We start from the raw sequence: 108,156 nt of genomic DNA, 5'->3' as shown, positions 1-108,156 counted from the left end.
GGAGCAAGTCTGTGTGGGCATGCTAACAGCAAATTCTATAAACATCTTAACCTCCCCAAGTGGAAGCTGCCATTGTAAAGCAACAGGATGTTGCTGTTCCTCAAAATGCAGATAGTCTGTTTCATAAAAGGGATATATTATTACAACCGTGTACCTCAAACACAGTGTTACCATCCAGGTAAAAAACAATATATCACCATGCAGGTTCCAGATACAATTTACCTGATAGAAAGCATGGACATTATCAACAAGCAGTTTAGTTGTGAGGAAGGAGTGGGGAAACACACAGCTACTTCAAGGGACAAAATTGTTATTTTATTTATTTATTTTATTATTGGTTTGTTGTTTTTTACAATTAAGGATGTGCAGTTAACACCCCACAAGAAAAGCAGAAAAAATCTTATGGAAAAAGAACCAAGTATACTGAACACATACCAATCAAGTGGTACAGAGATATGGGACTGGTTTTGATTTCAAAGTTTCAATAGAAATTAATAAAAAGGATGAAATGCAACAGCTGTTCAATTTCAAAGTCTAAATGGGCACTGTAAAAAAACCAAAAACTTTCAATTTTCTCCAGCACACATCCCGTCTAAAACATACTGCCAAACCTAGGCTCTCAAGAAGCAACTGAGAACACCGTATTATAGAGTTCATTAAAAGCTTTGGGACCCACCCGCCCTCCCGCCTTCCCTAAAAACCACTCAGTGCTGCTGTTTCGACTGGAGGAAAATTAGAGTAGTTTATAAAGGTTTGAATGCATCCAAGGCAAAGAGCACAATATAGTTTGTTCACTATAACTTGTATTGAAAAAGGAGAATAAAACATTGAGATCTACGTCTTGGTACATAAAATTGTTGTCTTTTTGAAGAGAGATCTTTGAAAATAATGTTTTACAAGTTTATTGGAAAAGAGAAAAAAAGGACACTGCTTTAGCTGTCATCAACTGAAAGGGGTCAATTCAGACTTCATTATAACCATTTTTATACACTGTACATCTACCCTAGTTGGATCAGTGTGTGGAACTGCTCACTGATGTCCCTTTGAATAACTGTAAACTAAACCACAGTATGCAACTCCATAGGAAGCTAAAGGATCAAGTGAATGTACAGCCAATTATATTTCTCCTGCTTCACGCTCTTCTGAGCTTCTCCTGTCTTCTGATCTGCCATTAGCACTTTCATAGGAACGCTTCCTGTCTTTGCAATCTCGGTCTCTAGGTGACTTTTCTCTGGGGCTCCTTTCTTTGTCATGTGATGTTCTGTTACGGTCTCTTGATCGCTCTTGATCTCTGGAAGCTCTTTCTTTTGAGGATCTGGAAAGAAAATACAATGCATTTGAAAACCGACATTACTTCATTTGGTTTTTAATTTTCTCTATTAATATGAAAGAGACTGGCTGAACAGAACATAAAAGAGCAAAGCAAGAAACTGCCTAACAGAGCTTAAGAAGGCATAGCAAAAAAATGTTATGAGGTCAAACTAGGATCACTTGCTACATCTGGAATCCACTGCCTTCTCCTTCTATTCATAATTCTAAAGTTAAGGGGAAGAGACAAACTGTTGCAGCTAGTCAATTTTCATGTAATCACAGTCAATATTATTACTGGTCAACTGATGTAACTATGCTGCAATTAGAGCAAAAACATTTCTTGGATAAGTCAAGCCACGGGCTAGTTCACAAGTAATGCTAAATAAGGGTTTAAGCCAAAATTTAATGAACGGGTTCACCACAAATTGTCCCAGAGAAGATAAAACAATCCCAGCTTGTTTCACAAACTTGGGTCTCTAGATGTTGTTGAACTACAACTCCCATCATCCCTGCTATCTAGGGATCATGGGAGTTGTAGTCAACATCAGCTGGAGATCCAAGTCTGAGAAACACTGCACTAAACAAACCATAGTTAAGCTGCTGGGCAGTTTGAATGATCAAACAAGTCATGGTTTAAACCATGAATTACCATTATGTGCAAGCCAGGCCAATGTTCTCATCACTTGACTTGTTAGGATAATAAGAGCTTGCACATTGGTAGAAGAATACAGGTTCCAAGCATTCAATGCCAACAGATTATTTCTATATAATTCCAGCAACATATGTTCTTCCAACAGCTACAAACTAAGGTGATTTGTACTACTGCAAGTTCTTTTATCTTACATTGTGTTGACCTATGGTTATTAAAAAACAACTTGAACTTAGAGACAATATCTGTCAAGGAGCATACAGTCTAAACTCTGACAGTAAAAGAAACAAAGTAGTAAAGTCAAAGGTTTCAAATGAAAAGATGCTTTTGAGAAAGCATTTGAATAAAGTTCAAGTGGTGGCACTATCTAGATATTACAAAAATGAACTCTACACATAAGCATGTGGAAATGGCTGATATCCTGGTGCTAGGTCCTGGAAAGAAGGGCAGAAACACTGTTATTTAAACAAATTAAATACAACTTCCCCCCATCACAAAAGTTTCTCAAAGCAGTTTACAAATATAAATGCAAACATAAACACAATAATCCAACCATTAAAAATACAAATTATCAAACTAGTGCCCATGACAAAGGACTTGTACCTCATTTAAGAATAAACTAACTACCATCAAAGACAGAATAACGTTTCTACCAACTTTTCTGCACATAAACTAGTAAAATTGAGGACATTAACTGCTCCTCTTGCTGACCTAAATGTTACCTTTTTTTAGAACTGCGTTCTCTGCTCCTGTCCCGGGAGCTATGCCTGCTTCTCTGGTGGCTGCGGCTCCTGCTGCGACTGGTGGAACGAGACCTGTGACGGTGACGTTTCTCACGGGATCTGGAGCGAGTTCTTTTCTTTCGCTCACGTGAGGAAGAACGAGATCGATGTCTACGGCGATCTCGGGATCTTGACCTGAAAAGAGATTTATAGCTGATGAGAAAGAACCACCAGCAAATACATTAACAGAACCTACAGGGTCACCACTCTCTTATTGTACTGCACAGGAGTTTGCAAGTTTTGGAGTTTAGCAGAACTCTTTGAAGCAGATGAAAAGCCTTATAGCTGTTCTGAACTACTACTAAGAATAACTACCTATGTTGTGTGACAGCAGCAAGGCAGAAGCACTCTGTATCAATGCTAGGACATGTCATGCTGGAATCTGGAACTTCTGGACCTAAAATACCAAAAACAAAGGCAACAAACTCCCTGCTCATTGACAACAGGCAGGTGCCTTCTCTGTATTTGTTTTGATGCCTGCTTAAAAAATATTTGTTTAGGCAAGCCTATCCAGACACACAGAAGTTACATATGTTTTATTTCTTCTTATCAAGTGTTGGTTTTAATCTTTTTAGTTCCTCCCAGTTCCTGTTTAACTGTTTTTAATAAATAACTTTAATAGTTTTTTTAAAAAATATCACTGTAAACTTCAGAGGTTTTTACCCTCCTTTACAATCAAGCAGTGTGTGTGTGTGTGTGTGTGTGTGTGTGTGTGTGTGTGTGTATATATATATTTTATATGATAAGTTTAAATAAACATTTCTCTTGGCTTGAAAAAGCAGCCAATTCAATCTCTCACCCTGTATCTTAAGCCTCGAATGATTGTTCAATAGCTAGTAACAATATGGCCCACAGCCACAGTGAATCCAGTAGCATCTGAAGCGACTCATGAAATTCCAATTCTACAGAAGACCTACATAATCTTTGGTTAACTAAAGAGGATCAAGTGAGATTTCTAGCACAAATTTACACATTAATAAGCAGGTCCAAAGATGCTAATTTCCCAGCAACTAATGAAGCGGAAAGGCACCATATACAAAATGAGATCCAGTGAGATTTCTCCGTAGTTGGGTGATGAATCACTTGAGATTGTGAATGTATCTGCTGGAGTCAACAACTGAAACTTCATTTTTGTGCAGAGAATTAGGACTGTGTTTGTAATCTCCAGGGAGATTATATTATTATTTATTAATGGTTCTGTTTGTGAAAATTTACAAGAAAAAGGAATTATAACCTACCTTTTAGGGTTCTTGCTATGAGATCGAGATCTGAAAAAAGTGCAAAATACAGGTAAATTTTTATGTTGTGAAGTCAAAATACAAAGTACACTATTTGGAAGTGAGTATCATTGAAGTGATGCATTTTGCATGCAAGTGCACAGCTTATGCTCTGCAGCAATACAAAATCCAGGTCAATCCCAGCTCCAATGTCAAAAAGATGCATATTATTTTTACCAGCTATTTTTCATTGTTAATGAAAACTAAAATTGTTGCCTTTCCAAGTATATAAACTTTTAAAATCAATTATTTGCTATAAATATGAAACCTATGGGGAACATAAGAAAATTAATGCTTCTTGATTTTTACCTCCTTAGCTTTTCCCTTTCTTCCTTCTCTCTTTCTTCCCTACGCTTTAGACGTTCTTGGTTTCGTTTCTCTTGCTTATCAGCCACAATTCTCTGAAAAACAAAGACAAAGTTGCAGAGACTGATAGGCACATCTATTTCTCTTGTCAATACACCAGGATAGCTCAAATGAAGGTGAAAGAAAGATACAATAATCACCCAAAGGTATTTTAATCAGTTAGTGGACACTTACAAATATTTAAATTATTTTGCTTAATGTTGAGTTCTCTTTTTCTGTGTAGACCAATATTTAAAATTTTTGATCCAGAAGCTCTGTGCACTGCATTTATTGTGAGAGGTTATAGTAGACCACAAGCTTAACTCGAGTCAACAGTGCAATACTGCAGCAAAGAAAAGTTAATGCTATTCAAGCTGCATCAGGCTGCTGTAGTACAATGTTCTGAGATCAAGAGAAGTAATAGTATCACTCTGTTCTGCCTTGTTCAGACAGCACTTAAGAGTATTGTGTCCAGTTCTGGACACACAATTTAAGAAGGATATTGATAACCTGGAATGTGTGCAGAGGAGGGCAACCAAGATGATAAAGGGTATGGAAACCAAGCCTTAAGAGAAACAGTTGGGGAAGTTGAGTATGTTTAGCCTGGTAAAGAGCTGGGTAGTGAGGTGAGGTGAGAATATTCTCTACTAGAAAATTATCCAGAGAATATTCTCCACAAATTCTAATGTAAAAAGCAGTTTTACAACCCACATTTTAAAAAATCTAGTAAATAATAAGTCAAGCTATGAAACTGCCAGTGTAAGTAATGAATAATGATTTTTTTGATCCAGTTACATTACTGGGCATTGTGCTATTCACCATTGGCAGTTCTGAAATGTGAGCTACAGAAAACATATTTTTTTTTAGTATTAAAAATGCTATTCATTTAATTTGATGAACATTTGAATTTGTATGTATTTCATGTATATGTATTTCATGTATATGTAATAGCCTTTCCCCCCCTATTTTGGTGTGACCTTATTCTTAGCAATTCTATACCCTTGGCCATACAGTGTAATATTTTTTTACAGAAAGTAGCTTTAATGCTTTATACACTTAAAGTACCAAGGCCTATACAATCAATTTCAAGTTTGGTGCAAAAAAAATAAAAGAAGGTGAATTTACTGCATTGCCCCATTGAATAAAAGTATCTGTACAGTTTTTGCTTGCCATCTGAACAAGTTTACCCATGAACAGACATGTATATTAACTAATTATATCATTTTCAATGCATTAAAACGAATATTCTCCTATTTTAAATGAAAATTCCCTAATATTCTCATTGAGAATGTTCTCGAGGATATTCTCCAAAAGATTATTCTCGAGAATTTAACATCACTAGTCACAAGCTTGTTTCTTCCTGCTCCAGAGGCTGGGGCTCGAACCAATGGATTCAAGTTACACGAAAATAGATTTCAAGTAAGTACCAAGAAGAATTTTCTGACGGTTAAGAGATGTTTGGCAGTGGAATGGACTCCCTGGGGAAGGTGGTGGAGTCTCCTTCCTTGGAGGTTTTTAATCAGAGGTTGAAAGGCCATTTCTCATGTAGTGTGTTAGAAACTGAGATATGAAAGCTAGGAGTTACATGGCACCTTAAACCTAGGTTATGAGCGAAACAATATATCCAGGCACGCTTTTTTATAACAAAAATACAAAGCTGATAATGAATAAACTGCAGCTAAAATACTATGTTCACTTTTCACATGGTCTAGTCCTTCCCCTGCCCACTCCCCTAATATTCTTAAGAGGGTCTCTTCTCCAGTCTTCAGAGAGTATCTAGAAGTGGGGAGGCAGAAAAAGCTCCTCCTTTCCTTCCTCTCTGCAGTTATAATCTGAAATCTTAGGCACAGTACCACACCCAGAGCTCAGAAAATGCTCGCGCTAATGAAATTTCCTGTTGCAAAATGCACCTAGAACAATGGGAGTTTGAACACTGAATCACAGGGAGTTGGAATAGATGACCCTTGGGGTCCCTTCCAACGGTATAATCCTATGGTTCTATGATTATTTCATAAATTTATTAGTTGCATTACCTACTTAAGAGCACCTGGAGTCATGCAAACCTATATTAAGCATGATATGATATCCAACTAAATCATATTCAGAATAGATCCATTAAAATTAATGTACTTATGTAATATTTATTTACCCTGAGTTCTTCAAGCTTCTCTCTTATTTCAATAAAGCCCAAGTGCAATTTTCCTCCGAAGTGATCAGCAAGCCGCCTGTCATTATCATGTAGACCAAGATATGCTGAGCATACTTCACAAACTCGAAGCTTCTGTTGCTGAAAGCTGGAAGCAGGCATGGAATTCCTGTACACTTCCTGCAAAGACATCACAATATTTATCTCAAATGCATGATTAAAACATATTCTTGATAAGTATATAATGTGCCTTCTCTAGCTAGAAAGCCAGCATTTCCATTCCTTAATAAAGGACAGGTGATGAATTACGCTTTACAGTGGGAAGGTAAACGGCGTTTCCGTGTGCTGCGCTGGTGCCGGCTCGCCAGAGCAGCTCCGTCACGCTGGCCACGTGACCCGGAAGTGTCTGCAGACAGCGCTGGCCCCCGGCCTCTTGAGCGAGATGGGCGCACAACCCTAGAGTCGGACATGACTGGCCCGTACAGGCAGGGGTACCTTTACCTTTATGCACAAGCTCCAGCCTAAAGTTTCATTAATATAAATTTTATTTTTCATTTTTTAACATTTCCCAACCTACAATTTCAAGCCTGCAGCTTCAGATTTAAAGAGTTCCACCCTTTTACAGAGCATATGCATGTGCACAAACAGACACTTTGCTGGTTATTCACTCTGCTGCTGCACATTTCCTGGATAAAACTGATGCCAAATGGCAGAGGCAACAACAGCCATTATTTCTAACAAGTTAGGTCGCTAACATTTCTAACAAAATGTCGCAATGTATCCTCCTTTCTTAACAGGGGTGCTTCTGTGTAGGGTTCCAGCCGTTCCCGACTTAGCTATACTATAAATTGCAAGAGGCTCAAACAGGCCAACGGTGCATCTGTATTGGAATTTTTAAAAAAGATGTTTTAATTGTTTCATCATTTGTGCCATTTGCTGCCCTAGGAGACATTGGAAGGGTGGAATATACATTATTTTTTAATAAATAAATTAATAAATAATTTGCCTCTTACCAGTTTTTCGATTTCCAACTAATACACAGCATTGTTTGGCTGCCAAAGGCCACTGACAAAATCACAGTGGGTCAGGGCTTTTTTTGGGAGGAGGGTTGGCCCCCTTATGTGTTCTTAGCTACTTTTAAGCTTTTCTTTGCAAACACACATCCTTTCTCAGCAGCTCTGTTTGCCTCCAGGCCTGTTACCATGGGGACATTGGGTTCAAAATTAGAGTGAGTGTTTGGTTTGCCAAGATCAGAATAACTTGCTGATTATCTGCCCAGTGTGATACCCCTTGGTGTAGGGAAGAGAAGGGCAAAAAAACTTGGAAGGAACTGCCAGTGTAGAATAGGTGTATTGTCTGTAAGCGAAACAATAATGGAGAAATAAACTTGATTTTAAAACAGATTATTAAAGAAACTGCTTGGTATGAGCATGGGGGCAGGAGGAGAAAAAGACACAAATAGAATGTAATTATAAGGATTTCCAGTTAAAAAGCTGGAAAACAATGAACTGACACTGCTGATGAAATTACATTTGTTTCTATACATAAGCCAAGACTGGGAGTTCACAAATGCAGCTTAGAAGCCAGCCAATATAATAATAACAATTTTATATTGCACAGTTTAGGCACATGGTGCTTTCCTGCCATAAGGAGATTACTATCTAAAATTGACACAGGAAGAGGGGGGGGGGAATAGACAGTGGGAATAAGTAGGCATCTGGAGAAAAAGGTTAGAAGGGAAACTGGGTGGTAGCTGGAGGTACCCAGCATGGCAGAAGGAAAGAAATTGCACGAGTCCCCTCATCCTATTTTCTCCTTCTGCAGTACATGATAAGAAGCGAAATCAGCTAGAAATAAAATCCCAACTCTTAAATTCATACATAGATTTATTTGACATTTTGGGACAACAGATGAAGTTGTAACCATCTAAGACTTCTCTATATGCTAATGTTGTGAATTAACTTATTGATAAACAATATAGACTGAAAGCTTGGGACCAGTGTTTTAACCATGATTTTCAAATACTGTACTAAATTGAACCACTAAAGAATGCAATTTCAGATTACCTCTGCTTCTCTTTTCTTTGCCCTTGCTTTCTCCACTTCATCCATTACTTTCTGAGATTCTTCCACATTTCCATCAGCTCCAAGTTGTTCCACCTTTGCAAGCAGCTTTCCAATTTCCTCATTCAATTCATGGACTCTTTCAGCCTTTAAGATGGGAGAAAATGTAAGACTTACAGTTACAAGAATTCAATAAAGCACAAAAAATCATTGTAATATAAACCCACAAGTAGGACCTACAACAAAATGTGACAGTATGGAGCACTTCTGTTAAGGATTCCAGTTGGCTAGCCAATCATGCTCTCTTCCAGGACTCTCCATACCCCCTCATACCCTGGTTTTACACACACAGCAACAATAAATCAGCATTCTGTGGCCAAAGCACATAATCAGTCCTCACTGGGCAGGTTCTGGCATTTTTCTGGTCCCTGCCCCCCTCCCCCACCCAAGATTTAGGAAAACCCAGCTAAGTTATCTATGAACAAAAATGGGCTGCTGGTCTCTCATTTCTTGAGCCATATAACTTTTAGAAATATCATTATGAGATAAAAGGTTTAACTACACTTAAAAAATGAAGAATGGTAGCCCAAAACTTCAGTATGCATTACATTCACTGTAATTTATTAGTCCATGGTATTTTCCCAGTAAAACAAAACAAAAACCCACTGACGTTTACACAAGTATAAAATGGGAAAGGGCCCTATCTCAATGTCAGAACAACTGCTTTGCATGCAGAAGGTTCAGTCCCCAGCATCTCTAGGTGGAATTAGGAGAGAACCTTGTCTGAAATCATGGAGAGCCACTGATATTGTAAATGATACTTAGCTAGATGGTCCAATGGTCTTTGTCAGCACGAGACAACTGCCTAAGTTCCTTCCCAATACCAAAAACCACCTAATGTTCCTTCCTTGTACCAAAGTTAGATATATGTAACTCCCTCAATAATTAAGATGACTATGGCATAGGAGTGGGTATTATTTGAACAAAAGAAAAATATTCTCTTGTGCTCTAAGGCAGATCTTTTTTCAGTTAAGAGAAGAGCCACTGAATTCCTAATTCTTACAAGCAGGAAAAAAGGTTCTCAAAGTCGGCTCTTGCATTTTGAGTTCTCTGAACTTTCTTTCAAAACCTATGAAATTCAAGAAAGCTTGCAATACATAGGAGAAAACATAAAATGCTAAAATCAGGAGAGCCCAGAGAATTGGATCCAACTCAGAGAAGCTTAAACTAAAACCTGTGCTCAATCACAAACACTATGCATGGCCCTGTCAACAGTTAAATGGACTTCTAATAACCTGAGAGCGTTGCTAAAATGATTTAAGGAGATAGGTAGGGTGATTACCGTGATTTTTTTTGCACATTAAAGAGTTACTGTAGAAATAATGGTTTAACAAATCAAGCTAGAATAATTATGGAGTGACTTGTAGAGTGGGAGTATTAAATGCTTACTTTGGCTGCAACTTCAGCACTGATTTCTTCTTGGGTTTCAGCCAGTCTTTTCTTTGCCACTTCAGTTCTTCGATCACAATCAGCAATGAATGACTGTAGATGATCCATTGCCTAATACATTTAAAAAAACCCAATCTAAGGTATCAATCAAAGGAGTATCACTGCCTGAAATAAGCATTTTTTAAAAATAAGGCTAGCATTGCTACACTGACTGCTGGTTCAACCTTAAAATGTGCTTGGGTTTTTGTATTTCATTCAAGTTCTAAAGTTTTTTTATTTGCATAACTCACCCTCTAGACTTCCTGGGAGATTTTAAAGCAATGCAACTCAGACCACATTTAAATGCATTGCTTTCAATGCAACAAGCAACAAGTACACTAAATCTTTAACACTTTACCATTCCCTTTCAGATCACATAGTGGGCCATTTCAAACGGTAAAATTAGATGGTACAATCATATTGGCTTGACACACATCTGCAACTGTATTTGAACTGGAAAAGGGTTTTTAAAGTGAGAAAGTAACATGTATATGGAATTCACATAACAAGGAGTAATACCCTAGCTTCCCACTGCGCAAATGTTACAAGAATAAAGCTTCTTCGTACACACTATTGGTACTGCAGAAAGTGGAGCTATTGGTACTGTGGGATGTGGAGTGAAGAAATGACACCTACCATGCCTTCATTTTAAAAAGGGTTGTGTACTCTTAGTGTGTGTCAAAGGTACAAAGGCAAATGCTATTCTGAAAGAGACAGTTTGGAGGTGGAGGGTGGGGAATAGCAACGATCCCTCCCACTCTTAATAATTGTCAAAAGTTATGAATTCTGTATTGAGGATATGGAACTATAAACATTTCACAACACTTCATGTACTGGTCAAATAATTCTGCAAAAGCTGCCACTTAGTTACTAGGATTCTTTATAGAATTACAAGTTTTTAAAAACACAACTGCACTGTGCACTTGTCTCATTCCTTCCCCATTCTCCCTTCTCTAGCTTTTAGTAGATAGAAATAGCTTCAAAATAAAACATACGTCAAGCTCAAAGAAAAAGTCTTGTTCTTTGGATGCAATTTCATAATCGGCTCTTAATGCCAAGTCGTGCACCTTCAGACATTCTCCAAGGTCCATCCTCTGAAAATAAATGCAAAATTTTACACAGAAACACTGGATACATAGTGGTGTAAAACCATATTCTACTCCAATATTATGAAGCAAACTGTGTTTGTGCAAGCTTTAAAAACAATACAATATTTGAAATAATTAGCATGCCAGATTTGTTATAAGTGATCGAATCCAGTCTGCACTGAAGCATCAATGAGCCTCAGTATAACCATACTCACAAACTAGAGCAAAAGGTATTTGTTTGAACCTCACAGAAACAGCTCTGCAGTCTTAGCAGCATTTCTAATAATATTTTAAAAGTAGAAAATCCTAAGTACATTTCCCCACCTATCCTTGTATATTCTTTCCTGATAAATTAGTAGATGCAAGTTAAGAGGCAAAAGGTGTGTGTACGCCTGGTGTGGAAAACCTCAGGCTGGGTGATGTGTACAAATATGCCCCTCCAGGGCTCTCCCTGGGCTACACCACATATGACCCTGCCGTGCCCCTTTCTCAACTTTGCTTTGCTGGAATGTCTCCTTGTGATAATGCCTCTTGCTTAATTTGATGGCAGGAGGTTACAAATTCTAATTAAAATCACAATGCAATTAAAAAATAACAATAAATAAATCCAATTTCAAAAACTAAAGCCAGCAGCAGTTTAAAGCTATTTGTAGCAGGACAACTGTTACATGAGAACGTGGGCATCTGGTTTGCATCCCTCCCAAAAACCACAAGTGGAAGCCAAATTTTTTATATATATATATATATATATATATATATATATATATATATATATATATACACACACACACACACACACACATATATATTATACATATACATATATACATATATACATATATACATATACATATACATATATATATATATATATATATATATATATATATATATATATATAGTGTCTCTTTTCTTGCTTATACAAATAGTGGTTGGGCAAACAACATAACCTCCTGACATTAAAAAACAGTAGTGATGGGGAACTTCAAATCTCTTCCTAGGACACACTTCCTCGCTGGCTCTACTTTGCACCCTCCATCAGTGTTTTCACCTGGCTAGGATGTTTTCTTCTTGCTTGCCTGGAGAATGTGTGTAAAAACTAGCCTAATGTACAAAGGTAATTTATACTTGTTGCTTTGTCTACTTTTGCCTCTCACCCCACCCACCACTGGCACATGGCTGCTGGAAGGGAAGGCAGCCTTTGAGCTAGAAAAGGTTCCCCATCCCTGATATGCAGAAAAGAGTACTGCTTTCCCCTCATATTCAAGGAAGCTAGCAGTGCAATCCTATACATGCCTACTGAGAAGCCCCACTGAATTCATTGAGACTTACTCTCAGAGATGTGTGTATAAGCTCACTCAGTGGGTGATATCCAACTAAGTCAGACTCTGAGTAGAGTCAGTAAAATAAATGGATTCATAGTGCTTTCAGTTGGTGTACTGAATGTGACTTATGTTGACCATCGTCCATTATCTTTAGAAACATTCCTATTTTTCCAACAATGGAAGTTTAGGTACCAGTATAGCCCTTAAAATCTACCTTTCTTTTTCCTATGCAATGACTTATATAGTATTTCAGCTCTGCAGCTATAACTAGGCAGTACTTGATATTCAGTTACAGTATATTAGTATAAAAACCTTAAAGAGGGGGCTAGGACATATAGGCTGCGTCTACACAGCAAACATTTAGGACTGTTTAATTGTCATGGATTTTCTTTAGGGTTTTGGGAACTTGAGTCAAAACACTGCACTACGTAGTTTGATTCTGCTCAGCTGCAACATACATTTCAATTTTGTTCAATTCAGACTAATAGATATTGCTACCAGTTCTGACATTATTGAATTTGTTTGGCTTAAGTTCACTTTTGAAAAATTAAACACAGTGGCACCTCGGTTTACGAACTTAATCCATTCCGGAAGTCCGTTCTTAAACCAAAACTGTTCTTAAACCAAGGTGCGTTTTCCCTAATGAGGCCTCCCGCTGCCGGTGCCCTTCCACCATTCGGATTCTGTTCTTAGACCAAGGTAAAGTTCTCAAACCAAGACACTATTTCCGGTCTTGCGGAGTTTCTAAACCAAATCATTCTTAAACCAGACTGTTCTTAAACCAAGGTACCATCAGGTTTGGATCCATATAAGCATAAGGTACTATGATGTATGCATGGGGGACAGAAAGAAATCAATTTTACCATCTAGCAGCAGCCCCTTGTGTCACATGGGGTGTTTTCCAGGATGCATGGAGACTGTCACTATAAGAAGAAATATTAAAAGTCCTGTATGTGACCAGAACTTTCAGTTCTGTAAATCCAAGGCCAGCATTAGAAGGTCAATTATTGTAGATAAGGTGATTAATATGGGGTGAGAATGTCTACAAATTATCCCACTGTATGGAGCCCTCTCCTGCAAGTTTGAGAGGAGATTGTCCCTGAAGTCAGACACTGCAAATGCTTCCAAAGCACAGTGCAACAAGGATAAGCCCCCACCTGCCTCACTGAATTGTGTGGGTGACGGTATTTTGTCCCTGATATCATGCAGTGCTTTTGAGGCACTTTGAGCCTTTAAAAGCCAGCATTATGTCGGAGGTAAGATCTTGCCCTTTCTCCAAGCTGTGGGAGGGACAGTACTGGGGCAACTACAGATTTTCAGCTGTCCTGAAGTCAACTGAAACATTTGTAGTTCTCTGGTTGAAATGACATGCAGTAGGGTACCCTTACTTTAATACCGTTAGACAGGAAAGCCTACAACACAGGTGGGAGGAAATGCGGAAGGACCACAGGATAAATATATTTTGCTCCTAGATGATCTGATAATGAAGGATATAAAATGATAAAATCTTTGAAGTGTAAATAAAAATTCAATGCCACGCTTTTCCTTACTCAAACACCATTTGCTCCTATGCCATCAGATTTGCTTTTCTTGTTTGCCTTGTGGAGTACAGTACTTGCCAAAGAACTTGGGATGCTGGGAGGTTGTTGGGACCCTGAAGGTCTGCCTATCTAAGGCAACTAATGTTTTAACAAACCATACCTATTTTGGCCTTTAGACAAACATGAGGGGGAAAAAGAGCTTTTAACAACAGAGCTTGGCTGACCACTAAAGCATCTGAGGCAGCATTCAGTAGTTTGAAAAGCCTACTCTGGAATTATCTTTAATGAATAGTGGGTTAAAAATCTTCAAAATAAAAACAGACAAACAGGAATACTCTCTTTCCCCTTCTCAACTGGGCTACTTACTGTGTGGTGGGAGAAGCAAGTTCCTCTGGTTTTTCTTCATTTTTCTTCCTCTCTTACCCTTTTCTTGTGTCCCCATCCCACTCTGTGGTCCTAATAGTTACCTTATTATACTTTCTCAGATCCACCCTCACAAGGAAAAAATGTCCCCTACATAAAAAGGCAGCAGGTTAGGCTATGCTAGAACCTTTCTCCTATACACATAGGTTTTTATGTGCAGTGAGTTCTAGGATGAGAGACTCAATTATGCCCCAGATCTGCAGTCTAAAGTATGTCATAAAGTAAAAATGTTCCTAAAAGATCACTGGTAACTCAATATTAAATATCAATTTGTGTGTGATGAGGGCAGTGGGGAAATGTAGCTTAGAAGTGAATATTTCATTATCAAGTTATAAGCACATTCACACTGACAAATCTAGATTATTGATCTTTTATCTTTTTATCTAACCAGTTATCAGACCAAAATTAAGGTTTAGCTCCTGATAAAGCAGCAATGAAGGAACTAGTGCTTAAGAGACACTACCTTAAATTTGCAACTAAGTTTCTAACAGATTTCTACCAGCTTGCATCAAATATCCTATATTGCTGGGGATTGGACTAGATGACCCTTGGGGTCTCTTCCAACTCTATGATTAGTATTTGTTCTTTCCATCCTCTTAGGAGTTCTATAACATCACTCAGCTATCTTACGAATTTTTCTTTTTTAAGGAAGCTTTATTTGAACCCCTGCTTATCAGAGAGTATTCATTGTGACCAACTTTCAAGATGAAGAACAGCAGCAAAAAAGAATTTGTGCTGCATGTATATTTCCTGTAGCTCAAGGATTCAGACTGAACTGAGAAATTTGGAATTAGGTTTGCATTGGTCTTAATTTAGTTCAGGGATGGCCAAGTGGTAGTCTGCAGACTGGATCTAGTTGCTAAAGTAATTTTATCTGGCCCCAGGTAAATGAAGGTATGGTTTATGTTTCTTACAAGTGATACCACGGGCAAAAAGAAGAACGTTTTAAGACAATATACATTTTAATGCGAATGCTCTTGCTATGCCTGACCAATCATGCTTCATAACTGAAATCCTTATTTTTAGATGCTACCAATATTGTTACAGGACCCAACAATCCGCAAAGCATGTCCCTAGATTGCTGTCTGGAAAACAACGCAGGCTCCGAGAATACAAAGTCAATTTAGGCACTCATGCAAAATTCTTTCATTCAGAGTAAGGAAAAATCAAATGAGTATAAGCACGAATGCCTAAGAGGGTTCATAATTAAAAGCTGCTTTGATTCATTCAACATCATGATCCTACTTCCAACTGATAAAATTAGACATAAGCATGATTACAAAGTGCATTCATTTCTTGTTGACAGGGAAAATATATTTGGAAATCTGGACAGAAACTGGAAAGAGATGGTTAGAACTCATAGTTTACAAATACAGTGGAAAGGTGACTTAACATGGCAAACTAGCAACGCGAATAATTCAGTACAGCAAGATAAGAAAGCAGAGATTCTGTAAGAAAGCAAGTAAATTGGGTCTAGCAGATCAATTAATATTCCAGAGGAGGCGGCAGATCAAAATATTTTACCATCATGAGAACAGTTCTGTGGGGTTTGGGGTGGGGAGGTGATGTTATTTTGATCTGCCTCCAGTTTTATAACATGTTTTGATTCAAAATTCAACACTGTATTAGTTTCTGCTGCAATCATTTCAAAAGACATAATCATCAATAGGGATTTCATTTCTACAATATCTTAATTAATCATTCTCATAATTTATGTAAATGTGTGTGTACATCAGTAACAAGAAATGCCATAAACTGGTCTGACACCTCTACATATTTTCAGACAAACTGGGACCTGAAATTGCTAAAACCTGTATGGTTAATACCTAATGCTATTTTTGCAGCAAAGGAAAATGTATCTCCAAAGTATAAAATAAAATAAAATACGCACTGTTCCAGAGAGGACATCATGAGGGCAGCAGTTGAGAAGATGACTTTTGCACACTCTGTCATCACTGAATTTGATTCGCTGGCGGGTAGTATCCCCTGTAACACATAAACAGACATTTCTGATTAGGCACATAATGTTCTAAAACCAGTGTAGTTTCACTTTTGTTCTTCATTTCACACACACAAAAAATTAGAATCTGAAGAACTGATACTATTTTAACCTTGGTAATTACATGTGGTAATTATTTTATGTACCACACAATACTCAAATAATGCAAGAAAGCTAAAAACAGGACTATATGGAATGAGAACTGCCTCAAAAATACAAGTACATATGCAACACATTTTTATTCCTGCTCATGTGGACAGCACTTGGCATTAGTATGAACAGCCTTACAAGCATTTACAATACATTTATTGAGTGTCTACTGGTTGCCAACAGCCATTTCTTCAAGACATCATTCACAGCAACCTACTTTGGCAGGTTCAAACATACTGAAGAGTTTTTATAAACCTAGAACACTGGAAAAAATAAAATTCTCCCTAGCAGCATTATTTTAAGACAGCTAAAACCCCATAAGCTGAACACACTGTATCTACATTAATGACAAACAGAGTTCTATAAACACAAACACGTCAGCCTGCTTACCACACACTGAAGTCCAATTGCAACTCTAATCAATCACATCTGTGAACAAGGTTGGAAATATTAGGTCTAAATGGAAAACTCAACACCTGGCTACTGATTTATTTTCCTTCAAGAAAAGGGACAGTGGAATAATTACTATTTCAGATTTGAATATGAGGTCCCCGCAAAAGGTATTTCCAGTTTAAAGATGCAGCAGCAGTTATACAACTCAAGTTATTCAAGTGTTTGTTTGTTTTTAGTTTACCCCTTAAATTATAATTATGTATAATGAAAACCTACTGGTGAATTACTGAAGCAGAGGAGAGCTCCTGGGAAAATGGTACATTTGCAACTTCATCCCAACCTCATTCACCTCAGAGGATATAGAAGCTTGCTATTATAAATGTAATCACTATCCTATTTCAATCAACTTGAAATAGGCAACTTTAAGTGCATCTATGCAGTGGTTCTACACTCAAAATTCTAGACTTCATAATTCCAGTATGTTTTTCCAGTTTTAGCTATCTGCCCTTTGCAAAACTCAAATGTAGCATTTTCATATGGGTTCTATTCCACTTAAACATTTGTTTCAGAAATCAAGAGGATAATTAGATTAGTAATTCACAAACTAGAATGGCTTCAAAGTAGTTCAACAATAGGTTTTCAGAAGCTAGGTCTATAAATTTAACCATTTTATACTAATGAAAATTTAGAGCTGTCTTTAAGTCATGCCTGCTACTGCAGAAGATTTGAGGAACTGATATGTTTTCCCCTCTTTCTCTTTTTAAAGACACAAGTCGTTGTTCCACATTAATTAACACATCTGAAAAGTTAGCAATAACTCACGGCTCGGCGAATGCGGGGCCTTTCTGACACTCCCTTGCAGAATGAAGTAGGCAGGCATAGATACATTGAACCTTTATAAATAAAACAAGGGGCCAGATTGTTCAGTTTGTATATAATAAACTCTGCCAGCATTTTCATTACAGCATCTAGAAATACATGTTGAATGTAAAGAATGGTGGGAAACCTGAATAATTTTGTGCCTGGTAGCAATGTGTCAGCCTGTTATTCAGGGGAGTTTAGTGAAAAATAGCCTCCTATGAACTATGACTGGAAAAATATTTTAACTCCTAGGTGTCTATGTTTTGTTTATTCCCTCCTCTTTCCTCCAGACGGCCCAGAAAGCAAATGATATGATGTTGGCTCAAAAACAGTGATTCCGATGCCTAGAATTTGAAGTATTTTTTCCAGACTTGCTTGTAAATATAACTGTTTCCATAAGAAAGTCTAGTTTTTCCCATTACTGCAACTTGTATCAAAATGCAAATCATTACATATGAGTAAACTCTTTAATTACAGACTTGCCAAATTTTAAACAAACTAAAAACAGAATGTTGCTCAGCTATTTAAAATACAATTTTAGATAAAATCTGATTGCTGTACTCTAGCACCCCTAATAATTTTGGAGTGAAAAGGAATAATCTTCTACTAATCTACTGCTATACGTTACAACGTTCTCATGAAGAGGTTTATTCTTGCAATTGTAGCAATGAATGTATGTGATCACAAAACCCTGAGTTCATCTTTAGAAACAGCAGCTTCCTTTTTTTCCAAGGTCTCTGGCCCAAACCATATTTCCATATACTACTTGGTAGAGATGGAAGCAATTAATTATATGACATCTCATTTAGGAAAAGCCTGTGAGGATAACTGTTACATATACAAATTACACCTTTTGTGGATATTAAAACTCAGCTCCCTCTAAAAATTAAATTATTCATAATCCACCAGATCTTAACTCAGTGGGGGCCATCATATACCAAAAGCAAAAACCAGATTTCATTTTCACTACAACTCTAAGTATAACCAATGTAAGTATTAAATCAGGTTAGGCCATAGTAAATATATCTAAGTTACACAGTCATTTTAAATATGCTTTGTGTATTTTCTTCTTCAGATTACATTTTAAACTATTCAGTATTATTATGGATATTCAATATCTGAACAAGTATGACCTTAAGAGGATATCCACAATTATTTTTTAATCATCTAAACTTTTTGATAATTACTATTTTCAGACTGACCAATAACTTTTCCTCCTCCATTCCTATTTCTAGAAATACAATACTAATATTAGTGGAATCCCTTCCATTTAAGGGATCCTATATAGTTCAGAGATGCTAATCAGTTACAAGTTGATAAAACAATGCAATAAACCGACAGTTCAGAGTTCACGAACAAGCTTTATCGGTACAGCTGTACCTTGTTTTGCGACTGGGATCCGTTCCGGAGCCCCAGCCACTAACAAAAAAGGACGCAGGGCAAAGCGCCGCGTCTGCGCACGGAACGGTTTGCGCTTCTGCGCATGCACGAGTGGCAAACCTGGAAGTAACCCATTCCGGTACTTGCGGGTTTGCAACGGACGTTCGCCGGAATGGACGCTAGACGAGGCGGATGTTCACGGAGGTATTACTGTACTGCATTGTAACTATTGGGATTCTGTAGGTACAGTGTTATAAGCATCTCCATAGAAAGAGACAATGACACAGGTTAACTTTAAAATGTAGCTTAACAAAGCAACTTCAAAATGCTATGCAGCAAATATGCAGAATGGCAATTAAGCAGTTCACCAAGAGTTTTACCCTGATGGCCACCATTCAAAATTTCATTCTGCATTTAATGTGTCAATTTTTCCTTCATGGATGAACCTTCTGAAAATGTATACTGAAGAAAGGGTATACATTCGTAGACAAAAGCTGCAGTGAAAAGGTCAGGAGGCCAAAGCTCAGAATGAGCTCAGGCTTGCAAGAAAGGTTAGTAATAATAATGATTCTTTGGCTGTGTTTGAAACAAGAATAAGCAAGTAGTAGGTTCTCTGCATGAAGAAGACAAAGAAAAGCCAGAACTGTTCAATATCTACTCTGCCTGTCTTCACCCAAGAGGAAAGCAGTGCCCAACCCGATGATACCAGAATTAATGATGTAAGGAGGAAGCTGCAGCCCATGATAGGAAAAAAGTGGTAAGGGAACACCTAGATACTTTAAAATGAATTCAAATCTCCAGGGCCTGGCAAACTGCACCCAAGGGTACTAAAGGAGCTTGTGGGTGTAATCACAGAGCCTCTATCTATAATCTTTGTGAACTTTTTGAGAGAAGGCAAGGTCCCTGAAGACTGGAGGCGGGCAAATATTGTACCCATCTTAAAATGGAGAAAAAAGACCCAGGTAACTAATGATCAGTGAGTTTGACAACAACACCAGGAAAGGTTCTGGAACAGGTAATTAAACAGTCAGGCTATGACCACTTAGAAAAGGATGCTATGATTACTAAGACTCAGCATGGGTTTCTCAAAAATAAGTCATGCCAGACAAGTCTCATTTTCTTTCTTGATGGCGTTACAAGCTTGGTGGATTAGGAGAAGGCTGTGGACATAGTGTTATCTTGATTTCAGTAAGGCTTTTTGCCAAAGCACCCCATGACATTCTTGCAGAGAAGCTGGTAAAATGTGGGCTGGATGAAGTTACTGTTAGGTGGATTTGTAATGGGTTGACTGAACCAAAAGAGTGCTCATAAAGAGTACCTCATCATGCTGGGAAAAAGTGACAAGTGGGGTGCTGCAGGGTTCTATCCTGGGCCCGCTGTTGTACATCTTTATAAATGACTTGAATTAATTGATTGAGAGGAGGCTCATAAAATTTGCAGATGACATCAAATTGGGAGGGGTAGCTAATGCCGCCTAAGACAGAATCGGGATTCAAAAAGACCCTAACAAGTTGGAGAACTGGGTCAAAACAAACAAAAGGAATTTTAATAAGGACAAATGTAAGGTTCTACACTTAGGTAGGAAGAACCAGCAGCACCAATATAATATAGGGGACAACTGGCTTGCCAGTAAGACTTGTGAAAAGGATCTAGGGGTTAACTTTAGTCAACCATGTGATGCAACAACAAAAACCTAATGCTATTCTAGGCTGCATCAATAGAAATCTAGTGTCCCAATCAAAGGAAGTCACAGTACTGCTCTGTTCTGCCTTAATCAGACCACATCTGGAGTACTGTGTCCACTTCTGGGCACCACAATTTAAGGACACTGACAAGCTGCAACATGTGTAGAGGGCGACCAAGATGATAAAGGATCTGGAAACCAAGCATTATGAGGAACTGCTGAAGGAGTTGGGTATGTTTAGCCTGGTAAAGAGTCAACAGAGGAGATTTAATAGTCCTCTTCAAATATCTAAAGGGCCGTCACATGGAAGATGGAGCAAGCTTGTTTTCTCCTGCCCTGGAGGACCCAAGGCAATCAATTCAAGTTACAAGAAAGGAGATTCTGACTAAGCACTGGGAAGAACGTTTTGATGGTAAGAGCTCTTCAACAGCATCCATTGCCCTTAAAAAGGTTCTGCATAAAAAACACAGCCAGCATGTGTGAAAGTTGACCAAGAACAAATCCCCTGCTCTGAAAGAGACAAAAAGTAAAACACATAGGTTTTAAATGAGAAAGTTCTCTCACCTGATCAAGCAACAGCGTAACAACATAATTTATTTTAGTCTAAAAGAAACCACCTCTGAACTTTTGTGTAGAGCATAAATATTCACTTCCACACTTAGCATCCCAACTCCAAGTCCACAGTTTGGTGACATTGTTATTGTCCGAGTACAATGGGATGACCTGCCTTCGGCCATACATGAAGCAACAATCAATTGCTTCAGGAGACTTGTTAAAACCTTTGTCTTTGCCCAGACATTTCCTGGCCCATGATCTCAGACCCTGTATTTTATTTGTGTGAATTTCCTGAATTCTTGTTTTAATATTTTTAATATTTTGTTAGTACTGTTTTATTGGATTTCTGTTGTATTATTGTTCTTAAGTTTTACAATGCTTACAGCTCAGCTTTCCATTAAACAAACAAAATAAAAAATTGAAAAAGCATAGGAAAAGCAACCAAGCTATAAAAATATAAATTTGAAAAATTAATAAAGCTCTCAGCCTTGCTTCTTGCCCAAGACTTGCTTGGTGTGCCAGCTCTGAAACTGGTAGGGATGCTCTCACCATCTAACTTCTCACAAAAGCCTTCCCACCATGCCCATATATGGTGGGGTGTACTGTAATGTGATACTATTCCAATGATACTGAAGTGGATAGGGGCTCATATGGACATACATACTTTAAAAGGCTGCCAGGAGAAGCTCATCATCATTTCCCCAAGGACAAAACACATTATAGCTGATTTAGATGAAACGGTAAGAAAGACTCATAGAATCCTAGACTGAGCAAGCTGCCTATGCAAGTTGTTGAATCACTTTATTTAAGTATCTTTAAAAGACTGAATATGTATCAATATCTACTTTTAATATAGCAATACATTCACTGCTCAACATTTTCCCTTCCTCAATAACCTATTGTGTGCCTGGAATAATAACTTTTTCAGTAAGGACTAATATTAGCTCACTAATGGATGAATGCTTTGAATTCTAGTCAAATCTATGAACAGGCCACTAGAATATTTGCTTACTCCTGCTGCTGCTTTTACTATGAGACATGTGGTCAAAACAGCCCCTTTTCAAAGAATGTACTTCTAAGGTGTTTTATTTCAGGTACCATTGATTTTCAAAGTGAAATTAAAAGGAATAAGCTAGAAACAAACGAACTCCCCAGGAGAGCCAGTGTGGTGTTGTGGATAGAGTTGGACTAGGACCTGAGACACCAGGGTTCAAATCCTGACTCAGCCACAATGCTCACTTGGTTACCTTGAGCCAGCCACTGTTTCAAAGACTAACCTACCTCACAGCGCTGTTGTATGAATGGAAAGGGTGGTGGGAACCATGTATGGTACCTTAAGCTCCTTGGAAGGAAAGGTGGGATACAAATACAATATATAATAAAATACATAAATGCAGAATTTTTAACAGATCCAGACAATGCCTAAAATTTCTATTTAAAAAATGCTTCCCTGCAATGTTAGTTATACAGGATTGACTTGAAATGCTGGTTTGGGTCAGATCTCCAGTAGGCAAAACATATATGACAGTTACAGTGACCGAAATGACCTGATGCTCCCCCTACCCCGGTCAGAATAAGGTGTACTGCTGTTTCACTGATGAGCCAAAATGAAGAGTGGAACGGGGAATTTAATAATTAACTAGTGCAGCCCATATCCTTTTGAATACTTCACTGCCAACGTTGCCCCTGCGTGCGTTGCAGACCAAAGAGGCGCCCTTCTTCGCAGTAGGATGCGTCCCTCTCCCGCTCCCTGCACATCCGCATCGGCATACACACGTCCCTCATACAAATCGTAGTGGCGGCTCCCGAGCGGGGGCCTCTCACCCTGCCTTAAGCCCCGCCCATGAAGGGGAGGAGAAAGGATCCGCGGCGCAGGACCTGCCAATCATCGCAGTAGGCCTTTCCTGCTCCTTCTGCTCTCCTTCCCCGCGACCGAGGGGGACGCGCCCCCGCCCTCTCCGAGCCTGACTAGCAGGCAATCATTCTTACCGTCCCGGGAGGTGCCCATAAGCTGGTCCAGCATCGCGCGCATTTGGGCCTGTGCCGACATCCTGAAAGCGCGCGGGACCCGGCAGGGCCGGCCGAGTCCGAATAAGCCCCGCCCACAGCGGCCTAGAAGATGTCGAAGCCGACGCCGCGGTCGCTTCGCCCAGGGGCGAGCTCAAGCGCACCGTCTCTCTCTCACACGCTCTTCTCCTCCGAGGCCGGCGCAGCCGAAGCGTCGCCTCTTCTTATGGGAAAGGGAAGCGGGTAACCGCCTCGTGCTCGTCGGAATCTGAGGGCCGCCAGTACCCCCCCGCGCGCTCACTCCTCTCTCGCTTGCCTCGCTAGGCGCGCGCGCGCAGCCTGGCAGTAACGGACATCCTTGCGCGCGCGCGCGTTCCCGCCTTCCCCGACTATTTGTATCCCTCTGATTGGCTAAACCAGGCGCTCGTCGAGCCTGCGACGTCAGGCGTTCTCGCTCCTGCCGTCTCGCCTTCGGGTCGCCGCTTGAGCTGATTGGAGGCGACACCCGTAGCCTCTTTCTGTGACGTTTTGTCCTTTGAATCAGACGAGCGTCAGCGGCCTAGCAGATGTTCTTAAAGAGAAAACGACTCCTTTGGCCGCAGCGTTGGAGGAAGCTCACCTTCCTCTCCACCTCTTGAAACTTCAAAAGGTCCTTTTCGTAGCCAAACCACTGGCCACAGTTTAGAGGTGATAATAGCTGCATCGTTTTTGAATAGGGTGGCTAGAGGGTGTACATCACTTGACATAAACCAAGAAGTCCCAGTTTTAAATTCCCACTAACCCTAAGCCTGTTACTGTCTTTGAGCATATCCTTTACAGGGCTATGGTCTGAAACTGTAGGCCACTCTAAGCTTCTTGAAAGATAGATGGAATAAAAATAAATAAGTTTAGATTCGTCACCAGTTGCATATTACATGGTACTAGTTGTGCAGTTCAATATATGGGTGCATCTAGTATATAGATCAGCTCCTGTTTTCAGTTTATGGATATATTCAAGTGAACCATCCATTCTTACTTTGATGGATGAATTTCACTTTGTTGTAGCCTGGCGATGGGCAAGGTGCTTGGCAGAGCGTAGCCAACTGCCTTGCACATTATGCACCTTGGCTATTAGCACTGAAAGAGGCAATTGTGAGACCTCTAAAGACCTCTGTTGACATACCCCCCCCCAATGAAAACAATGCATGGTCTTTCAGTGATTGCCATACAAATCCATCCACCCTTCTGGATCTACAGTGGTATCTTGGTTCCCGAACGGCTTAGTTGCTGAACAAATCAGCTCTGAAACGCCGCAAACACTGAAGTGTTCCAGTTTGCTAACGTTTTTCGGAAGCCAAACATCCGAAGCGGCTTCCGCGGCTTCCAGTTGAGTGCAGGAAGCTCCTAAAGCCAATTGGAAGCAGTGCCATGGTTTTCTAACGGTTTCGGGAGTTGAACAGACTCCTGGAATGGATTACGTTCAAGAACCACTGTATTTCAATTAAACTTCAATACAAATACTGAAGGAGCGTCTCCACCCCCATCATTCTGCCCGGACGCTGAGGTCCAGCGCTGAGGGCCTTCTGGCGGTTCCGTCATTGCGAGAAGCAAAGCTACAGGGAACCGGACAGAGGGCTTTTTCAGTAGTGGCACCCACCCTGTGGAACGCTCTCCCATCAGATGTCAAAGAGATAAACAACTACCTGACATTCAGAAGACATCTTAAGACATCAGGGAAGTTTTTAATGTGTGACATCTTAGTGTATTTTTGGTCTTTGTGAAAGCCGCCCAGAGTGGCTGGGGAAACCCGGTCAGATGGGCGGGGTACAAATAATAAATTATTATTATTTGGTTCCCAGATGGATGGGCTATACCAGGAGAGGGAAATGCATTGTGGCCTACCCTGTTCAGCATCTCTAGAAAGCTTTTGATATCACTGACAGTATCTTCTGAATAGGGTTGGGACTGTTCTTTTTTTTATTATTGGTTTCAGTCCTGACCTAGACAGCCAATTCCAGAAGGAGGTCCTAGGAGACTACTCATGGACATTATTGTATTTATACTTTAGGGTCCATCTAGTTTCCTATACATTTTTGTTTATTTATTTAATATATTTATACCTACATTTTAGGATACTTTCAGAGAGCAACTTACAAAAATGTGAAATGAAACATAATAATGTAATAAATGGGGGAAATGCAACATCAAACAACACAGCATTGCTGCAAAAGTCTTTTTAAAAATCATTTATTAACATGTACAGTCAAATCAGTTCAACTGGAGATTCCAGTTGCACTCACCTAAGTTCTCTTTTTTGTTACATTAAGGTTAAATAATGGGAGTGCTGAATCAGTGTTTGCAAACTGTAATGGATGTGTAAGGCCAATAAACCAAAGATCAATCCAGACAAGTCAGATGTACTGTTAGAAGGTAGCTTTTCTGATCATGGAAGGAGCAGGCCAGTTACAGAATGGTACTGAACAGTGTTGTTTGTATGATTAGCTTCATAGCTAGGGGTTCTGCTAAATCCAGAATACTGGATGCTTAAATGATCCTCATGGTATGCAGTACCTTCCAATAGTGTCTCCTGGACAGAGATCAGTAGCTCATGAATAACCATCTAAGCAATCTTCAGACTGCGGCAGTGCTTTGTGTATAGCTGCTTTTGAAGACTTCCTAGACACGTTCAATTACTAAAAAAAGTTTCTGCCAGATTATTAAGTGCAGCAACTATATGCTTCAAACATCACCCGTTTTTAAATAGCTAGCCTGGCTGCTGGTTCATTTCCAGGTACAATTCAAAGTGCTGGTGATTGCCTATAAAGATATATGCAGCTAGGGAACCTGATACCTGAAAAACAGTATTCTACCACACAAGACTGCTTGAACCTTGCAGCTATTTTCAGTACCCCTTTGCTGTGCCCCTCCATCTTCAAAGGATTGGCAAGTGGTGACAGGAAAAAGGATCCAGTTGGGCATGGCACCTTATCTATAAAATGTCCTCTCTAGGGAGGCCAGCCTGGCACTAACGGCCATCTTTTTAGCGGATACAATTTACCGTATTTACACAGTCTTTCTAAAAGTAAGCAATCGTAAGTTTGTAGTTTTTATAACTGATGCTTTATCATATCATATAATGTTAGTTTTTAACTGTTGATTTTGAATTGGCTAGTTGCAAGGTGGTTGACATTTAAACTATTTAAATTATCAGTTTCCAAGGTAGCTTTGATTGCACATTTACAGTGCGTGTTTACTTTGAAGTAAGTTCTGGCTTCACTGGGGCTTACTCTCAGGTAAGCGTGGAAAGGATTGCACCCCAAATTAGTATTTCTTAACTCAATGGATCAAAGAAAATCCTGGTTGGGAAAACAGCTGAGTCTTCATCATATGCACTTTGCAGTTTGTATAGTTAACACTTTGTTATGGCAGTGCAGGCAGGCTGAAAGGGAAGATGGAATAAGCAACCAAATATATGTATCCGAAGAGTTGACTGTACTTTAACACATTTAAGGGCACTGCAAATTTCTGGTTAAGAGTCCTATATTTCATACAAGCATTTTTATTTGAACAAATGTGTCTCTTCAAAAATAAAACTCAATATAGCATTCTCAGGAAGTAAGAACAAATCTTGTTATATTCATGGCTCCCATCCTTTCCCTCCAGGCTGTTGTGGCAGTTTAAGGCCTACAAGACCAGCTGCTTCCTCTGTTGACCGCTCTCCTTTGCCATGATATTCCTTATGCAATGCTAAGTGTTCTCGGACACTACGCAGAAGACAGAGATAGGTGGCAGCCTGGAAATGTAGGTCATGCTGGGCCCTGCATAATTTTTCACTGGTTACCTGCAGACAGAGAGGTAGGTGAACATAAGAACCTCATAAATATATATCTATGCATTCTTATTAGAATCCCATCAAGCTGTGAAATTTGCTAGATCTAGATACATTTTAATTTGTATGGATTATTATGGCCAAGCTAAACAAGCATATCAGTTTAGACTAGAATGCCAGCTATGACTCTACCCAGAAAGAGATGGCCTAACATATCTCTAGTAACCTCCAGATATCACTGCATTTGACAGTAATCTATATGGAGTTGCTTTTGAAAAAAGTTCAGAAATTGCAGTTAATACACTTAGTCATAGACAATTGTTGGCATCTGTCTATCTCTAGAGCAGCGGTTTTCAACCAGTGTGCCGTGGCATCCTGGGGTGCCTTGAATGATGTTCAGGGGTGTCACGGGCAAGACTGGCCTCTGTCTCTCTTTTCTTCTCTCCCTCCTCTGATGCCCTCTTGCATCTCTGCCTACCAAAAGCTTGCACAGCTGTTTGTTGCAGCCCTGGCTACAAGCTCCACAGGCGAATTGTGCCTTGGGCTGGCCAGGGGGTGCTAGTTGCCAGGAGCTGATGTGGCCTTGGAGTAAGCAAGCAAGCAGTTGAGGGAGCCCAGCCAGTCCTCCAGCCCTTGCTGTTGGGAATGAACAGATAAGTCCCAGGCCCCTGTGGGGCAGTTTGAGGAGGTACTTCTCTTTGGAGCAAGTGGGAGCAGCTCAAGAGACCAGGGCCAGCAGCAGTGGCTGCCCAGAGGACTCCCAAGGAGAGGGGAGAGGACAGGAGGCTGAGAGAACACTCCACAAGGGAGGGTGTTCGAAAAAGCGTGAAAGGCTGCCAGCTCTGCAGGCGAGGAGTGACATAACTGAGCTCCTGAGCCCCATAGGAGTGCCACTCCTGTAGTTGGTCAAGGGAGCCATGGACTCAAAAAGGTTGAAAACCTCTGCTCTAGAGACGCTGGAGTGTGCCTCCAGGGGTACCACTATGTTAGTAGCACCAAAGTGACCTTCCCGGGGCACAAGCCTGAGCAATGTGTACATAAGTCCTGGGCTGACCAGACAAGACCTGCCTCTCGGCCTTGCTGATGTCCAAATGAAGTCCAAATGAAAGCAGAGCAATATGTCTGGCACCAGCTTGACTACAGGAGTTGCCAGCAGAAGGAGTAGAAGGCACCATCCAGCCATCTTAGGGACTCCACTCCAGATTGGTGTAGGCAGGGTTTACTTCTTAGCCTTTTCTTCTCCTGAAGATGTCCCACAAGGCAGTTGGTATTGATTTTTCCTCAGGGTTTACTCCCAAAGCCTTTCTCACGAATGTTGATAGTTGCAAAGTGGCTGAGGTTTAAGATCAGTTTTCCTTCTCCTAGATGGGCCCCCTTACCAGGTTGACAAGCCCATTTGTCCCTCACTTCCCTCTACACCATGTGCAGAGACAGCCTTCTTTACCACCGGACCCCCTATTGGTCTGATTCGCTCAAATTGCTTTATATCAAGATGATTTTCTTAGCTGATAAAAGCTGGGAGCAGACATCAAAAAGAGGGTTGGTATATAAACCAAAACTGTTTGGGTGCAGTGTACTGGATCTAACAACTTGAACTGGACCCATAAAACCGCAGGGAGAGGATAGCGGAGACCCTAAGGCGCGAAATGCACTCTTATAATTTCATGAAGAGACTAGACGCTATGGTTATTCACAGCAGCCGCGCGCAGCGTGCATTACCGTAACCTAGAAGGTCGACATTATAAACGACATTACGGGACACACATTCTGTTTACACAGCGACCCCACAGCCGTGCCGACTCCTCCTCACCAACGTACCCGGTGGGCGCGGAAGGCTTCCTTCAGATATTGGTAAGCCTCCGTCTCCCGGTAGGAGCGGCCGCCTTGCACATAGCGGAGCTCGCGCAGCAGACCGCGGAAAGTACGGAGAGGCGAACCCAGCGCCGCCATCTTGGCCAAACACTTCGGTTCCTCTCAGCCGATGAAACGCCGCAGCCCGTTCCAGGTTCAGCCAATAAGAGATCAGCCGACGGGGGGAACGCGGAACAGCTCCTTTCGCCCGCCCTGCAGGGACGGCTAACAGAGCCGAGATCGACCGAACTCAGTGAGCTGCGTGGGCGTCGCGGCAGCCTCGTGCTTAAGTTCGGGGCCGAGGCAAGACGTGGGGGAGCGAAATGAGCAGGCAGGGCGCGAGGAAACAACGGCTGTTGGACTCGAACTTCCGAACGCGTGGGCGTGACCAGGATTTATGGGGGGGGGGAGAGAGAACCGAGATCTCTGCGATGTAATTCGTCAGTTAAGTGTTTCTATGTATTTCCTCGATTTGGGGGGAAGCTGCCCCCGCGCCCCGCTACACCCATGCCTGAAATCTCCGGCCAGGCACGGCGGAAATTGTAGTTCCACAACGGCCTGAGGACCGCTGGTTTTCCCAGCACAGAAGGCTTCCCTTTCAGAGGTGCCTTGACAGCCAGGCTCTTCCAAAGACCGCCAGCCTTGCCTGCAAATAGACTCCCAGTAGTGGTCAGCCCTGGTGGGTCCCAGAAAGTGTTCATCAAGTGCACATTCGTGGCGTAAACCTGTTATGAAGCGGGCTGGGGTCCACCACATTTTATGCCATAAATGTGCTATAAGTCTCCGTGTGCCGGAGACGAGGGCTGTGAAATGATTAGTTTTACTGCGGAAAGGCTGTGTGAAATGAACACGCCGCACAGTGCCAAAGTTACTCATAAGTAGTATCGAGAGAGTCAGCAGAATATGACTACTCTGCGTGTCGCTCACGTTACCGTTAGTATAACTGTAGTTAATCCCTTTCGCGCCTTACTCCGACCACCGCGCTGAGAGGAAGCGTAATTCTTCAAACAGCATCAAAATGTAAACTGAATGACAGAGGGGGAGAAAGGGTGGAAAAAACTTCACCCCAGATGGGACTCGAACCCACAATCCCTGGCTTAGGAGGCCAATGCCTTATCCATTAGGCCACTGGGGCTAACACAGTTTTAAGTCTTCCAATCCTGTTATTGTACCTAACATCGCATTTTTCGTAGACAGGTCCCACCCCTTCCATATACGTCGCAGGTTGCTCATCCGGCAACACTGTGACGTTTGCATGCCGGACGTTAACCCCACATGTTTCTAGACACACGAAGGCGCCCATAGAGCTAAGTAAGGGCTCTCTGCATTGCAAAGGAACTCCGCCCCACCCGCCTTCTCTTGCCTTTCGGAGTAAGAGGAATCAGTGTGAGAATAATAAAAAAGTAGGGCAAGGCTACAGGCTTTTTTGTGGCAGTGCTTTGAAGTTTGAAGTAACTCTGCTCTCTTCACTCAAAAACCCTTCTTCGTTCATAGGAGGTGCTTTTCTCCATAACTGGCTTTTAAGGCAGAAAGCGGAGTGGTTTGGTTTAAGTTAAAGGCCATTCGCCTCTTGCTGAATGCAGAATGAAGACCGGGAAGAGCAAGGGTGTTAAACACTAAGGTTTATGTGTTTGTTTCGTTCATACATAAACATATTTACAAAGAATATGCATATAACAGCCTTTGCATGTTTATTCAGAGGTAAGCCACCACAGTATTTTTCTTCCAAGATAAATTTAACAGAGCTTTAGAAACACATTGCTTTTCTTTCCTAGTTATTTGCTCACCTACCATCCTTGTAGATCACTGCAGATGGTGACAGCAGTCACAAAATTAAAAGATGCCTGCTCCTTGGGAGAAAGGCGATGGCAAACCTAGACAGCCAACCTTGCCAACAAAGGTCCGTATAGTTAAAGCCATGGTTTTCCCAGTAGTGATGTATGGAAGTGAGAGCTGGACCATCAGGAAGGCTGATCGCCGAAGAATTGATGCTTTTGAAGTATGGTGCTGGAGGAGACTCTTGAGAGTCCCATGGACTGCAAGAAGATCAAACACATCCATTCTTAAGGAAATCAGCCCTGAGTGCTCACTGGAAGGACAGATCGTGAAGCTGAGGCTCCAATACTTTGGCCACCTCATGAGAAGAGAAGACTCCCTGGAAAAGACCCTGATGTTGGGAAAGATGGAGGGCACAAGGAGAAGGGGACGACAGAGGACGAGATGGTTGGACAGTGTTCTCGAAGCTACCAGCATGAGTTTGACCAAACTGCGGGAGGCAGTGGAAGACAGGAGTGCCTGGCATGCTCTGGTCCATGGGGTCACGAAGAGTCAGACACGACAAAACAACAGCAACCACCACCATCCTTGTAAAATGCACCACTGTTTTAAAATGCTTGCAAAATATCATGCATCCCTTTTTTCATTAGCACAGTTCTGCTAATAATTCCTCCAGCTTCCAAATTTGCCTACAAGGTGGCTTTTTAAAAACTATTCAACAGTTTATTAAGGGATGCTTTACATATTACAGTATTTCCAATTCACAACAATCCTGTCACCTGAGTAGTGTATGGCAGCTCTACAATGGGCAATAAATATCACCAGTTTATCAGTTCTATCGGAACTGGTTGTATATGAAAAAGCTCTAATAGTGCTTCTGTGTACAATTACTTCTGTGCAACTGAAGTACAGTATTAGGAAAAAGAGTAACAGTAACATGACATTATAATGCAGTAACATGACAATATAATGTATGCCATGCCTGGATTACAAGCAGTCTTTTCCCATCTTAGGTTGGAATCCTCCATGGTGAGGTCTGACCTGAACAGTCATGTATGCCTTAGTAACATCTGGATTAGACTACTGCAAGGTGCTATTGTGAGGGTGCCTGTGCAGTATTCAAAAGCCTCAATGGGAACAAAATTAAAATTAATACAAAAGAAATCTGCCAGAGGCACTGGCAGTTAATGCTGGTGTACTGTCTTCCTCATTAGCTCCCAATCCATTTGCAGGACCAATTCAATGTATTGGTAAAAAGGTAAAGGTAAAGGACCCCTGACAGTTAAGTCCAGTCACGAACGACTCTGGGGTTGCGGCGCTCATCTCGCTTTACTGGCCAAGGGAGCCGGCACTTGTCCACAGACAGTTTTTCCGGGTCATGTGGCCAGCATGACTAAGCCGCTTCTGGAGAAACCAGAGCAGCACATGGAAATGCCGTTTACCTTCCCGCCGGAGCAGCCCCTATTTATCTACTTGCACTTTGATGTGCTTTCAAACTGCTAGGTTGACAGGAGCTGGGACCGAACAACAGGAGCTCATCCTGTCACGGGGATTCAAACCGCTGACCTTCCGATCGGCAAGCCCTAGGGCTCAGTGCTTTAGACCCTAACCTGCCTGTGTCCAGTATAGCTTCTAGTTGAATCTACCTGCTCTCTTGCATTCTTAGCCAAGGTGCTGCTTCACATGGCACTGTTACGAGAGCGCATTTTTGACAACTGGACCTAGACTGAGGATTTTTCTTCACATGTAGTCTTGACAACACACAACCCTCTTCTTGCTTCTGTAAATATCTTTTTTGTGATCATTTGGGGATCAGGTATATTAGTTTTTGCTTTGATATTTTGTGTTTTCATTGTACTCTAAATCACATTGTCCTCCCTATACTGTTAGTTTTGTTGGGTTTAAAAATGCATTATTTGATAGCAACATTGCATGTTTTAATGGCTTCAAATACATAAATAAATAGCAGAAGACAGATGGGCTTATATGTACATTCCTCTTTATTTAATACAGCACAGACACATGACACATACAAAAGGGGGGAAAACACTCATGAAGGCCCTGCCATAGTTAAGAACAGGAACACTTACACTCAATTGAACAAGGCTCCCACTTCAGATCAGATATCTGCTAGCTAACTACAGATGCATTCTTAGAGGAAGTCTGTTGCAAAAAAAATAAAAATCTGCACCCTGTTTGGAAGTGTGAAAACTGGGAATTCCTGGACTTCAGAGGCAGGCATGTCATGAAGAAAATTGCTTGCTTCTGACATCAAGCAATTTTGGTTCTGGAACAAATATATATTATTCAATATGTTATTGTTCAGGTCCAAACCATGATATAGTGTGCTAGGAGTAAAAGTATTTGCTTCCCAGATAAATAGCATTTTAAAAATTGAGCAAACCTTAACGTACACTTAGAACTGGGGCAGGCAATTGTGACAGCAGCTTTCCCTTTTTCCTACTCCAGTTTTAGATGGATAGTAAGCAAGCACCAGTTCTAGTGAGGAGCCTTACATACTTAAAAAAAGAACAAAAATACAAAAAGGAGGGCGATAGGGGTATTTACAAAATTCATGGCTGGTACAGTACATCATTTAAGACACACTATGCTACAATCTTTCAGGTCCTGAGATTATTACAAAAAAGTTAATTCAAATATTGTGTTCAGATTCGGTTTGAGAGAGGAGGAAAAGATAAAATCATTTACGCCACGTCAGTAGAACACATCTCCCTAAAAAGCAAAACCAAAAGCAGTTGGCACCAGTTATCAAGTAGCTGTGTTTGGCTACTCAAGCCCCCTTCTCTAAGAGAAGCCATTTATATTTGTTGCATGGAGTACATTATCACATGGAAGATGTTTTAGGAGAGTATTCTCCCCACATGAAGCCAAAGGTTTCCCCTTCAGTTACATAAAAACTCCAGTTCTAACTAGTAAAGTAAGCCTACATGTGGAACCTAGAACACAGTTACTGCTTTAGATGTGTTTGCCAAGTATGGTTTATTACAGCACCACTACTTGATAAGGAAGCTTGTTACATTAAGGAGGGGTATACAAACTAGTATTTTTTTAAAACTACTCATGTGTCAATTTTGTCAAGTAGTGAGCTAACCATGTAGAAGTTTCCTCACTTTGTATAACCTCTTCTATTAAAATGTATAGCCAACTGAGCTAGGTATTAAAAGCTTACTTCTCCCCCAAGTGAATGTTAATAGGTGAAGAAAACACACACACATGATTCAGCAGAAAGGTTAGAACTGCTAGCCTTTAAACTTCAAAGCTCTACTGTTGATTGATTCCCTTTATTAGGAAATGCATTTTAGTCTTTTGTTCCAGAATAATTTCTGCTCAATGCTCTGAATTTATAATGACACAGGCACTCACTTATAATAAACATATTGTGACCTAGAAAATACCAACGGATGATATGTAATGTTTAGGTCTGAATGTGCTAAGAGGGGGAAAGGGGGAGAGCTAGTTTATAATGCTAAAAATTCAACGCTGCTCAGCAGGTTTGAGGTCAAGTTAAGCTTATTTTAAAGTAACGTAAGTATAATTGAGTTTTTGCTTGCTTGCTAGCAGTCCAAATACTCTAAAGCTTAGAATCTACCTCCAACACTGAGAATGAATGACAAAAGTGCACCATTTGCAACATCAGGGAGTTTAGTCAGGCAATTATTTAAACCACAGAAGGTCCAACACTGAAATGTGCAAGAGGAGGCAGAAAAGTATCAGGATTCTAACTTGACTTACATTTAGAGGAGGGTCTATCTAGAGGAAGAGTTAGTTAAAATGTCCAACTGACATTTCTCTGTGTACAGGTGAGGTATTCATTCACTTGCAGATTTATCAAGTTCTGTTTGCTGATGGTAATGAAGGATATTTCTCCCATAGTTACGTGTTTCATGTCTGCATATCTGATAATGTCAATCAAGGCATTACATCATCAGATTTTAATATCGTTCTTAAAGCCATGAAGTTTCTTCATGACACTAGCTTTGAACTGGTGAAAGTCTTTTTGCTTTTTATCTAGTTTAATTTCCATGTTACAAAAATATTTCTGTAGTATACACATTCAAAAAGCTATATCTTGTTTCTTTGGGTAAACGTCACACCAGCATGGGAAATGTATATGTGCTACTGAATGATAAGTCTAGTTATATGCATAGTTTATTTTACTGCCTACTGAATCAAACTAAGGCCTTGTAGAGAGAAGGGAAAGGCTGAAAACAAAGACCATCCCTGCCCCCCTGTGCTGAAAACCAGTTGCTTCTAAATAAACATTGAGTGCCATGCCTATCATTTAGCTTCCTCTGAATTTGCTTGTTTCTGCCAATTTATGTTTTATGTCAGGAAAGAGCATACCCAGTTGTTATCTTTGCTGCTAAATGTCAGCACAGCAAGTGAAAAATCCTCAGTCCTTAAAAAGGTGAAAAATAATTGAATGTCGTGTACACTATTTAACTGTCTACAATAGGAATGGGTGAAGGCTTCAGAAAATTATTTGTTATATGGAACAAAGACACTCTTATCCTGCACAAGAACTGCTCCACAATGCAACATTTATTGTAAGATAAAACTAGAGAACCCTGGTTTTCTGCTGTGCCAAACGAAAGGATAATTCAATTAGGGAAAAGAACTGAAAATGGTCTAAACATGGAGCTTGCGTTTCCTGGAGCGAGTGAGTTGAATGGTTCCTTAGCTTAATCTCAAAGCTCTTTTAAAACTTCAACCACCAAAAAATTGGTGGGACCTGTAAAAAGGCAAAATTGAGCAAAAGGGTCCTGAGAAGTGGATTCAGAGAAGAGTAAGGGCAATTTCTGCACTGTTACACTGATTCCACACCACCACATTTCCCTAATACTTCCACCCATAGAAAATGACACATTTTGGGGTTCTTTGATGAAGTTATGTTTAGAGCAAGCTCATTTTTTCCTAAATGTAAGTTCCTTAAAGCTTAATTTTAGGCCATAGCTCAGGCTTCAAACAAACAAGGGCATGGCAGTCTCTCTCTTCCCTCCCAATTAGAACATTCCTTGCTAAATGGAAGTTTGTTCAAACCCCTTTTTTGACTAGAGGTAGAACAATCTTCTCCCATATTTGCACTGGAATTAGGAAGAAACTAACTCACTACATAGATAATATCTCTCTCAGCCACAATGAGCCACCTTCACCTAAACAGGTATAGCAATATTCAGCACTGAGTGCCCAACCATTGATTCAGAATTATTTTGACAGAACTTAGATTTGTTTTCGAGATAGTAAAACCTTGTTAAATAATACACTGTTAAAGAAAATCCAGATTATTTTTTTACAAATATATAACAAGCTTTAAAATGCACATTTACTTATTCTGATTGCTAGGTTGCATTTTTACTATTCTCACAGTTCATTAATTTACAGTAATAGGTGTCATAAAAATATTGACATTAAGTGAAATCCTGTTGTAATTCTTTGCTTGAAACTAGTTTGCTACTCTTTAATTTAGCAAATTTGCTACTTAATTGCAAGATTCTTGTGTGACTAATTCTGACACAGATTTTTAGATACGTATCTGAGCAACACAGGGAAGCTCAATGTGCATGGGAAACAGTCACTTTAAGTAGGAATATTTAGTCACTACTGTCACCAGATAGCTGCCTAGAGATCCAAAGAACAGGTTCCTCAGATGGAGTAGAACAATATGAAAAGGATTCTACCTTTTTAGCCAGCACTTTTTGTGCTGCTGGAACTGAAATTAACCTTGCTAGTTTGATTTAAGAAATACGAATTCTTGATACAATTTCTAAAACTTGGGGAAATTTGTTCAGTGCTTCTTCTTTTTCTTTTGCTAAGAATGTTATATTTTGTTGAGAATTGTGTCACACTTTAGGAATACCAGTTCAAGTTTATTCAATATTTATACCACTATCAGACTAGCACTATTATACTAAAATTTAATATGCAACCTGAAACTCCAGTGAGAATAGTTCAGCCCATTTCCAACTAACCACTCATTTCCTTACAGTTGCTCAAATACACCTAATTACCATACTCTCACCTGTGTCTGTGTTCACCTTTGTAAGTAAACATTAATGCTACAGAAAACATAGGAAACATTAGGGCTGTCGGGAATACTGCCATGTGTGAAAGCAAGCACCTAATAATGAATGCCATAATACAGCAGTGATAACATTACGCACACTAATTACAGAAGGGAAAAGTCATTTTAACAGCATAAAGTCATATTGGCAGGTTCAAGGTTCTTCCAAATACCTCCTAGCACTTTAGGACCTCTGAGTATACTTTTTGAGGAAAGTTGGGAACAAAAAACAAAAGGCACTTAACCAAAGGACAAAGGCCTGAATCAAGTAAGTTGGAGTGATCACACTATTCAGAGACAGAACCAAATTATATAAAAACTTTTACACGTTGCCATAAAATTAAATTGCATAAAATGTTGATCAGTTGTTTACCTTTGTGTTTAGTTTTTAGAAAATAGAAAAAGCAAGCAATTCTACAATGACCAACACTGGAAGAGACCTGGGTGAAAACCTTCCAAAGCTTAGCCTGACTGCAGGCTTTGCTTCTTCCCTGCAATACTATCCTGAAAAGTCCCAAAATAAAAAAATAAGCGCAGTCACTATATCTGTTGCCAATGCACTCCAATAAATCAAGACATTCTAATCTTCCCGTGGGCAACCAACTCTAAAACCAATCTGTAAACTAGATTTAAATTTACTTATAAATATAGCCAAAAGTTCTTTCCTGTAGCAGCAAACATAAGACAGTTGGGAGTATTAAGAGACTATCTGTCAGATGATTATGGTTCCGTATAACTGATGGTAGCTTCGGAATTGCAGAATCTTTACTTTTGTACCAAGTGGAGAGGCTATGCAGAGGTTGGATTAGACTGCTAAAAATGGAAAGAAGTGTCATCTTGCTTGTCTACCCCACTTCCAGCCTATACTACTGGATAAATTAAAAGTCACTTCTTATTTAATAAAACAGATGTCAAACCCACAGCACCCACACCTGGGACTTTGACAAAATTCCCAACCATCTTCCGGGAGACAAGCAGCTATAAAAGTCTGAACAAAAAGGAAGAATTTAAACCATCAACTTGTATCTTAAGGTTGGAGGAGAACAATATATTGTTAAGACAACTGACGTTTTTGCATCTTGTAGTTCAATGCCTGTATCCTTTATCTAGATTTTGGATAAATTCCAGATAACCTGGAAATTGCTAGTGTGTTCCCATAAGGTTAAGCACACATAGCAGAAGGCATAATTTAAATAATATTCAATTTCCAAACCTGTACTTGAAAATTATTGCTTGTATATGAGGCTCAGAGTGAGCTTGCCATTTTAGTTCCTGGTTCAGCTCAGCTGCCCAGAATAACAGCTTTGACTTATTGCTTGTGAATACTGAGGGGGTTAGGACAAGAGCAACTTGAATTCTCGAAGACCTTTAAAAACATCACACAACTAAATGGAATCTTACTATGCAGGAAGTTCATCAAATTAAACCGCATTAGAATGCTATTTATCCTCTTTCTAGCCAATTCATTAGATCCAACTATTCAGCTCATGTGCCTATATCTTTTAATTTTTTTAAAAATGCTGCACTTCACTGTGTTGATTCATTCCAATATCTTTTTTCCCCTTTACTGTGCACACAGTGCAGAGTTGGCATCCATCATTATTTTACTGGTGTCACAATGTCTTCTGATACTTACAGCTGGCTGTTTTTGAAACTTGATCATCTGAGAGTTCACATTGTATGCCCAGCTTATTCCTGTTTGACTTTTTTGTGGCGGGATGAATGACTGTGTAGTCTGACCAATCAACTCATTCACTGATGTAATATATTATTAGAATACGCATGAGCTATACTGAAGGGGCAGGCAATTTGTGCTAGTTTGTTCTAAAGGAGGAAATTTCATTTTTCAGTAGCTTAACCATGGACTAAAATTTTGCTTTATAAATACAGAAGAGCTTAAAAGGGAAAAAGTGACATAAATGAATTGTTTGGTACAATATTTCTATCCGTGATAAACACCTGGAAGCAAAAAACTAAGTCTGCCAGAAAAACATTTGACCTCCATACTTTCTCCTACTGCATATTAGAATGAACAGAGGGGGAAAAGGAATATTGCCTGCCTAAGATTTAAGTGTTCATAATAAGATCCGCAAAGGCAGACTCATCACATGCCAAATTCTCACTAAATTCCTTCAAGTTAAGCCAATGTAACCTCACATTTGATGGTATTTTACTGAAAATACATTTCTATCTCACTCAAGCAATAACTGGATTTATTACTTTTATTTTTCTCAATATAGTCACACTTTCAAAATACATTAAAAAAGGATTCAAAAACATACTTAATTTGCAATGCAGGCTTTAAATTGCTACAAGGGAAAGCCAACACTATAGTAACAAGCTTGCAGAGAATGTAAGATTTTGTATGTTTATGCATGGAATATATGCTGTGGTGAACAAGGAAGTTTTTACTTTTATCTCAAGGGTCAGCAAAATGAGTAAGAGAAGAAAATATACCAGTTAATAGTTTGGGGACTCTAAGGTTTGGGGGAATGAACCAGCCAAATATATTCTGAACCAAGTATGGCAAGTTTGTAGTCCCTTCTACCAAACTACAAGAAATATCTTAGAAAAGTCTTTTGTTTACCTTGCATTTGGTAAAATTCAATATTTAACTGAGTTTTTTATTCCATGATGTTGTGCAAAGTTATTTATTAGTGGGCTCAACCCAACATTCAGTTACTGTATTTATATTATATATTATTTAAATATATGTATATTTTTACATATAGAATTAGTGTGAAATCTAAATTAGTAAATATAACATATCTGGCTTTCTAAGATGAAGGAACATACCTGGAAACAAAAAACGTGTCTGGTAGAAGGCAGCAGCAAGTGTGATCTAGGCCACTATACAATAAAGCTATACAGATATGTGGGTAGAACACTATGAAGAGCCAAAGATTTCTCTGAAGTTTTAATGCAGCCACTCATACTGTTCAACAGACAAGCTGCTTGTCTGCTTAAACTGTAGCTTGACCAATTTGCAGTTGAAGTTTCAAAGAAACCCCCAGCTATACATGTTCTCCTGCATGCGCATATACCTTTATTGGAGAATGGCCTTCATTTTCAGATTACTTAGATTTTTCAGTTTTTTCAGACTAGAACTGGTCAAAATGTTTTAATAAGATTTAAGTGAAAGAAAATAGATACTTTTTAGAGAAGAGCACGATGTCTCATGCCTTCTTGATTTTTCTTAACAAAATTATATTTTGATCCAAATATTCCTTCTGTAATAATTACGAAGTGCAATACAAGATTTGCCTCCCCAACATCTAACATATTGCTATCAAAAACTGAATGTCAGCAAAGAAGTTGTGTCCCTGTGCAACAAGGGGGTCAGGTTTTATACCTCCTAGCTATGCAGGTATTAGGAATGCTGGAGGTACATATTTTAAGCCAAGGCTGAAGGCACCTCAACTACTCTTTGGAGAAGGCTTTGAACAGTACTGAGAAAAGCAAGATTCTGTACAAAAGCAAGCTACATGTAGTTATTGTGAGCTGGAAATCAATACAGTGTGAGACTTTTTAGAGCTATTACAAGAGGGAGAAGAACCAGAGACAAGACTTTCTTCACAAAGGATCAAAACTGGAGATTTCTGGATTATGTTTATGAAAAATAAGGCAACTCTGAAGTACTACAGCTAGATTAAGGGCAGGAAAAGACTTTCTTCAGAAGATACTGAAAGCAAGATCTGGTCTGATGAAGCCAAGTAAGTTCTCATTTTATATTTGAGTATATGAAGTTAAATTGAAGAATGGTTACAGAACACCCTCCGACTTTTCCCTTCCTCCCATCGTGAGAGGGGAAAAACTCTACCCTGGTCAATGACATTACCTATGGTGAACAATCCTCCCCGTCTGTAATCTTTAGGCTCTTCAAAGAGATAGTGACAAAATGGCCTTAGCTTGGTGTGGAGAAAATACTTTCTTCCTTGCTTTTTCTACATAATCACAATTTCTGTTTTATATGCCACATTATCCAAAGCTGTACAGAATGTTCCTAACTGGCATATACTGTAGGCTTCCCTGGGGACAACAGATGTATGGCCTCACTTGCATGATGGATAGAGATGTCTATTTTAGCTTCCTTTCACAGATCCACTATCAGATATCAGCCTGAAAGAAGGTTTGTGCTGCTGTAGGTTTGACAACTGAACCTATTTGGCCAAACCTTTCTGAGCTATTCAGAAAGGATAAAAGGCTTTGGGAATTCACTAGGAGATATCAAACTATGAACCATTTTTACATGAACACTTTCCTCCTTTTCCTTCTCTCTTTGATCAAGTATTCTTTTCTTTTTCTTCTTCTCCTCCTCCTCACCACCACAGTGCTTGGAATCAGAATATGTAAACATTGACAGAAACAGCAGCTCTGTGTCCGCGTAAGCACTTTCCCAACTGGTCAGTCTCCATCAGCAAAGCAGAACCACGTTAACTCCCTTGCTCATCAGGACATCACTGGGTTTTCCTCTGTAACTTAGTGTCCCCTTTACTTTGGCCTCCATCTGGAATTTGAAGATGAAAGGGGGGATTCATATAAGGTAAATTGTCTTATTATGTAAATTACTCTCACGAAATGTCTGTTATATGATGGAATCTGCATTCCCACTTGGCAGCCTTTACAATGAAAACAATTTTCATGCAACACTTTTATGGAATTCATTGCCACACTACGTGGTACATTCCACTTATTTTATATATGCAGTGACAGATAATCAAAGTAGGTGAAAACCCAAAATTCATCCCAAGTTGAGAATTCTCCTTGAGATGTAGAGATAAACAGGCCCTCAAGCAATCTCAGAAGCCATTGTTAGGTCCTAGTGTTTTCTGGAGTACTTCTGGCAGCTGCCATAATGGAAATGTTGGAAAAACAGATTCCACAGCAGTTTTCACTATTGTAGAATTACAAAAGACTTTAGCCATGATGAGAAAATTGTTCTTTCACTTTTAAAAAGTGTTATTTCACTTTCTTTTTCTTTTAAAAAGAAAAGTTTTTTTTCCTTACCTGTATAAGCTTGCTGCAAGTGAGCAGGCAGAGGTGTGTGAGACAGCGCTGTTGCATGTTGAGCTCCAGGCGGTAAACTCTTCAGTAAATCTGAAGTAGTGTGGATAATAAAAAACAAATACAACCACAAAAATTAAGAGCTAATTGATGCAAACAATCTACTTTGCATAAATGCACAAAGCAGCTTTACTTATTTTTGTCCAAAACATCTTCAGTAATGGTTACCAGTTCAATATATACATGTTCTTTCAGTAAATGTAACAGATACATTGTTTAAAATGCCAAGAATGCAACTTAAGGAAATATCCTGTTTGATACCACTTTTGTTTTTAATATATGCTATCCTGTGGTAGTGGAACAAGAAATATAGCTAAATAAATGTGTCAACTTAAGACTTCCCAAGAAACTAATATTAAACGTTCCAAGTCTAATATCAAAAAAATACTGAAATCTACATTTGGTAAATAAGAAGGGAAAAAACTGTTTACAAAAGATGCACTTACGATATCAAAGGCAAAGCTTATTTTCGATTGTAAGCTATGGTGCTCAGTTTAATCGATTTTCTGGGATGCAGAATGTTAGGGGTTTGTCCCACTTTATAAACAAAAATTTCTCAAATTCCAATTATCACAGGGCACTTCATCCAGAAAGGAATTAAAAAATCAGTATGCACATAATGTGGAAAAACATACACATTTACACACATAATATTGAGAGTTTAAAAATAGCCATTAACAGCAACCAAAAAATAAAACCCTCACCTACAAACTGTGAAGTATTTCTAGAGATCCCTGCATTTTCCTTGCAATTACAGTGTTTATGTGAAAGGAGGCTTAAAGAAATTGGATGGGAAAAATATCTAGCCTTACTTACTCTGCGCTAGGCTGTGGTGGAAAGCCGCTGAGGTAGATCCCGAGTTGGTTGTTACTCCAGCTGTGTCTGTTCCAAAGCCAAGTAGTTCCAATGGGAACTGAAAGGGCACAGTCACAGGAACAAGGCTACCCAGCATCCCAAAAGGAGCCAATGGAGCAGATGTCACATTCTGATTGGTTACAGACAGGGGTGATGTCATGAGCGTCAAAGGTGAAGCATTTGCCAGTAATGATGCACCTGTTGTTGACTGTACAGAGACAAGTGTTACTTTTAAATCTGTTTTACAGCTTTTCTGGGACACACCCAAGAAAATAAGGTTAATTATATAAATATCTGAAGTTTTACTATGTAAACAAGGGTCATGCTTTTCTACACATTGCCTATGTGCCTTCTGGTACAACTTTATAAAATATTCAGGTAGCAGTGAGTGCTGCGTTCCCTTTTTGTCTTGCCTTTAGTGTAAGTTACTGTTTCCACAATTAATAGTTTTAAATGGGAGAGTTTTATAATGCTTCAACCATTCCCTCAGCTTCTCTTTCCCACAGCATTGCATCCATTGCACTTACATTTAAAATTCAAGATTTTGTAACAGTGTTACTGAAGGCATAAATTATTTCATAGCACAATTTAATGTATGCTTACTTGGAAGTAAGTCCCAAGGAGTTCAAGGGGGCTTATCCCAGTAAGTGTACTCAGGATTGCAGTACCAGTTTAGGGAACAAAGCAGCTATAACCAAGAAACCCTAGTACAAGAAGGGAAGGATTTCTACAGTTATCATAATTTATTATATGTATCACCATTCTAACATGCTCACTTCACCCTGAACATAGAAATATAGGAAGAGCAAACAAGAATCAAATACAGCAATCTATGAGTGTGTGCTAAAACTATGGCAAGAGAATACTGGATGGGGTTTGGATGAGTTGGCCCAATCTGACAGGCTATGCCAGGCTCTGCAACTGTTGAGCTACCAGCTTTGCACAATAAACTATGGGTCAGTGGAAGGTAGTGCTGCAGTATGCTGCTGGTAATAGCCAGCGGCTGCAATCTCCTCCCCAGGAACCCTCACACATTTGTGACCTTTTTGGCTTAGCATTATGTGCAAGCCAGCTGTGTGTCAATAAACGGATGCTCTAGAAACTAACACAGTAAATGCTGAAAAGGACTACATAAAATGGTATGAATGTATGAAGTTCAGAAAGCTCTTGGAAGATTTCATACACAAAGGAGGAAATGCAGAAGCAGAAAATATTACAGTGAAAGCCAAATTAGGCTTTTAGATGAAGGTAAGAAGGCTTACAGTATAGCTACACTGGCTGTAGGTCCTACCATTGGATGAAAGGGAGGCTGACAAACATAGTATTAGCTGCTTTTTCAGCCCAAGGCCCCTCAGTAAGAAAATGGTAGTAGACATGGAGTCTGAAGCAGTTATATAGAAGAATGGAGCAAATAAATATTAATTTTAGGAACAGTTGCTTTTATAAGCAATGCTTTACTTTAAGTAATGCTACATTTAAGGAAATAGAAATGATTGCTGCTTAAATTATGGCAGGATACAACAGAAGAGTAATAAAATATCAGACAGGCGCCATTGATTAAAACTGTTCAGACTGACAATATGGACTAACTCAGATGTGTTTAACTCATGAGATGGTGAGGCCTATTCCCTATATGAAATTATAGACTAGAATGAATATTAGAAGATAGAACTTGCAGCAAACATCACAGAAAACACTGTAGCACCAGAATTCTTTTGGCTTGCATATCTGGGTTATGTTCAAGTCTAAAGTAATATACAAATTTAAAATAACACTTTTATAACAAAAAGATAGAACAAGTTGATTAAAATAAGAAAACAGAGGGAAATGAAAAATGAAAAAGAGTTTCTCACATGAAACTGCTTTTTCCATGTAATGTGAATTAGCCTTTTCTCTTAAGCCTTTGAAACAAATCTCAACATGCTACTGTAAATATGCTGAAGTTTGCTCCCACTGTGTATTGTGCTAAACAAATGTGTCGTTTATGCCAAGAGTGACTAGGGTTTTCCCCACCTACTTCAAATATAATAAATTCTATTGTAATATATCACTTATTCTATGTGAATCACATAAGGGATATGTGGGATACAAATCACATATATACCCCTATCTCACATCACTTGCTGCCACTGGCAGGGCAGAGAAATGCACAAAATAATCACACCGCAAAATGGGGTGAGCAATCCTACACTTTACTGAGTAAAAGCCAAAATAGGCTGCTGTTTTCAGTGTCACACAATGTGCAGTTCCACCCTTAGGGTGCAAGTTGTCTCTTTTGAACTTTAGAGCTTCATATCATCTCATCAGTGTGAAGCTGTCTATATACATTTAGGATGTAGTCCTACACATGCTAAGTTAAAGAGTTAGTTTCACTGAACTCAGTGAGGCTTACTTCTTAATAGACATGTAGAGAATTGCACTATTAGTGTAATTACATTTATGAGGAAGGATAAATAGCCCAAAATAGAATACACATGCTATGCCTATAATGAGCTTTCACATTCAACACATACCTGCACACTGGCTGGTATAACTGTAGACCCTGAGGCAGAAGATGGTCTGTGTGGAGTTGACAATTGTTTAGTAGCACCCTGTGTTCCACTTCCTGCTGCCCCAGAGATACTAGTCCTATTAGCTCCACTTGAATTAAGATTGCTGCCTCTGTTGACAGGTACATTCATTCCAACTCCACTTAAGTTGCTTTTGCCAACAGTTCCAGAGGCAGAAGAGTTGGACAATTTTGAAGGAGCCTGAGGGTTCTTTGCTGGTTGAAGGCCTGAGGTGCGGTTAGAGGACAGCAAATTAATTGTAGGAGACTGTCTGCTGACATTTGCTCCACTGGGCTGTTTGTGAAGGGAATTGTTGCTGCTAGAGTGACTACTCTGGGATACTAGTGCACTTGAACTGGAAGAACTGGAAGATGATACAGGCTTGGGTGTTGAAGTGGACCTTGATGAGGATAGTTTAGGTGACACAATAGGTTTGGGGGTTACAGAAGGCTTGGGTGCTGTGGGCTTAGGAGAGGCAGCAGGTTTGGGGGAAGGAACCATGGAGAAAGGAGGCTTGAAACCCTGGGCAGAAACCTGTGATACCATGGTCTTGGCTAAATAGTTACTAGAGGTAGAGGTGCTGGATGCTGTCCGAGACACAAGTGGGTGAGCCATCTGGGAACTACTCCCAGACAAGGTGCTAGTCAGGCGGTATGCTACTGGTTTATCTGATGTCTTGGTAATTGGGGATGAACAAGAGAGTTTAGGGTTGCTACTTAGTTTCACCACAGGATTGGTGTGAGATTTACTAATAGTTGCTTGTAGAGGAGACACATATTTTTGTTGGGCAGCTGACTGCTGGTGAACCTTTGTTATTTGTAATGCTGAAGAGCCACAACCATGGGCTTCTGAAGAGGATACAAGGACAGAAGTATCCTTTGGTCTCTGAGAAGCAGAGGAAGCTGTGGCTTGGATCTTACAGGAGGAAGAAATGTGGGCCTGTGAAGAGGAAGCAGCTTGAATCTGGCTTGACCTCTGTAATCCTTGTTGCAGAAGCTTGGCTGGCAAGGGCTCCAATGAAACCTTGGGATTCTGAATTGAAGACCCAGCAATAAGGCCTGAAGAGATACCAGTCTGAAGTAAATCCTGGGATTTCTTTGGTCCTGGTCCTGTGTGCCCAGCTATAAGACTTGAAGAATGTGGTGTCTGAACAGTCTCTACCTTTTTTGAAGATGACAGAGGTAACTTGCTCATTATACTTGCTAACTTCTCTTCTCTCAGCCCAGGCCGAGGTCTTGAAGTTGGTGTCTCTACAGAGGGCACAACAGGAGAACTCTTGGCTCCATTGTTAATAACAGCCAGAACATCAGAAATGGATTCCAATGATGGTGGATTGAAGGAGAGATCTTCATCCAGTGAATCATCTAGGCAGATGGTCTCCGGAGTAGGATTACAGCTAGAACTGGCCAGGGCAGTGACAGGTGTGCTGGTACTTGAAGCAGGAACACAAGCTGAAGTAAAAGGGGTACAGACTCTTTGTTCCTTCTTTGGACTAGAATCCTAGTGTGAAGAAATAATGAAAATTAAAATATCATTCTGCAAGTAAGAAGGAAGAAATTTCAAAGAATGCTTGTGTTTTGCCTGTTTGTAATCATGCATGGTTCCATTACTGTAGTTTATTTGATACCAGATTGCAAAAACAAGTATACTTGCTTATCAGTTTTAATTTTTTAAGCCCTGCAGGGTGTAGTTACTTAAAAGAAACCCTAAATCTACGACTGAATCTGTTAAAAAGAGAGATTACTCCCATATTAGGCCACCAAGCCCTGCTACAGGTGCTCTGTTCTAAATACCTTCTGTCCAAGAAATAAATTTGTTTAGGACATGCTGTGATGTTTCTCACTTTTGGAACTCAGTCCATGAGAAAGCATGCATGAACCATAAATTGTGTTATTTTAAAAAAATAATTAATTCCGTTTTTGACTTGATCAGGTTGGGTTAAATGGCTTTATTTTAAATGTTACTAGTATATATTGCGGTCCATTTTCCATTGTAATTTAACTGTTTTTATATTGTTCTCTACCTTGAGTTTCCATTACAAAGTATGGCAGGGTATAAAATTGAGACTCAAGAAAAAATGTGATAATAGTAGACATATGGGGATAGCTCAGTCGGTAGAGCATGAGACTCAATATGGGTCTGCTCCATATCTTAAGTGAACATGGGGCTGTGATTTTAAATATATATAGGGCTTGAGGAATGATTAAAGGTTCCCACTATTCTTATTTCCACAATCAATTTTCTGATATCTCTTTTCCACCGACCAGGAATGGACATCAAAAGGAAGTCTGACTTTGAGGATAGTGTCTGTGGAAGGAGTTGTAGGGGAAAAACAGTTATGGGGACATAGCTTAGTATCCCGTGTGTGCTAAACACTTTATCTTTGGTATCACTGGGATAGGCCCACCTTAAAAATACTGTATAGATCTGTCTCCCATCACATGACTTTGAGCGCTAGACAACAAATCCGTTTTAAAGGTCATACCAATTAATAGTTAATAAAAGACTTCACGACACTAATTTCTAGAATGCTTACAATACAACATGATGGAATCTCTTTTTGATTGCAGAAGAAAGCCAATATTCTTAACTGAATCAATTACATGAACCATAGTGTGTCACCAAAAAGTAATATTGCTTAAATATATTTCCTCCCCTAATTTTGTCTCAGTTTCTGGGCTGCAACGAAAACACTATGTTATATTATCCAGTTTTGTATCAGTAAACATATCAAGAGGAGCCTCAGATGCACATTTTCAAGTGCAAGTACATTGAACCTTCCAGATATCACACAAATTCTACAAGCTCTGAAAGGAATTATATACCCTAAAATTATTACCCATGGAGCAATCAACTCTGCAGCAAGCTTTTCATGAAGACCACACTGCTCAGCAATTTTTTCATTTGCTGACAAAAAAGGGATCTGGGTAGCCCTGGGCTATTTTTCAGTCTAATGCATCTCAGAAGATTCATTTGGTAGCCGTGCTGGTCTGATGCAGTTGAAATAAACTAAAAAATTGTCCAGCAGTACCTTAGAGACCAGCTAAGTTTGTTCTGGGTATAAGCTTTCATGTGCATGCACACACTTCTTCAGATACCATGTGTGCATGAACACGAAAGCTTATATCCAGAACAAACTTAGTTTGTCTCTAAGGTGCTACTGGACAATTTTTTTTATGTAACTCAGAAGATTGGTGTAAAGGTAGCACTCCATGTATATTGCCTTGAGATCCTTGATGAAAGCATGAAATACAAAGGTAATAAATAAAAAGCCAGATTGGTGGATTAAGTGCTAAAGTTTCAGATCTGTGAAACTTTACATCTTGCTGAATTTTTATTACTATTTATTTCTTCATTTTGACTTATTACTTACCTTTGCTTTGGGTTTAGGTGCCAGAATCACCTTCTTCTTTGCCCTAGTGAGCACAAATTTATGGTTAGAGGGCAATCTATGATTTTTAATTAGAAGTGTCAGAGCCCTATGAAAGGCCTTGAATCTGCTGGCCATAAACACAAGGCTGGCTAGGTATGGGCAGACACGTTCAAAGAGAAAAAAGTGGAAACACAACTTAATTGAAACCTAGGGGAGATTTTGCAAATATGCATGCACCCAGGATTTTGACTATAATTTGCTTCTGAGAAGGTGGCTCCACAAAATCCATTTGTTGATCTTTAAACTCACCAACTTACTGAACTTTGAGGTTCAGGTTGTGTGGACACCATTAGAGAAAGAAACAGAAAATAGTCTCATATCCACATGAAGCACAACTACGCCAAGTCTAAATTTTGGTCCTCCTCTTGAGACAGTTCATTTAACAACTGTATTTTGAATACAAGCTGACCCCTTACTGGAGTACTGAGTCTTCATAATGAAAGTGGTGAAAATTTGTAAATGTGCATATTTGTGATTACTAGCACTCTGTCCTGGATCTGAGGCCTGAGCCAAATCAGTCATATTGAGAGGGCCTCAGACTAGTCAGGTACATGTAGTTGTGAGTTGTATTGGACTGGCCCAGAGATCCATGACTGTCAGGGGACAGAGTATCAGGCAGTAGGGAGGAACAAGCAGAGCAGAAAAACCATACAAGGAGGCAGAGACCTCTCTGATAAGTGGCTGTGTCTTCCTAGGGGAAGGTAGGCCTGATGCTGCAGATCTCCTTCCTGCCTGACAACCTGCAGGATCAATGCCTCCACTGAACTTCAGAAGCAAGAAAGCCATTTACAAAGCAGTCCCACACAGGATTGGTCCTGTTAGCTAGGGATCATGGGAGTTGTAGGCCAAAACATCTGGAGGGCCGCAGGTTGGGGTGCCTGATCTAGATAAATAATTTCAAACATCATCTTTCTCACAAACGCCTCCTTCCACTTTCAACATTTCATCACAATAATATCCAGTTAATTCTATTCTGTGATGTCAGTCTGGTAAATGTATGATGTGTAGATTAAAATCTAGAATTATACAGGCAACATTTGACCAGTTCCAGAGGAATTTCCCCTTGGCATACTGAAGCACACTATCATACAATGTATTTCACCAGTAATTTGAACTACACAAAATACACTGGTTCAAACTTTATTCTAACAAGCCTCCCATCGCCAGGCCTCAGACAAACACTTTATAGGTCGGTAAACAATAGTATGAAAAGCTAAATAAATGAAAATAGAAGAGAATATATATATATATGTGCTTATGTTACACTCACGGAGCAGATGTAAGATGATTATGAACACTTCGACTCTCTTTAAAGAGCATCCTATAAAGAGAGAGGGAGAGCAAAGAATTCCACATTATCAAACATCAACAATTTCTCTAGAATGATTCACCATATGCCATGCTATGAACTTACCAGTTTATTTGTACAGTTATTTGATGCAAGATGATGTAATTGGGTTAAAATATGCACACTGGTTTTCAATAGAGATAATAGCTACATTAGAAGACTACTGCTTACCAAATGTTGTTGTCTTCAGTAAGACTGATGAAATATTATTAATATGTTTCGATCAAACATAGTTTGTTAATCACTTCCTGACATTCAAATGTCTACACAGCTCCCTCAGGTGAGATATAAGTGAAGAGATGCAAGGACAAAAATAACTCTCAAAATCTACTGCAGGCGTTCCCAACCTTTTTTGCCCTGGGGGCATATTTGGCAATCTGAGAAACTGCCATTAGTATCAGCACAGAATGACTGCTGTGGGGGATTGCCAATAACTTGCTCTAGAAACAGAGTAAAGTGGTACCTCGGATTACGAACTTAACCCGTTCCGGAAGACCGTTCTTAAACTGAAACTGTTCTTAAACCAAGGCGTGCTTTCCCTAATGAGGCCTCCCACCGCCGGTGCCCTTCCACCATTCAGCTTCCATTCTTATATTGAGGTAAAGTTTGCAAACTGGGACACTACTTCCAGTTTTGCGGAGTTCGTAAATCGAATAGTTCGTAAACAGGGCTGTTCTTAAACTGAGGTACCACTGTACAACCTCTTCATACAAGATAAAACACCAAACATCCCAAAACTAATGCTAATCCTTCCCCCCCAAAAAAAGACTTGACAAAAATGTGTGCCCTTAACGGACACATCTTAACCTCTCAAAAAGGAGACAGGCAGACTCCCAACCCCCCCCAAAAGTAAGGAAGGCACATATTTTCCCCAAAACCACACTACAAATCAGACAACACACACAAACCCTCCACCACTACCTGTGAACAAAAGGTAACCCTCCCACACACACACAAAAGAAACAAGCTAAAAAAACCTCTTCCCCACATAGATAGAACTTACTTCCTACTACCTCTGTCTCCCATGCTTACAATGCAGGGTGTTTTTCAAAAAGTTTTAGAATGGACTGGAAAGAAAAACACCAGTCTTTGGCTCGACACCCTCTTCCTTTCTTATGAAGTCTGTGTGGGGCTCTGAGGAAAGGGAAAAGGGCAAGGCAGTTGAAGGACTACACTTTACTTCCCAGCCAGCCCAGCTGCACAAAGTAAAAAAGCAAAAAGCAAAAAAAAACACAAAAAACCCCAAAACCGGGGGGGGGGGAGGGGACTTTGGTGGACACCAAAGAAGGTGTCAGAGGGTTATGAGATTCCCATCGGAGTTCCAAATCTATAGTACAGCTTGTCACTGCTTCAGATTGAACTAATTTACAATAACTGACTGAGCCACTACAAATCGGCCCACATACTAGCTATGTAATTTCACTCAAACTGTATAATCTGGAACATGTTTAATCAGAAGAAAGCCTCACTGCAGATTCAGAACCACCATGATTTCTTGAAATGTTAGGACAACCTTTCAATGTGATGCTCTCTGGATGTTTCCAATTACAACTCCTATCCTCTACAATCTTGGCCATCTGGGCTGGTGCTGGTGGGAGTTGTAGTTCAAAACATCTGGAGAGCACCAGAAGAGGCAGCTTGACCATCCCCTTTTCCACAGTCTTGTTACAACTAGAAATCTTCTTCTGGAATTTAGCACAGTACATAGTCATCAGAAATAGAGGATAGGAATTCAGAATTTTTGGTCAGTCTGAGGGCCAGGGCTTAGTAACATTAACAGATTTTGAATCAGACAAGGGGAAGTGAGATTTGAACCTGTTCTTTCCAGGTGAGTTGTTAGGTATTAAAAGAATAGCTGTCAGTGAAGGTAAGGAAGTTCCTTTAAAAGGTCATCACGTTTATCATCACTCAGTCACCTAACCAGGCATATTGCATCTGAAGAGAACTACTATGCTCAACAATGACCATATATTAAGCCAAAATATGCACAATCCCCTTCGCAAGGACCCTTCAGTCAAACTACGAAGCCTCTCATTAGCTACACCTTCCCACTATGAAACTACAGTAGAGTCCTTCTGGTTTAATTACAGCTCACACAAAGGGGCAACATGCTTAATAAACTGAGATTAAGGAGATAGCTCAACTGGTAAAGCATGAGACTCTTAATCTTACAGTTGTGGGTTCAGGCCCCATGCTGGGCAAGAGATTCCTGCAAATCCAGGTGTTTGGCCTAGATGATCCGCAGGGTCCCTTCCAATTCTATGATTATTAGCTCTATGATCATCCAAGCAGGTCAAAGGGTGCAAAGTCTCCACTGACACATGACTTTTTCCTGGAATGTGAGTTTGTTAGCAGACATTCATGGTAATCTTGAAATTGGTTTATCAGTATGTATCAAAAGGAGGGGTTCTTCATGAGAATGGCACCCCAAGGAAATTCACATACTAATGTAGCACACACACACAAAAACACTATCAAAATTGGGCAGATCTAGTAGCCATTAAAATGAAAAAAAGATAAAGGCTCTAGGAGGCTTGGTATGGTCAGAATCACTTCCAGAGTTAACACTAAATAAATAAATTATGGTAAATGAACCACCATAGCTGCTAGAGGACCATGAAAATTTGTGTCCTGTGCTTTTAAGACTCATCTACCCATGTACTATCTGAAATCAAAGGAGTGCATTGGTTGGATTTTTCTTTTTAGCTCTCCTACCACACTGCTTGGCAAACAGAACATGATCAGAATTGCTGGCTTTGCACATATATTTATCTACCACTATAGACATCAAACATGATTTGTTATCGGTTTTTATTTAAATGAAGACTGAACCAGATATGGATCTGGCCTATGTAGCCAAAAAGGTTCCACACCCATGCTTTAAATAAGGAAACAAATTGTAGGAACAATTGACACACCTTGTGAACCCCTCACAATATCATTTGTTAGCACAAGATGTATTTATTTATTCATTTATTTGCTTTACTGACTTTTATTCTCAAGCTTTTCAGTAGGAAATTTTCCAGTTACAGAAACTGTATTAGATCATGTTAGGATACTCTCATATGCAGGCTGCTAATTATCTCTCCTCAAGCTCTTCACATCCTTTCTTACCTAAGCTGATGTCCTGCAGCTTGTCTTTGTCTTGTCTATCTTAGATTGCAAATTCTTCAAAGCAGGAAACAAGTCTCGCTGTTCATAAAGAGCCAGGCATATTTACCGCACTAAATACACATTAATACATTGTAATAATTGTGCCATTGTGACAACCCACTATTAAAGGTCATATCTGACCAGCAGCCAATTAATGGACTTCATTAATTATTTGTAGTAACAATGCTGCTTATTTCAAACTGACTTTACTGAAAGCTACAACTAGTATCCAAAATTTAGTGCTCCTATTGGACTGTCAGAGCATGAACTGTTGGAATCAGTTTAAGGTGAGATTTAAAAGACTGAATTAATTTACTTCAGTGTACACATCTGCGTTGGACATCCTGGGATAGGCTACACTATAAAATAATGCAAGGTAGAAAGCTGCATAAACACATCAGTTAATCAGGGATTATTCTAAGTTAAAAACATGGCACATGTAGTCCAGCACCCTGTTCTCACAGTGGCCAAGGAGATGCCCATGGGAAGCTACAACAAGAGTGGTAATAAACTACTTTAAACATGTTGCTTCTCTTAAGTCAGTGCATGTATGTGCCTGTATAGCAAAATCATATTTCAAATTTCTTTTCAGTTGTACACTACCACCAATTGTTTTTTTACAACTATAATAACTGGCAGAAATGATTACCATTGTGAATTTGGGTTACCATTATGTATTTGTGTTAGACTGTTGTTCCAAATGGCTGCTTCTGGTTTCATCTTTAGCATTTTCTACTTTTAAATAACTTATTTCAACATTTTTTGGGGGGTAAAAACTGTTTTTAGCATGATTATTGTCAAGCTCACACTTATTTACTTTTGTTCTCTAACAGTAAGCCATTTCATTATCTCTTCTTTGAATAGTTCTTGGATGTGAACTAATAAGAGGTTTCTTAAAGAAGTTGAACAGTTGCTGAAACCACGAGAAAATCTCCAATGATTTGCTTCAAATACTCTGATAGATGGACAGAGCAGCATCTTGGCTGATCACCATACAGATCCGTTAAAATAGCCACATCTAACCTAATTCAGGTCCAAATCTTTAGACTTATAAAAAAGCCAAATTAATATTACCACTGTGAGTGGAACTACTACTAAACTGCTATTTTAAGTGAGTGAAAACAAGCACCAGTCACTTTTAACAAACAGTATCATATATTATAGTACCTATGACTCTAGTGGAACCTGTAATTCATACTACTATAATTTATATGGTATGCACGTAGGCCCCGTTTACCAAACACACATGTGTTTCCTGGAAATCATTTGTTAGGTGAGCATTCACACAACAAGTCCACAATTTCCATTTATTCTAATCTGTGATTTGCCAGATCCCTTTGTTCCTTCCCTCCATGGTTGCACCCAGCCAGCAAAAGAGAGAAGGGAAAAACTGATTTGACCAATCTCTCCTGCACTCTGATTTGTCCACTTTCTTTCTCTCCTTCCTATCTCCATGGTTTCTACCCGAAAATGGCCACCACCAACAAGCAAAGCACAAACAAATAAGGAAGTAAGGCAGTGGGCAAACTTAGCAAGTATGGATTATCGCCAACTGGAGACGGAATCAGCTTCTCCTCAGTGCAACATTTTGCTACTTGTTATAGGAAAGAATATCTGTAACCTGACAAGAACTTCAAAGTTTTAGGTATAGAAGACTAAGCAGAACCTTGTTCAAAATTGTTTTCTATAGTATTGGCTGATGAAATATGAACATCAAGGAAACGGCCTCATAAACACTATGCATTGATATGCACCCAGTGACACTGCAGAACCTAGTAGATATTAAGAAAATAGAGCTTAGATGGTTCTGTCCTTTCCTATCAGGCTAGTCCCAAGAAGTGGTGGTGGGAGATTGTTCAGTTTCACTATGAGACTTCGCTGCAGCATTCCTCTGCATCTTGTTTAACATATACCTGAGGAAGTCTGTGTGGAGATTTGACATAAGGTGTCACTACTATCTTCATATACACTCACTCACTCTCTCGACATATGTTTTCAACTTATTCAGGCCTTACAATCTTGCCACATTTCTGTAGCTTGGTGTAATCAAGTGTCAGATGAACTAAAGGAAAGCTGTGACTGCATTCAAACAAAACTTTTGGTAACATTTGGGAAAATGTTGACAAACAGCAAAAATCTAATCAAATCTAATCAGGTACCATACCTAGCTTGCATCCAGCCTTTCGGCCAAAGTGGCTTCACCTCAGTCTCCATAAAGGCCTTGAGGTAATCTTCTGCAGATTGGCTTTTATTTGGCTCTAGCTCATAACATCCCAGTTTTATCTTGATAAGGTTACACAGCAATGACCTGTTGAAAGAAACCCGACAGCCTCAAGCACAACTGCTTTACCATGAACATGTCAAAAGTAATCTGTGTACACCTATCCTAGAACCTCACAAACCTCCCCCGCAACAGGATTTACTAGACTTGTTGTAGCTCCACTCCCCCTGCCTTTTCTGCTATACCTTTTAGGCAAGCTACACTGTGCATCCAATTCTACATTATACAACAGTTTAGTTTTTCGTTCTTTTTGTTACAGCTATATCCTTGTTTCCATAACTCACAATTCATACAACCCAGGTTATCAAAGAACTCTGCAGTCCGTTGTTCCAAATGCTACACTGTCCACACTTAATATATTTAATATAAATATATTAAGCAAAACTGCTTTTGGATTACCCTTGCCATGGAATCAGATTTAAGAAATGTTGTTAAGCAAAAGGAGAATGCATAAAACACAAAGGCATGGAATATGAGGGAGGAGGGGGAGGAAGGAATGGAAGTGACAACTGGTTTTGGGGTAGAAATTGGTACTGAGACGGCTCTGGTCGCCCTAACAGATGATCTCCGTAGACAGCTGGATCGAGGCGGGTCAGGACTGCTGATTCTTTTAGATTTGTCAGCAGCCTTCAACATGGTCAGTCATGAACTTTTGGACCACTGCCTTGCCGATGTGGGGATTCAGGGCACAGTCTGACAATGGCTGCGCTCCTTTATCTCAGGTCAGGGACAGTGGGTGGCGCTAGGGAAGGAGTTGTCGTCATGGCACTCCTTGGTGTGTGGAGTGCCGCAGGGCGCAATCCTTTCCCTGATGCTTTTCAATATCTTTATGTGTCTCCTTGCCCAGATTGTCTGGAGTTTTGGGCTGGGTTGTCATCAATATGCTGATGACACCCAGCTTTATCTATTGATAGACGGCCGCCCTGATTCGGGATCACATTCATCCAGTGCTTTACCAGTTGCATTGGCTCCCAGTGGAGTACAGGGTCAGGTTTAAGGTGCTGGTTTTGACCTTTAAAGCCCTATGCGGCCTAGGACTCTTGTACCTACAGGACCACCTCTCCTGGTATGCCCCGTGGAGGACCTTAAGGTCCATAAATAACAACACTTTGGAGGTCCCAAGCCTCAAGGAGGTTAGATTGGTTTCAACTAGGGCCAGGGCCTTTTCAGCACTGGCCCCGATGTGGTCAAACGCTCTGTCACAAGAGACTAGGGCCCTGCAGGATCTGACATTTTTTCGCAGGGCCTGCAAGACAGAGCTGTTCCGCCTGGCCTTCGGCTTAGACTCACTCTGACCCCTTATATGGGATTTGGTATATAAGTTTTCCCTTGGCTTTTTTGCTGGCCCATGTAGGACCAGCATGGATAGCTGGCTCGGGTGAATATCTGATATTTCCTCCCTTTACTGTCTTGATTTATGGGCTGCTACTAAAATGAGGCTGCATTTTAAGCTGTATTTTAAGCAGTATTTTAATTGTTTGTTGTTGTTGTTTTTCTATTACGTTTTATTGTAATTCATATTTGGTGCTAGCTGCCCTTAGCCTGGCCCTGGCCAGGGAGGGCAGGGTATAAATAAAAATTATTATTATTATTATTATTATTATTATTATTATTATTATTATTATTAAAACAGGCGCTTTCCCATCCCCAAAAGGGAAACCAAAGAGGACTACTGCATCACAGCAGTAAACCAGACAACCGATGTCTGAGGCTTTTGTCCCGACTAAATGCTTTCTGAATTGTTGCTTCACCAGCAAATGGGAAGTTAGACCCAATTGGGAGGGTACAGCAAATAAAACAAAAGGTGCAGATGTCCATATTTTGCTAAGGAACAAAGGAGATTGCTTTGCACCCACACTTTCCTATTTCCCCTCTGCAATTACTGAGACAGGAGCCAATACATGTTAAATTGTGAGAGTCAGTTGTATGCTCTAAACATCTAAGCTATTTGTACCAGGCAGGAGAATAACCAAGAATAATAATCTAGGCAACTGAAATTCAAAGGAGCTTCACATAATCCAAATAAATATGATCCAAATAAAGGCAAAGGTCCTGGAATTAGAACTGCTGGCTTAGCCGAATATAGGAAGCACTAGTAAGGGGAAGAATGGGCAGGTATATACCATAACATAGGTACATAGTATGTAAAGTACTATATGCACCATACATTCCATAGCACCTGGGAAGTATTTTGGGTAACCTAGTAAGGTTTTATTATTCGGCTCCATTTCCCTAATGTATCTGAATGAGAAGTGATGCAGGTACGAATCAGTGCTTAAACACAATGGAAAGCATGATGAGGGTCAATAAAATGAAGCTGAATCCGAACAAAACAGAGGTCCCGTGGGTAAATGGTTCTCAGATCTGGGAATTGGGTGCCTTGTCTATTCTAGATGGAACTGCATTCTCCCTGAAATAACAGGTGCATAGTTTGGGGTACTTCTTGAACTGGCACTGGAGACTCAGGTGATCACAAGACATTTGAAGGAGCCCCTTCTGGTGGTGCCACAGCTGCTCAGATTCATCTGGCATCCATCAAGAAAAGGGAATTCTCTGCAGTGACATGTATTTGGGGAAAGTTTCCTTTTGAGATTCACTACTTTCAGTAATGTGTTTTCCACTGGCCATTAAAAATATGCTTGTTCACCTAAGCATTTTTTTTCAATTATTGATTGCCAAGCCACTTATTTTTGCCTACTTTTGATTCTCTGCTTTTATATTTTGTGTTTTAAGACATTATTAAATTATGTTGTACGCTGATTTGTCACTTTAAGTGAACAGCAGCATATAATTCCTTTCAATAAATAAATAAAGAATACAAGTGAATTAATTTTAATCTCATTAGCCTTCTAAACGTTATACCCTTGTACATTATACTAGCCACAAATCAGTTTAAATTTGTGACAACTATAATTGTGCATTTATTGGGATGCGGGGAGACTTAGAAACAGGAATTGCTAGCACTCCTTTTTCTGGCAGTCAGGGTGTGCAGTAGGTCAAGTTAGATTGTGATGTGACAATTGCGATGCAATGACTAAAAAGGACATTGCAGTGGACAAGCAAGCAACATGATACCATACCTCACTGTCTCATCCCAGCGGAATTTCTTTCTTGGACCTGCAACCCTTTTTCCTGGCTTCTCATCCTCCTCCTCCTCAGAAGCATTCTTGTCTCGTTCATCTTCTGCTTGCATTCTAGAACAAAAGAGCAATTATGTTTCTGGCAACGATATACCTTTGGACTTATTTCTGCAACATTATTTTCAGAAAAAGTTGCTTGCTATTATCGGATATTTGAATGGCCATCTGTACAGTCCCATGTATGGGTCCTCTCCCTGTGCAAAGCAAGCCTAATGAACACCCTAGAGCTCTAGCCATTTCAGAGGAAAATTAATTATATTTGCATGCTTTGGGCGGCAAGGTGAGCACCTTCTCCCTGAGTTCTTTCGCAACCACTGTGAAAATTACCAATTGAAAGGTGCAAGAGGCACATGCAGCAAGCAAATGTTTTTGTGTGCAACTGTACAAATGATCATATGAAGAGCAATAGTTGCAGACAAGCAATCTTCTTTCCTATATGGTCTTGGGGCAGTCCCAAATAGAGGTGACTGGCTAGCTGACACCCTTGGGATGGATGATGTGTTCTCAAGCAAATAAGGACTACAAGATTGCTCAGCCAAAAGCTGTATCTTCCCAGTGCACACACATTCAGAGCATGATGTTTTAAACACAGAAGGCGTCAACCATATAAAAAAGGTGTCAACCATGATAGCAAAAAAAAAAAAAAAAAAAAATCCTCTTGACAACACATTGAAGGTGACAATACTTCTAGTGCAATGGCTCTTAACACCAGCCATAAACGGTATATTTACTAGCTTGTGGTAGTGGAACCATGGAAATGGTTGGTTTAAAATAGTGCCTAGCGGTCATTTCCTCTCACAAGGAGACCCTAACTAGGATACAGCATCCTTGTTTAGTGAACTTCAGGGAATGCAGGTAAAAGTGCCTTTCTAAGGTCATGACCAACTGCGGTAAGTATTTTCCGTAGGAGTACCACAGGCATGCAAGAAATGTAGGAAGAAAAACACATTAGAAACCACAAAGTGAGACAATAAAAGAAACAAAAAAATAGGGAACTAAGTTCTGTCATGGAGAAACTTTCCTTAGCTGCTACAAATTCAGTCAGAAGAGAGCTGAGTGGGAAAGCATTTGTTCTAAATCTGAAAACATGTGTAGATCTACAAAATCTCCTTTAAGAGCAGGGGATATATGCACTCCCTTATAACAGCTCTAGAAAGTTTCCAAAGTTTATGCTTTGCACGGGTGAGGAACCCATATGTGGAACTATACAGAGAACATAAGGAGCTTCAGCTTCTAATTATACATACAATTGTGTGACTATCATGCTCCCTGCAACACAATAACTCTAGTTCCGAGTTCATTACATTATTGCAAATTCTTCCTACACTGTTATTGGGAGTGTAACAGATTCCCAAGGGCACCTGTTGTATTTTAGATGAGATATACAGTATTTATAGTTTTGCTGTTTGCTTTATATTCTGCTATTATTATTTTTTGTAAACAGTTTGGGTAATAAGTGATATGTAAATATAAGAAATAACATAAATAAGCAAGTACTTACCTTGGCTACTCCATACCAATACATTTTCCCATAGTAAAGAATGTGGCCCAGGAGACTGCTAGTGCTCCCTGTGGCTTTACTGCCATGGCTAGCGATTCTTTTTAAAAAAAGAATTAAAAGTTATTTTGAGAACTGCATATAAAAGAGAATTTCTAGCTGCAGCAACAAAGCTGCAGCAGCACTAGCAACCTCCTAGGCCACCATCTCCAGAACACCTTGCTCTGCAGGAGCCCTGGCCCTTCCTCAGACCAAGAAAGAGGAGAAGGAGACCTGGAGGCAGTGACACAACCAGTGCTGCTGATGCATTAGCAGCAACAAAGCAATTGACAAGGAAGGAAGGAAGGAAGGAAGGGAGGTAGAGAAGTAAGCAGGACACAGGCACCTGCCTTAGGTGGTGCAATATCTTTCACTGGCCCTGTTAGGAGATGGCATAATTCAAAAGAGCAACCACAAAACAGATACAGAAGGCCACAAGTACACCCCTCCCGATAAAGTGCTAGCATTTGCATAACCCTACTTTCCTCCATAAATCCTCCACATAAACCAAGTGAGATATATCTGGGTAATGCACATACTTGGCATTCTTGGCCTGACTGTGTGCATGGCAGTCTTCCTGATATTTGTATAGTTGTTCAGGCATGACACAGCTGACAGCCAATTTCAATTTTTGCAACGGTTCCTTCAGACGGTCATCCTGAGAAAACACAATCATTAGTAACGCTAGCAGTCTTGCCAACTGATTTATGTATTACTTCTCAGAGACTGCACAGTTCCCCTTCATCCTAAACCACCTCAAACATTTTTCAACTTCTGAAACAACTTGGATTGGGGGGGGGGGGAGCTACTGGAAGCCTTTAATTCTGCTTTCATCAAGAATGAAGTTAGCCTATCATATTAGCAATAAGAGCTTGCATTTAATCTTTTAATATGATAAAAAAGGTTAAAGAACCAAAAAATGAGGTTCATGGTTTCTTGCCAAACAAAACAGAAGTAGTAAATCAAGGTTTGTTCTTGGCTTTGAGCTTGTGCTTCATTTGGAGAAAAAACTATAAGCCCATGTTCACACATCAAATGACAAGACAATGTCTTGCTTTACAGCCCAGTCAGGAGTCAGACAGGAGCAGAGTGCTCTTACTAATTAAATCATGATTTAAAATTAACTCTATTTGACATCACATATATACCACATCAGTGGCTTAATTCTACAGAGAACCCAGCCTAGTCCATCTTCTACAGCCCATGCTAAAATATACAACTGCTGCAGGTATGCTTACCTGGACATTGAGGTGCAGTTTCTTCAAACGCTTTATCAGTGTGTCCTTACTGCACGGCACAAAAGCCTCGAGGTGAGAGTATACTCCATTGCGGATGGTAGGACTCAATTCCTGTAACTGCAACTCAATACTGACAAATAAAACAGAAAGTCACAATTAATGAGAAAAATTTGACCACCGCTTCTACACACTGTTCATAAAAAGGGCATTTATGTTATACAGACAGAGGAACTGCAATACTAGATTTGTTTTCCCCTGCATGCATTAATATAACTATCATGAGACAGGATTGGCTATGCTCATCTTTCAGGCTCTGACAGGGTAGCCAGAACAGAAGTATAGCCCTTAGAATAGGCATAGATGTGGATTACACAAACAGCTGTGTGTTCTGCATTAAATTGCCCTAGCTACAGGAAACAATTAATACCCATTTTTCATACATAATGTAGTATATCTCCCACCACATTCAATGTCCCTCCCTTCCCTCTGAGATAAAAATTTTGACTAAACTCTCTTTTTGCTGCTATTACTTCATTAAGCACCATGTGATGAATGCTACATCATATGTAAAAATATAGAAGAAGAGTTTGGATTTGATATCCCACTTTATCACCACCCTAAGGAGTCTCAAAGCGGCTAACATTCTCCTTTCCCTTCCTCCCCCACAACAAACACTCTGTGAGGTGAGTGGGGCTGAGAGACTTCAAAGAAGTATGACTTGCCCAAGGTCACCCAGCATGTGGAGGAGCGGAGACACGAACCCGGTTCATCAGATTATGAGACTACTGCTCTTAACCACTACACCACACTGGCTCTCTATAGCCATCAAATAAACATCTTACGTAGATTAATTCAGAAGTATCAGCTGCCACACTATGATTATGTAAGTTTCCAGACTTGTACAATACAAATTCAGAAGAATTTAAACATACAGTAGTTTTCCCTTGTAAATCAAAAGATTGGCAGCAAATGAACAATACTAATTAAATTTCTATGGGTAACTTAAAGCTTTTCTGTCCTGGACACTGTCATCTGCTCTGCTCCTGGATCTGATCTGTTGGGCAGGGGGGCAGATAAAAGTGCTTCCTCTTAATCAAGGGCAACAAGTGCAGCCAGAACCACCACTGACATGGGTAAGGAGCTATAATTCTATATTCTATGTATGCCTGGTAGTTTTAGACTGCAAACCTGGGAGCAGAGACCATCTTAGTACTGATTTCTGTAAGCCGCTCTTGAGAGCCACTCGGACTAAAGGGTAGGGTATAAACATCTTAAAATAAAAACAATGAATAAATGAAGTCTGTTTACTTCATGGCCTAGAAATTGATCAGGACAACCATTCTGTTGCATAAGCACAACATTTTCCTCAAAACCAAGGGAACACTTACTCAAGCAAGATATTATTCATGTCCTGTGTGAAGAATTTTTTTCTGCCTTCTTTATCAAAGAGCTTGGCAGCCTAGAAAGAGCAATAAAAACACAGGTACCTTGAGTACACTTAAAAATCTTCAGAATTTTATGATTATATATGTGTGTGTGTGTGTGTGTGTGTGTATGTAAAGGTAAATCACCCCTGGACAGTTAAGTCCAGTCAAAGGTGACTATGGGGTGATATGCTCATCTTGCTTTTCAGGTCGAGGGAGCCGGCGTTTGTCCACAGACAGCTTTCCAGGTTATGTGGCCAGCAGGACTAAACCACTTCTGGCACAGCGGAACACTGTGACAGAAGCCAGAGCATGCACTGAAATGCTGTTTACCTTCCCTCTACAGTGGTACCTATTTATCTACTTGCACTGGCCTGCTTTCAAACTGCTAGATTGGCAGAAGGTGGGACAGAGCAACGGGAGCTCACCCCATCAAGTGGATTTGAACTGCCAACCTTCCGATCAGCAAGCCCAAGAGGCTCAGTGCTTTAGAATTAGACCACAGTGCCACCTGCATCCACCACACCCACACACAGTTACCCTCTGCTGACTAATCATAAGATGTAACCACCAACGATGTGACAGAGAAGTTGATCCTGCAAAACCTGGCCTTAGCTCCCTTTGCAGCCATTTCTGTTACAACCATATCCTAGATCAGTTAGTAATGATGTATGCATAATGCATACAAGGATGTATGCATTATGTATGCATTATCAAATTATTTTGAATAGTTTTTTATTAGGAAATGGTAGGGATAATGTATTGCTGATGTGTGCGCGCGCTTGTGTTTATATGTATTCTAGTTTTACATGTTGTGTTGCACATCAAAAAAGTATACAAATCAAGTGACTGACCTGCCATTTACAGTCTCTTGTAAGAAACAACAAATAGCATCAGAGAAGAAATTGCAGCATTTGTAATTTTAATACAAACTGTTAATGACACATAACTAGAGGAGAATAAGTCTACCACTCACCCAATGACACTGAGTTGTTTCCAATGGTGTAAGTCAGCTGATGGAAAATTTCCACCAGCAGAACAGAGAGGGAACAACTTCAGGTGATCCCCCCTCATTCCTACAGCCCCCGCTCTAAATCTGCTCCAAAGGGTAATGGAACCCCACACAAATAGGTGCAAGGAGGAGGGGGAATAGCTGAAAATTGCTTCCTTCCCCATTTCAGTGACAGAAGCCTTACTGTTAGGAACATAGGAAGCAAGCTTATACCAAGTGAAACCATTGATGCCCCTAGCTCAGTACTGACAATACTGACTAGCTCTCCAGGGTTTCAGGAAGGGGTCTCTCTGCACTAGCTTGAGATGGGATTGAACCTGGGAGCTTTTGCAAAGCAGAGGTTCTACCATCGAGCTATGGCCCTTTCCCATTAGCTCAGCCACACCACCAGATTCAAACCAATGTTTCTAATGTTACTCTTAATACTACAAATATTGCCAGCCTTAATGTTAAGCAATTTGGGTTGTGACAACTCTCTGCAAAATTCAGCACCAAGAAAGCCACACTCACAGTTCTGAGGTCTTCAATGCGCTTCTCCAGGTGTGCTGGAAGACCTTCTGGGAGGGCAGGCACCTGTTTCAGTGTCAAGACCTCAGGGGTGTGGGAGGGCTGAGTGACATTTCCATTCTCCCCTGATGGCTCAGATATTGGGCTACCATTAGAAGTGCCATCAAGTAACCTATCCAAGTCAATGTCTCCCAGCATCTCCACAGCAATTTCGGCTTCCTGTAGGAGCTCACGCTCACTTGTGCTGCTAAAAATGGAAAGGACTGGATCTGTGATGATGAGGTTCAAGTCAGATACATCATTTCCACCAGTGGCAGGAGCAGCAGAAACTTTGTTAGGTGTAGAGGTGGTCACTGACACTGTGGGGTTCAAGTTAGCTTCTTTCTTCTTAAAGGCTTCCTTCTCCTTCTGAAACTTCCGCAGCATTGCAGCAACTGAAAGAGAGTCCTTGTACAGCTTTTTCTTTTTCTTTTCAGATTTGTGTGAATTTAAGGCCATTACCCTGAAAAACAAAACCACACACAGAGAGAGAATATATAAGCAGTTAGGAAGAATTAAGTTCACTCAACTGAATTCCCATTTAGTAAATAATCTGGAGTCTAGTTTTAGTTAACATCTCTGTATTCCGCAGTGTATGAGTAACATAACATACACTGAACTAGTAACTTTTCTAACATGAGGAGTTTAGAGTTTTGTGATCTCATATTAGTTTTGACTAATGTGCTCTGGAGGGGAAAATACTGAAGAACTCTTGAATGTGGAAAGTTGAAATTTAATTATGCAATTTTTCCTTTGGTGTCTTATGATCTATTGAGATTTAGCAGTATCATATTTATGTGAACTTTGGGAAAGCACTCATTGAGAAGAGGGTGGATGGGGTGTTAGGGGATGGGTGGTACCTCTGCTGGCAAACACACTGTGCTCCCTCTGGGGTAGTTTGTCCACCCTTGATCCCTATCCTGCACTCAGCTCTCACCTATGGCTCCTAGAAGCTATCAGCATGCAACAGTGGCCGCACCCTGAGAACAGCTTACCGTATTTTTCGCCCCATAGGACGCACTGGCCCATAGGACGCATCAAGTTTTTTTGGGGGGAAATAAAGAAAAAAATTCTTATTTCCCCCCCAGGCGCTTGTGGGGCAGGCAGCGGGGAGAAGCGCTCTTCTCCCTGCCGCCCGCCTTGAGATCAGGTCCGGGGACAGCAGGAAGACGCGCTGCGTCTCCCTGCTGTCCCCGGAGTGGTGGGGCAGGCAGCGGGGAGAAGCGCTCTTCTCCCCACCGCCCGCCTTGAGATCAGATCCGGGGACAGCAGGAAGACACGCTGCGTCTCCCTGCTGTCCCCGGAGTGGTGGGGCAGGCAGCGGGGAGAAGCGCTCTTCTCCCCGCCGTCAGCCTCCAAACCACTTCGGGAGACAGCGGGATGGCGGCGTTCCACCTCCCTCTGTCCCCCGACCTTGTGGGGCTGGCGCTGGGGCTCTCCTGAAGCCTGGAGAGCGAGAGGGGTAGGTGCGCACCGACCCCTCTCGCTCTCCAGGCTTCAGTGAAAGCCTGCATTCGCCCCATAGGACGCACCCACATTTCCCCTTCATTTTTGGAGGTGAAAAAGTGCGTCCTATAGGGCAAAAAATACGGTATGTGGCTGAGTAAACTAGGTGAGGGTAGCCAATGGGTCTCAAACACTCAGTGAGTTAGGGACTTCCTTGCATGTGAAGACAGGCTCTGGCAGATTGAGTGGATGAGGCCAAAAGTGGGTCCAACAGTCAAGAAGGCGATTTCTGCACACGGTGCAAATGGAAGTGAGGGGCAGATGGGGCTCGTCAACATGGGAAGGAAGCAGTGTTAGAAACTGGGACAGAAAAGCTAGGAGCTAAATGGCACCTTAAACCTAGGTTATGGGCACAACTACTGAATGTCCAGGCAAGCTTTTTTATACTAAGAATACAAAGCTGAAAATGAATGAACTGCAGCTAAAATATTATGTTCATTTTTCACATGGTCTAGTCCTTCCCCTGCCCTCCCCCCTAATATTCTTAAGAGGGTCTCTCCTCCAGTCTTCAGATAGAAGCTGAAAGTGGGGAGGCAGAAAAAGCTCCTCCTTTCCTTCCACTCCACAGTTTTAATCTGAAATCTTAGGTGCAGTACTGTGCCCAGAGCTCAGAAACTGCTAACGCTGATAAAATTCCGTGTCCCAAAATACGCCTAGAACAATGGGAGTTTCGAACACTGGAAGGAAGCCCATCTAGGAGAAGCAAAACTCTGGTCTTAAACCACCATTGCCTTATGGGATATCTTCAGCAGAAGAAAAGGCTAAGGAATAAACCATACACCAAGCTAAAGTGGAGTCCCTAAGATGGTGGGAAGGTGCCTTGTACACCTTCTGGCAATTCCTGCAGCCAGGCTGCTGCCAAATGTATTGCTCTGACTTCATTTGGACCACATCAACACAGCCAAGAGGGGAGTCTTGTCATCTAGGCAGCCCAGGACCTCTGTACACACTGCCCAGGCTTGCACCCTGGGGAGGTCACTTCAGTGTTGCTAATGCAGTGGTTAGACCTTCACCCCTGGAGGCGCACTCTACTGTCCCTCAAGACAGACAGATGCCAACAAGAAGCTCTAGCCATTCTACTGCTAGGTTTGTGCAGGAAACCAAAGGGGGGGTGGAACACCGCAAAATCCCATCCTTTGTCCTATTCATGACTATGTCACAACTTGATTTTAATTTATTTAAATGAACAGCAGCTCACAGTAAAAACTAACAGGAGTAATTTAACATTTGCTCTTGGCGCCTCCTCCTCAAGAGGTCCGGAGGGTGAAAACAAGAGAACAGGCCTTCTCTGCAGTGGCTCCCCGTCTGTGGAATGCTCTCCCTAGGGAACTTTGCCTGGCGCCTTCGTTATACACCTTTAGGTGCCAGGCAAAATCGTTCCTTTTTAACCAGGCTTTTGGTAGATTTGATTGACATCCTATGCCCTTTTAAAATGTGTGTGTTGGGTTGCTGCTGTCTTTATTTTGATTATGTATTTCGTGGTTTTATATTCTGATTTTATTCTGTGAGCTGATCTGAGACCTGCAGGTACAGGGGGGCATATACCGTAAATTCAATAAATAATAATAAATAAATTCACTAAACCAGGATACGCTCTTGTAAAATTAGTGTAATATGCACCCCAACTGCCGAGAAACTTTCATCTTCCGAGGTTTTTTCTCCTTCTCTGCCTCTTCCTCTTTCCGTTTGCGCTTCTTCATGCCATGGTCCTCGCCATCTTTCAGTTTAACTACCTAAATGCGGGGGGGGGGGGGAGGAGCAGCACACCATTACTTCAATCATGAAATAGCATTCTATTATGGAATTAAGATTGTAAGTGTTTTATTATGGGATCAGAACAAGATCCATGTAATCTTTCCAATAGTCAAATGCTTCTGGAACCTTACAAGTACGGTAAGATGATAAAGAGCTACCTCCAATTTGTCCTTCCATCATTATTCTTCACTTTACAAACAATCACTTGTCATATGTAGAACATAATACCATGCCCATGATCAGCATTTCTGGAGGGGGCTAGGATTAGACAGAACGTTCTTCCACTAGCAAATAAGTATGTGAGGCCCCCAAAAGCACCAGCAAAACCACCTACAGTGTTGCTGCCAGCAGCAGCCAGCCGAGGACCCTGAAACAGGGTGTTAATGGGGCAGAGTGGGTTGTCTATGGATCTGTTGCATTTTAAACAGGTCCATTTCTCAGAGAGAAACCCTCTCTGGGCCTCTGTACTGCATGAGCCTGCAACTTCACACAACTGCCTTAGGTGTCATGAGCTGACAAGACTGCAGATACAGTGAAAGATCCACCACTTCATGCTTCCCTGACCCCTCCTAGGATTGGCAAGCTCCAGGGTGATCCTATATATGTCTACACAAAAGTAATACAGAGTTTTCGTGGGACTCTTTGTATATAGGACTGCAGTCAAAGTTACGCATGGGTAGGTTACAGAGATTGCATTGCAGCAGCACTGCAGCATCTGCACCAGCTCACTATTCTTTTCTAGGCACAATTCAAGGTGCTGATTTTTGACCTTCTTTTCATAACAGTTAAAATCAAATGGGGAGAGGCTACAACTCAGCTTTGCTTGCAGAAGATCTCAGGCTCAATCCCTAGCATTTCTGGATGGTAGGACTTCAGGAAGCAACAGTGAAACACACTTCTTACTAAGAGTAGACAGTTTTGAGCTAGATGGATTAATGATCTGACTCAGTAAATTCAGCTTCACACATTCATCAAGCATCTTCTTAGAATCTTCAAAAGCAAGGGGACATAGAGACAGCCAACTAAATGAACATAAATATTGTGGTATTTGTATTAAATAGTATGTTTACTTTAATGTGAAAACTGAAATACTTCAATGTAATAAGCGAGGTGCTTTAAAATCTTCACAGCAAACCTGTGACATCTCTAAATTTTTCTTGGAATAAATTATTTACTCACTTTAGATGGTCTATTTTTTTTGCTTTCTGTTAAGTCTTCCTCTTCAGAATCAGATGCTTGCCGGAACTGCAGAGTCCCAGTGTTTATGTAAAACCCTCCATATTTAGTAGTTAAGGATGCAGGTACCAATTCATCATACTGGGAAGGAAATAGAAGGTTTAGGTCAAGAGATCATTACCATTTTGTTAATATGGAAATAATGCATTTGCTATACCGCCATACAATGAACAGGATATTAAACTAACCAAATACAGTAATAACACCATACTAGTGTGGAGAAAATAACTGCCAGGACTGTACAACTCACAAAGCATATTAAAAACAGAATAATATTTGGATGAAGGCAATGCTGAGATACTGCAGTGCTGACAACATTATATCCACATACAAAAATAGATTAATCTCAAACCATTACATACATTGGCTGTAACATAGCAGAGCCATGACATAATGTAAAGCTATTAGGGTAAATGTGAAAATTTATATTAATCTATTATCAATGTTTTGTAAAGCCAGCTGGAAAACAGAAAATCTCAAGATCCCTCATCAAGTGCCTCTAGCTAAATTTCAAATGCCATCCTAATTTCTATAATTTACCAGGGCACATTGGCAAGCGTCCAAGAACATTAGTGGCACAATTGTTTCTGGCACATATGGTAAATCATAAAAATTAACCATCTCACTATAATTCCATGCTTAACAGGTAAATGTTGACATTTAACAAGAATTAGCTCACATCACATTCTAGAAACATCACACTAAGTTTGCAATCCTAAACACACTTCCTAGGCAGCAAGCCCCATTGAACACAATAGGATTTCTTTCCAAATAAAATATAGTGTAAACCATTTGCCTTTTAGCTTTTCTCTCAGACCCAGGAGATAATTTTATTTTAAAACATTATATGCTGCTTTTTAACACACAATGGTACTCAAGGATAAATTTGATTATTTTAATAATTTTTATATGAACTACAGAATAAATAGAAACCATTACAACAAAAAATGTAAGTAAACCTTAGCCATAGCTTCCCAAACAAAGGCAGCTGAATACAAGCTGAAATAAAAAAGTCTGCTTACAAAAAGAAGACAGAGAACACTTCCTGACATCTATTGGCAGATTGTTCCAAATAGGACCAGAGTCAGACTTTGAGGATGCTCAGCACAGTGCCAAATATGCCACTCCAACACCACCCCAATGAGGGCAGGACTCAGAACTGCTTGTGACAGCAGAAGTGACTGCTGTCACGTGCCTTTTCTGCCATGGGCAGCAACGGCACCACTCACTATCCTCCCCTGACCCCAATATATGCTTCAGCCATGGATGGGAGGCAGTGCTTTTGAACAGGAGCCAAATTTGGCCCCTATCCATAGTGACATCCCACTATCTTCAATTAATGAAAATGCAATGTCCCAGCCTTAAATCTATAGCTTTCATAGATCTCTAGTGCTACCCAGACTATAGATCTATGAACTCAATAAATTTCATATATCCATGGGCCAGGGCATTACATTCTGGGTAATTTTAAATGATGGGTGGCCACCACAGATGGGAACCAAATTTAGAACTTATTCAAAAGTGGTACTGCTATAAAGCACCTGGGGGCGCAGCCGGGAGGGCAGTGAATGGTGGTGTTGCTGCGTCAGAGCAATGAGGGGCCCCTGGCCAGCACCTGACCTGGCCTGGCCAACTGCTTTTTCTGGGCCTAGTTCCAAAGGCCAGAACCCCAGCATAAAAGGCCTTGCTCTTAGTCACTGATGTTGTAAATTGTTGTGATATAGGCTAAAGCCAGACTGCTAAATGCAACCTGTGTGAGAACTGATATGTGAACTAATCCCCCTTTCCACAAAGTAGATTAAATAGCATGAAGGCATTTGATGTAATTTCATCTCTAAAGTGAAAAAGGTTTGCAAACTGCTAGTGCCTGGAATGGTGATCATAGGCAAACCCCTGAACACTGACTGGAATGATTGAAAGAGGGCAGCATACAAGTGTAACAAATAAATTTTACTCACAGCCTCTGAATTATCAATGAAAGGATCAGTTTCATCATAACCATAGCCTATGTCTATTAGATCCTGAACACGGTCCTTCCGATGCTTGTGGCTCTTTCCACCCTGCAACACAATATTTACAACTTGAAACCACTGAGGTACTGGTGCCAACCAAGTTAATATATGGCAGACACAGGCACTATAGGGCATCGGACAGGCGAAACCTTTGGTGCTACTTCAGTACTGACACAATCAAGCAATTTACAGTATAGCAGAAAATAATGTATCTTGCTGCTGCATTCAAGTTCTCAAAATCCACAATCCTCATACAAAAATATAGGTATGAAAGTTTATACTAGATAACTCTTATAGTCACAGGTTAACAATTCCAAGCTTAACAGCTCAACAATGACAATTCAGTGACCTCATTCTAGACAGGATTTCATTTATGAAAGATTATGATAGGTTAGAGGTTAAGATAGACTAAATAGAGAGTAGTGTGGCTGGAGATGGATGAGTAGGATTATGCTGAATAACAAATATTATTTATATCTTCTTCTTCTACAAAAAGTACCCAGAATGATGAAAAATTAAATTAGTCCATTCTCTCAATACAATTTCTTATTTAAAAATATAATTGACTTTATTTTGTTTTTCTTTCAGCTGCCCTCCACACTAAGCAAATGGCTGCTGTGCTGGGTGAGCTATAACCCGCTATGTCTAACCACAACAAACCAAGGCTTTCTAGTTTCCAGAACACCCTGTTGAAATATGTAGCCACCAATTTTATCTTGCTCCCTATGCAGGTAGTCTAACCACTGGGGGCAAGGAGGAGTAAGCATAAAGGGGACTTTGTTTATTGCAACTGGCCCAACATGTCATTGTAATCCCAGAACAACAGTTATGTATCCAGTGGCACTGGAGTTCCATGTGTTGTCTCTCTGTGGCCTCTTTCCATCAAGAAGTAGAACTGCAGCCAAAATCTAACAATATTAACTAAGTATTATAACACATGTGACACCATGAACTAAATTATATGATAAATTAAGATAACTGAATTCTTCAGAATGCATCGTGGCTTTAGTAAGAACACCTATAAAATATGAACAGCCAGACTTAGAGCAACATAATAAATCTGTTTACTCACGTATTTTGTTTCCAATTTCTTAGCCAGCATTTCCACTTCATGCCTCTCACGCTCTTCATCATTAAATGGATCTTCAGAAAAAGCAGATTTTATCTAAGGAGAAAACCCCAGAAATCACAATTATTGTTTAAATTCATATATGCACAATACAAATGAGTAAAGAAGCCACCGAATCAGTATAGTTTATTTTATGAATGCAGCTTTGGTGAGGAAGCAGCCTTTGCAACAAGTTCAGTTTAACACTGTAACACACCAGTACTAGAAACTTTAAAGAAGGGATGCCTTACCCACAGTTTGCACCCTCCAACCAAATCTTTCTGACCCTCCAAGATCCCACCAGTCTTAGCAGTGGCAGCAAAAAGAAAAATATTAAAGTAGGCTCCACACTGTGATGGGCAAAGCCCAGCACCTTGACAGGGATACATATTATGCCCTTCCCCAGTTATGAGATTGATTATTTGATAAGCAGAAAGGTGGTAAGATGTGTGGATGTACCTTGTCTCTCTCTCTGTGTGTGTGCAAGTGTATCAGCATAGTATGTGAATGCAATAGTGTACATGAAAAAAATGTGGGGCCCCAGCACCCACTGCTGTCATTGGCCCCCAAGAGAGCTGGCTGAGAGTGAATGTTGCCCTCAGGCAAAAGAAAAAAAGAAAAAAAGCAAGCCACCCCTACTTTAAAGTAAATTCTAATGGAATCATTAAGAGTTGCTTTGAAATATGTGTCTCTAAGATCAAGGCATCAGAATAATTAGCTGCCCTTCCCAACTTAACATATGTATTTAGAAGCATGACGTATGCCAAAGAAGTTGGAGTGCTGTCAGCAATGCAAAGCCATACATTTTATTAAATCTGATATAACTTGACCATTGTCAATGAAATACCAGTAAGACAGTAAGATGAAATATCTGAAAAATAGCAATTTAATTGTCTATTTGTTCATTAAACTCCATTGTCAATTTTCTTTTTTTCTACATTCAAGAATTTTGTTTATGAAATTCATTTAGTCAATCAACCAGTGTAAATCAGTCACTTTTCCTAGTCTGCTTGACATGCATATAAAAGTTAAAGTTAGAATTCACCTTCAACAAACTAAGGCAGCTTTCAGAATCTATTCATGATGATGATGATAATTAGATTTTTTACTCGCCCGTCACCATAAGGTCTCAGGGTGGCAGCATGAGCAAACTAGGATGCCTCTAAATAATCATGGTTTCTCATTCCATCCAAACCAGGAAACTCTTGATAGCAGCCCAGCTTCCAGTATGGGTGGGGGGGGGGAAAATAGTTCTTACAAAATAACAAATCTGTAGCCAACCCACTACAAGACCCATTTGCCTTGTACTTTTCTCCTTTTTCTATCAGAGAACTACAATATAAAAACTTTTTGCATTTATCATGGCACAAGTTTCAACAAAAGGTGATTCTTCACCATCCTTTGAAGACCAAGAACTCAAATAATTGGGCCGAAGAATTATATTTGATAGAACTTTCTACAAGCCATCTCACAAAACCTCAGAAAAGGTATATTTCTAGAAACAATGTACCAATGCGTCACTGTTAATTTAACAAGAGCATGTATTCTAGAGTTATGAAGCCCTTCAGAATCAGGAAAGCAGCAACCATCTAAAATAATGAAAAATACACTGTTCTACAAGCCAAGGTAGATAAGGGTCAAACAGCAAACCTATCTGCTCATGAAAAAAGATAAATCCATTGTTTTGAACTATATAGGTTATAAATGTAAACAATTTACGTAATTCTTCCGCACATTTCTAAAGGTTAGTGATATGTGGCTGAAGAAGCAACGAAACAAAAGTTGAAACAAATTCAGGTTAGACAAGCCACTGAAGATGGCTTGCTTTACAACTCAAGTGTTTCTTTTAGACCAGGATCCCCAGTTCACATGCAATGAATCAGGATTCATGATACCTAGAAGTAAATGCTGAACTCCCCACCCCACCCTGTGGGAAAAGGAGAGGATTGGGGAGCTCAGTGCACATAGCACTAAACTATGGCTTAGTGTTATGTGCAAGCCAGCCCAATTATGAGTATCTTTACAAGTAGCCTCTAAATGCACTAGCAGTTTTGATGGCCATCTGACAAGGCTACTTGGGAAACATTTCCAGAAATGCCCAGTGTTTTGTTTTTTAAAAAAGAATTAGAACTAGGTTTTGTATAAGATAGAAAGAGGGAGATAGCAAGAAGCATTTGGAAAAGTAATGTCATGTGGAATTGTCATGGATGTTGGAGGGACAAGAAATTGGGTGGGGGCAGTTGCAAATTGCACATGTGTTTGGTAGGGACAAGGTGACAATTCGCTGTAGGACTGAGCTAAGGAATTATACTGTTGTAAGATTCTGGCACTCTCATTTTATATATAACCAATCCAAGCACCGAGATCTAAAGAACTTTGCCTGTTAACAATAATGTGCCAACAATGTAATCTATCCTCCCATAATATATGTGGGGTTGGTAATGTGCCACTTGGAGAGCCAAGTTGCTGAGAATTATCTTTGTCGCATTTTAGTATTTAAGAAAGAAAAAATTATCAGAGTGTGGGATATATACAGAGTACAGTGGTACCTCGGGTTAAGTACTTAATTCGTTCCGGAGGTCTGTACTTAACCTGAAACTGTTCTTAATATGAAGTACCACTTTAGCTAATGGTGCCTCCTGCTGCTGCTGCGCCGCAGGAGAACAATTTCTTTTCTCATCCTGAAGCAAAGTTCTTAACCTGAAGCAATATTTCTGGGTTAGCAGAGTCTGTAACCTGACGCATATGTAACCTGAAGCATATGTAACCCGAGGTACCACTGTATATGTAAAAGAACACGGTCAAAAGATCAATCTGTTGGCAGGTCTTGATTGAGCAAGTAGGATAATTTTATAAAATAAAATTTATAGTAAGTCAAATAACATAGAGAAAGTAAAGTTTAAGCGTGTATTTAAGGAACTTAATTCGGGAACGTAAGGGGAAGATTGGAGGTCTTGTCAAACATAATCACAAATGGATGTACAAAGCAAGTATTAGTTAAAGAATGAATAATTGTTTATTTTGTATTTCTTATTTTGCCTATAACATCTATTGCATATTTCTGTTATAAAGTTTTCAACCAATAAAGCAATAAAAAAAAGTTTTTAAGAAAGAAAGATGTGCACTCAAGTTTTCAAAGAATACACATACAGAGCATGAAAATATTGATTCAAAGACAGGGCACTGCTGCAGTCAGATAGCAGTTTGTGATCCTTTGCTGTACCACACAATTTACCACATGTGCAAAAGTTTACCCACATGGTGGGGCAGAGATACGTAGGTTGGGTTCACATTACATGCCCTTAAAGTTTAGGTGGAAGCAGTGGTAAAACTGCTTTGAGTTTTAATTCTGTATTTTATCTTTAGTGTATTAATATTTTTGCAAGCCACCTTATGTTATTTCATTACAAAGGCAGGCTGTAATTCAAATAAGAGATTTCTCGACAGAAATGCCACATTGGTAAAAAGACATTGGTTACAGACTACTGTGTGTAAAGCAACTGGTACACACAACAAATGCAACAACTGGGCATCTGCTGCAGAACACACACACTTATCCAGAGTCACTTTAAACATGCCTGCTGGCTTCCCAAATGTTATTTCTAAATACTGCATCTATTGGCAGGAGACACACAAAAAGAATGCAAGTCCCTGCTCTTACTCCAGAGCAGTGCCATGGAGGCTGTGCACAGCACTCCAGGCACACATTGTTTACCAAAAGCCAGTGAGAATTACTTCTGATCCAATATCATAAAAGCTGGGCTACAGAGACTATAGTTCTAAAGATGACAGGTTTGGGTTTTCCCCCAAGTGCTAATTTTAAATCAAGTTCTTATAAATGAAAATAAGTTATATTGCAAAACTGGGATAAAGGGCGTCGAGATTAGAACTTGCATTCTAGAGAAAGCTTTCTGAAAGCTCTTTTCCCAGGTGAGATGGCAGTCAACTTATGAATTATTATTGTTTTAATAAAGCGACTAACAACAACAACATTCAACATCCAAGTCATACATACTTAGGATTCTCATTTGAATGTAAAATATCAATATTGGTAACTAACGGTTTGAAGAGAATTCATGTCATAAAAAAGGTAAAGGACCCCAGACAGTTAAGTCCAGTCGCGAACGACTCTGCGATTGCGGCGCTCATCTCGCTTTACTGGCCGAGGGAGCCGACGTTTGTCCCCAGACAGTTTTTCTGGGTCATGTGGCCAGAATGACTAAGCAGCTTCTGGAGAAACCAGAGCAGTGCACGGAAACACCATTTACCTTTCCGCCGGAGTGGTACCTATTTATCTACTTGCACTTTGACGTGCTTTCAAACTGCTAGGTTGGCAGGAGCTGGGACCGAGCAACGGGAGCTAACCCCGTCGCGGGGATTCGAACCGCCAACCTTCCGACCGGCAAGTCCTAAGCTCAGTGGTTTAGACCACAACTCCACAACATTTCATGTCATAGCTTGCTCAAATTTTTCATTCAGGCTACATTATTCTAAGTAGAGATAGAAAGTATGTTAGCTTTCAAAACAAAACTATGAGAAGTCCCTTTACTCCCTGTATTCAAAAGTTCCTGAGAGTTTGTAGGTTTTATTCAGTTTCATCACAGGTTAAACGATTGAAAACTACATTCCCCAAGTTATTATGTCTGATCATATTCTAAGAGAGCAGCTGCAGGCAAAGGTCTTGTAAGTGTGTGAGTTAAAGTTATTTACAAACTAAAATGCTTTCTGTGATAGTCTGTAGAATCTAGGAAGCAACTAATCAGAAAAGACTAATCAATTTGAGATGGATTTTTAAAGATTAAAGGTCAATAAACTTTACTGTCCTTGCAGCATGGTCAGGGCTAGACGCATTCAAGGGAGCCACTCAACTGAATGGATTGTGGGCTGGGTACCCACACTGATTTTTTTATTTTTAAGGTAAATTTCATGTTGGGAATCATTAAGAAAGAGAATGAAAATAAAACTGCCAATATCGTTAACACCCTTTCATCATTTTATGGTGCAACTACCTTTGGAATATCGTGTGCTGCTCTGGTCACACCTCAAAAAGAATATTGTAGAGTTGGAAAAGACGCAGAAAAAAGGCAACCAAGGGGCTAGAGCAATCCTACTTTAAAGAAAAGATACAAAAAGGGGCTTGGTAGCTTAGAAAAAACCGGCGGGTATGGGTATACAAGATTATGTATACAAGAAAGCAGACAGGGAGAGGGTTTTGTCCCTCTCATAAAATGCAACTACCCAGGATCATCTGATGAAGTTGAATGGTGTGAGAGTCAGAAGAGACAAAAGGAAGCATAGCACACAGTTTAACTATAGAATTCCCCATCAGTATAGATGCACTAATGGCCTCTAGCTTGGATGACTTTAAAAGGGGATTTGACACATTCAAATTGGATACAGCATGCCTCTGAATGCCAGTTGCTGGGGGAAATGAGTGAAGAGGGCTGTTGCAGTCATGTCCTGCTTGTGTGCTTCCCATAGGCATCTGATTGGCCGCTGCAGGAACAAAATGTTGGACTTGGTAGGCCTTTGGTTTGATCCAGACAGGGTCATCTTGTGTTCTTAAGGTTGTGCTTTCAGACATGTGGCACTTGTGCGGTTTAGCAGATAAGGGTGTTGGACCACAACCATAGTGAACAAATCCCTATAGTTTGCTACATGACACGCTCCTAACATGACCTAACGTAGCACATAATGGTCCAGTGATAAACAATTAAATACTACGTAGGGAATTTCACAATTCCACAAGTGTTCTCTTGCTTTGCCTTCCCACTACTGTGGAAAAGGAAAAGAATAGGTGGATCCAGCTGCACAAAATTCAATATTTAGGAATATAAGGCTGTACTTAAAGGAAATAAAACTAGCTGAATTACAAATGAATTGTTTATTTCATTAACCTCTCCACATATTCAATATTGTTTCACAATGAGCAAAGCTCTGCTGTTCGCATATGGCCAGTGATCCCACATGTGGTCTGTAAAATCATTCATGGGCATTCCTGCATCTGCCTCCACAAACAACAATTGTCTGCACCATTTTATATTATCTCTTTTAAAAATTAAAATCACAACCTTCAGTCAGCTTTTGGGCAAAGCACTGAGGTAAAAATATGCTATACACTGCCTGGGCGTTTCAATTTAATGTGCTTTGTATGAGAAGATTTCAGATTACAGACGTATTTTTTTAAACAAAACACTCAATGATAATTTGCAATACTCCAAGTATGCGGGCCTACAAAGACTAAACAAGTGAAAGACTAAGCAAGTGAAAAAGCAGAAAAGCAAAGGGCAAATGGACATGAAATACTCCTCAGACCACATAAGATTATATTCCATAACGTTAAGATGGGTACACTTGGTAAAACTGCACAATGCCACCCTTAGGATCCGTATAAAGAGGACCAGATTGTAAAAGAGAACACAAAAAGTATCAAATTCTTTCTAGTGATGGAATACAAACATAGGCTAATCTTGATAGCAGCCACCTGTGTGAACATTCTCAGTGGTCAACTAGTGAGCTGAAGGTACTACAGCTCAGATATTTAGCAACACATCCTAAGCACAATTTAATCTTGAATTAGGATCCATTTTCTTCACTCCTAGAAAGATTCATGCAGCCAACACAACACAACCCAGGGTCTTAACACTGTGCACTGTTAGTTAATTTGCACTCAAGACCAATCCATAAATCCAGGATTATATATTACATCACTCACATAGGTAGACCTTCCTGTGAGTGAAGAAAATGTGGCCCAAAGAAATGTCTCAACTAGCTATTAGATGTTCCTCAGTGTAATAAGGATTGTGAATTATCCACAGCTTTTATCCATTTTTCAGAACTGCACAAACCCTGCATTTCTGTAGATAAGGCTACAACACCGCTTATGGAACTCAACATTCACTGTCTCCAAAATGCTATTAAGTGGCAGTTAAAATATTCCACTTTAAGTCTTAGAGAAGGAACCATAATGAGCCATTTAAAGAACCCAAATCTGCACTGGACACCAAACCAAATGCAGAGAACAGCTCAGCTTCATATGGACAAATTACCAGCAGTATAATTAGTATAGACACACAATAGCTTCTTATAGACAAATTACCAGCAGTACAAACAGTGATTAACTGTAATCAGTCTCTGTTTAGGAAGGAGAAATGCCACCATTCCTTCCAATGGACTGGTCATGGCAGTGTTTTATCTAGCATCAATGCTCTGAGAACTCCAGAGAAAAGTAATTAGATAATTTTATGGAACTCATGTAGGTAATTCTGCCTAGTAGCCCTGCCAATTTTAGCTGGAACTTTACAATTAATATTTCCACTAGCTATTCTGAAATATTTTCCTTAGACAAGTTTCTCTAAATTGCAAAGCAACAGAGTCAGAATATCTTCATATACTGGTCTATTTCATAACAGTCAAATGTGACTGTAATTCAATTTTTTATGCAACACTGAAAATTCTCTGTCACCCTTTCTTGCAAGAACAAGTACACTAACCCTCAATGCTATCAGCCTCCTACAGAATTGTAAGAGTAAGCCTGATATCTAAGCAACACCAGACTCTGAAGTCTAAAGCAAGGTGTTTTAAAATGTTATAACTAACTTGTCACCAATATATTTGTTACAACCAAGTATTTAGCCTCAATATATACTGACTTCCTTTCTCCTTAGCCACTTTAGCTGTTTACAACTAGTTTTAACAAATTAGGCTACTCTCACAAATTTAAGCCATTCTATGGGCTTATAACAAGGGAACTTCCTGACAGTTTTGTACATGATCACCACTCTTCCTAGCCAGACTATGGTACCCTGGCACAGCCATGCAGCTAGGTTCATGTAGGGCAGCTTCTTATAGCTCAGTCGTTACAGTCTGAGACTCTTACTCTTCAGGGTCATGGGTTCAAGCCCTACATTGGGCAAAAGATTCCTGCATAGCAGGGGGTTGAACTAGATGACCCCCAGGATCCCTTCCAACTCTACAATTGTATGACTGTGCCCTGGCACCACAAAGGTGGCAAGGTTGAATGAACACTCTGGATAAGTCCCATGGTGAAATGCTCACAAACACCAGATAATAGAACAGATAATTTATGTAATGCAGGTGAAGAATGTTTCTAAAAGAATTAACTGAAGACAAATTAAATAAAATGTGTGAACCCTGGGAACTGCCCCGGCAATATAAGTATATTTGAGCCTCACACAGGTCAATATGCCAACTGATGGATTTCTTTGGACTATGATTTGGATCAAAGGGTCACACAGCAAAAAAAGCTTGTTCCTACATGGTCACTATCATTTGACAGAGTAACTCTAGCAGCGTTTAAGCTCTTATATCTTCATAGGCTCTTCCGAGCAAGCGCTTTCATTTATCCCATCATTCGTTTCGTTCACACAGCGCTCAAGCTAAGGGACAAGAGTAATAAATAGGAGTCAAGATGGAGAGGGAGGAATTTGGTTAGCAGGTCCCGTACCCGGGGCTCGCCACACAACAGCAGCTCGGGATAGCTGAACTCCACACAGCTCTCCTCGGTGGGGTCCTTCAGCACCAACTCCAGGCGAACCGTCTGACGCGGGGGCGACGGCGGCGACTCTTGCCGGCTGCTCTCGAGCTGCAACGGCTGGTTCGACGGAGGCGGCGGCGGCTCTGGCCTTGGCGGCTCACGCTGAGGTGGCAGCAGCGGCTTCGGCGTCTGCTCAGGCCGGCTGACCTCGCGCGGTATAACCGCCGGCTGTAACTCCAGCCGGGAGCAGGACTCGAAGGGCTGCGGTGGAGGCTCTGCTCGGCCACTATCGTGGTGGAGGTGGTGGTGGTGTTGCTGCGGCTGCTCTGGCAGTTTCAGGGCCTCACACACCAATGGCTGCTCCGCCTCGCGACCCCCTCCAGGCTCTCGCTCGAGCACCGGAGTCTCGCCTTCTCGTCGCCTCACGGGTGACAGACTAATTAACGGCACCCGGCGCGGCTCCGCCATCATCTAACCCCCCCACCCCCCCTTCCCACCTGTTCGGTGACCCTCCCTCACCACCCACAACTCCGGCTCCTCCTCCGCCCGTTCCCTCCCCTTAACCGGGTCAGGGTACCTCCCCCCCCCTTCCTCACTAGGATCTCCTCGCTGCTAACACCGCCGCCATCTTGGAGCCCCCCCACGTAAATAGAAGCAGGCTACTAGGGCACGCATGCGCAAAAGCGGGACCGCCACGGACGCGCCGCCGCACGTCACTGTTGTTATTGCTCAGGTTTTCAGGACGTCACCGCGATCGCACGTTGAAGACGCTGGAACCCCGCCCATAGTTGCCTTGGAAATATGCACGCTGCTCTACCGTAAGATTCTTAAAGGGGCAGGAGTCGAACTTCGCTTTGAATGAACGTGGGCTGCTACCCAGGCATCTTCTCTCCCCCCCCGCGATTTAGCTCGTCCGCCACGCCCACGGCTGGAATTTTAAACGGCCCAGAAGCACGGAGCAAGCGCAATGTCGGCAGCAACTTCCGAGAGGATACAACCACGCATGACCATTTCTGACATAAGAACATCTCCTTTTCGTTTCGCAACTACTGTAATGAGAAAGTCGTATACATTTGGGGGTCAGTTCAGATCTTAGTAACTCGTGTATAAGGAAGTGATTATCGAAAGCAGCTCATTGCCAGATACTAATCGTCACGAATAAAAATGTGAATATGGGAAAATACTTGCACATGAATTTTTTGTGATGCAGCTGTTTTAAGTAGATGAAATAGACCTTTGAAGATCTTCCACAACCGTGTTACCTCTTAAGCAATCTCTGCACAACAGCGCCACTGAAGTGCTTTCACTTCTTCACTGGATTTCCGTTGAGACACGTAGAAGAGCAGGTGGAAATTTGGGCTTATCACTCACCTGCAATCTCCCAGGACCAGTTTAATGCACTTTATGAACTCCAAATTCTCAGTGCTGTTCCTATCTCTAGAAACAGTATGATATGTGGCACCCCATATTTTGGAATGAAAAAAAATGTGGCTAACCCTGAGCTTGGGATCCTCATCTACCTCCAAAACGTTTCTGTCCCCAAAGAGCAGACATATTTTGGTGGTGGCAGGCCAAGAAAAACACATTAAAGTAACATAAAAGTCCGACTTGATCAGACCAAAGCCTCATATTACAATGGCCAACCAGATGTTTGTAAAGCAGGATATGAATTTAACAGCCCACTCCCCAGTTGCTGTATTCAGAGGCATACCACCTGCAATACTGGATGTATTACACAGCCATCATAACTAGTCACCACTGATAGCCTTATCCTCCGGGAATTTAATCCCTTTTTAAAGACATCCAAGTTGGTGGCAAATAACAGGTTTAAACTATGTACTACTGTATATGAAGAAGTGCACCCTTTTTTCTGTTCTGAATTCTCCAGCAGTTCAGCTACCCAATCTATTGACTTTTTGCCTAGAAAAAAATAATAATTTATACCTAAAATAGGTTTCCAAATTTCTCAGGACTGCCTAGTTTTCTATTGATTCCCATTTTTCACCAGCCTGTGTATTTCACAGAAAGATGGAGACAGACCAGCCAATTTTGATTCTTGTTTTCAGCAGGCTTTGATGCAAATTTACTCAATTACAAATTTTCAATTGTGTATTTCAGAGTTACAGTTGCAAAGCGCAAACACATTACCTGTAGCTGTACCTTGTATATTTTATATTTAAATTAAGATCCATAATATTAAGTCATAACAACACATACCATACAGTATTCATTTTAGTCACATTCACAAGAAAACAAATTTTCTATTTTTATAAGGTACTTAAACATGCATAATGAGTTACTCTCTAAGTTTATTTCTTTGGGATTTTACCCGAGAATTAAAATTTGGGGCAGATTACAAACATTTTTTTTTTAAAGTTAGAAGCATAAAAATAATTTTGAAGTACATACATAAAAACTGTACAAGTGTGCAATGCATATTTAATGTGTTTTTTTCAATGTCTGTTCTTTTGTGTCTCTTCAAAATCTTGTTTTCAGGAGTAAAATCTGAAAGCAATTCCCCTAATCCATCAAACTAATTGCAAACATTTCAGATTAGCATGTTAATTGTAGATAGCATGAGCTAACAATCTTTCTTAAATCAATTGACAAAACCTCCATGTGGAACCAGATAAAGAAGTGAACAGCATATGATTCAGCTATTCTCTGTAAAAGGTGCCTCACAATATGCAAGAGGCCTCGGTAATTAAAAGTACATCTGAAGTCAAAGACATCCTATCATATATGCTGGGGTTTTGCTACAATTCAGAAATATATTGTTTGTAATGACTGACCAGGGCTCGGATCACACAAAACCAAGCTATGACAATGAGAAAGAACAATAATGCATGTACCCAGAGTGAAAATCACAGCTCCTTTGCTCCTCCCTCTGGTCTTGCTGCTGCAATATCCAGAGTGAGGCCATGATTTGGCTTAGTGTTAACGTACAAACAAGCTCCAAGAGTATTAATATGAAATGCTGAGTATTATTGAGTTAATTTTGTATTTTGCTTTGAGAAATGATACAATGAGACTAGAGTCCATCTGTGTGCAGCACAGGCCAGTTCTTGAACAGTCTCAGTACAGTACCAACACAGTGCATTGTTAAATATACAAAACTAGAACAACCCATGGACTGAAGATAGCATGAACAGTTAAAAACTAGCAATTGCAGTACAAAAAAAAATGGAACTCGGAAGATGTTGCATAACTAAAGTCACATATTCTTCCCACAAATATATGCAATACATACAGTTTAAGTTTAAAAAAGAATTATCAATATAAAAATAAATATCTATTCTGAATATTTTGCATTGTTACAGTCTGCATAATGCTGGTATTAGGCTAGAAGATGCCACAAATATTCCAGTCAGGCACATCACAGATGGCAGTTACTTCTATTATTTTGGTGGTGTTGGTTTACAGGGGCACTCTGTTTTCCTTGGCCCACTTCTTCATTATACGAACTATGTACTCTACCTGCGGGTTACCCGTACTCCTCAAGAGATGTAACACCTCCCTTAGGGTATCTCTGAAGACAGAAAAGACAAAGATGTAAATAAAAATGAGGACAAGTCTGAAAGAGAAAGTGCCACTCAGCAGATGGTAAGAGTTCTGTCATCAAAACAGCGAGTGAAGAAGTTTTCAGCAATTGCCCTTCTTCTCTGCAGCTTCTTAAATGCACTCTGGGCGGTAGAGGCACATGGCTGAAAACTATTCCCCTCCCGGCTCTGCTGATAGAAGCCCTACCACCAGCTGAGCAACACTGTTGGATACCACAAATTTTGTATCCAAATTGCTTTGGAAAGTATGTGTCCCATTGCACAAAAATTGCTTATCCCTGTGTCTCTTTATATTGGCCTTATTGAGGTGAACCTCTAATGTTTAAGCTTTCTTAAAAATGATTATTTACTGCACATTTTTCTTTTTTTATCTCTTGGCAATTCCTCCTTTTATTTCAGTTGTATCGATGTTGTTTTTTCAACAGCAGGACTAAAGGAAGCAGATGAGGCTCCCAATACACAATATATCAGTTATTAGGGCTTTTTAACTGAAAAGGACTGGGCCTTCATCCTTCTGTTCCTATAAACCAGGGTAGAGAACCCAGGGGCGAAATGAGGCCATTTAGGCCTCCCTATCTGGCCCTCATAACCCTACACAGGTCACAACCCTAACTGGCCCAGCTTCACACCCCAAGTGTTTTTGCCTGACTGGGATGTGTCCTTGAGCTCCCTCAATACATTTTGCTTGTCTGAATGGAGGGTGGAAAGGGGTGTGCAAGTGTGTGTAGAAACTATCATACTGTACAAAGGTAAGTTTTACATTTGTTCTGCCCACTTTTGCCCTGGACCCCACCCACCACTAGCACGTAGCCCCCAAAAAGGTTGCCCAGAAGGAATGTGGCCCTCAAGGTGAGAAAGGTTCCCTGCCCCTGCCATAAACATTTAACAGTGAGCTAGAAGAGTGTAAGAATCCAGGACACTGACCCCAAAGTAGTACAGAGAAAATCAGTGTACGTACTTGGGTTCTCTGCCAGCTATGATCATCTGGAAGATGCCCACACAAGCACCCCTTTTGCCTTCCCAGTATTCAGGGTTAGGATCCAATCTTTCCAGAACATCAAAGGCTTTTGCAGAATAGTAAAACTGGCCCATCTGTACAGGAAAGAAAGTTACATGCTCAAGGCACCAATCTTACATCAGAAATATAAAAGAATACAGCCATTCATAAGAACAAATAACAGAAGCCAGTGGAAATTTTCTGATCCCAATCAGGGGATCAGGCACACTCCAATTTTATAAACAGGCAAGTTATGAAAATCATCTTGTGTTAAAACACTACTGTAAAGAAACACTTAAATCATACACAGAAAGGAGCACAATGCCTCCAACTAAATAATCTGCCAATTGCACAAACAGTTCTAAACACTCCTCTAGATCTAGCCGCACTAATGTATTCATCATAATGCTAGTTGACTTGAAAACAGCAGTAAAAGAACAAGCCTAAGTTAAGAAACTTTTATTGGCTTAGCTTGAAATACTTTAGATACCTAGTGAAGCATGCTAGTGAATGAAGTTTGCTTTCCAATTAACACTGTTGTACTTGTTTCTTAAATCTTAGAATTAAAATTTTATATTCACTACTAATATAGGGAATGAATTTTGCTCAGGGGTAAAGTATATGCTTTTGCAGGCAAAATGTTCCAGCTTTCCAAGGGCTGGAAATATTCAGTTCATTAAAAAAATTCAGTAGTCTCTTAGGGGGTAGTAACTGATACTAATAACTACTGATGGGAGGGGAAGAGAGGGAGGCTCACTTTGTAGCAGTCGTTTGCAATTAGTTGCAAAAGGCTGAAAGACTCTCCTGAGGTTTCCATCTTCAGGTACAGCTCCCAGGCTAGTCGTGGTTTCTTATTCATAATGTCTGCAATTAACAAAAAGTTAGAGCTAGTAGAGACATGTCATCACATAGTGTTTGCAAAAGTGGATAAGCATTCTAATCAGCAGTACACGTCTTTATTTCTATCATTCAGGTAAGGTAAAAAGCAATGTAACACACCCATTGCTACCTGCAGTACAAAAAGTCACATTCTAATAATCAGGAGATACGAAAAAGTGTCAGGAAATCCATCCCATGTCTAATTAGCACAGAGGTAACCTGCATAACATTAAGTTTCCATCTGGAAACACAGGACATTCATTCCACTGATCTGTCTGTTCTGCTTAGAAATCACACATTGCCCAAATGTCTATTTAAAGGATGAAAAGGCAACATTTTATAAAGGATTTAACTTTTAAGGATTTTAATTTTTGGCAATGAACTGTTATCTTAATTTATATAAAAGACCAGTGCTTCTACAATTCTGCAATTAGGAGATTCAGATTCTGTGGGACAATGCTCATAAACTATAGACGTATCATGCCTGCCTTGGAATTTGAGCACATGGCAGGCATCTCCTAGTGACAGGCTGAACATTTGAATAGACGAAAAAGGTCTATTAGAAAATTCAGTTAGTAGTCCTCCTGTTTACAACCCCAGTTGCTATTTTCTGCTCTTCTCTATATAATATGTACACAGAAGTTAATACTCCTTGTATTTCTACACTTATTCCAAACAAGTATACACCAGTAGCATTAATTTCTTTTGCCTTATATTGCTCTTTTGTGGTCGTATAAAAACACTGGTCAAACAGATGAATGGTATTCAATTATAAAAGCATTTAGTTGTATATACCCAGTTTAGCATAAGTATCTATTTCATATCATGTCTGTAATTTTAAGGTCCATTTAATAGCAATGCTTATAAGGTTCCCAGAAATATTGGTGCTTTACTATTCTTTGAAAGGAGGCTTATTACTACTGCACTTTAAGAATAAAACTTACAGATAACTGTCCACATAATGATTACTATATATTTACATTGGTATAGCTATTTATGCCTGGTGTGCTCTGGTCCATGGGGTCACGAATAATCGGACACGACTAAACAACAACAGCTATTAAAAAATATAGTGCCCTTACCTAGAGTTACTCGACACCAAACACAGTAGAAACAGTTGACTTTAAAAGCAATTAACACTTATAAGCTATGAACAGCTAACACCACTGCACTTTTACCAATGGCAGAGGATGATACCAATTCATCATTTATTTTGCTACAATATTCTCTAACAGCATTTAATTGTCTGACAATTCTTCACAGAGCTCAGTAACGGAACCAGGATTCTAAAGAGGCAGCTGATTCCATTTTTGAGAGGAATTCAGAGCTCTGCATACATTATTACATCAGTCACTTTGCACAATATTGCTGCACACATAAACATGCACACTCACACTGGAAAACCTCAATTGTATAACTTCCTACTGGCAGAAGCTGCCACTGCAATTTCCGTAACCCCAGTGCTCTTGCCCGCGGACTGTCTTGCCACAGTGGTGCATGCTCTAGTTATCTCCAGCTTGGACTACTGCAATGTGCTCTACGTGGGGCTACCTTTGAAGGTGATCCAGAATCCAAATCCATAAAATAAAATTTCCTAGTTTTGTGCAATTCTTGCCAGCTTCCCCCCACCCCAGCAATGTAACATGTCTAAATTCATCTAGATTATGTATGAAGCTTTTATAGAGATCTGCCTGTCTGAACCTGACTGACTTCCTTACTAAGAAACCAGATAGCATATTCTACTTCTTACTGTGTGTTGGGAGGTCAAAGTTCACCCCTTCCTATGTTTGTGTGGGTAACTGGAAAGTTACAGGGCAGAAAGTAACAGCCCATCCTATTTTAGAAGCCAAGAAAGGTGATGTTTAAGAGACAAACCATCTAAGGGTTCTCTACTGTATTGTACCACCTGTATGTATCACTTTGAACCCAAACTCTGAGCCAAAATATCCTGTTTCATAAAATTATCACAAACTCTCTATGGTTAGCAAGAGCCACGTGGGCTGAATTTCATGCCAGATCTTTTGTCAAGATGGCTGCCTTTTAAAACCCGTAATATGTGAGCATATTTGCTATCAATAGCTAATGAGAACTTCAGATTGCTCTCTCACAAATGTAATTAAGGTAGAGTGCTGCAGGGACCAAACAATTAAATGTTTGGAAATTTAACTGCAGTTGTCTCAGCTGTACTTGTCCCAAAGAACAAGAACAAACAAGATTTTTTACCAGTACTTGTTCTGCCTGCTGAAATATTTTGCAAGTGATACCAAGACACCACCTTTTCCTTGAGTAGACTCCCAACCACTCTTGCTTACTCACAGGCTATGGCAAGATTTACTTTTTGTAGGGCACTTGCCTCTTATAAAGGTATCCAATTATATCTAAAAAATTAATTAAATCCACCCACAAGGTTAAAACAAGTTTAAGGAGAAATAGCAACAGGGCTAATGCAACAAAAAAATCTACATTCTATAACAGGGCAAAGTGACTCACAGCAGCGAGCTAGCCAGCTGAGATAAACAAAATCATTCTTTATCTTCTCATTTTGAATCAACAGGAACACCTGAGGGAGAAACAGAAAAAACAAATGTCTGTTTGCATTAAATATCTGCTGCGTGATATATACCATAAGTATGTGCCTACTTCAAAATACAGATGAATCTCAAATAACAAAACATTCAACAGAATCATTATATAAGAAAGTTTCAAGACCTAAAAAGGCCACAAGTAGGGAAAGTCAGTCTAAGCAGAAGGATAATTAATAGCAGTCATCTAGGCATTATATATTTTTAAAAGTAAAACAGTAAAAGGCTATCCTCAGAGCATATCCATGCTGACCCAGAAGGTAATCAGGAAGTGTGTTCCTTCCTTGCATGTGGTGTTTTTAAAGAAGAAGCTACATACCTCCTCAGCCTCACTAGTATTGCCAGTAGCAGCTTTGGCTTGGGCATAGTTAAAGTTAAAAGTGTCATCATTGTAGAAGTAACTCTGGAAAATAAGTTGTGCACAATAAATAAAAAACATACTTTAAAACTTGATGTACCAGACAATAGAGTAAAAAAAACACAACAAAACACCTTTATAAATAGTAGCTCAAATGGCTTTGTGACTCAGTACATAGATGAAACATTCCACAGCACTGGCCACAATGGATTTGGGGTAAGTTCCAAGCCAGAAATTGCAGGGTGGCAGCTTTCTTTAGTATGCCTTTCTTTCTGGGCATGTTAAATCCTGCTGTGAAAAAACTGCCTCTTTCTCTAAATCTCTACCCAACTCTTCAAAACATTCATGTCTAATTCCATAATTTAGTTCTGTGAGTGCTGAAGATCTCCTTAGAACTATACTACAGTGGTACCTCGGGTTAAGTACTTAATTCGTTCCGGAGGTCCGTACTTAACCTGAAACTGTTCTTAACCTGAAGCACCACTTTAGCTAATGGGGCCTCCTGCTGCTGCTGCGCCGCAGGAGAACAATTTCTGTTCTCATCCTGAAGCAAAGTTCTTAACCTGAAGCACTATTTCTGGGTTAGTGGAGTTTGTAACCTGAAGCATATGTAACCCGAGGTGCCACTGTACTGTACTGTATATTCAAATAGTTTGGGTTCCTTAGTGCAGCAGTCCTGGAAAGTGATAAAACCATTTCAGAACTAAATTGATAAAACAGTGAGTAATTCATGCATGCAGTATTCCTAATTGCTGCAATCCATGAGTATTCTGTACTTAATGTGTACCCACATCCAAAGAGAATTGCATAAGAAATGGCCACTGGTGTCAAAAGCAGGAGAGATATATGATGTACTATGGTTTTCCCTGTAGTGATGTATGGAAGTGAGAGCTGGACCATAAAGAAGCCTGATCACTGAAGAATTGATGCTTTTGAATTATGGTGCTGGAGGAGACTCTTGAAAGTCCCATGGACTGCAAGAAGATCAAACCTCTCCATTCTTAAGGAAATCAGCCCTGAGCGCTCACTGGAAGGACAGATCGTGAAGCTGAGGCTCCAATACTTTGGCCACCTCATGAGAAGAGAAGACTCCCTGGAAAAGACCCTGATGTGGGGAAAGATTGAGGGCACAAGGAGAAGGGGACGACAGAGGACGAGATGTTGGACAGTGTTCTTGAAGCTACTAACATGAGTTTGACCAAACTGCAGGAGACAGTGGAAGACAGGAGTGCCTGGTGTGCTCTGGTCCTTGGGGTCACGAAGAGTCGGACATGACTAAACGACTAAACAACAAATATGCATAATAGGAGATGTAGAATATGTATAGGATTCTAGATTTCTTTCACCCATTTTTATGAATAGGTTACTTTTAGTGTGACAAGATGAAAAATAGGATAAGCAACCTTTAAAAGTTGTATGTAGAAGACAGAATTTCACCAGTCCAACCACACTTGATGAATTTCTCTCTTCTTCCAACAACTATTAAAAGTGCAGCAGCCTGTCTAATTTTTTTTGCCTGGCCACCCTAATTACATTCGCTGCAGCTAGATGTCACATTCACTAATCATGAATTAACCGAATGTACACATGCACCCTCCTCCCCTTGTGCATTCAACTTAATATAGCATTCCCTGGTTTGCCAAAACAGAGTTTTCTGTGACATTCAAACTGAAAAACTGTGATGTGAGCAATCCCTGCAAATTAGGATTGCAAACTAGAGATTGGTTCTGATTTGGCTGGATTGTTTAAGCCAGATTGCCAGTTCAGGTAACATGTCAAATTGTTTTACAGAAATATTTTATTAAGACAGATGCACGAAAGAATGAGACCGCAGGTATGATCCATGATCTGGAATTTCAGGAAATGTGAGGTCAGAATGCATTCACTGTGTACTGTATGGTAAGATACACCCCCTGCCCACATACTCTTGATACAAAGGACAGCCCAGAGCATATTGTCCTAAATGCTATTTCTGCTCATTTGTATAACTGCAGAAGGACAAGGCATTAGTCAGTACACTGAAGCTTGGCCCCATTAAGCATCAATTCTCAGTTATGAGATTTTACCTAGGGTTTCCCACACTTGGAAATATTTTCACAAACAGAAAGCTAGACACTTGCTCTTTAAAATTAAAGTGGAGATTCTTGGGATGCTAAAGTTCTGTGGAGATACTGATTTTGTGCTGTTACTGTGTGATTACTGAATCATAGAAGACATCCTTATTAAATCCCTGTCATATGCGCTTTGGGATAATTCCTTAGATCTTTCACAGATCAACTTTCCTATTTGGTTCTGCCCTTACATAAACATTGCCAAGGTGACCACACCTAAGTGACTAAGAATTTCAGAACGGTAGCAAAATAACAACCACGTAGAAATGGAACTTGATCAAAGCACTTTTTTGCCCACATCCATGCCAAGTACTTGCCCAGGAAAAAGCACTGTTCACCTCCAGTTGTGGGAAAGTCATTTGTGCCGATATCTTTGGCTGTGTGGGAGGTACAAAGCATTTCCCAGACACACTGGTTGGGAACAGAAAGTGGCAGAATGCCAACAGACACCAAGCCTCAGTCAGAATGGAATGTGTAAGCACCAAATTAACTGTATGATCAGATTATGAATCAGGCTTTGTTCAGTGCTACCAGTCTTCAGGTATGTCTCACCAGCTGCTTACTCAAGCACTTTTATTTAATCAGTTCTATATTGTACTCCGTTTTTAGACTCTCTTTGCGGGCCTTTAATTTTTAATTTGCTTCTGTTTTCATCTCTTTCATTCCTTTCTACAACAGCCCAGTTCTCATGTCACAAAACTATAGATAATGGTTTATTCTGAACACAGAAATTGCTCCTGTTTCATTCCTTCCCCCTAGTGCTAGTGGGAGCAGCAAACCATGATCCCTATTTACCTTTCCCCCAACATGTCTATCTTGTCTCTATCATGTCTCCTCCTACTTACTTCTCTAAAGTAAAAAGTCCCAACTGTTGTAACCCTTCCCCATAGGAGAGTTGATCCACACATTTTATCATTTTGGTTGCCCTTTTCTGAACCTGTCCATTTTAATAATTTGTTATTATAGGAATAAATAAGAGAGCCTTTGCAATAGGCTTGGAAGTCCAAACAGTGAGACCTTTCAAAGATGTATTAGGACAACTGTTATTAAAAATAGTAAGTTAAATATCTGGAATTAAGCATGGATAGGTAAGTTTGCACACAGCAGTAAATTATTTAGGGTGGTAAAGTCTCAGTCAGTGGGGGGAGAAAAAGCTCCAAATGTTTTCTTTAAACTGGATAGAATGTCCACAGAACGGCAGATGACATTCAACAGAAGCACAAAATCCTAATTACATACATAGTGGAGTTTAAACTGGAACTTAGAAAAAGAGGGACGACGATTGAATGCTCACTGAAAATGCCAGAAAAATAAGGCCCAAGCACTTGTGAACTTTTACAATGTTAAATGATTTGGGATCAGGTTATCTAAAGTACGGCCTGCACGTACATTTACTTAAGTGTATAAAAAAGCTGAAATAATCACCAAAGTTTCTAAGAGGGGTCTATGACCCTGTCCAAACTCAAAAGTCAGTATCACATGTCATTCTCTCAGGGCTTGACCTATACTTACAAAATGCAGTCATTCATAAAGTGTATATTGCCCTTTCACTGGTGATTTTAAAAAGAATTATTAAGGCATTTTTGTTTTGATCTGCCTTTATTCAATTGATGATGGTTCACTGATAATTTTTCAAAGGGATGTAATGTATATTTTAAGATGTTCCTTTTATATGTTTTATACAACAGTTTTTTATGCTGCCTTATAAGGGCACTTGCCCCAAAGGGCGGAATATGTATTTATATTTTAAAATAAAACTCTCTCAGAAAAGTGATTGAGATAACCATCCCTTCTTTTCACCTCCATTTTTGTGTGTGGCAAGTTTATGCATCACACACAGAAAGTAATACATGCAAAGATTTGTAGGAGACTACCAGCTGATATAAAACGTACTAACCTTCACTGAGTTAAGGTAAATAAGGACATCATCAAATTGCCTGAGCAGAAAGAAACAAGATGCCATGCACTGTCTCCCGGGGATTGTATCTGAAGAACAGAAGTTATATGCACAATTTTTGAGTCTGATTAGTTTATTTCTGAGATAACATAGTCTAGCATCTCTATATATAATAGTCCAGAACCACAATCTGGCTACCAGGTCAGTTTATACTTTGTGGCAAACAAGTCTGCACTCAGGGCTATTTTTCTCAACTTGTCAAATTTATTCTAAGTGTTTTTGATATAGCATATTACACATAGTGGTTTCCAACTCAACTATCAGTCAGGTGTTCTTTCACTATTTCCAAGAGGCGTCCTCTTGTTCTGGGATAGTGGAACTTGCATAAACATTCCCATTTGCATAAAACGTAAGCAATACTTCCACTACACAAGGAAACATCCCAGTGTAAAAATAGTCTTATGCATGGTTGAACCCAGGATTCCTATAAAGGGGGGAAAGAGCAGGCTCTTCCTATGTATTATATTGAAAATATTTTAGAGAAGTAGCCATATTAGTCCACTGCAGTACCTTAAAGAGCTTAGTGTGATATGAACTTTCATAACCTATGCAGATTAGGATGTACAAATTTAAGATCAACCTAAACAATGTACATATGATGATCTGTGAAAATGCAGTCTGCGTGTCGAGTTCCTCAATTCTCCTGTTATGTCTTCTACAACTTTTCTTAATTATGTTAGGAATTTTCTGCTAGCAGGGGATAAGCAAATGTACAGGAATGTATAGAAAAGTCAGGAAAGTGAGCAATATTGTTAAGCAATATTGTTAAGCCATGATCCAAGTAAGGTGAATTAGACATTACAGCGAACTAGACATGAGGCCTCTGTTTTTGGTGGCAGATGTAAGTACAGTGTATATATATGGTTCAGGTCACTAAGACAGAGAAAGATATTAACCATGTTTTTTACTTGACCCAGGTAACAAAATGGTTGCATTCACTGGCAATATTGACATCTGAAGGAATGAGAAAACAGAAAAGTTAAAACATACCACATTCACTGGCAGATCCTCCTACCAGCTGAAAGAACTGCTGAGCAATTTTCAAGTGGTCTCTCTGGAAAAGAAACATTAAATCCATGAAAGTGCTGAGCAATGGGGCAGAGCATAGACAGATCTTTGGAATATGGAGACTGAACTAAATATTACATGCAGATGTTATGTAAAAACAGATAGAGAAACAAAGTTTATTATTATGATTTGGCTTTTAAAATAATAATGTAAGTGTAAAATAATAGAGCTCTTTTAAAATCCACTACAAGAAAACAAAAAGTCATTGTCCAGATAACAGACTTCAGCTAACAATAGAGAATAAAAGGGTTTTAGTACCTTGGTTATCTCCTCATTCACCTGCAGATGCCAAAGGAATTCAGGCAGTATGTGTGGGGGCAATTAACTTAGTCTCTCTGGTTGTCCGTAGACTGGAGAGCCTAAGTTTATTGACTTTCAGAAATATTCAACCTATCACAAAAATGTTACTGTACACAGGATTCCTGTTCAGTGTCCCAGCTATCCAAACTTGCCTTTGTGCAGCATAGTTCATTCCTCCACCATCAAGTCTTTCATTTCCCCCTCCCTCTCCATCAATACTCTGCATTCTGAGGCCACAGAGCACACTCAGTCCTCATGGGAGTGTCTTGGGCTTTGCCTTCTTAAATCCCACTCCCAATATTTTTTCTATTTCTAGAAATTCTGAGGCTCCTCTAAACATGCTGATATCACCCTATAGCATCAACATTAGTGTATATGATGATTCACAATTCCATTTTTTCACTGGCAAATATGTAGGAAATACAAAAGAGCAAGAGGCAAGTTAGTATCAAAATCAACCTGTTAGCTGAATTGCAATGTGTTCTCGTCTACTCCACATTAATTACTGATGTAAAAAAGGTATTGTACTCACTGAGCCCATTTCCTGCCCAAGGACTGCATTCACCACTCCCTTTAGAATATACTCCTAGAGAAAGATTATATAAAATGAGGCAACCATTTACTGAAGCTTTAAAGCAACTTGTGAAGTATTCTGTTCAAACTGCTTTACATAGATTTCTGAATAGCCTGTTTCCATGGTTTCTTAAGTAACTGTATTAAATATATAAACCAAAATCAATCTTGACATGCACAGTTAGTAACTTGCATGAAATAACCAGAGGCTGTAGTTCAGAGAACACATTATAAAAAGGAGGGAAATTATAAACGGGGGGGGGGGGGGAGATCTTCTGCTCAGTTTTCCGGTTCTTCTTTTGGCATTCACTAGCTCTGAACCTAATTTGAAAAGTCTGTCAAATAAATGCTTCTCTTCCTATAAAATACTGTTTCCATTCACTGTCTTTTAGTACAGAACCAGCATAGGTTTTAAGATCTATGTATTTTCCCCTGAAGTTTTAAGCCAATATATTATATGAGAACACATGTTTAAATGGATTAAGATAGTGCATATTGAAACAGTTTTAAAGTTTCGTATGAATATGGAATAAATCTCTAAACTGTAAAAAAAAGAAGACACTGCAATATGTTATTTGTGCTATTCTTGTGCTCCTTAAATATTTTGACAATGTCTTAAGGTTTTGACCAAATGTGTTGTGCGACTCATCCTTTCGTCTCTATCAAACAAAGCGCAAACAATTAAAAGATACGGAGTTAGATCCAGAGTAAGCTATTAACACTTGGTTTCTATTGATTTCAGTGTAATCTAAGGCAAGTCAGGACTACCTTTTCACAATGATTTCTGTGGAAACAGGGCAACTAATGTACTGCACAATCCTAAGCATGTCTACTCAGAAGTAAGACCTATTGAATTCATCAGGACTTACTCCAACTAAGTGAGGTTAGGATTGCAACTTTAGTCTGGACCCAATCATAGTTTTAAAAATGGATGAAGATCTGCATGCCTGTTTCGTTTTGATCCAAGAATGATATACTTTATGTCCAAATAAAGTAAACAGATTCAAGTATCTTCTTTTAGGAAGGTGTTCCACTCTATGACAGAGCCTATCCCAGATGACCATGTCTTCCATTATATGTATAATCATATCCAAAAGGTTCCTTTTACCTGAGGGGTTGTAGGTTCCAGGTCTTTAATCAGATTGTAGGCTTCCTGCACATCATCTGAAAGAACACATTACAGTGCATATTGTATTTTCCATGTCACCTTCCCACATCATAATTCATCTTTCCATAAAGGCATTCAAAAACAAAGGATGAAAAGGAACCATAAACTGCAACAAATGTGTACTTGCTGATTATACATTTATTTAGTCTTTATAACAAACATGGGTTAAGTCATTTTTTTATTTTCTGCTATTTTTCAGAGCAAAGGTCTTTTTTTATAAAATGGACTAGCAGATGCCTTCTGAACAGTACAGGGGCAAGATAAAAAAAAATTGCATTCTTTTCTCTCATACATTTATTCATCCTGTGAGGATGGGACAGGAAGAGGGCTAACAGCCTGTGACTGAGCTTCACCTAAGAAGAATTTTTGATGCTAAAACGTTGACACTAAATAATGCAACCTTTTGGGAAAATAGACTAATGCTGCAATCCTAAATCCACTTACCTGGGAGTAAGCCCTACTTACTTCTGAATACATATGCTCAGAATTGCATGGTAAGATTTTGAAGAACTGTATTTTGACTCAAGATGTTAGAAATTGGGCTTTTTCTGCTAATTAAAACATTTATTCAGATGTATAACTCACACAAATCAAGAACTGGAATTACACTTAATTTAGGCAGAGTTTTTTTTTTTACTAAAAGTGTTTTTTTTTTACTACAAACATTTAGCATCACAACAAAGAAGATGTTACAGATTCTCCCAATGAATATGCCTAGGTTGCAGTTTATGGGAAACAATGTTGCAAAAACAGATCTCACATTGTATGGCGTTTTGCATAGAGGAGTGAGGAGCAGACAGATGCCATGTAGCTTCCTTGTCTCAGGTGTGCTTATTTAAGTCCTTATAAAACCTCTGTATGGAAGTACAGTTGCAAAGCCATCTTCTGATGGCTCAGCTGCCGCTAACTGCAACCAAGCACACAGCTCTTATTTCATAGCAATTTCAGGAAAATGAAATGTTCCACTAGCAAAAGAATATCTTCTTGGGCTGATCTATTTTTTCAGTCATTCACAGCCGTCTTTTTTCACAAGCTAGGAATCAAAGCAATTTATTTAATTGTAAAAAGTTACCAACCTATATGCCAGTCCTCAAAACAAAGACCCCCTTGTACCCTATGTGGAGGAAAAGAATCACTTTAAGGGACAAAAGTCAAAATCCAGAAGATGTGCTTACCTTGCCGAAGGTAGTAGATTACTAAATTCAATCTGGCTTCAGGAATGACATCAACCAGGGGAGGCAGTACTTGGAGAGACCCCTCCCCTCCTCGGAATACAACCTGCAGAAGAAAGTCGCCACTGCATTAGTACAGCAGCAAGCAACCTGCAGTGAACCATCTTGCAGTGGTACCTTGGTTTAAGAACAGCCCTGTTTACGAACTATTCAATTTAAGAACTCCGCAAAACTAGAAGTAGTGTCCTGGTTTGAGAACTTTACCTCGGTCTAAGAACGGAATCTGAACGGTGGAAGAGCAGTGGTGGCGCAAGGCCTCATTAGGGAAAGCATGCCTTGGTTTAAGAATGGTTTCAGTTTAAGTACAGACTTCTGGAACGGATTAAGTTCGTAAACCGAGGTTCCACTGTACATGCATTTTAAAATGTTTATTAAACTAAGAGGCAACAAGCTTCTGGTGAATTATGAATGTGTCATATTTTCTGCTTTTGAATTTTACAAGTTAAATATTTACTCCACCACTAAAGTTCAACAATTCATGCATCATGAAAATACCAATTCCTGCACAGCTCAAAACGATTATCTTTATTTTTGTACACGACATCTTAGTTTCATAGACAAATATTCCAAAATAAGTTATTGGGGTGGGCCTAGGGGGTGGGGAAAGAAACAGAGGGAAAGATGACGAAGATAAAGATTGAATACGAGCAAATGCGGTTAGTTGTGCATACTTAGAAACTTGTCTAAGGAGAGTCTTTATAGATAACAAAACCTTTTCACAGCTGGGGTTAGTTATGCACAATTGAACATGGGGAAACAACTGGAAGAGAGGACTAGGTTTACAGACTACTTGCACCTCACACAATACTTTCTTGGGCCAGCCAACAAGACATTCTTTTGAATGCAGCCTATAACTTCATAAAAATTATGCAAGCTAGTTACTTTCATAATTGTTACTCACCAAATTGTGTTTAATGAGTTCCTTAGCAAACTCAAACGATGTTGAAGCACTGTCCATCAAGCTCTTAAGCTCTGCCTTAATTTTTTAAAGAAATTGCAAAACAGTGAGTGGAAGAACAGAACACACAATCAACAGAAGTAGCCATTGACACTACTCAAAAAAATATCAGAGCCAGTTTGAGAATTTTTTTGGGGGGAGGGCTTGCACAAAAATGCTCTCAACATCCCCTCCCAAGTTGCCCCACCTCTTCTTTACGGCTGCCCATTCACTTGCCCTCTCCTGTTGAACCTAATCTGCACCACTGCCCAGAGGGAGAACAAAGCTAGCAGAAATTGCTGCTCCTTCTCCTTGCCCCGGTCACTGCTCACTTGCCTTGAGATCCCCACCTTGCAGGGGATTGGACAAGATGACCCTCAGGAAACCCTTCCAACTCTACAATTCTATGATTCTAGGGCAAGCAGAGCCATGAGGTTCCAGGAGTTAGCCATGAAGTGCCTCTTTTGGACAATGTGCCTCAACAGGTGCCAAATGATGCCAACCCTCTGAAAGTGGTCGTGCATCTTATATTGTGGACCTGAACTGCCACATGACTAATTCATTTGAAGTGACACCAGCATAACTAGAAACACATACATATAATCAGACAGACCACATACTGAGGTACAAAGCATAAAGTTAGAGCTTCTCTACAGAAACTGAAATATTACTTCAAAACTGAAACTTGCATGAAGGAGATTATGACTTTAGTGAGAAAAACATTTTAACAAAATACCTCAGCAGCCTTCCCATTGTAGAGTCGGAAATGATTACAAGCCTTTAAGTTAAGAGCAATGGTGCTATCAGGAACTTGCTGAAGGTAAACAGCTAGCACCTCTTGTGAAACATCATAATAATCCAGTTTGTAGTAGCACAAGGCAACATATACATTGAGAGCCAGGAATTCCCTGCAAGACATCAAAGTTCAAGACATCAAAGTTTATTCATTTAACTACATTCAGTGGCAGAAAATTCACCTAAAGCAGAATGCTCCTAAATGGAAATGTGCAAATAATACAGCACATGTGTATTCTCAATATATGTTCTATCATCGGCAGAATGGCAATGCCTTTTGCTATGAACAATAGTGTGTGCATGGAAGGATTAGAAAAGAGTTTCCTGAAACTACAAGCAACAACCCAAATGGGATCACTAAGACCTATGCCTTGAATACTGAGCATATTTTAAGACATCTATGAAGAAATGCAACTGTTGAGTCACTTTATGTATATGCTTAATTATAAGATGGTTACTTTCTGTTAAATACAGGGTTATTCAGAGGCTGTGCTTGTCAGGGAATTCAACAGGTGAGCCCAGGAAACTAACACCCAAAGGTGGTGGAGAAGAAACCTACCGTATTTTTCGCCCTATAGGACGCACTGTCCCATAAGGCGCACCTAGTTGCCCCCAGAACAGGCAACTCTCTGCAAGCCGCAGGAGCCCAGCGCCGGGCACCCGCGCCTTGCGGAGAGCCGCACGAAGCCTGCAGAACGAGAGGGGTTGGTGCGCACCGACCCCTCTCACTCTCCAGGCTTCAGCGAAAGCCTGCATTCGCCCCATAGGACGCACACACATTTCCCCTTCATTTTTGGAGGGGGAAAAGTGCGTCCTATGGGGCGAAAAATACGGTAGTTACAATGGGAATCAGAAACTTAGGAAAACTCGACAGCTCTTCTGTTTGGCTAAAAGGTTGGAAGGTGGAATATGGTCTATAACTGAAGCTGGCCAGCAGGCTCAGAAAGTCACAGCTAGAAATCAGAAGAAAGAAGCTATGACAGAAAGTGTTGCAGCAAACCTAAATTCCACAAGAAAGAAGATGAAAACTGCAGTGCAGAAGGACAAGGACAGCAGCAGAGAACCTCTGGAATGCAACCATGCCCACCTGTCAGTCACCTGACATTGTATGACATCAGGCACTGAGATCTGTAATCTCCAAACTCTGTTATCTTTTATATAAGAACTAATTGCTAATATAAGGAATCTGTGATCTCTGATCTTAGTGCTAAGTAATTTCATCCAAATTACTCTGGGAGGTCACAGGAAAATTTAAATCTTACTACTGGATCCCATTGGCCCAATGTTGTGGGTTGTACTATAGTGAATTTAAAATAAGAAGCAAGAATCTCAGAGTATAACTCTAACTGTTAGAAAGGGATACACTAAAACGTAGCCCTTCTCCATCAATAAAATGTCCAAAGAGTAGAGAGAATGACAGAATGGGAAAGAAAAATATATCCAACCTGTTATCAAGAAGTATACGTTTGTATATATCAATAGCCTCTTGGTAATGAGACCGCATATAGTGGATAGATGCTAGGCTTAGCTGATCTTCTGTTATGTCTTGCAGATTCTGGTGAAAGCTCATTAATTTCTTCTCATCACCAAACTATATGGGAAATAAGAACTAGTATTACACAGATGTGGGACATACTACATACACACTAATAAATACAGCTGGCAGTAAGCAACTACTCTTTATCCTAGTAAATTAGCTCTCAAAAGTTACTTGCCCTTTTTTAACTAGTCTGCTGGAAGTTAGAAGAAGGGGGATGGAACTCTCTATTGTGCTTCCAGTGGCTTGCTGTATCTCTATGCTGGGTGCAGAGGACAGGGCTTCTCTCCTCTGGTCGCCCACTTGCTTTTCGTGCTTGCCATAGAATAAGGGCACACTTCTCTCCTAGCCCTCTCACTCACCTACATGGAATTTCATGCATTCATCTGTACACAATTCCTTGTTGCCTATGGCTATCAGACAAGTGATTAAACAAAAGGCTTCTCTATACATATTTTCAGGTCTCTACCATCTCCACCCCATATTTCCCTAAGATACCACTTCTCTTTCCACTGAGTATAGCCTTCCAACAGGTAGCTTATCCCTTAGCTCTCTTTCTTCTTGGGTCTTCTTACCACTCCGCTTCTGGGCTTTCATCCTCTGTGCCTACCCAGCCTCTATCTCTGCCCTACCTTTCTGCACCTAGACAAGTCGGGCAGGATTCTCATTCAAACTAGTACTATTTGAAGATGGGGGAAGGTAGGGTCTGAGTTTCAGAATACCTCCAAGTACAAAATACTACTTGCCTCTGCATGGTTTTGTTTCCTACATACCTTGTGTGCTAGATGGAATAATAGGCGATTCTGAAGTCTACTTTTGGGTGCTGAAAGAAAATCCGAAAAGAGCATTAAAACAAAATTTAATGCCAACACTTGGAGCAGTTCAGGGTTTGTAAATATTCATGACTAACACAATGAATTTGCTCAGGTGCACCACCTTAACAACACAAATTTGTACATTTTAACTTGGTTGTACTTACTCCGAGATAAATATATATAATATTATAGCATCTTACCTTTCAAGGCTGCTTGTTCAGCTTGTGTATACATTCCCAAGAAGAAGTAAGTGCATGCTAGATTCACCCAAACATCAGGGTTGCACTCAGATCGCTTTGTCAGCTCTTCATATTCCTGAAACAAGTAACAGTTTTTGATATACTGCTGCCATAACCATCAAACAGAAATTATAAATTTTATTTTGAGTTTTAAGCCATCTTGAGAATTTATACATATTCTTAGTAATTCAATCAATCTGTACCAACAATGTTGCTCTTTGCTTCTAGTGTATTATCAAGCAAGATGTACTACTAACACTTAGGGAACATGTTGTATAAATATTAAATGTTTCATGTTTATTTTTTCAGGAATCCTTACAGCAATGCAGATCAGTGTTATTACCTCTGAATTGCAGAGGGAGTTTAAAGACATACATTCCCAGTGCTGACCCGCTTAACTACAATACACTGGTTCTCAGCCATGCCACCAGTTAAACTGACCACTTTCAACTGACCAAGATCCTCCAAGGCAAGTTCAAGAGTTACTCTTTATTTCCACACTAAATTTTAACCCAGAAAAAAAGACTATGCAGGTCTTTAATTAACAGGTTGGCATTACAACTGTGTTCAATGTGACAGAGTTTAAAGTTGCTTACTACTTCTAAATATGGGACGCGGGTGGCGCTGTGGGCTAAAGCCTCAACGCCTAGGGCTTGCCGATCGAAAGGTCGGCGGTTCGAATCCCCGCGGCGGGGTGCGCTCCCGCTGCTCGGTCCCAGCGCCTGCCCACCTAGCAGTTCGAAAGCACCCCCGGGGGCAAATAGATAAATAGGTACCGCTTACCAGCGGGAAGGTAAACGGCGTTCCGTGTGCGGCTCTGGCTCGCCAGAGCAGCGTTGTCACGCTGGCCACGTGACCCGGAAGTGTCCCCGGACAGCGCTGGCCCCCGGCCAATAGATGTGAGATGGGCGCACAAACCCCAGAGTCTGTCAAGACTGGCCCGTTTGGGCAGGGGTACCTTTACCTTTACTACTTCTAAATTATGAGTGCAACAGTGCCAATGACTGTGTAGACCATAAGCCAGAGCTGAAAGAAGTTGAAAGAAAATTGGGATACTGGGCACAAAAAGAGATAGGCTGTTTGGGAGAGATAAACACAATTTCTCATCCAGCTCCTGATCTCTTAACCATAAAGGGTTACATATATACCAGTTTTTACATTAGATGGGGACATGGAAGAACTCACCAATTTCAAGCTATCCCAAATAAAGTTTTTTAAAAATGTGCTTTGAAAAATCAAAATTAAATGTGCTGCCTTATGGGGAAAGAAATATAAACACAATTCTTTTTACACCAAGACATATTTTCCTTTACAAAAACATAGACTTTTGGAAAATAGCAACAGCAAACTGACAATACCTAACCCTATTAATTGTGCAGTATGTAAGTCAAATAAATAAATAATCCTGCCTTTCCCATCCTCATGCCTCTCAGATTCACTAGTTCATAAACACGCATAATCCAGTGTGAGGATATACCATTCTGTTTCAAGACTTATAGTACAATGGCATGCCCTCTTTTTGCTGAACTGCTCTAGGACAGGTCTCTTTCCACTCCCATCTGTTTTTTATATTAAGACAATATCCCCCTTCCTTCCAAAAGGAAGCAGGATTTCCTCACCTCACCTCCAGTGCTCTCTTGTAGTCACCCAGATGAAAAGCACAATATCCAATCCAGAGGTCTGCATCTTCATCTTGTTCCCCAACATGACGCTTAAACTTCCAGAAGGAAAACATTAAGATTAAAATGATGCCCAAACACGGAAACTTTCATATGAAAGTTATTCCTAAAAGTAATTTTATGCTGGCAACTTTCTAGAATGAAACCACATGATACAAATATGTAATGGTACATATGATACAAATATGTAATGGTTGACATTTTCAAGGGTTTTAACCTGGCTAACCTTCAAAAGCCTTAAGTGTTTATGACATACGGTATTTTTCGTCCCATAGGACGCTCCGTCCCATAGAACGCACCTAGTTTTTTGGGGGGGAAATAAAGGAAATTCCCCCCTTTATTTCACGCCAAAAACCAGGTCTGGGAAACCGAACCAGGTCGAGGAACCGCGGGATGGCGGCGCTGCGCCTCCCTGCTGTCCCCCAAGCTTGTGGGGCTGGCTGATGTCTGCCCGGCGCGAGGGGCGCTCTGCTTCAGGGCGCTCCCTGTGCCAGGCGGCAGGCTGCTATCCGCAGTGTGGGGAGCCCTGCGGGGAACTCCTGCAGGGTTCCCCACGCTGCGGATGTCTGCCCGGCGCGAGGGACGCTCTGCTTCAGGGCGCCCAGGGCTCCGGGAAGCAGGCTGCTATCCGCAGCCTAGACATCCCTGCAGGAACTCCCACAGGGCTGCCTAGGCTGCAGATGTCTTCCTGAAGCCTGGAGAGCGAGAGGGGTCGGTGCGCACCGACCCCTCTCGCTCTCCAAGCTTCAGCGAAAGCCTGCATTCGCCCCATAGGACGCACCCAGATTTCCCCTTCATTTTTGGAGGGGAACAAGTGTGTCCTATAGGGTGAAAAATACGGTACATAAATGTGATGAGGAGGCTGGAGACAAGTAACATACAGTAACTTGTTTTTAAAATACTTTGATAGCTGGTTTTCCCAACTTAACTCTGTGCCTTTAACAACTTGATAAGCAGAAATTCATTGATTGGTCACAGCATCGCCAGTACCAAAACCAAACTACAAGTAGCCATTAAAGCTACAGTGCCTAGTGCATATGGGGAAAAGATTCCTGCATTGCAGGGGGTTGAGCTAGATGACCCTTGGGGTCCCTTCCAAATCTACAATTCTATGATTCATCAGAGAACCACAAAGGCTATACGCCTATGCCTTACTGTAGAACAGACCTCCTTCAAAACAGAAACTTTAGTATTTAGACCAGGGGTGGAAGAACCACAGGCCCAGAGCAAAATGTGGCCCTCAATGCTTCTCTTTCCAACACTCAGTACTCTCTCCAGACAATGCCTCCTCCTTAGGCCACACCCCTCACTGTTCCTCTTCCATGGCCTCCTTGGCTGCTTTTCCTGGCAAGGGTGTGTCTTTAAACTGTGATAATACCTTTTGCTCGCCTTGTTGGACAATACAGAGACAGCTGTGCGTGTGTTTTTATAGAAGGGAACAGGATAGTAGCAGAGGAAATGGTGGGGCTGTCACTGTCCTGAGCACACCCCGCCCAAATGAAGACAAGCAATTTGAAGTTTGGTTCTTTAGTGGCAAAGCACTCAATTACATCAGCTCCTGAGGTGCAAGGGATATACACCTCACTCCTGCTGATTAGCTAACTAGGGATCTGCTTCTTCCAACTTATGCTCCAACCTGGATAGTTGGAGCAACAGCGTGACCACAGCCCTTCCAACTCACTTAAACCCCATCTGGTGTGATGTCTGCAAGCAACTAGCAACTTCTCCTGTGTGGCAGCTCCACCTGCTCCTGTCACTTTAAGCCCCAACTTGTCCTTGGGAGACAGCAGGGGAGAGATAGCAGAAGTCTCTCTGGGACTGTCTCTTCCACCTCCGAGTCTTCCTGCAACTCTGTCCTGGCCTCCTCTCTTCCTGTCTCTGGCTGACACAGAGCCCCACAAATTGTTGGCCCTTCCACTGGATCATCCTCCTGCTCCCCTGCCTCTTCTGCCCATCTCTCGGACTGCTGCCTGTCCCTAATAGCCACTCACCTGATGTCCCTCCAGCTGCATCACTGCTGCATACTGAGACAGAGAAGGGGGTGAGGTGACAGCAAGATTGGCATGGTGCAAACGTGCTGGCAGGGCACAATCTGTATGTACAATGCCAAGCTTGCCCCTCCCCCTTTCTATCCTGTTATGCGGCAGCAAAGCAACTGGAGACCAAGTAAGCAGGGCAGCTCCACCACACCATCTACTACTGCCAGAGAAACATCTGACTTTTGCGTGGCTTGTAACCTACTATACAAATGTATGCATCACATCCATTGCCCTACCTGTGTTTTTTCTTTTGCCTCCTGCCATGGCTGCTATTGGCATATCCCACCACCCTCAAATGCTATCCACGAAGGACTGGAAAAAGTTCCCCACCCTGATTTGGACATTAGAAAATGAATCAGTCGGCATAAAACTCTTGCTTTAAATCAGGCATAGGCAATCTCGGGGCCCCCAGGTGTTTTGGGACTACAACTCCCATCATGCCTAGCTAACAGGACCAGTGGTCACGGATGATGGGAGCTGCAGTCCCAAAACATCTGTTGGGCCAAGTTTGCCTATGCCTGCTTTAAATGAATATAAGTATGCAAGTGTTCATAGGCAAACTCTTTATACTGTAATCCATTTTGCTCATCCCCCTGTGGTTTCCTGTGTGGAGAACATTAGATTTCTTGTCCTCATTCCACAGCCTTTGGAGTATCAGCATTTCACACACTTAACATCCTAACTGTATCAGGATGGTGAACAAGTACTTAAGTGTAGTTACAGATAGGTAGTCGTGTTGGTCTGCCATAGTCAAAATAAAAAAATTCCTTCCAGTAGCACCTTAAAGACCAACTAAGTTAGTTCTTGGTATGAGCTTTCGTGTGCATGCACACTTCTTCAGATATTATTATTATTAGTACTTAAGTGTATAAGCAATCTTCTGGAAGTGGTGCCAGGTGCAATTCTGTGCAGTGGTCAAACTTCACCTCCTAGACCTCACAAAGCAGGAAAAATAAAAGCAGGCTGAGAATAAAGGAGCACTGAGGCTCTCCACTCTCCCTCTGTGGGAATCAAAGGCCGGAACAGGAGGGTGAATGTTAAGGCCCCTTATTTCCAAGGCATTAACTCCCACTGGCCATAAGGCTACCATCAGCCCTGAGCCCATCCCCACGAACAACCCAGCGCCGTCTCTGTCGGTTCTTGGCGCAAGGTCCGCATTTTCCAAGCCGTGCCCCTGGTACCTCCAGTAGGGCGATGGCCCCAGTGAAGTCCCGCTGGGTCAGCAGCTCCTCCAGCTGCGGGATTCGCTTGCCTTTCTTTTTGCGCTTGTCAGCGGACTGAGAGCCGCCCCCGACGGCGGGCTTGAGCCGCGAGAGCATCTACAAAAGGGCGGAGGGGAGGGAAGAAAGAGCAGAGATAGGTGAGGGGGGGGCGGGATGAGGCTCCGCTAGTCGTCGTCCCCCCCCGCCCCCCACTCCCCAATTTTCCGAGGAGCCCCTTAAAACATCCCTGCCCCTCACCATTTTGCCCGCAGGCCTAATCCGCAACCACTACAACCCGCGGCTGCTTTACTGTTTCGCCAAGGACTCTGTTCCCCTGGCAACCGCGCGGGCGGGCGGTAGCTAGGGAAGGGGAATCTGGACAGGGAAACATCAAATAACGACCGGGTGGCAACTGCCAGCCATACTCACAGTTCCGCCCGCCGCTGGTCCCGCGCCACGTTATCCCAAACTGCTTCAGGGATGCGTGCGCGCTGGTGACGCAGCAGAGGCGGGGACGCAGCCGTGGTGTTGCTTTTTTTTCGGGGAGCGGGGAGGGTGGAGGAAGGAGAGAGCCAGTCTCCGCCAGGGCTGCATTTTACTGACAAAGCTGGGAAGCTCGCTGGTTTGTAGCTGCTCCGAGAGGCACACATTTTGCGCTGCTCCCATAGGTTCTTGAAATATACTCAGTTCTTAATTCAAGCGACACACGCAGACAACCCGACGCAGTCGCTGATTTTTTCTTTTCTTTATATGTGAAAAAATTATTGCCAGGGCGGAAAACGTATTTTATCACCAGTGTCCTGCGATTTAAAGCACATTTGTATGACTCCTGTTATAAATCAAAATGAAGACCCAGGTGGAATCTAGACACATCTAAAAAAAAACTGATGTGAAAATACTTTTCTTAAAAAGCATTTTGAAAAATATATTGAATTTGCCACAAGCTTACCATCGCCATCTGTGTAGCTGAGTCCCTATAGCTGCTTGAATGCGCTCTTAGTACATTTTAGTCCTCCCCTAGCTTTCATAAAATTGAGTAAGCAGGCGTAATTCTCGAACAGGATTATTAGGCATTTTCTCCTGCAACAAGACTCTACTTCCTATCACCAGCTTTGGGTTGCGGCTAGTGGCTGGGTGGTATTTATAGATCTTGATACAGTGGTGCCTCGCAAGACGAAATTAATTCCTCTAGCGAATTTTTCGTCTTGCGAAGCACGGTTTCCCATAGGAATGCATTGAAAACCAATTAATGCGTTCCTATGGTCAAAAAAAGTCCAAACAAAGCCAAATTTGGTACAACAAGAGTTTATTAAGTGCTCTTCTAAGTCACACATACTGTAAAGAGCATTTTTAAATTCAAACCCAGATTTTTTTTAAAAAAACAGCAGAGTGGCCCAATGGTCACAGAAAATCATAAAAATGCAGGAAAAAAACCACAAGCTTCCAGATT

General features: G+C 40.5%; 3 protein-coding genes and 2 long non-coding RNA genes across 10 annotated transcripts; 2 read left to right on the top strand and 3 right to left on the bottom strand.

The window, feature by feature from the left end:
- Positions 1 to 293: 293 nt before the first annotated feature.
- On the bottom strand, positions 294 to 29,267 carry LOC309541840 (putative RNA-binding protein Luc7-like 2). 4 transcript variants are annotated; one of them, XM_082240021.1, is made up of 11 exons: positions 29,094 to 29,267; positions 27,140 to 27,287; positions 16,330 to 16,424; positions 11,057 to 11,155; positions 10,023 to 10,133; positions 8,577 to 8,720; positions 6,514 to 6,690; positions 4,329 to 4,420; positions 3,981 to 4,010; positions 2,683 to 2,877; positions 294 to 1,315 (listed from the first exon to the last, which is right to left on the bottom strand). In XM_082240021.1, the coding sequence occupies exons 1-11, from the start codon at positions 29,223 to 29,225 to the stop codon at positions 1,117 to 1,119; spliced, it is 1,422 nt and encodes a 473-aa protein (XP_082096147.1). In that variant the 5' UTR covers positions 29,226 to 29,267; the 3' UTR covers positions 294 to 1,116. The 4 variants fall into 4 exon arrangements, with proteins under 4 accessions (XP_082096147.1, XP_082096145.1, XP_082096144.1 ...); XM_082240019.1 differs by lacking the exons at positions 27,140 to 27,287; positions 29,094 to 29,267 and adding exons at positions 17,803 to 17,873; positions 23,450 to 23,778; XM_082240018.1 differs by lacking the exons at positions 27,140 to 27,287; positions 29,094 to 29,267 and adding an exon at positions 23,450 to 23,778.
- LOC309541868 lies at positions 12,004 to 14,343 on the top strand. The gene is made up of 2 exons (XR_014223991.1): positions 12,004 to 13,135; positions 13,174 to 14,343. It is a non-coding gene; the product is annotated as an uncharacterized lncRNA (long non-coding RNA).
- LOC309541852 lies at positions 21,981 to 54,265 on the top strand. Its single transcript, XR_014223967.1, has 4 exons — positions 21,981 to 22,200; positions 27,110 to 27,301; positions 37,377 to 41,527; positions 54,251 to 54,265. It is a non-coding gene; the product is annotated as an uncharacterized lncRNA (long non-coding RNA).
- UBN2 (ubinuclein 2) lies at positions 41,278 to 82,587 on the bottom strand. 2 transcript variants are annotated; one of them, XM_082239991.1, is made up of 17 exons: positions 80,649 to 82,569; positions 72,146 to 72,238; positions 71,020 to 71,121; positions 69,005 to 69,142; positions 67,691 to 67,803; positions 64,529 to 65,027; positions 62,971 to 63,041; positions 61,583 to 61,712; positions 60,884 to 61,002; positions 58,748 to 58,861; positions 55,551 to 55,694; positions 50,156 to 50,206; positions 48,826 to 48,868; positions 45,417 to 46,952; positions 42,865 to 43,111; positions 41,992 to 42,081; positions 41,278 to 41,491 (listed from the first exon to the last, which is right to left on the bottom strand). In XM_082239991.1, exons 1-17 carry the CDS (start codon positions 81,147 to 81,149, stop codon positions 41,442 to 41,444), a joined length of 4,041 nt encoding a protein of 1,346 aa, XP_082096117.1. In that variant the 5' UTR covers positions 81,150 to 82,569; the 3' UTR covers positions 41,278 to 41,441. The 2 variants fall into 2 exon arrangements, 1 of the variants encoding a protein (XP_082096117.1); XR_014223963.1 differs by lacking the exon at positions 42,865 to 43,111 and having other exon boundaries at positions 41,455 to 41,491; positions 80,649 to 82,587.
- A 383-nt stretch (positions 82,588 to 82,970) lies between these two features.
- On the bottom strand, positions 82,971 to 107,091 carry IFT56 (intraflagellar transport 56). 2 transcript variants are annotated; one of them, XM_082240006.1, is made up of 18 exons: positions 106,965 to 107,091; positions 106,686 to 106,823; positions 103,411 to 103,503; positions 101,748 to 101,862; positions 101,506 to 101,555; positions 100,641 to 100,786; positions 99,137 to 99,308; positions 98,365 to 98,439; positions 97,407 to 97,509; positions 96,172 to 96,227; positions 95,023 to 95,076; positions 94,113 to 94,176; positions 93,063 to 93,151; positions 89,016 to 89,099; positions 88,605 to 88,674; positions 85,993 to 86,099; positions 85,197 to 85,330; positions 82,971 to 84,207 (listed from the first exon to the last, which is right to left on the bottom strand). In XM_082240006.1, the coding sequence occupies exons 1-18, from the start codon at positions 106,965 to 106,967 to the stop codon at positions 84,096 to 84,098; spliced, it is 1,665 nt and encodes a 554-aa protein (XP_082096132.1). In that variant the 5' UTR covers positions 106,968 to 107,091; the 3' UTR covers positions 82,971 to 84,095. The 2 variants fall into 2 exon arrangements, with proteins under 2 accessions (XP_082096132.1, XP_082096133.1); XM_082240007.1 differs by lacking the exons at positions 106,686 to 106,823; positions 106,965 to 107,091 and having other exon boundaries at positions 103,406 to 103,501.
- Positions 107,092 to 108,156: the final 1,065 nt, after the last annotated feature.

Source organism: Podarcis vaucheri (genome assembly GCF_965113315.1).
Source record: "Podarcis vaucheri genome assembly, chromosome: 10".
NCBI lineage: Eukaryota > Metazoa > Chordata > Lepidosauria > Squamata > Lacertidae > Podarcis > Podarcis vaucheri.
Note: the sequence above shows the minus strand (reverse complement) of the source record. Positions and strands in the feature narration are given on the sequence as shown.

Bases quoted from the DNA above. Each gene is read 5' to 3' on its own strand.
- LOC309541840 (XM_082240021.1), bottom strand. From the start codon at position 29,225: ATGGCGGCGCTGGGTTCGCCTCTCCGTACTTTCCGCGGTCTGCTGCGC. The intron at 11,156-16,329 runs GTGCGTATTTTA...ATTTATTTTCAG, and splicing joins ATGATGTCCTCTCTGGAACA to AGGATGGACCTTGGAGAATG. The intron at 2,878-3,980 runs GTAGGTTATAAT...ATCTCTTTTCAG, and splicing joins CATAGCAAGAACCCTAAAAG to GTCAAGATCCCGAGATCGCC.
- IFT56 (XM_082240006.1), bottom strand. The intron at 97,510-98,364 runs GTGAGTAACAAT...TTTCTTCTGCAG, and splicing joins AACTCATTAAACACAATTTG to GTTGTATTCCGAGGAGGGGA. The intron at 93,152-94,112 runs GTATGTTTTAAC...TCTGTTCTTCAG, and splicing joins AGGATCTGCCAGTGAATGTG to ATACAATCCCCGGGAGACAG.
- UBN2 (XM_082239991.1), bottom strand. From the start codon at position 81,149: ATGATGGCGGAGCCGCGCCGGGTGCCGTTAATTAGTCTGTCACCCGTG. The intron at 61,003-61,582 runs GTAAGCATACCT...GTGTTTTCTCAG, and splicing joins AACTGCACCTCAATGTCCAG to GATGACCGTCTGAAGGAACC. The intron at 50,207-55,550 runs GTATGGTACCTG...CTCTCTTTATAG, and splicing joins AAAGGCTGGATGCAAGCTAG to GATGCTCTTTAAAGAGAGTC.